Genomic DNA, 104,676 nt, shown 5'->3' with positions numbered 1-104,676 from the left:
GGACCACTGAAGTGTTCCCCAACTGGGAGGGCACCCTCCTGTCTGTTGATTGTTGTGCGGTGCCCATTCATCCGTTGCCGTAACCTTTGCTCGGTTTCCCCAATGTACCATGCCTTCGGGCATCCTTGCCTGCAATGTATGAGATAGACAACATTGGCTGAGTCACCTGAGTACCTGCCATGTACAAGGTGGGAGGTGTCCCCACGCGTAATGGTGGTATCTATGTCCACAATCTGACACGTCTTGCAACGCCTACCGTGACAGGGTTGTATGGAATTGTCCTGAGAGCCGGGCAGCTTGCTACCAACAACGATCTGTTTGAGGTTTGGCGGTTGTTTAAAGGTAAGTAGTGGCGGTGTGGGCAGAATCTTGGTGAGGTGCTCATCCTCATTGATAATGTGTTAACAGACAACCAACTTTTCAATGTATAATTTGTTACATCACACTGTAAATTTTGCTATAAATTAGGATTGAGCCCTCCACTACCAACTGATGAAGGAGCGTCGCTCCGAAAGCTAGTGTGCTTCCAATTAAACCTGTTGGACTATAACCTGGTGTTGTGTGATTTCTAACTTTGTACATCCCAGTCCAACACCGGCATCTCCAAATCAGAACCCAGTTCCGGTTTACTTAGGCACCTCCACACTGATTGGGTCAATGCTATTTTGGGTCCAATCAGAATAAAACAGAGAGTTATCAAACTCCGGCAGAACAGACTCAAAACAGGTTGAAAAGACCTCTCCCAATGGTAAAAGCGAAACCACACAACACTCGCAGACTCTCCCAGAGATAAACATCGCGAAAGAGTCACACTGGGTTCAGGACGTTAGTAATCAAACAACACCAGGTTATAGTTCAACAGGGTTATTTGGAAGGATTAGCTTGTTGGACTAAACCTGATGCTGTGTGATTTTTTTTAACTTTGTCCGCCCCAGCACAAAAACCGGCAGCCCCACATCATGGCAGCAGAACGGCCACTCTTATACCTGACCGTAGATACTGTCCCACCCTCGGTGGGGGGGGCGGTTTCCAATGTGTGTCAGATTTCCAGTAGATATACTGGACCGCTGCATATCATCAGCTGCCACTGATTGGAAAGATGTTGTGAAACTTAAAAGGGTTCAGAAAAGATTTACAAGGATGATGCCAGGGTTGGAGGATCTGAGCTACAGGGAGAGGCTGAACAGGCTTGGACTATTTTCCCTGGAGTGTCAGAGGTTGAGGGGTGACCTTATAGAGGTTTACAGAATTATGAGGGGCATGGAAAGGATAAATAGACAAGTCTTTTCCTAGGGGTTGGGGATTCCAGAACGAGAGGGCATAGGTTTAGGGTGAGAGGAGAAAGACATAAAAGAGACCTAAGGGGCAACTTTTTCACGCAGAGGGTGGTATGTGTATGGAATGAGCTCCCAGAGGATGTGGTAGAGGCTGGTACAATTGCAACATTTAAGAGGCATTTGGATGGGTTTATGAATAGGAAGCGTTTGGAGGGATATGGGCCGGGTGCTGGCAGGTGGGACTAGATTGGGTTGGGATATCTGGTTGGCATGGACAGGTTCGACCGAAGGGTCTGTTTCCGTGCTGTACATCTCTATGACTCTATGAGTCTATATAGAATGTGAGGAAATTGATGGTGACATCTTGAAATAAGTCCATAGGAGGTGGTGCTGGATGTCATAAAATGCATAAAGGTGGATACATTTCTAGGATCAGATCAGGTGTACCCTCGAACTCTGTTGGAAACTAGAGAAGTGATTGCTGGGCCTCTTGCTGAGATATTTGTATCATTGATAGTCACAGGTGAAGTGCAGGAAGACTGGAGGTTGGCTAATGTGGTGCCACTGTTTAAGAAGGGCGGTAAAGACAAGCCAGGGAACTAGTGAGCCTGACCTCGGTAATGGGCAAGTTGTTGGAGGGAATCCTGAGGGACAGGATTTACAAGTGTTTGGAAAGGCAAGGACTGCTCATGGCTTTGTGAGTAGGAAATCATGTCTCACAAAATTGATTGAGTTTCTTGAAGAAGTGACAAAGAGGATTGATGAGGGCAGAGCAGTAGATATGATCTATATGGACTTCAGTAAAGCATTCACAAGGTTCCCCATAGGAGACTGGTTAGCAGTCAACTTCTATAAGGTCACCCCTCAGCCTCCGATGCTCCAGGGAAAACAGCACCAGCCTATTCAACCTCTCCTGATAGCTCACATCCTCTAACCTTGGCAACATCCTTGAAAATCTTTGCTGAAACCTTTCAAGTTTAATATATCCTTCCAATAGGAAGGAGACGAGAATTGCACAAAATATTCCAGAAGTGGAATATCCAATGTCATGTACAGCCGCAACATGACCTCCTAATTTCTGTACACAATGCTCTGGCCAATAAAGAAAAGCATACCAAACGCCCTCTTCACTATCCTATCTACCTGTGACTCTACTTTCAACGAACTATGAACCTGCACTCCAAGGTCTCTTTGTTCAGCAACACTACCTAGGACCTTATCATTAAGTGTATAAATCCTGCTAAGATTTGCTTTCCCAAAATGCAGCACCTCACATTTTTCTGAATTAAACTCCTTCTGCCATTCCTCAGCCCATTGGCCCATCTGATCAAGATCTCCATTGTAATCTGAGATAATCTTCTTTGCTGTCCACTACGTATCAAATTTTAGTGTCATCTGCAAACTTACTAACTATACCTCCTGTGTTCACATCCAAATCATTTATATAAATGACAAAAAGCAGTGGAGCCAGCACCGATCCTTTTGGCATTCCACTGGTCACAGGCCTCCAGTCTGAAAAGCAAACCTCCATCACCACCCTCTGTCTTCTATCTTCAATCCAGTTTTGTATTCAAATGGCTAGTTCTCCCTGTATTCCATGTGATCTAACCTTGCTAATCAGTCTCCCATGGGGAACCTTGTCGATGCCTTACTGAAGTCCATATAGATCACATCTACTGCTCTGCCCTCCTCAATCCTCTTTGTTACTTCTTCAAAACACTCAATCAAGTTTGTGAGACATGATTTCCCATGCACAAAGCCATGTTGACTATCCCGAATCAGTCCTTGCCTTTCCAAATACATGTACATCCTGTCCCTCAGGATTCCCTCCAACAACTTGCCCACCACCGACGTCAGGCTCACTGGTCTATAGTTCCCTGGCTTGTCTTTACCGCCCTTCTGAAACAGTGGCACCACGTTAGCCAACTCCAGTCTTTTGGCATTTCACCTGTGACTATCCATGATACAGATATCTCAGCAAGAGGCTCAGCAATCACTTCTCTAGCTTCCCACAGAGTTCAACGGTACACCTGATCAGGTTTTGATGATTTGTCCACTTTTATGCATTTCCAGACATCCAGGACTTCCTCCTCTGGAATATGCACATGTTTCAAGATGTCACCATCTATTTCCCTACATTCTAATCTGTGTTGGAGCCTGTTGCAATTACAACATTTAAAAGGCATCTGGATGTATGTGAATAGGAATGTGGGTCAAATTCTGGCAGATGGGAGTGGATTAATTTAGGATATCTGGTCAGCACAGACTGAAAGATCCGTTTTTGTGGTTTACAGCTCTATTACTCTCTAACTGGCTTGGCTTTCAATTGTGAATAGAGGGCATTTTTCACTCATTGATTCTGTGTCAACGTCAGCGCTTTAAAGCATTCACCAACTTCACCAATAGCTACTGAAGTCAGTTGGCCTCTGCTGAATAGACAGAAGGTTAGCGTACAATGACACATAATCAGCTCCTGTGGGACAGAGAGAAAATCTCAGTTGTATGTCCCATCCACAGCTGGTAGGGAAAAAGCAGTAGCCAGGTAAAAACAATGACTGCAGATGCTGGAAACCAGATTCTGGAGTAAAGTGGTGCTGGAAAAGCACAGCAGTTCAGGCAGCATTCGAGGAGCAGGAAAATCAACGTTTCGGGCAAAAGCCCTTCATCAGGAATACAGGCAGAGTGCCTGAAGGATGGAGAGATAAATGAGAGGAGGGTGGGAGTGGGGAGAAAGTAGCATAGAGTACAATAGGTGAGTGGGGATGGTGATATAGGTGATAGGTCAGGGAGGAGGGTTGGGAAAGGTAGCAAAGAGTACACTGGGTGGATGGGGGTGGGATGAAGTTGATAGGTCAGAGAGGAGGGTGGAGTGGATAGGTGGAAAAGAGGATAGGCAGGTAGGACAGGTCATGGGGACGGTGCTGAGCTGGAAGGTTGGAACTGGGGTGAGGTGGGGGAAGGGGAAATCAGGAAACTGGTGAAGTCCACATTGATGCCCTGGGGTTGAAGTGTTCCAAGGCGGAAGATGAAGCGTTCTTCCTCCAGGTATCGGATGGTGGGGGAGCGGCGGTGAAGGAGGCCCAGGACCTCCATGTTCTCGGCTGAGTGGGAGTGGGAGTTGAAATGTTGGGCCACAGGGCGGTGTGGTTGATTGGTGCGGGTGTCTCAGAGGTGTTCCCTAAAGCGCTCTGCTAGGATGCGTCAATTCTCCCCAATGTAGAGGAGACCACATCGGGAGCAACGGATATAATAAATGATATTGGTGGATGTGCAGGTAAAACTTAGATCGATGTGGAAGGCTCCTTTAGGGCCTTGGATGGAGGTGAGGGAGGAGGTGTAGGTGCAGGTTTTACAGTTCCTGCGGTGGCAGGGCAGGGTGCCAGGATGGGAGGGTGGTTGTTGGGGGGTGGTGGAAATGTCGGCGGATGATTTGGTTTATGCGAAGGTTGGTAGGGTGGAAGGTGAGCACCAGGGGGGTTCTGTCCTTGTTACGGTTGGAGGGGTGGGGTCTGAGGGCAGAGGTGCGGGATGTGGATGAGGTGTGTTGGAGGACATCTTTAACCATGTGGGAAGGGAAATTGCGGTCTCTAAAGAAGGAGGCCATCTGGTGTGTTCTGTGGTGGAGAACACACCAGATGGCCTCCTTCTTTAGAGACTGCAATTTCCCTTCCCACATGGTTAAAGATGTCCTCCAACACACCTCATCCACATCCCGCACCTCTGCCCTCAGACCCCACCCCTCCAACTATAACAAGGACAGAACCCCCCTGGTGCTCACCTTCCACCCTACCAACCTTCGGATAAACCAAATCATCCATCGACATTTCCGCCACCTCCAAATGGGCCCCACCACCTGGGATATATTTCCCGCCCCAGCCCTTTCCACCTTCCGCAAAGACCGTTCCCTCCATGACGACCTGGTCACGTCCACGCCCCCCTACAACCCACCCTCCCATCCTGGCACCTTCCCCTGCCACCGCAGGAATCGCAAAACCTGCACCCACACCTCCTCCCTCACCTCCATCCAAGGCCCTAAAGGAGCCTTCCACATCCATCAAAGTTTTACCTGCACATCCACCAATATCATTTATTGTATCTGTTGCTCCCGATGCGGTCTCCTCTTCATTGGGGAGTCTAGATGCCTCCTAGCAGAGTATTTTAGGGAACATCTCCGGGACACCCGCACCAATCAACCACATCGCCCTGTGGCCCAACATTTTAACTCCCCCTCCCACTCTGCCAAGGACATGGAGATCTTGGGCCTCTTTCACCACCGCTCCCTAACCACCCAATGCCTGGAGGAAGAACACCTCATCTTCTGCCTCGGAACACTTGAACCCCAGAGCATCAATGTGGACTTCACCAGTTTCCTCATTTCCCTTCCCCCCCACCTCACCCCAGTTCCAAACTTCCAGCTCAGCACCATCCCCATGAACTATCCTACCTGCCTATCTTCCTTCCCACCTACCCACTCCACCCTCTTCCCTGACCTATCACCTTCATCCCTACCCCAACTCACCTATTGTACTCTATGCTACTTTCTCCCCATCCCCACCCTCTTCTCATTTATCTCTCCACCCTTCAGGCATTCTGCCTGTATTCCTGATGAAGTGCTTTTGCCTGAAACGTTGATTTTCTTGCTCCTCAGATGCTGCCTGAACTGCTGTGCTTTTCCAGCACCACTCTACTCCAAAAGCAGTAGCCCGGGTGGCATAGTGGCTCAGTGGTTGCCCCTGCTGCCTCACAGTGCCAGGGATCTGGGTTCGATACCAGACTCGGGTGACTGTGTGTGGAGTTTGCACATTCTCCCTGTGCCTGTGTGGGCTTCCTCTGCATGCTTAGTTTCCTCCCATAGTCCAAAGATGTGCTGGTTAGGTAAACTGGTCATGCTAAATTGCCCCATAGTGTTCAGGGATGTGTAGGTTGAGTGCATTATTCAGGGATTATAGGTAGGGGAATGGCTCGTGATGGGTTACTCTTCGGAGAGTTGGTGTGGACTTGCAATGTACGGATCTCTGCCTCCTGGAGCCGTGTTTTCATTGTGATCCGTGTTTTTTTCAGTGACAATTCACAGTCTGGACATTGGCCTCAGTACCTCCATGTTTAGAGTATAAAACACTCAAAGAACGCTTAAGATGTACTTAGTATTCCCTCATTTTATTTTAGTTTGAGATGAAGATTTGAAATGCCAAGGCCGAGTGCTGGAAATAGGACGGGAATGTGAATAAGTCCTTGATGACTGTCACAGGTATGATGGGGCAAGGGGCTATGTGCTGTAACACTCTTTAACTCCCTCGGCCTTTGACTAAGCAGCTGATGGTGTAGGTCACATAACAGTGGCAAACTGAGAACATGACTTGGAATTGAAATTGTTTGAAAGGGTCTTTGAAATTGGAGAACTCAATGTTGAGTCCTCTCCATCCCCCGACTCCTTTCCAGTACTCCCACTTCCCCTGCTCCCAGCCACCAACCGGATTCACTCCTTCCATTGACCAACAAGGTCATACCCTCATCCTGTCTCCACCTATCCCCTTCTTCATGGCCCGGCCCCCGCCACCCACTTTATCTACCGCTAACGCCACCCCCACTCCAAAGGTTACACCTGAAATGTCGCCTCCTCCACCTCCTGACACTGCCTGGCTTGCTGTTTTCTTCCAACCTCCTGCCTGGCTACATTCAATGAGATCATGACTGATCTGTAGCCTCACTCCATATGCCTGCCTTTGGCCCATATCCCTGAATATTTGTGCTTAACAAGATTAGATTAGATTTCCTACAGTATGGAAACAGGCCCATTGACCCAACAAGTCCACACCGGCCCTCTGGAGAGTAACCCACTCAGACCTTTTTTTTTAATTGCTCAGAATTAACAACTGATCCAGTGCCGTTTGTGGGAGACAGTTCAAACCTCGACCACTCTTTGGGTGCAGAAAAGCTTCGAAACATCTCTCTGAACAGTCTGGCCCCATAGTGTTCTCGAATCTCCAACCGGTTTATCTTAATTGACCCAGAACTGGCGTTTACATATCAATCCAAACACAGGTCCCTTCAGATTATTTCTCATGAGCCTCTCAAAATTGTTTTGCAGAAAAACGAGGAGACCTCGATGAGTGTCATTGGAAAAGTTCAAATTCAATCTCCATCGCTGCTGTAAAGTGAAGCGGGTATTAGCGGAAAGTGAATCAGGAGTTGTGGAGATAGAAGATCCAGAGTTTGGGGAAGGAGAGAGTCCACAGAGTGAATTGTGATTGCAAAAGGAGGAAGACTGACCGGGTGGGGGAAAGGGAGTGAAAGGATGAAAGTATTATTTCTAGTTCCCTTTTACACTTTCTGCTTGGCTCTATCTGTCTCCCACTGCCCTTTCTTTCTTGCCTGTGATTTTAACCTACTGCGAATCCTCTTGCAAGGATGCCTTCCTTGAAGAAGCTCTCTTCCTCCCTCTACAAGGATTTCAGTGAGTCTCTCTCTCACTGTATCTTAGCCTGCTTGCCACCCTCTCCTCATTCCTGATGAAGGGCTTATGCCCGAAACGTCGAATTTCCTATTCCTTGGATGCTGCCTGACCTGCTGTGTTTTAACCAGTAACACATTTTCAACTGTGTACTATCCGTCTCCCACTCACACACACCCCTTTGTGTCACTACTAGCGCTTCTTGTCTTTCTGCTGGCTTCCTTCAATTCTTTGTCCTTTCTTCAAATCTCTTTCCATAATGTGTCTTTCGCTGTGTCTGTGCTGCCATCTTTCTCAGACTCCCTCTCTGTATTTAAACAGCTCTCTTGCACAGAGATGTGGGAAATGCTGATAGTGACTGTGACGAAGTGTTTTGTTCAGATCCGAGTTTAAACCATATCTGCCTCATAAATATCAGGAAACTTTCTCTGTTCGTTATGTTCATGATGACTCCGCCCACAATTTGATTTCCCGGTTGCCGAGTGCTTGTTTTGTTTACATTGCCCTTTCAGTAACTGAGCCGGAGGAGACTGCAGCTGGAGAGAACGAACAGGAGTGGGGGAGCACCGCACTGTCAGAGGGTCAGTACTGAGGGAGTGTCTCACTGTCGGAGGGTCAGTACTGAGGGAGTGTCTCACTGTCGGAGGGTCAGTACTGAGGGACTGCCGCACTGTCAGAGGGTCAGTACTGAGGGAGTGTCTCACTGTCGGAGGGTCAGTACTGAGGGAGTGTCTCACTGTCGGAGGGTCAGTACTGAGGGGGTGTTGCACTGTCAGAGGGTCAGCACTGAGGGAGTGTCGCACTGTCAGAGGGTCAGTACTGAGGGAGTGTCTCACTGTCGGAGGGTCAGTACTGAGGGGGTGCTGCACTGTCAGAGGGTCAGCACTGAGGGAGTGTCGCACTGTCAGAGGGTCAGTACTGAGGGGGTGCTGCACTGTCAGAGGGTCAGTACTGAGGGGGTGCCGCACTGTCAGAGGGTCAGTACTGAGGGGGTGCTGCACTGTCAGAGGGTCAGTACTGAGGGGGTGCCGCACTGTCAGAGGGTCAGTACTGAGGGGGTGCTGCACTGTCAGAGGGTTAGCACTGAGGGAGCGCCACACTGTCAGAGGGTCAGTACTGAGGGAGCACCGCACTGTCGGAGGGTTTAATGGTTATTTAAGTTTTGTGCAGTGAAACTGAAGTGTAGATTCGTCCAGAAAGTAGCTATCAGTGTTCCATTTTGACAACAGAAACCCAAGTGCGTTAAACCTATCGAGGTGTTAGATACAGGGAGACAGCTGCATTATGTGGATAGTTTTTTGAAAATTTGCACTGGGGGTGTTTTTCATTCTTCGAAAATCTGCTTTGTTTCATTTCGACCTAGAAAGCAGTATTTTGAGATTAATGGAATTATATTTTTACACTTTATAAAATCATTGAATAAACAAGTCATAGAATTCGAATTCTAAATAGATTGGATTATTCTATTATCTCTATTTTACCTTGTTTTGTTGTTAAATAAAACTGGAATACATGTTTCTGTTTCAGTGAGAGACCACTTCATTGAAAGCAAATAAAAATATAATTATCAAAGCAGACTCCCCCGGAAACTGAACTGTCCATAGCAGCATCTGCTGCCATTGTAACACTAGCCAATTGTCCAATGGGAGAAGTGATCAAACAGGCTCGATTATCATCCAGTTACCGGTGGCCTCCAGAGACGATGAGCTGTGTTAAGATCCCTCGGTCAATGCTGCATTGTCCACTCCTGAAGGTGAGGCTCTTTCCTTCACTTTTGAAAGAAGATAGCAGGTCAGAGCAAGACGAGGCCGTTCGGTCCCTTGCTCCTCACTACTGGTCAATGAAACCACACCTGCTCCTCCCGTTCAACTCCCCTATTCTGCCTGATCCCAATACCCCTTTAAAGTCACAGTGTTCAAACACTGATAGGGAGCAATGCAGAATCTTCCTGATGACTGAGAATCCACAGCTCCCGGCGATGCGGAATGCTCTTCCTGACTAATGTCTCCTCATCTCAGTCCGAGATGGTCACCCACCCCTGAGAAGGGGTTGGTGAGGAAGTGCTCATTATGTGCATGTCAGAGACTGGGTGAGAGCATCAGCAGCAGATTGGCTGATGGTGTGATGGGTTTGGACAACTCTGGAGAGGCGTCAGGAGCAGCCAGAGTGACAGAAGTGGGAGTCTGGCAAGCCTGGGGTGGCACGGTGGCTCAGTGGTTAGCACTGCTGCCTCACTGTGCCAGGGACCTGGGTTCAATTTCAGCCTCAGGTGACTGTGGAGTTTGCACACACTCCCCGTGTCTGCGTGGGTTTCCTCCGGGTGCTTCAGTTTCCTCCCACAATCCAGTGATTTGCAAGTGACAGTGGATTGGCCATGGGAAATTACCCTATAGTGTAGGGGTGTGTTGGTTAGGTGCCTTAGTTTGGGTTTGGGGAATAGGTTTGGGTGGGATACTCTTTGGAGGGTCTTGAAGGACCGAATGGCCTGTTTCCACACTGTAGGGAATCTATTCTATTCTAAGTCCTCAAGTCCTTGTGTCACCGAACGAGCTTTAACTTAACCCAAGTGAGAGATTCCAACCCCAGTCGGACAATTAAAAAAAACAATTCTTCCAGAAGTCATGAGTGTCATTGCCAAGGCTAGCATTTGTTAACCAGTGTCCACAAGAAACATTGAGCCAACTTCACTGATTCAGTTGGTGTTTCTCACCGTAGGACCTGAGCATTGGACAGCAGAGATATCTGTCCACCATCATCACCATCTACAGGGCAGCACCTCTCCGTAGGAGCCTACACCAGCAATACATCAACAGCCTGAAGAGGCAGATGACATTGGGTACGTAACAGTTTCATACCGACATACAGAAGAGGTGTCCATTACACTTACCCTCTTGGGTGATGTCAGTTATCTAAAACAGAACCTCAGCATCCATTCTTTTCCTGAACCCACAAACTCTACTGCGCCATTAACATCCTCATGAGGGAGTGCCACACTGTGGGAGGGTCAGTACTGAGGGAGTGCCGCACTGTCAGAGGGTCAGTACTGAGGGAGTGTCGCACTGTCAGAGGGTCAGTACTGGGGGAGTGCTGCATTGTCAGAGGGTCAGTGCTGAGGGAGTGCTGCACTGTCAGAGGGTCAGTAGAAGGAGTGCAGCAGTGTCAGAGGGTCACTACTGAAGGAGTGCTGCATTGTCAGAGAGTCAGTATTGAGGGAGTGCTGCACTGTTGCCAGTGTGAAGAGTGCATTATAACCTTGGTGTCGCTTTCACTTTGATAAGACATTAAACTGTGGTCCTGCAAGTGGACATAAGAGATTGCTGGGTGTTCTATTGTAACAACAGCAAGAAGGTTCTCTCTAACATTTATCTCTAAATGAACATTACTAAATTCAGCTGATGTAGTCCTTTCTCATGTTGTAAGGCTCTGTAGTAAACAAATTGTGTTTTAAAGGTTACATTTCTGCTGCGGAAATGGACAAATTTCTGGATTTTCTGAAAAAGCCCAAGCAGCAGCAGTATCGCAAACAGTCTCCTTCTCTGGTCAGAACCGTCAAGAAGGCATCCAGAGAACAAAGTCACTGCTCACGATTGAAATCGAAGACAAGAGAGGGAGGGAAAAGGTTCGAACTGCTCATAGCCCTTCGTTCTTCCACTCCAGCCCAACACCTGAACCACCTTGCTGTTAATCCCAGCGCCCCCTCTAAGTACCATGCTCTGGTTAATCCCAGACTGTTAGTTACAGTGCTGCGGTTAATCCGGGATCCCTCGTTACCATGCTGTAGTTATTCACAGGCTCCTAGCTATCCAATTCCTCCCCTGTAGTCCAAACCGGAGTTAATTCCAGCTCCCTGTGTCCATCTCCGTATTCTCGTCTCTGTCTGAACTGTATTGCAAGATGTGGAATAATTAATTTGCTTGGTTTCCAACAGATAAATAGCTTTTTCTGGAACCAGACTGAAGATCCAGCACAATCAAGGACCGCTGTGACTGGGAATGTGCCTTACCCGGCTGAGTATGAAAGAAAGATTGCATTTCTCAATAAATTGATTGGTGGTTCACTGTCATTTTCATTAAGGAATTCCTATTAGAGGGCACATTTCTCAACTTCAGGACATTACTGTACCAAACGGCTTCAAGGCTACAGAGGTATTTTCTTTGAAGGGTGACCACTAATGTGATGAGAACGAGGGGTCACGCAATAAAAGAAGTAGTGATTTATTATTTTCTCTGCAGGCTGAGAGCATTTTGGTGACACACTTCCTGAAAAGGTGTTGGGAGGATGATTCCTTGAATACGTTTCAGGCAAAAGTAGATAGATCGTTGTCAAGTTTGGGGTTGAAATGTCCAGCCATAGATGGGAATGTGGCTTTATAAGTTACAATCAGATCAGCCACGATTGTTCTGAATGGGGGAAGCAGGGCCGAGGGGTTAGAGGATCTACTCCCACTCCTTGGTGGAACAGTGACAGCAAATCCAATAAAGCAAAAGCCACAAAATGTATAATTCCTCATCAGAAAGGTGGAAAATCGAACAGCGCGGCGCTCCCTCAGTACTGACCCTGGAACAGTACGGCACTCCCTCAGTACTCACCCTCTGACACTGCAGTGCTCCCTCAGTACTGACCCTCTGACACTGCGGCGCTCCCTCTGTACTGACGGTCTGACGGTGGGGCGTTCCCTTAGGACTGACAGTACGGAACTCCCTCAGTACAGACCCTCTGACAGTGCAGCACTCCCTCAGTACTGACCATCTGACAGTACAGCACTCCCTCTGTACCGACCGTCTGACGGTCGGGCGTTCCCTCAGGACTGACAGTACGGAACTCCCTCTGACAGTGCAGCACTTCTTCAGTACTGACCCTCTGACAGTTCTGTGCTCCCTCAGTGCTGACCCTCCGACAGTGCAGTGCTCCCTCAGTGCTGACTCTCTGACAGTGCAGAGCTCCCTCAGTGCTGACCCTCTGACAGTGCAGAACTCCGTCAGTACTGACCATCTGATAGTTCAGTGCTGACCCTGATAGTGTAGCGCTCCCTCAGTACTAACCCTCTGACAATGTGGTGCTCCCTCAGTACTGACCCTCTGACAGTGCGGCGCTCCGTCAGTGCTGACCCTCTGACAGTGTGGCGTTCCATCAGTGCTGACCCTCTGACAATGTGGTGCTCCCTCAGTACTGACCCTCTGACAGTGCGGCGCTCTCTCAGTGCTGACCCTCTGACAGTGTAGCGCTCCCTCAGTACTAACCCTCTGACAATGTGGTGCTCCCTCGGTACTGACCTCTGACAGTGCGGCGCTCCCTCAGTGCTGACCCGCTGACAGTGCAGCACTCCCTCAGTGCTGACAGTGTTGTGCTCCTTCAGTGCTGATCCTCTGATCGCACTGTGCTCCCTCAGTACTGACCCTCTGACAGTACAGTGCTCCCCCACCACTGCACGCTAAGGGGGTGAGAAGTGGGGACAGCTGATGCAGATACATTCCAGCGTTTTTCTCAGACTAGCAAGGACACCGCTATGTCGTGTGCGTCGGTGGAAATTGGAGGCACAGGCAAGTCATCAGAATCAGAGGAACTCTCAAGCCATGTCATCGGAATCTGTGACACTCATCTCAACCCTCACAGAAAGCACACGGGGAAGGCCATTCAGCCCAACCCCTCATTTCTCTTCTGTCGTTTTGTTAAACAAAATTAAAAAATCCATGGCTCTCTGTTGTGAATGGATTCATTGAGGGATCATTCTCGGGCTGGATTCACCAAAAAATATCCACCAGCATGTGAATGTAGAACCGTTCCCCTCCCCCAGCTCTTGGCGTGAAACACCCAACTCCTTATCCCGACATTATGCCCCTCAGGTCTGGAATCTCAGCAATCAACCCTGGCAAACCCTCAGGAGTTTCGGATCTTTCAACGAGACCATCAGCTTGATCTTCTCAATTCCAAGAGGTGAGAGACCACTCCCCAACAGTCCACTCACTCTCTCCTCTTACCCTGGCGATCCATCAGCTTTGAGCGTGTGGGCAGCACTTCGGCCGTGGAATACTTTAGACTTTAAAAGGTGGGCAAAAAGATTTACAAGGATGTTGCCAGGTTTGGAGGGTTTGAGCTACAGGGAGAGGCTGAACAGGCTGGGGCTGTTTTCCCTGGAGCGTCGGAGGCTGAGGGGTGACCGCATAGAAATTTATAAAATCATGATACGGTAAATAGACAAGGTCTTTTCCCTGGGATCGGGGAGTCCAGAACTCGAGGGGCATAGATTTAGGGTGAGAGGGGAAAGGTATAAAATAGACCTAAGAGGCAACTTTTTCACACACAACATTTAAAAGGCATTTGGATGGGTATATGAATAGGAAGGGTTTGGAGGGATATGGGCAAGGTGCTGGCAAATGGGACTAGATTAGGTTGGGATATCTGGTCGAAATGGGTTAGACCAAATGGTCTGCTTCCATACTGTACATCTCTATGACGGTCAGCAAGAGGACAGTGTGGATTGGTGGTGGGGTTTGGGGTGCTCAAGAGCTGACCGCTGAGAGAACGCTGACGTGACTGACACAAAGAGACCTCGGGCCCTCACGCCACATGTTTATTCCCAACGTTAACACTTGTAACAGAGAGAAAAAAAAATAACTACAACCGTTACCCCTCGCACTCAGCCCCAGACTCCGCAAACTTCACTGGCAGACTGTGGTGGGAGGAAGGAGGGGCTGCTGGGAAGGGAAAGAGGACCTTCAGGGAGAGCGTCCCCGTTATAAACCCATCCACCCACTCCTCAGCTCAGGGGATGCTGGGGGAGAGATGGGGTGGCGGGGCGGGGGTCCCTCAGCCAATGTAGATCCGGTGAAAATCGTTGGCACCGAAGGCAGCGTTACACTTGGGGCACTTGCGTTGGCGCGTGTCATAACGGGTCTTGACGCACTCGAAGCAGAAAACGTGGAAACACTTGGTCAGCACGGCATCCTTCTTCCTCATGTTACAGCACGGGCAGGTCAGCTTCGCCTGGTCACCGAGACACGGGCAGGGGGAGGGGGAGGGGGATGAGGACGGGGACGGGGAGGGAAGGAAAGGAGAGAGAGAGAGAGAGAGAGAGAGAGAGAGAGAGAGAAAGAGGGGAGTGGTGGGGGGGGAAAGAGAGAAGGGGAGAGAGACAGAGAGGGAAAGAAAGGGAGAGAGGGACGGAGAGAGTTATAGAGAGAGAGCAAGCAAGGGAACGGGAGGGAGGGAGCGAGCGAGACAGAGGAAGAGAGAGAGGAACAAAGTCAGGTTCTGGTCACAGACCATTGAAGTAGCACCAGCCACCCCCATCCCCGAGGAAATATTGATTCTGCCTGCCTGCCTCAGGAAATGGACCAGATCAGCATGGTGCTGGAAACGCACAGCAGGTCAGGCAGCATCTGAGGAGCAGGAAAATTGTGTTTCGGGCAAAAGCTCTTCATCAGGAAACAACCTACCACATCCATACGCCAGAAAACGGACCGATCCGCTCCCTATTCCCCAGGGACTCACTGATCCATTCCCATTCCAAAAAAAATTGACCGATCCAGCCTTTGATTCCCCGATGTCACAACATCACAGCGTTCTAATACCACACTTGCTCTCCCCCGCACCCAATCACAGAGCACATTGGAAATGGGTGATCCTGTGCCAATTTGTGCCAGGTCCTCTCCATGTGAGGAAAGTGGGATGTTCCTGACCAAAACAGGACAGGCCCAGCTCACCACCACCACCATCATTAAACCAGAGATTCCTTCACCAAGTGCAAATGGATTCGTTCGTGTTTCTTCCTCAGGAATGACGAATCAATTGCCTCTTCCGCCCAGAATATGGAGAGTTTCTGGTGTTATCCTCACCCCAGGACTGATGACCCACTCGCCCTCTGAACACTACACTCATCTGGCACCGTGAATTTGGAGGAATCGGACTCTTCCCCATCCCCGCCCCCTCTCCACCAAATGATGAGGTCTGCATGGGCATCCCCAAATCCCCTCGCCCCAGAAACGGGACAAGGCTGACACTCCCCTCCCCCTGTTCGAAGGGAAGCTTAGCGACATCAACCCTCCTGGGATGTGCTGCCCCACAGCACCCACACTCTCACCCTGAGCCCCAGTCCCAGTAAACCCCCGCCCTATCTCCAGTCCCAGCGAATCTCCCCCATCCCCATTTGCAGTGAATCTCCCTCCCCAGCCCCAGCGAATCCCCCCACAGCCCCAGTCCCAGTGAATCCCCCTCCAGCCCCAGTGAATCCCACCCCCCCAGCCCCAGTGAATCCCAGCGCCCCCCAGCCCCAGTGAATCCCAGCACCCCCCCAGCCCCAGTGAATCCCAGCACCCCCCCAGCCCCAGTGAATCCCACCCCCCCCCAGCCCCAGCGAATCCCACCACCCCCCCCCAGCCCCAGCGAATCCCAGCCCCCCCAGCGAATCCCCCCGCCCGGTCCCAGTGAATCCCCCCAAGCCCCAGCCCCAGTGAATCCCACCCCCCCTCAGCCCCAGCGAATCCCAGCCCCCCCAGCGAATCCCCCCGCCCGGCCCCAGTGAATCCCCCCAAGCCCCAGTCCCCGTGAATCCCTCCCGGCCCCAGCCCAGCCCACCCTGTCGTCCCCCCACCCCCACACACTCCACTCCAGGCCCCAGTCGGTTCACACACCTTGTAGTCTTTGATCTCCTCCATGAGGATCTCATCGCAGTTGGTGAACATTTCCGGCTTCTTCTGTCGTTCCAGCTTCCGACGCAGCTTCGAGATGTCCTCCTAAAACCAGGCATGGGCAGGAGGAGTTAGGAAACTTCCCTCTGTATCCAGCCCCGTGCTGTCCCTGTCCCTGTCCTGGGAAGGAGTGATGGGAGACAGTGCAGAGGGAGCTTTACCCTGTATCTAACCCCGTGCTGTCCCTGTGCTGGGAGTGTTTGATGGGGACAGTGTAGAGGGAGCTTTACTCTGTATCTAACCACGTGCTGTGCCTATGCTGGGAGAGTTCGATGGGGACAGTGTAGAGGGAGCTTTACTCTGTATCTAACCCCGTGCTGTCCCTGTCCTGGGAGTGTTTGATGGGGGACAGTATAGGCAGAGCTTTACTCTGTTTCTAACCTGCCCCATCGCTGCCCCAGGTACACTCAATGCTCACAATGGATTATAATCATCTCTCTCCCATTATCCCTTTCCACTGACCTGTGCTCGCTTGTAGTTGAACGTTTCCTTCTCTCGGGCCACACTGCCCTCGATGATATCGTTCTGAACCTCAGAGAGTTTCTTCTGATCAGTTTCCAGCTGCAACTTCAGGTCTTCAGCTAACTGGGCAGCCTCCACCGCCTGACAGAGAGTGGTGGAGAGGAGGAGCGAAGGGGAGAAGGGGAGGGGGAGGGGGGGGGGGGGGGGGGGGGGGAAGAGAGGGAGAGGAAATCAGAGGGAGAAGGGGGGAGAGAGAGAGAGGGAGAAGGGGGGAGAAAGAGAAGGAGAAGGGGGGAGAAAGAGAAGGAGAAGGTGGAGAGAGGGAGAAGGGGGGAGAGAGAGAGAGGGAGAGGGGGGAGAGAGGGAGGGAGAGAGAGGGGAGAGAGAGGGGGAGAAAGGGGGAGAGGGAGGGGGAGAGTGAGAGAGAGGAAGGCGGGGGGGGGAGACGGGCAAGAAGAAGTGGGAGGAAGGCGGGGGGGAGAGAGACGGGCAAGTGAGGGGGTGGGGGGGGGGGAGAACGAGTGTGAGAATGTGCAGGAACAAGATGGTAAAAAGTCAGTGCGTGAAAACAAGGCAGCAGCAGCAGAGTCACAGAGATGGGTTGGGAGCATGGTGTGTCAGTGAGGGCAATAGGAAAGGGGAGGAATGGGGAGGCAGGGAAAGACCCACAAAGGGTGGGGGGGTGGAGCAAAGGAGGGAGGCAAGGGAAGGATGGAGACCAGGAGGGAGGGTGCGGGGGTGAGAGAGTGTGAATATTATTTCACTGCGCCATAAGAATGTGCTCGAAAATGAAACTCCTTCTGTGACATGAGTTGCTGCAGCGGACGAGCCCACCTGCTCGGACTGGAGAGGAGGGAAGGCCCCCCAGCTCCCTGTCCCCTCACCTTGCGCTTGTGCATGTCCAGGGTCTGGGTCCGCAGGGAGAGCTCCTTCTCCATGGCCGTCAGGTTCGTCTGCAGCAACTGCTCCTTCTCTTCCAACTTCTTCACTACCTGGAGCTGGGCGTCAACCTGAGACAGGGGGACAGAGCGACAGAGAGGGGGAAAGTGAGAATAAAGAGAGAGCATGTGTGCGTGCGAGAGAGAGAGAGAGAGAAAACAAGTGCGACATGACAGCAAAGGCATGAGCAGGTCAAAGAGAGAGCGCGAGTGATTGAAAGAGAAAGTCAGAATGTGACAGAGAGAGAACAAGATAAAGTGAAAGGGACAGAACAGAGAATGAGAACAGGTGTGTGTGTGTGTGAGAGAGAGAGAGAAAGAGAGAACACAAACATCAGTGAAAGAAAATACTGCAAGTGAGAACAAACACCAGGGAGATGGACATACAAATGGAGAAATTATTGCCACACAAAGATATAGTTAACAATGACGATGGACGTCAATGGAGGAGGGATGGAGGGAGGGATGGTGGGACAGAACTGGGGGTGAAGGAAGGGACGGAGGGAGGAAAGGATGTGCATGAGAGGGCACAGTGAGGGCAGGATGGGGATAGGGAGTGTGAGGGCCTCTGCTCACAGCCCTCCAGTGCTCACTGACCTGTGTTTTTAAGGTCAGCAGCTGGTCTCCCAGCTCCTCCTTCTCCTCCTTCAGCAGTTTGTGGATCTGGTTGGATTTGATTCGCTCAGACATCAGCTTGAAGTTCGCGTCGTCCTTTTCTCGAAGCTGCTGCATCAGCCGGATGTTCTGTTCCTGCATGTCCTCAAACGCCTGGCCAGTCACATCCATCTCCGACAGGAGAGCTTCCTCCTCCTGTAACACAGGGGACGGTGCAGAGTGACAGAGGGAGAAACAGACTCAGTCCTGTACAGCATGTGTCCCCCTCACAGACTCTGCATGTGCCCCTCAGTGTCAATCACTACACGGATGTGTGTGTGTGTCTCTCACTATACACTTTGTGTGTGCAAATCTAAACTCCACAGGCGATGTTTTAACCATTTCAGGATCATCTGCGGTTTATACATTTTGAATTTTCACTCAGGACATTAAGGGTGTGAGAAACTGATGTGTCTCGCACCGAGAAATCCCCATCCTGCCTCAGTCATTTCCACACCCAACTACTTCAATTCTCCCCCTTCAACTTCAACACATCCACAACACTGCTGTTCTCCAACCTGATAACCCACTCGATCACTGTAACATCCACCCCACTCCCTCTCCCGTCACCCTCACCCACTCCATCCCCTCCCCCGGCCCCTTCTTATCCCCTCCCCTGGCCCTGTCTCCCCATTTCCTCCTTGCCCGGCCCCCCCCCCCCGTCACCTTTCCCTCCCCGTTCCCGGGCCCCTCGTCTCCATCCCCCTACCCCTCTGTCTCCCTACTCCTCCACTTAGCCGCCCCCCCCGTCCTTTCCTCCCCCTTTTGCCCCCTTTCTCCCTTGTCTCAGTCTCCCTCCCTCTCCGCCCGTCTCGACATTTCACTCCAATTCAGGCGCTACTGCAATGCAATCACGGCTGGTCTCACTGTGAGAGAGTTGAGACAGCTTCAGTCCCATTGGGTAAATATCTCCCACCCCACCCCACACCAACTCACACATCCTTTTCTCTACCCTGACCCTTCATCGTCACCCCTCACCTGCTTCGCCATGGCGACCTTTTTCAGCATGTGCTCCATTTGTTCATCCACCAGCTTCATCCGACGCAGAGCCTCCACATCCGCCATCTTCTTGCCCTCGTGTCTCTCCTTCTCCTCCAGCTCCTTTAACCTCTGCCTCAGGCTCTCTAGCTGCAACAGGAATGCAGCCCGTCAGAGGGAGGGAAAGGGACACCGGGAGGGGAGGGGGACACGAAGGGGGGGGAGGGGCAGGGGACACGGGGTGGGGGAAACAGTGGGAGGGAGGGGGGAGAGGGGGCAGCGGGAGGCGAGGGTGGGGGAACACTGGGGAGACTCCATACCCTCATGGTCAGAGGGAGGGAACGGGACACCGGGAGGGAACAAATGGGAACCTGGATACTCTGTATCTCCTGGTCAGAGGGCGGGAATGGCACATTGGTAGGGGAGGGAACGGGAGACTGGGATACTCTGTATCCTCATGGTCAGAGGGAGGGAACGGAACATGGGCAGGGAGAGAGAGACTGGGACAGAGGGAGAGATGGGGACGGAGAGACAAAACAGGAGCCAGAGAGAACTCAGATTCTCAGCACCGATCCTGAGAGGAAGTCTCAATGTTTGAACACAAAGGCCTCTTATTTTCCCAAAATCCAGGGGCAAGGGCTCAAATGTTGGCCAGCCCGATCACTGCAGGAAGCCAGGCTGCTGACCCATCTGGGCCTGCTTCCACAGAGACGGAGACTGGTCAGACTGTCCCAGGGTGTTTCTCACCAAAGACAGCCTGCAGCAGGAATCTCTCACTCCAAGTTCAGCCATCCCAAATGCTAACAGATCACAGACCATCCCCTCTCCTCAGATCACTGACTCCGGGCAATGGGGGACCTGGAATCCCTTTGCCAATCCCTCACGCTGACCCTCCTGCAGAACATGCCCACAGTCTGGCACTCACCTCTGCCTTCGCCCTCTTCTCCGATGCCATCAGCTGAACTTTGTCCCGCTGCTCCTTTGGCGATGAGCGGTACATGTCCAACAGGAGTTTCATCTCCTTCTGACTCTCCTGCGCTCTCCTGTACACAGGGAACAATAACACAGATTCGGTGATAGAACTGGCAGTCCACAGTTCCTGTCTCTATATACCTGATTTATTCCATATTGAGAGCAATATGCACAATTCCTGTCTCTGTATACCTAAATTACTCCACACTGGGAGCACTGTGCACTGTTCCTACCTCTGGATTCATTCCACAATGGGAGCACTGTGCTGAGTTCCTGCCTCTGTATACCAGAAGTATTACACATTGGGAACACTGTGCACTGTTCCTGCCTCTGTCATCCATTTCATTCCACAATGGGAGCACTTTGCACAGTTCCTGTCTCTGTGTAGCTGAATTATTCCACATTGGGAGCTCTATGCACAGTTCCTGTCTCTGGATTCATTCCACAATGGGAGCACTGTGCACAGTTCCTATCTCTGTATACCTGAATCATTCCACATTGGGAGAACTGTGCACAGTTCCTGTCTCTGACTCCCTGAATTATTCCACGTATGGAGCACTGTGCACAGTCCCGGTCTCTGTATACCTGAATTATTCCACATTGAGAGCACTGGGCACTGCTCCTGGCTCTGTCGTCCTGCATTATTCCACAGTGGAAGCACTGCACTCAGTTCCTGTCTCCGTATACCTGAATTCTTACACGTTGGGAGCACTGTGCACAGTTCCTGTCTCTGTGTCCCTGAATTATTCCCGTTGGGAGCACTGTGCACAGTCCTGGCCATCGCATACATGAATTATTACACATTGGGAGCACTGTGCACAATGCCTGTCACTGTATACCTGAATTGTACCACATTGGAAGCACTGTGCTCAGTTCCCCTGTCTGTATACCTGAATTTGTACACATTGGGAGCACTGTGCACAGTTCCTGTCTCTGTATACCAGTACTGTTCCACAGTGGGAGCACTGTGCTCAGCTCCTGTCTCTGTACACCTGAATTATTCCACATTGGGAGCACTGCGCACTGTTCCTATCTCTGTCGTCCTGAATTATTCCACATTGAGAGCAAGATGCACAGTTCCTGTCACTGTATACCAGAATTGTTACACAGTGGGAGCACTGTGCTCGGTTCATGTCACTGTGCACCTGAATTATTGTACATTGGGTATACTATGCACAGGTCCTGTCTCTGTACACCTGAATTATTCCACATTGGGAGCACTGCGCACTGTTCCTATCTCTGTCGTCCTGAATTATTCCACATTGAGAGCAAGATGCACAGTTCCTGTCACTGTATACCAGAATTGTTACACAGTGGGAGCACTGTGCTCGGTTCATGTCACTGTGCACCTGAATTATTGTACATTGGGTATACTATGCACAGGTCCTGTCTCTGTATACCTGAATTATTCCACATTGGGAGCTCTGTGCACAGTTCCTGTCACTGTCTCCCTGATTTATTCCACATTGGGAGCATTGTGCACTGCCCCTGGCTCTGTCGTCCTGAATTATTCCACATTGAGAGGAGTATGCACAGTTCCTGTCACTGTATGCCTGAATTATTCCACATTGGGAGCACTGTGCACAGTTGCTGTCACTGTATACCAGAATTGTTACACAGTGGGAGCACTACGCTCGGTTCCTGTCTCTGTACACCTGGAGTATTCCACATTGGGAGCACTGTGCGTGATTCCTGTCACTGTCTTCCTGAATTCTTCCACATTGCGAGCACTATGCACAGGTCCTGTCTCTGTACACCTGAATTATTCCACATTGGGAGCACTGTTCCCAGTCCCGGTCTGTGTATACCTGAATTATTCCACATTGGGAGCAATGTCCACAGTTCCTGCCTCTGTATGCCTGAATTATTCCACATTGGGAGCTCTGTGCACAGTTCCTGTCACTGTCTCCCTGAACTATTCCACACTGTGAGCACTGTGCACACTTCCTGTCACTGTCTCCCGGAATTATTCCATACTGGGAGCACTGTGCACAGTTCCTGTCTCTGTATACCTGAATTATTCCACACTGGGAGCACTGTGCACTGTTCCTGCCTCTGGATTCATTCCACAATGGGAGCACTGTGTTCAGTTCCTGTCTCTGGATACCTGAATTATTCCACTTTGGAAGCTCTGTGCACAGTTCCTGTCACTGTCTCCCTGAATTATTCCATATTGGAAGCATTGTGCACTGCCACTGGCTCTGTCGTCCTGAATTATTCTACATTGAGAGGAGCATGCACAGTTCCTGTCTCATTATACCTGTATTATTCCACATTGGGTGTACTGCGCGCTGTTCCTGTCACTGTCTTCCTGAATTCTTCCACATTGGGATCACTATGCACAGTTCCTGTCTATGACTCCCTGGATTATTCCACATTGGGAGCACTGTGCACAGTTCCTGTCTCTGTATACCTGAATTAATTCCACATTGGGAGCACCGTGCACTATTCCTGTCTCAGTCTCCCGATTCATTCCACAAAGGGAGCACTGTGGACAGTTCCTGTCTCTGTATACATGAATTATTCCACATTGGGAGCACTGTGCACAGTTCCTCTCATTGTATACCTAAATTATACCTGTTGGGAGCACTGTGCACAGTCCCTGGCATCGCATACATGAATTAGTACATATTGGGAGCACTGTGCACAGATGCTGCCTCTGTATACAGGAATTGTAACACATTGGGAGCAGTGTGCACAATTCCGGTCATTGTATACCTGAATTATATCACTTTAGAGCACTGTGCTCAGTTCCTATCTCTGTATACCTGAATTCTTACGAGTTGGGGGCACTGTGCACAGTTCCCGTCTCATTATACCTGTATCATTCCATATTGGAAGCACTATGCACAGTTCCTGTCACGGTATACCTGAATTATTGTACATTGGATGCACTATGCACAGGTCCTGTCTCTGTGTCCCTGAATTATTCCCGTTGGGAGCACTATCCACAGTCCGTGCCATCGCATACATGAATTTGTACACATTGGGAGCACTGTGCACAGTTCCTGCCTCTGTATACAGGAATTATTCCACATTGGGAGCACTGTGCACAGTTCCTGCCTCTGTATACAGGAATTATTCCACATTGGGAGCACTGTGCATAGTTCCTGTCTCTGTATACCTCAATTACTCCACAATGGGAGCTCTGTGCACAGCTCCTGCCTCTGACACTATGAACTATTCCACAATGGGAGCATTGTGCACAGTTCCTGTTACTGTCGCCCGGAATTATTCCACATTGGAAGCACTGTGCACAGTTCCTGTCACTGTATACCTGAATTATTGTAAATTGGGAGCTCTGTGCACAGATCCTGTCACTGTCTCCCTGAATTATTCCATTCGCGAGCACTGTGCACAGTTCCTGTCACTGTATACCTGAATTATTCCACATTGGAAGCACTGTGCTCAGTTCCTGTCACTGTCTTCCTGAATTATTCCACATGGAGAGCACTATGCACAGTTCCTGTCTCACGATACGTGAATTATTCCACATTGGGAGCACAGTGCGCAGTTCCTGTCTCTGTATACCAGAATTATTCCACACTGGGAGCACTGTGCACTGTTCCTGCCTCTGGATTCATTCCACAATGGGAGCAGTGTGAACAGTTCCTGTCTCTGTATACCTGAATTCCTACACGTTGGGAGCACTGTGCACAGTTTCTGTCACTGTATACCGGAATTATTCCACATTGGGAGCACTGCACGCTGTTCCTGTCACTGTCTTCCTTAATTATTCCACATTGCAAGCACTGAGCACAGTTCCTGTCTCTGTACACCTCAATTATTCCACATAGGGAGCACTGTGCACACTTCCTGTCACTGTCTCCGTGAACTATTCCACACTGCGAGCACTGTGCACATTTCCTGTCACTGTCTCCCGGAATTATTCCATACTGGGAGCACTGTGCACAGTTCCTGTCATTGTATACCTGAATTATTCCACATTGGGAGCACTGTGCACAGTTCTTGTCACTGTATCCCTGAATTATTACACATGGGGAACACTGTGCTCAGTTCCTGTCTCTGTACACCTGAATTATTCCACATTGGGAGCAGTGTGCATTGTTCCTGTTTCTGTATACCTGATGAGTTCCTCATTGGAGGCACTGTGCACAGTTCTTGTCACTGTATCCCTGAATTATTCCATATTGGGAGCATTATGCACTGTTCCTATCTCTGTCTCCCTGAATTATTCCACATTGGGAGCACTGTGCACAGTTCCCGTCTCTGGATGCATTCCACAATGGGAGTACTGTGCACAGTTACAGTCTCTGTCTCCCTGAATTATTCCACATTGGGAGCACTGTGCACAGTTCCTGTGTCTGTCTCCCGGAATTATTCCATACTGGGAGCACTGTGCACAGTTCCTGTCATTGTATACCTGAATTATTCCACATTGGGAGCACTGTGCACAGTTCCTGTGTCTGTCTCCCGGAATTATTCCATACTGGGAGCACTGTGCACAGTTCCTGTCATTGTATACCTGAATTATTCCACATTGGGAGCACTGTGCTCAGTTCCGTTCTCTGTGTACCTGAATTCTTACATGTTGGGAGCGCTGTGCACAGTTCCCGTCATTGTAGGCCTCAATTATTCTACAATGCGAGCACTGTGCACAGATCCTGTCTCTGTATACAGGAATTATGACACATTGGGAGCACTGGGCACAATGCCTGTCACTGTATACCTGAATTATACCATATTGGGAGCGCCGTGCTCAGTTCCTCTGTCTGTGTACCTGAATTCTTACACGTTGGGAGCACTGGGCACAGGTCCTGTCTCTGTATACCTGCTTTATTCCACATTGGGAGCACTGGGCACAGTTCCTGTCTCATTATACCTGAATTATTGTACATAGGACCTGTGCATAGTGCATCCAGTCTCTGTGTCCCTAAATTATTCCGGTTGGAAGCACTGTCCACAGTCCGTGCCATCGCATACATGAGTTCGTACACATTGGGAGCACTGTGCACAGTTCCTGTCTCTGTATACCTCAATTACTCCACAATGGGAGCTCTGTGCACAGTTCCTGTCACTGTCTCCCTGAATTATTCCACAATGGGAGCACTGTGCTCAGTTCCTGCCTCTGTATACCTGAATTATTCCACACTGGGAGCACTGTGCACAGTTCCTGTCACTGTATACCTGAATTATACCACATTGGAAGCACTGTGCACAGTTCCTGTCACTGTATACCTGAATTATTGTACATTGGCAGCACGATGCACAGACCCGGTCTCTGACTCCCTGGATTATTCCACATTGGGAGCACTATGCACAGTTCCTGTCTCTGTCTCCCGATTTATTCCACACTGGGAGTACTGTGGACAGTTCCTGTCTCTGTATATCTGAATTATTCCACATTGGAAGCACTGTGCTCAGTTCCTATCGCTGTATACCTGAATTCTTACAAGTTGGGGGCACTGTGCACAGTTCCTGTCTCTGTATCCTGAATTCTTTTATGTTGGGAGCACTGTGAACAGCTCCTGTATTATTCCACATTGGGAGCACTGCGCGCTGTTCCTGTCAGTGCCTTCCTGAATTCTTCCACGTTGCGAGCACTGTGCACAGTTCCTGCCTCTGTATACAGGAATTATTCCACATTGGGAGCACTGTGCACACTGCCTGTCACTGTATACCTGAATTATACCATATTGGGAGCATTGTGCTCAGTTCCTCTGTCTGTATACCTGAATTCTTACACGTTGGGAGCATTGTGCACAGGTCCTGTCTCTGTGTCCCTGAATTATTCCCTTTGGGAGCACTGGGCACAGTGCCTGCCATCGCATACATGAATTCTTACACGTTGGGAGCACTGTGCACAGTTCCTGTCGCTGTCTCCCTGAATTACTCCACATTGGGAACACAGTGTCAGGTACTGTGCACAGTCTCCCTGAATTATTCCATACTGGGAGCACTGTGCATAGTTCCTGTCACTATATACCTCAATTATTCCACATTGGGAGCGCTGTGCACTGTTCGTGTCTCTGTATACCTGCTTTATTCCACACTGGGAACACTGTGCGCAGTTTCTGTCCATGTGTCCCTGAATAATTCCCATTGGGAGCACTGTGCACAGTTCCTGTCTCTGTATACAGGAATTATTACACCTGGGGAGCACTGTGCTCAGTTCCTGTCTCTGTACACCTGAATTATTCCACATTGGGAGCAGTGTGCATTGTTCCTGTCTCTGTATACCTGATGTATTCCACATTGGGATCATTGTGCACAGTTCCTGTCATTGTACACCTGAATTATTCTACATTGAGCGCGCTGTGCACAGTTCCTGTCATTGTACACCTGAATTATTCTACATTGAGCGCGCTGTGCACAGTTCCTGTCTCTGCGTACCTGAATTATTCCACATTGGGATCACTGTACACTGTCCCTGTGTCTGTATATCCGACGTGTTCCTCATTGGGATCATTGTGCACAGTTCCTGTCACTGTACACCTGAATTCTTTTACGTTGGGAGCACTGTGAACAGCTCCTGAATTATTCCACATTGGGAGCACTATGCACTGTTCCTGTCTTGTTATACCTGTATTATTCCACATTGGGAGCACTGCGCGCTGTTCCTGCCAGTATCTTCCTGAATTCTTCCACGTTGCGAGCACTATGCACTGGTCCTGCCTCTGTATACAGAAATTATGACACATTGGGAGGACTGTGCACAGTTCCTGTCTCTGTATACCTGAATTCTTACACGTTGGGAGCATTGTGCACAGGTCCTGTCTCTGTGTCCCTGAATTATTCCCGTTGGGAGCACTGGGCACAGTACCTGCCATCGCATACATGAATTCTTACACGTTGGGAGCACTGTGCACAGTTCCTGTCGCTGTATACCTGAATTATTCCACATTGGGAGCCCTGTGCACAGTTCCTGTCACTGTCTCCCTGAATTATTCCACATTGGGAGCACTGTGCACAGTTCCTGACACTGTCTCCCTGAATTATTCCATACTGGGAGCACTGTGCACAGTTCCTGTCACTACATACCTCAATTATTCCACATTGGGAGCTGTGTGCTGAGTTCCTGTCTCTGTATACCTGCTTTATTCCACACTGGGAACACTGTGCGCAGTTTCTGTCTCTGTGTCCCTGAATTATTCCCATTGGGAGCGCTGTGCACAGTCCTTGCCATCGCATACACAAATTATTACACATTGGGAGCACTATGCACAGTTCCTGTCGCTGTCTCCCTGAATTATTCCACATTGAGGGCACCATGCACAGTTCCTGTCTCATCATACCTGTATTATTCCATACAGGGAGCATTGTTCACAGTTCCTGTCACAGTATACCTGAATTATTCCACATTGGGAGCACTGTGAACAGTTCCTGTCTCTGTATAAATGAATTCCACATTTGGAGCACAGTGCACAGTTCCGGTCTCTGTATACAGGAATTATTACACAAGGGGAGCACTGTCCTCAGTTTCTGTCACTGTACACCTGAATTATTCCACATTGGGAGCAGTGTGCATTGTTCCTGTCTCTGTATACCTGATGTGTTCCTTATTGGGATCATTGTGCACAGTTCCCGTCACTGTACACCTGAATTATTCTACATTGAGCGCACTGTGCACAGTTCCTGTCTCTGCGTACCTGAATTATTCCACATTGGGAGCACTGTTCCTGTCTCTGTATACCTGATGTGTTCCTCATTGGGAGCACTGTGCACAGTCCCAGTCTCTGGATGCATTCCACACTGGGAGCACTGTGCTGAGTTCCTGTCTCAGTATACCTGAATTATTCCACATTGGGAGCACTGTGCACAGCTCCTGTCTCAGTCTCCCGATTCATTCCATACTGGGAGCACTGTGCACAGTTCCTGTCTCTGTACACCTGCATTATTCCACATTGGGAGCACTGTGCACTGTTCCTGCCTGTGTCCCTGAATTATTCCCGTCGGGAGCACTGTGCACAGTCCCTGCCATCGCATACATGAATTCTTACACATTGGGAGCACTGTGCACAGTTCCTGTCGCTGTCTCCCTGAATTACTCCACATTGGGAACACAGTGTCAGGTACTGTGCACAGTCTCCCTGAATTATTCCATACTGGGAGCACTGGGCACAGTTCCTGTCACTATATACCTCAATTATTCCACATTGGGAGCACTGTGCACTGTTCGTGTCTCTGTATACTTGCTTTATTCCACACTGGGAACACTGTGCAGTTTCTGTCCATGTGTCCCTGAATAATTCCCATTGGGAGCACTGTGCACAGTTCCTGTCTCTGTATACAGGAATTATTACACATGGGGAGCACTGTGCTCAGTTCCTGTCACTGTACACCTGAATTATTCCACATTGGGAGCAGTGTGCATTGTTCCTGTCTCTGTATACCTGATGTATTCCACATTGGGATCATTGTGCACAGTTCCTGTCATTGTACACCTGAATTATTCTACATTGAGCGCGCTGTGCACAGTTCCTGTCTCTGCGTACCTGAATTATTCCACATTGGGATCACTGTGCACTGCCCCTGTGTCTGTATATCTGACGTGTTCCTCATTGGGATCATTGTGCACAGTTCCTGTCACTGTACACCTGAATTCTTTTACGTTGGGAGCACTGTGAACAGCTCCTGAATTATTCCACATTGGGAGCACTATGCACTGTTCCTGTCTCGTTATACCTGTATTATTCCACTTTGGGAGCACTGCGCGCTGTTCCTGCCAGTATCTTCCTGAATTCTTCCACGTTGCGAGCACTATGCACTGGTCCTGCCTCTGTATACAGGAATTATGACACATTGGGAGGACTGTGCACAGTTCCTGTCTCTGTATACCTGAATTCTTACACGTTGGGAGCACTGTGCACAGTTCCTGTCGCTGTCTCCCTGAATTACTCCACATTGGGAACACAGTGTCAGGTACTGTGCACAGTCTCCCTGAATTATTCCATACTGGGAGCACTGGGCACAGTTCCTGTCACTATATACCTCAATTATTCCACATTGGGAGCACTGTGCACTGTTCGTGTCTCTGTATACTTGCTTTATTCCACACTGGGAACACTGTGCAGTTTCTGTCCATGTGTCCCTGAATAATTCCCATTGGGAGCACTGTGCACAGTTCCTGTCTCTGTATACAGGAATTATTACACATGGGGAGCACTGTGCTCAGTTCCTGTCACTGTACACCTGAATTATTCCACATTGGGAGCAGTGTGCATTGTTCCTGTCTCTGTATACCTGATGTATTCCACATTGGGATCATTGTGCACAGTTCCTGTCATTGTACACCTGAATTATTCTACATTGAGCGCGCTGTGCACAGTTCCTGTCTCTGCGTACCTGAATTATTCCACATTGGGATCACTGTGCACTGCCCCTGTGTCTGTATATCTGACGTGTTCCTCATTGGGATCATTGTGCACAGTTCCTGTCTCTGTGTCCCTGAATTATTCCCGTTGGGAGCACTGGGCACAGTACCTGCCATCGCATACATGAATTCTTACACGTTGGGAGCACTGTGCACAGTTCCTGTCTCTGTATAAATGAATTCCACATTTGGAGCACTGTGCACAGTTCCTGTCTCTGCGTACCTGAATTATTCCACATTGGGAGCACTGTGCACTGTTCCTGTCTCTGTATACCTGATGTGTTCCTCATTGGGAGCACTGTGCACAGTCCCAGTCTCTGGATGCATTCCACATTGGGAGCACTGTGCACAGCTCCTGTCTCAGTCTCCCGATTCATTCCATACTGGGAGCACTGTGCACAGTTCCTGTCTCTGTACACCTGCATTATTCCACATTGGGAGCACTGTGCACTGTTCCTGCCTGTGTCCCTGAATTATTCCCGTTGGGAGCACTGTGCACAGTCCCTGCCATCGCATACCTGAATTAGTACACATTGGGAGCACTGTGCACAGTTCCTGTCTCTGTCTACAGGAATTATGACACATTGGGAGCACAGTTCCTGTGGCTGTCTCCCGATTTATTCCACACTGGGAGCACTGTGCTGAGTTCCTGTCTCTGTATACCTGCTTTATTCCACATTGGGAGTACTGTGCACAGTTCCTGTCACTGTCTCCCTGAACTATTCCACACCGTGAGCACTGTGCACACTTCCTGTCACTGTCTCCCGGAATTAATCCATACTGGGAGCACTGTGCACAGTTCCTGTCATTATATACCTGAATTATTCCACATTGGAAGCACTGTGCTCAGTTCCGTTCTCTGTGTACCTGAATTCTTACAAGTTGGGGGCACTGTGCACAGTTCCTGTCTCTGTACACCTGAATTCTTTTACGTTGGGACCACTATGAACAGCTCCTGAATTATTCCATATTGAGAGCACTATGCACTGTTCCTGTCTCGTTATACCTGTATTATTCCACATTGGGAGCACTGCGTGCTGTTCCTGTCAGTGTCTTCCTGACTTCTTCCACGTTGCGAGCACTATGCACTGGTCCTGCCTCTGTATACAGAAATTATGACACATTGGGAGCACTGTACACAATGCCTGTCACTGCATACCTGAATTATACCATAGTGGGAGCACTGGGCACAGTACCTGCCATCGCATACATGAATTCTTACACGTTGGGAGCACTGTGCACAGTTCCTGTCGCTGTCTCCCTGAATTACTCCACATTGGGAGCACTGTGCACGGTTTCTGTCACTATATACCTCAATTATTCCACATTGGGAGCACTGTGCACTGTTCGTGTCTCTGTATAGCTGATTTATTCCACATTGGGAGCACTGTGCAGAGTTCCTGTCTCTGTATAAATAAATTCCACGTTGTGAGCACTATGCACTGGTCCTGCCTCTGTTTACAGGAATTATTACACATGGGGAGCACTGTGCTCAGTTTCTGTCTCTGTACACCTGAATTATTCCACATTGGGAGCAGTGTGCACAGTTCCTGTCTCAGTCTCCCGATTCATCCATACTGGGAGCACTGTGCACAATTCCAGTCTCTGTATACCTGAATTATTCCACATTGGGAGCACTGTGTGCAGTTCCTGTCTCTGTATACCTGAATTATTCCACACATGGAGCACTGTTCACAGTCCCGGCGTCTGTATACCTGAATTATTCCACATTGGGAGCATTCTGCACAGTTCCTGTCAACGTCCCTGAATTATTCCCGTTGGGAGCACTGTGCACAGTTCCTGCCTCTGTATAAAGGAATTATGACACATTGGCAGCACTGTGCACAATTCCTGTCACTGTATACCTGAATTATACCACATTGGGAGCACTGTGCTCAGTTCCTGTCTCTGTATAACTGAATTCTTACAAGTTGGGAGCAATATGCACAGTTCCTGTCTCTGTATACCTGATTTATTCCATATTGGGAGCACTGTGCGCAGTTTCTTTCTCTGTACACCTGAATTATTCCTCATTGGAAGTACTGTGCACAGTTCCTGTCTCAGTCTCCCGATTCATTCCATACTGGGAGCACTGTGCACAGTTCCTGTCACTATATACCTGAATTATTCCACATTGGGAGTACTGTGCACAGTTCCTGTCTCTGTACACCCGGATTATTCCACATTGGGAGCACTGTGCACTGTTCCTGTCTGTGTCCCTGAATTATTCCTGTTGGGAGCACTGTGCACAGTCCCTGCCATCGCATACATGAATTAGTAAACATTGGGAGCACTGTGCACAGTTCCTGCCTGTCTACAGGAATTATGACACATTGGGAGCACTGTGCACAATGCCTGCCACTGTATACCTGAATTATTACACAATGGGAGCACTGTGCGCAATTCCTGTCTCTGTATACCAGAATTGTTCCACATTGGGAGCACTGCGCGCAGTTCCTGTCTCTGTATACCTGCTTTATTCCACATTGGGAGCAATATGCCCAGTTCCTGTCTCTATATACCTGAATTATACCACATTGGGAGCACTGTGCGCAGTTCCTGTCACTGTACACCTGAATTCTTACACATTAGGACACTGTGCACAGCTCCTGAATTATTCCACATTGAGAGCACTATGCACTGTTCCTGTCTCGTTATACCTGTATTATTCCACATTGGAAGCACTGCGCGCTGTTCCTGTCACTGTCTTCCGGAATGCTTCCACATTGCGAGCACTGTGCACAGTTCCTGCCTCTGTATACAGGAATTATTCCACATTGGGAGCTCTGTGCACAGTTCCTGTCTTTGTCACCCGATTCATTCCACAATGCGAGCACTGTGCGCAATTCCTGTCTCTGTATACCTGCTTTATTCCACATTGGGAGCACTGGGCACAGTTCCGGTATCTGTATACATGCTTTATTCCACATTGGGAGCACTGTGCTCAGTTCCTGTCTCTGCACACCTGAATTATTCCACATTGGAAGGAGTATGCACAGTTCCTGTCGCATTATACCTGTATTATTCCACATTGGGAGCACTGCGCGCTGTTCCTGTCACTGAATACTTGAATTATTGTACATTGGGAGCACTATGCACAGGTCCTTTCTCTGTATACCTGAATTATTCCACATTGGGAGCACTGGGCACAGTTCCTGTCTCTGTCTCCCTGAATTATTCCACAATGGGAGCACTGTGCGCTGTTCCTGTCTCTGTATTCCTGAATTATTCCACATATGCAGCACTGTTCACAGTCCTGATCTCAGTATACATGAATTATTCCACATTGGGAGCACTCTGCACAGTTCCTGTCTCCGTGTTCCTGAATTATTCCCGTTGGGAGCACAGTGCACAGTCCCTGCCATCTGTATACCTGAATTATTACACAGTGGGAGCACTGTGCGCTGTACCTGTCACTGTCTTCCAGAATTATTCTACATTTGGAGCTCTGTGCACAGTTCCTGTCACTGTATACCTGAATTATTCCACACTGGGAGCACTGTGCACTGTTCCTGCCTCTGGATTCATTCCACAATGGGAGCACTGTGCTCAGTTCCTGTCTCTGGATACCTGAATTATTCCACATTGGGAGCACTGTGCACTGTTCTGGTCTGTTCACCCGATTCATTCCACATTGGGAGCACTGTGCACTGTTCCGGTCTGTTCACCTGATTCATTCCACAATGGGAGCACTGTGCACAGTTCCTGTCCCCGTATACCTGAATTATTCCACATTGGGAACACTGTACACAGTTCCCACCTCTGTATACCTGAATTATTCCACACTGGAATCACTGTGCTCAGTTCCGGTCTCTGTATACCTTACACATTGGGAGCACTGTGCACAGTCCCTGTCTCTGTGTCCCTGAATTATTCCCGGTGGGAGCACTGTGCACAGTCCCTGCCATCACATAAATGAAACATTACACATTGGGAGCACTGTGTACTGTTCCTGTCTCTGTATACCTGAGTTATTCCAAATTGGGAGCACAGTGCACAGTTACCGCCTCTGTATATCTGAAGTATTCCACAATGGGAGCACTGTGCACAGTTCCAGTCTCTGCCTCCCTAAATTATTCCACATTGGGATCACTGTGCATAGTTCCTGTTTCTGTATACCTGAATTATTCCACATTGGGAGCACTGTGCACAGTTTCTGTCACTGTATACCTGATGTATTCCATATTGGCAGCATTGTGCACAGTTCCTATCTCTCTATACCTGAATTATTCCACATTGGGAGCATTGCCCACAGTTCCTGTCACTGTATACCTAATTTATTGTACATTGAGTGCGCTGTGCACAGTTGTCTCGGTGTACCTGAATTATTACACATTGGGAGCACTGTGCACAGTTCCTGTCTCTGTATACAGGAATTATTACACATGGGGAGCACTGTGCTCAGTTCCTGTCACTGTACACCTGAATTATTCCACATTGGGAGCAGTGTGCATTGTTCCTGTCTCTGTATACCTGATGTATTCCACATTGGGATCATTGTGCACAGTTCCTGTCATTGTACACCTGAATTATTCTACATTGAGCGCGCTGTGCACAGTTCCTGTCTCTGCGTACCTGAATTATTCCACATTGGGATCACTGTGCACTGCCCCTGTGTCTGTATATCTGACGTGTTCCTCATTGGGATCATTGTGCACAGTTCCTGTCTCTGTGTCCCTGAATTATTCCCGTTGGGAGCACTGGGCACAGTACCTGCCATCGCATACATGAATTCTTACACGTTGGGAGCACTGTGCACAGTTCCTGTCTCTGTATAAATGAATTCCACATTTGGAGCACTGTGCACAGTTCCTGTCTCTGCGTACCTGAATTATTCCACATTGGGAGCACTGTGCACTGTTCCTGTCTCTGTATACCTGATGTGTTCCTCATTGGGAGCACTGTGCACAGTCCCAGTCTCTGGATGCATTCCACATTGGGAGCACTGTGCACAGCTCCTGTCTCAGTCTCCCGATTCATTCCATACTGGGAGCACTGTGCACAGTTCCTGTCTCTGTACACCTGCATTATTCCACATTGGGAGCACTGTGCACTGTTCCTGCCTGTGTCCCTGAATTATTCCCGTTGGGAGCACTGTGCACAGTCCCTGCCATCGCATACCTGAATTAGTACACATTGGGAGCACTGTGCACAGTTCCTGTCTCTGTCTACAGGAATTATGACACATTGGGAGCACAGTTCCTGTGGCTGTCTCCCGATTTATTCCACACTGGGAGCACTGTGCTGAGTTCCTGTCTCTGTATACCTGCTTTATTCCACATTGGGAGTACTGTGCACAGTTCCTGTCACTGTCTCCCTGAACTATTCCACACCGTGAGCACTGTGCACACTTCCTGTCACTGTCTCCCGGAATTAATCCATACTGGGAGCACTGTGCACAGTTCCTGTCATTATATACCTGAATTATTCCACATTGGAAGCACTGTGCTCAGTTCCGTTCTCTGTGTACCTGAATTCTTACAAGTTGGGGGCACTGTGCACAGTTCCTGTCTCTGTACACCTGAATTCTTTTACGTTGGGACCACTATGAACAGCTCCTGAATTATTCCATATTGAGAGCACTATGCACTGTTCCTGTCTCGTTATACCTGTATTATTCCACATTGGGAGCACTGCGTGCTGTTCCTGTCAGTGTCTTCCTGACTTCTTCCACGTTGCGAGCACTATGCACTGGTCCTGCCTCTGTATACAGAAATTATGACACATTGGGAGCACTGTACACAATGCCTGTCACTGCATACCTGAATTATACCATAGTGGGAGCACTGGGCACAGTACCTGCCATCGCATACATGAATTCTTACACGTTGGGAGCACTGTGCACAGTTCCTGTCGCTGTCTCCCTGAATTACTCCACATTGGGAGCACTGTGCACGGTTTCTGTCACTATATACCTCAATTATTCCACATTGGGAGCACTGTGCACTGTTCGTGTCTCTGTATAGCTGATTTATTCCACATTGGGAGCACTGTGCAGAGTTCCTGTCTCTGTATAAATAAATTCCACGTTGTGAGCACTATGCACTGGTCCTGCCTCTGTTTACAGGAATTATTACACATGGGGAGCACTGTGCTCAGTTTCTGTCTCTGTACACCTGAATTATTCCACATTGGGAGCAGTGTGCACAGTTCCTGTCTCAGTCTCCCGATTCATCCATACTGGGAGCACTGTGCACAATTCCAGTCTCTGTATACCTGAATTATTCCACATTGGGAGCACTGTGTGCAGTTCCTGTCTCTGTATACCTGAATTATTCCACACATGGAGCACTGTTCACAGTCCCGGCGTCTGTATACCTGAATTATTCCACATTGGGAGCATTCTGCACAGTTCCTGTCAACGTCCCTGAATTATTCCCGTTGGGAGCACTGTGCACAGTTCCTGCCTCTGTATAAAGGAATTATGACACATTGGCAGCACTGTGCACAATTCCTGTCACTGTATACCTGAATTATACCACATTGGGAGCACTGTGCTCAGTTCCTGTCTCTGTATAACTGAATTCTTACAAGTTGGGAGCAATATGCACAGTTCCTGTCTCTGTATACCTGATTTATTCCATATTGGGAGCACTGTGCGCAGTTTCTTTCTCTGTACACCTGAATTATTCCTCATTGGAAGTACTGTGCACAGTTCCTGTCTCAGTCTCCCGATTCATTCCATACTGGGAGCACTGTGCACAGTTCCTGTCACTATATACCTGAATTATTCCACATTGGGAGTACTGTGCACAGTTCCTGTCTCTGTACACCCGGATTATTCCACATTGGGAGCACTGTGCACTGTTCCTGTCTGTGTCCCTGAATTATTCCTGTTGGGAGCACTGTGCACAGTCCCTGCCATCGCATACATGAATTAGTAAACATTGGGAGCACTGTGCACAGTTCCTGCCTGTCTACAGGAATTATGACACATTGGGAGCACTGTGCACAATGCCTGCCACTGTATACCTGAATTATTACACAATGGGAGCACTGTGCGCAATTCCTGTCTCTGTATACCAGAATTGTTCCACATTGGGAGCACTGCGCGCAGTTCCTGTCTCTGTATACCTGCTTTATTCCACATTGGGAGCAATATGCCCAGTTCCTGTCTCTATATACCTGAATTATACCACATTGGGAGCACTGTGCGCAGTTCCTGTCACTGTACACCTGAATTCTTACACATTAGGACACTGTGCACAGCTCCTGAATTATTCCACATTGAGAGCACTATGCACTGTTCCTGTCTCGTTATACCTGTATTATTCCACATTGGAAGCACTGCGCGCTGTTCCTGTCACTGTCTTCCGGAATGCTTCCACATTGCGAGCACTGTGCACAGTTCCTGCCTCTGTATACAGGAATTATTCCACATTGGGAGCTCTGTGCACAGTTCCTGTCTTTGTCACCCGATTCATTCCACAATGCGAGCACTGTGCGCAATTCCTGTCTCTGTATACCTGCTTTATTCCACATTGGGAGCACTGGGCACAGTTCCGGTATCTGTATACATGCTTTATTCCACATTGGGAGCACTGTGCTCAGTTCCTGTCTCTGCACACCTGAATTATTCCACATTGGAAGGAGTATGCACAGTTCCTGTCGCATTATACCTGTATTATTCCACATTGGGAGCACTGCGCGCTGTTCCTGTCACTGAATACTTGAATTATTGTACATTGGGAGCACTATGCACAGGTCCTTTCTCTGTATACCTGAATTATTCCACATTGGGAGCACTGGGCACAGTTCCTGTCTCTGTCTCCCTGAATTATTCCACAATGGGAGCACTGTGCGCTGTTCCTGTCTCTGTATTCCTGAATTATTCCACATATGCAGCACTGTTCACAGTCCTGATCTCAGTATACATGAATTATTCCACATTGGGAGCACTCTGCACAGTTCCTGTCTCCGTGTTCCTGAATTATTCCCGTTGGGAGCACAGTGCACAGTCCCTGCCATCTGTATACCTGAATTATTACACAGTGGGAGCACTGTGCGCTGTACCTGTCACTGTCTTCCAGAATTATTCTACATTTGGAGCTCTGTGCACAGTTCCTGTCACTGTATACCTGAATTATTCCACACTGGGAGCACTGTGCACTGTTCCTGCCTCTGGATTCATTCCACAATGGGAGCACTGTGCTCAGTTCCTGTCTCTGGATACCTGAATTATTCCACATTGGGAGCACTGTGCACTGTTCTGGTCTGTTCACCCGATTCATTCCACATTGGGAGCACTGTGCACTGTTCCGGTCTGTTCACCTGATTCATTCCACAATGGGAGCACTGTGCACAGTTCCTGTCCCCGTATACCTGAATTATTCCACATTGGGAACACTGTACACAGTTCCCACCTCTGTATACCTGAATTATTCCACACTGGAATCACTGTGCTCAGTTCCGGTCTCTGTATACCTTACACATTGGGAGCACTGTGCACAGTCCCTGTCTCTGTGTCCCTGAATTATTCCCGGTGGGAGCACTGTGCACAGTCCCTGCCATCACATAAATGAAACATTACACATTGGGAGCACTGTGTACTGTTCCTGTCTCTGTATACCTGAGTTATTCCAAATTGGGAGCACAGTGCACAGTTACCGCCTCTGTATATCTGAAGTATTCCACAATGGGAGCACTGTGCACAGTTCCAGTCTCTGCCTCCCTAAATTATTCCACATTGGGATCACTGTGCATAGTTCCTGTTTCTGTATACCTGAATTATTCCACATTGGGAGCACTGTGCACAGTTTCTGTCACTGTATACCTGATGTATTCCATATTGGCAGCATTGTGCACAGTTCCTATCTCTCTATACCTGAATTATTCCACATTGGGAGCATTGCCCACAGTTCCTGTCACTGTATACCTAATTTATTGTACATTGAGTGCGCTGTGCACAGTTGTCTCGGTGTACCTGAATTATTACACATTGGGAGCACTGTGCACAGTTCCTGCCTCTGTATACAGGAATTGTAACACATTGTAACACATTGGGAGCAGTGTGCACTATTTCTGTCACTGTATACCTGAATTATTCCACATTGGAAGCACTGTGCTCAGCTCCTGTCTCTGTATACCTGAATTATTCCACATTGGGAGCACTGTGCACTGTACCTGTCTCTGTATACCTGATGTATTCTACATTGGGAGCATTGTTCACAGTTCCTGTCTCTGCATACATGAATTCTTCCACATTGGGAGCATTGAGCATAGTTGCTATCACTGTATACACTGGCACCACCCCCCACCTTTTCCACCGCTACATCGATGACTGTATCGACGCTGCATCGTGCTCCCACGAGGAGGTTGAACAGTTCACCCACTTTACCAACACCTTCCACCCCGACCTCAAATTCACCTGGACCGTCTCAGACTCCTCCCTCCCTTTCCTAGACCTTTCCATTTCTATCTCGGGTGACCGAATCAACATGGACATTTACTATAAACTGACTGACTCCCACAGCTACCTAGATTACACCTCCTCCCACCCTGCCCCTGTAAAAACGCCATCCCATATTCCCAATTCCTTCGTCTCCGCCGCATCTGCTCCCAGGAGGACCAGTTCCAATACCTTACAACCCAGATCGCCTCCTTCTTCAAAGACCGCAATTTCCTCCCAGATGTGATCGACGATGCCCTCCACCGCATTTCCGCCCTTGAGCCCCGCCCCTCCAATCGCCACCAGGACAGAACCCCACTGGTTCTCACCTACCACCCCACCAACCTCCATATACATCGTATCATCCGCCGTCATGTCCGCCACCTCCAAACGTACCCCACCACCAGGGATATATTTCCCTCCCCTCCCCTATCAGCGTTCTGAAAAGACCACTCCCTCCGTGGCTCCCTCGTCAGGTCCACACCCCCCACCAACCCAACCGCCATTCCCGGCACCTTTCTATGCAACTGCAAGAAATGCAAAACTTGCGCCCACACCTCCCCCCCTCAATTCCCTCCAAGGCCCCAAGGGATCCTTCCATATCCGCCACAAATTCACCTGCAACTCCACACACATTATCTATTGCATCCGCTGCACCCAATGTGGCCTCCGCTATATTGGGAGACAGGCCGCCTACTTGCGGAACGTTTCAGAGAACACCTCTGGGACACCCGGACCAACCAACCCAACCACCCCGTGGCTCAACACTTCAACTCCCCCTCTCACTCCAGCAAGGACATGCAGGTCCTTGGACTCCTCCATCGCCAGACCATAGCAACATGACGGTTGGAGGAAGAGCGCCTCATCTTCCGCCTAGGAACCCTCCAACCACAAGGGATGAACTCAGATTCCTCCAGTTTCCTCATTTCCCCTCCCCCCACCTTGTCTCAGTCAAATCCCTCAAACTCAGCACCGCCTTCCTAACCTGCAATCTTCTTCCTGACCTCTCCGCCCCCACCCCACTCTGGCCTATCCTCACCTTGACCTCTATCCACCAATCACATCTCCAACTCCCCTCCCCCAAGTCCCTCCTCCCTACCTTTTATCTTAGCCTGCTGGACACACTTTCCTCATTCCTGAAGAAGGGCTTATGCCCGAAATGTCGATTCTCCTGTTCCTTGGATGCTGCCTGACCTGCTGTGCTTTCCCAGCAACACATCTTAAGCTCTGAAAATATGAATCATTCCACATTGGGATCACTGTGCATAGTTCCTGTCTCTGTATACCTGATTTATTCCACATTGGGAGCACTGTGCACAATTCCTGTCACTGTGTTCCTGAATTATTCCACACTGGGAGCACTGTGCACAGTTCCTGTCTCATTACACCTGTACTATTCCACATTGGGAGCACTGTGCACAGTTCCTGACACAGTCTCCCTGAATTATTCCATACTGGGAACACTGTGCACAGTTCTAGCCTCTGTATACCTGAATTATTCCACATTGGGAGCTCTGTGCACAGTTCCTGTCTCTGTATACTTGGAATTATTCTACAGTGGGAGCACTGTGCACAGTTCCTGTCTGTGTGTACCTGAATTATTCCACATTGGGAGCACTGTGCTCTGTTCCTCTCTCTGTCACCTGGAATTATTACACCTTGAGAGCACTGTGCACAGTTCCTGTCTCTGTATATGTGAAATATTCTACAGTAGGAGCACTGTGCACAGTTCCTGTCTGTGTATACCTGAATTATTCCACATTGGGAGCACTGTCCACAGTTCTTGTCTCTGTATACCTGAAGTATTTCACATTGCGAGCACTGTGCTCTGCTTTCACGCATCAACTTACTTGAGTTCGCCTCGAAGCTGTTTGACCATCTCCGCCTCCTTTTTCTTGGTGTCCTCTGGTTTGCTCCTGTCTCTCTCCTTGTCTGCCTTGTCCTTGTCCCGATCTTTCTCGGTGTCCTTCTCCCTCCCCTTCTCCCTGGCCCGTTCTCTCTCCTTCTCGCGCTTCTCCCGCTCTCTCTCTTTTTCTTTCTCCTTCTCCTTCTCCTCTTCCTGCTGCTGCTGCTGTCTGCGTTGCTTGGCAGCCTCGGCCTCCTCTTTCTCCCTCTTGCTGCTGCTGTCCTCGGGCTCCTGCTTGATGTCTGGCGCCTCCTCTTTGACCTGCTCAGTGCCTCCGGCCTGCGGTTGCGACCCGCTGGATCCCCGCGACCGGACCTTGGAAGGCAGGAACGGAAAGGGGCCGTGACTGTCAACCCGCACCGTCCAATGCCTCTGACTCCCTCCCCACTCACTCCCACTAGAGGGTCAGGAAAGGCCCAGCCTTCAGCTGGGGCCTGTGCTGACAGATTGCCAGAACAGCCTGGCCACAGTCAGCTCAGTGTTTTCCCTGGAGCGTTGGAGGCTGAGGGGTGACCTTACAGAGGTTTATAAAATTATGAGGGGCATGGATAGGGTAAGTAGACAAAGTCTATTCCCTGGGGTCGGGGAGTCCAGAACTAGAGGGCATAGGTTTAGGGTGAGAGGGGAAAGATATAAAACAGGCCTAATGGGCAACTTTTTCACACAGAGAGTGGTACATGTATGGAATGAGCTGCCAGAGGAAGTGGTGGAGGCTGGTACAATTACAGCATTTAAAAGGCATCTGGATGGGTATATGAATCGGAAGGGTTTGGAGGGACAAGTGCTGGCAAATGGGACGAGATTGGGTTGGGATATCTGTTCGGCATGGACAAGTCGGACCAAAGGGTCTGTTTCAGTGCTGTACATTTCTACGACTCTGCGACCACAGTTGATAATGAGAAATACTGAGAGGTGATGGCCGAGTTAATTTAGAGATCCCGGGTCTGGAGACCCATGTTCAAATCCTGGCACTGCAAATTTTGAGATTTGAATTCAATAAAAATCTGGAATTCAAGAATCTAGTGACGACCATAAATCCATTACCGACAGTCAGTAAAAACCCATCGGGTTCACTGACGTCCTCAAGGGAAGGAACCTGCCCCTCTGACCCAGTCCGGCCTACACGTGACTCCAGACCCATAGTGATGTTATTCACTCTGTTCAGGGGCAGGCAATGAAGGCCGGCCCAGTAGTCAGCGACACCCTCACGTTCCGTAAAACTACATTAACCCGGGGAGCCGGGAGATTTGAAGAGAAGTGGTTTTCAGTGACCGTAGTGTTGGAAATTTGGGCACTCCAGTCAAAGAAGGAGGAAATGAAGAAAATTTTCTTTTTCTTTAAGTAACACGCAGCGGGTGGTTTGTGATGTTGAAAGGACCACCGGTGACGGGTAAAGTCGAGAAAAAAGAAGGCTCCCAGGGGAGGAGGCCATGGATTCGAACAGGATGTGTTTCCAGGGAGGGATGCTGGGTTGAAGGGATGTCAAACGCATGCCTTTCCTCAACAGGGGGGGTGCGGGGGAAGAGGCTTGATAGGTCAAATGGCCTCAGCGTGCCCCACGGTATTCATCGCCAGTGGATGTACAGCTCTCCCCCCTGTCCCTCGCCCACCCCCTAACCCCCCTCAGTCCTGCCTGGCAGAAACCCCCCCCACCGTCCACCCTGACTCACCAGGCCCAGCTCGCTGTGGGTCTCCCAGACTTTCCGCCGCACCTTGGCCAGCTCCGTGTGGCTGTCTCGCAGCCTCCGTTTGTAACGCTGCACGTCGCCCTTCAGCTGGTGGTTGTGGTTCTGCAGGCTGCTGATCAGGTGACGCATCTCCCGGTTGATGGGCCCTGGACAAGGATGGAGGAGTGGGAAGGGAGGAGGAGTCAGAGATCCCGGATGGAGGAGAGAGCCATCACCCCACCTCGTGGGGCGGTGGGGTGGGGTGGGGAGGAGGTGGTGGCGTTGGATGAACGGGAATGAGCGAGAGCGCTTCCTTTCCCCACACCCCCTCTTCTCTCTCCCCCATCAATCATTTCCACCGGGCACCTTTTCTCCCCTTCCCTCACTCTGACTCCTCCCCTCACCATCTTCCCCTTCTTAATCCCCCTCCATCTCTTTAACCCTCCCACCCTCAAACCTCCTCTGTCTCCTCCTCCACACCCTCAAACCCTCCCCCACCTCATTCCCACCTGAGCCTCCAAACACCCAAAACAGGCCTCACCCTCCCTCCTCCAATCCACCACATCGTCCCCGCCACCCCACCCCACCCCACCTCCCCCCCACCCATCAACACCCAGGAACAGCCCCCACTCCATCCCCCCACCCTCAAACCCCCTGCCATCTCCTCCCTCCCACCCTCAAACCCCCTGCCATCTCCTCCCTCCCACCCTCAAACCCCCTGCCATCTCCTCCCTCCCCATCCATTAGCCCCTGTCCCATCACATCAACCGCGCACTGCTCTCCGTCTCCCCCGTCCCAATGTGGTCCCAGTGCCCTCTCGCTGCCCCTCCCATCGCCCACACACCCCTCTCTCCCCTCCCAGTGTGGTCCCAGTGCCCTCTCGCTGCCCCTCCCATCGCCCACACACCCCTCTCTCCCCTCCCAGTGTGGTCCCAGTGCCCTCTCGCTGCCCCTCCCATCGCCCACACACCTCTCTCTCCCCTCCCAGTGTGGTCCCAGTGCTCTCTCACTGCCCACCCCCCCACCCCCAGCTGTCCCCGTCCCGCCCGTTCTCACCCGCCTGCTCGTTGGCAGCGAGGGTTTGCTCGAACTCTATCCGCAGCATCTCGTATTCCTTGCGGACCTGGGCCAGGGTATCCTCCAGCTGCATCACCTCAGTGCGCAGCTTCTTCTGTAGGCCCACCTCATCGCCCTGCGGAGCGACACACACACACACACACACACACACACACACAGAGGGTTAGCACAGTCCTCATCAATAACCCCCTCCCCCCCCCCACGCAGACTGCACTCACCACCCACTCCCCTCCCTCCCCACACCCGCCCTAGCCCCTACATCCCCAAAACAGGCCTCACTCCCAACCCCGCCACACACTGACCTCCCCCCTCTACAGGTCTCAACCTCTCTCCTCCAATCCACCACAACCTCCCCACCAACACCCAGGCACAGGTCCCACTCCACCTCCCCACCCCCAACCCCTCACAGGCCTTAACCCAGCACCTCGCCTCCCCAACCCCACAGGTCTATTCCACTCTACCCCCCACCCAGGCCTGATGCCCTCCCTCCCCCTACACCCATTCCCCAGTGCTGACCTCATTCCCCTCGCTACCATCCCCCACCCTCCATCCCCGCCTCCTCACAAAGGATACAAGCTCACAAGGGTCATACACTGACCCCGACCTTCCCCGTCCCCAGAGTCACACAGTGACACCATCCCCCCCCCCCACAACCTGACCTTCCCCAGGGTCACATAGTGACTCCCCCTCCCCCAGGGTCGCACAGTGAACTCTCCCCCCCCGCCGACCTGACCTTCCCCAGGGTTGCACAGTGACCACACCTGACCTTCCCCAGGGTTGCACAGTGACCCCCCCCCCCATGAACTGACCTTCCCAGGGGCGCACAGTAACCTCCCCCACTTGACCTTCCCAGGGTCACACAGTGACACCCACCCCTCTCCCGACTGACCTCCCCCCAGGTCACACAGTGAGTCCCCCCCGACATGACCTTCCCCAGGGTCGCACAGTGACCCCCCCCGACCAGACCTTCCCCAGGGTTGCACGGTGACACCCACCCCCCTTATAACCTGACCTTCCCCAGAATTGCACAGTGACCCTGACCTGACCTTCCTCAGGGTCGCACAGTGACCTTCGACCTGACTTTCCCCAGGTTGCACAGTGACCCTGACCTGACCTTCCCCAGTGATCCCCTCACCAACCTGACCTTCCCTAGGGTCGTACAGTGAACCCTGACCTTCACGCCCAAGTGAAGTCTCATTGACATTTGCAGTTTGCGAAGGGGTAGGCGTAGCACGAGGTGAGGGGCGAGGGGTGCGGTTCTGGGGACAGGGCAGGTACCACAGCTCACCTCCATCTGCTCCACTTGGCGTTGGTGGGTGGTGCGGGTGGTGAAGAGCAGGCTGCGGGCATCGTCCATCTGGGCCTTGAGCTGCAGGCTCTCATTATACAGTACGGAGAACTGAGACTGCAGGCACCGGAACTCCGGGGAATCCTTCACCATCTCATTGGCAAGCGACTTCAACTGGTCCTGGGCAGGGGGCAAACGGTTAATCCCTGGGTGGGTGAGGGAGGGAGGGCACATGCAAGAGAGAGAGAGAGAGAGAGAGAGCGAGAGAGAGAGAGAGAGAGAAAGAAAGAGAGAGCGAGAGAGAGCGAGCTGTGGGTAGGGGGTGGAAAGAGAGAGAGAGAGAGACATGGACAGAGCGAGGAGGAGAGAGCAAGTGGGTGGTTGACAGAGGGTGAGAGGGGGAGAAAGAGAGAGAGAGAGAGAGAGAGAGACACACACAAACAAATAGACAGCGGAGAGGGAGAGAGAGCAAGAGGGGGAGAGAGAGAGAGAGTCAGAGCAAAGAGGGAAGAAAGAGAGCGATAGAGTAGGGGAGGGAGAGAGAGAGAGAGAGAGAGAGAGACAGTTAGCGTGAGGAACAGAGAGAAAGAGAGAGAGAGAGAGAGAGAGAGACATACAGACAGACAGACAGCAAGTTGACTGAGCGAGTGCACGGGGGGAGATACAGCGGGGGATATTCATTGTCCAAAATCACAGTACCAAAGCAGAGCGCACACAGGAATAGGAGAAGGCCATTCTGCTCCTCGGGTCTGTAACAGCAGGACATAGAAAGGCCGTCCTACTCAGTGAGACTGTGCCATGGTCGAAAGTGAGGGGGAGAGAGCCGGAGGTGGTGAGAAAGGGTTAATAGAGAAAGAGGGTGAGTAGTGAAGACAGGGGCAGGCTGATGAGCATGCAGAGAGCATTGCGGCAGGGGGGCAGGTGAAGGATCAGAACCCACCCTCAGCTTCTCGTTGTCCACGGTAACCATCTGGAGATCCTGCCGCATCTTCTCCAGCTCCGAGAGACGGTTCAAGGCCAACTCCTTATTCTCTTCCAGGTCACAGTTCATCTCTTCAAACTACAGGAAACAGGCAGTACTGACATTACCCACACAGACTGACCCTCCGACAGTGTGGCACTCCCTCGGTACTGACCCTCCGACGGTGCGGCACTCCCTCAGGACTGACCCTCCGACTGTGCGGCACTCCCTCGGTACTGACCCTCCGACGGTGCGGCACTCCCTCGGTACTGACCCTCCGACGGTGCGGCACTCCCTCGGTACTGACCTTTGGACAGTGCAGCACAACCTCACTATTGACCCTCTGTCAGTGCGGCACTCCCTTGGTACTGACCCTCCAACAGTATGGCACTCCCTCAGTACTGACCCTCTGACACCAGGATACAGGACCTGAGCCCCGTCCGTCCTTCCCCCGCCCCTGTCTCACTGCGACCCTGGGGAACATTACCTTCCTGGCGTTGATGGTGACAGTCCCCCCGTACAGATTACTCGATCCTCCGTAAACTTTGTAACCTTTCGATTTGACCTGGAGCAACAGATAGAAAGAGGGAGGAGTCAAACTCATCAAACAGTTGCAGCCAATGTTATTTAACCCTGGGAGTACTCAATGGGGACAGTGTCAGAGAGATTTACTCTGTATCTAACCTTGTGTTCTCCCTGTCCTCGGAGTGTTTGATAGGGGACAGTGCAGAGAGCGCTTCACTCTGTATCTAACCCTGTGCTGTCCCTATCCAGGGAGTGAGTGAAGGGGACAGTGTAGAGGGAGCTTTACTCTGCATCTAACCTCGTGCTGTCCCAGTCCTGGGAGTGTTTGACAGTGAACAGTGTAGAGAGAGCTTTACTCTGTATCTAAGCCCATGCTGCCTCTATCCTGGCAGAGGTTAATGGGGACAATGCAGAGGGAACTTTATCCTGTATCTAACTGCGTGCTGTCCCTGTCCTGGGAATGTTTGATGGGGGACAGTGTAGAATAAACTTTACCGGCTGTCGATTCCGAGCTATCCCTGTCCTGGCAGAGCACATTGCTGACAGTGGGTATAAAGTGCTCCACAATATTGACGTGATTGTAACAAGGTCAGGTCGGTAGACCTCATCAAATATGAGCTCCCTGATTGGAGATGATCCAATCAGGGAGCCCCAGCTGATACAAAAAGGATGGGTGTCAGTAACACTGACCCTCTTGTACCTTCCACTGTCTGAGGCTGTATTCGAGTGCAGGATCGCTCCTGTGTGAATACAGAGTGACATGGTGACGGATATTGGCCTGTGTGCAGCTATAACTCCTCACTCCATATTCTCACCCTCTCCAGCACCTCTGCCAGGTGCCTGTTGAGTCTTTGCTCCCGTTTGCGAATCTTGTCAGTGTCCCACTGCAGGTCCTCGATGGTGGTCTGCATGTCCGACAGGCGACTCTCTGCCTCCTCCAACTTCCCCTGGAGCTCCGAGAACTGACAGCAGGGAGACGGAAAGGAGGGGGGGGGGGGAAAGACCAAGGGGGAGACGGAGAGAGAGAGAGAGAGAGAGAGAGAGAGAGAGAGAGAGAGAGAGAGAGGGAGAGAGAGAGAGAGAGAGAGAGAGAGAGTGAGACAGACAGACAGGGAGTGGGATGGGAGACCAAGAGAAGAGCAGTAAAGAGTGGATAGAAGGACAGGGTCACAGACAGAGTTAAGAGAGTGAGGAAGCGACGCACAAGAAAATGGGGAGATACAGGGCAACACAGAGACACAGAGAGAGAGAGAGAGACACAGAGAGAGAGAGAGAGAGAGAGAGAGACACAGAGAGAGAGAGAGAGAGAGAGAGACACAGAGAGAGAGAGAGAGAGAGGGGGAGAGCAGAGGTGTGAAGGAGAGAGGCATGAGGATAGAGAAAAGGGGGAGAGAGTGGTCATATATTTACTCATTGGTGCAAAAACAAGATGGTGAGGATACGCTTTTCTGAGAAAGGGGTCCATCAGCACAGAGGGGGCAGGATGGACCAATGGTGACCCCACATTAAATCTAACTAGTCCCACAACAGTTTCGCCCCCCACCTCCCCAAATCCAGGTCCCCACACCTCCCGACGCAGCACTCCCCATTTCCGCCTCACCCCCCCCCCAGATCTTGCCTCTTGTGACATCTTGTGATGCTTCTCTCGCAGGCAGTCTGTCAGCTCCAGCAACCTCTGATTCTCCTTCGACAGGAGCGAGTTCAACTCCCTCAGGGCATCCTCCAGCAGGGGTGAACCTGGGCCGGGGAGCAGTCACACAGTTAGACACAGCCTGGGAGCGCACATTCCTCAAAACAGGAGGCAAACAGCAAAAGGGGGAGGAAGAAAGGACAAAGCAGGAACACACAGGCCAGTCGGCCTAACACTGGTCTGTCACGGGGAAAGCATTGGGCTGGATGATGATGGAGGCTACAGTAGGGCACTGACAAAATCCAAATGCAAACAGGTTGAACCAAAAAACAATTTTTGTTTTAAACTCACTCACGGGATGAGGGTGCCATTGTCTGGGCCAACATTTATTGCCCATCCCTAATTGCCCAGTGGGCAGTTAAGAGTCAACCACGTTTCTGACAGTCTAAAGTCGCATGTAGGCCAGACCAGGTAAGGATAGCAGTTTCCTTCCCTAATGGACACTGGTGAACCAGATGGGGTTTTTCTGACAATGGTCATCATGAGACTCTTCAATCCCAGATTTCCGAAAGGTAAATCACGGTAGACCGATTCAGAGTCATAAAGTCACAGAGATATACAGCACGGAAACAGACCCTTCAGTCCAACCTGTCCATGACGACCAGATATCCCAACCCATTCTAGTCCCACCTGCCAGCACCCGGCCCATATCTCTCCAAACCCTTCCTATTCATATACTCATTCAAATGTCTCTTAAATGCTGCAATTGTAGTAGCCTCCACCACATCCTCTGGCAGATATATATGGAAGATATATCCTACCCATGCCCCTCATAATTTTGTAAATCTCTAGAAGATCACCCCTCAGCCTCCGACGCTCAAGGGAAAACAGCCCCAGCTGTTCAGCCTCTCCCTGTAGTTCCAATCCTCCAACCATGGCAAAATCCTTGTAAATCTTTTCTGAACCCATTCAAGTTTCACATCTTTCTGATAGGAAGGAGACCAGAATTGCACGCAATATTCCAACATGGCCTAACCAATGTCCTGTACAGCCGCAACATGACCTCCCAACTCCTGTATTCAATACTCTGACCAATAAAGGAAAGCATACCACATGCCCTCTTCACTATCCTATCTACCTGCGACTCCACTTTCAAGGAGCTATGAACCTGCACTCCAAGGTCTCATTGTTCAGCAACATTCCCTAGGACCTTACCATTAAGTGCTAAGATTTGCTTTCCCAAAATGCAGCAATTCTCATTTATCTGAATTAAACTCCATCTGTCACTTCTCAGCCCACTGGCCCATCTGGTCCAGATCCTGTTGTAATCTGAGGTAACCCTCTTCGCTGTCCACTTCACCTCCAATTTTGGTGTCATCTGCAAACTTACTAACTGTACCTCTTATACTCGCATCCAAATCATTTATGTAAATAACAAAAAGTAGAGGACTCAGCATCGATCCTTGTGGCACTCCACTGGTCACAGGCCTTCAGTCTGAAAAACAACCCTCCACCAGCACCCTCTGCCTTCTATCTTTGAGCCAGTTCTGTATCCAAATGGCTAGTTCCCCCTGTATTCCATGAGATCTAACCTTGCTAATCAGTCTCCCATGGGGGACCTTGTCGAACGCCTTACTGAAGTCCACATAGATCACATCTACTGCTCTACCCTCATCAATCTTCTTTGTTACTTCTTCAAAAAACTCAATCAAGTTTGTGAGACATGATTTCCCATGCACAAAGCCATGTTGACTATCCCTAATCAGTCCTTGTCTTTCCAAATACATGTACATCCTGTCCCTCAGGATTCCCTCCAACAACTTGCCCACCACTGAGGTCAGGCTCACCGGTCTATAGTTCCCTGGCTTGTCTTTACCGCCCTTCTTAAACAGTGGTACCATGTTAGCCAACCTCCAGTCTTCCGGCACCTCACCTGTGACTATCGATACAAATATCTCAGTAAAAGGCTCAGCAATCACTTCTCTAGCTTCCCAGAGTTCTCGGGTACACCTGATCACGCCTTGGGGATTTATCCACCTTTAACCATCCAGCACTTCCACCTCTGTAATATGGACATTTTGCAAGGTGTCAATACCTATTTCCTACAGTCTATATCTTCCATATCTTTTTGCATCAGTATTTACTGATGCAAAATATTCATTTAGCATCTCCCCCATTTTCTGTGTCTCCACACTAAGGCTGCCTTGCTGATCTTTGAGGGGCCCTATTCTCTCCCTAGTTACCTTTCAGTCCTTAATATATTTGTAAAAACACTTTGGATTCTCCTTAATTCTATTTGCTAAAGCTATCTCATGTCCCCTTTTTTCCCTCCTGATTTCCCTCTTAAGTATACTCCTATTTCCTTTATATTCTTCTAAGGATTCACTTGATTTATCCTTTCTATACCTTACACATGCTTCCATCTTTTTCTTAACCAAACCCTCAATTTCTCCAGTCATCCAGCATTCCCTATACTTACCAGCCTTCCCCTTCACCCTGACAGGAATATACTTTCTCTGAATTCTTGTTATCTCATCTCTGAAAGCTTCACATTTTACAGCTGTTCCTTTACCTGCGAACATCTGCCTCCAATCAGCTTTCGAAAGTTCTTGCCTAATACTGTCAAAATTGGCCTTTTTTCCAATTTAGAACTTCAACTTTTAGATCTAGTCTATCCTTTTCCATCACTATTTTAAAACAAATTGAATTATGGTCGCTGGCCCCAAAGTGCTCCCCACTGATATCTCAGTCACCTGCCCTGCCTTATTTCCCAACAGTAGGTCAAAGTTTTGCACCTTCTCTAGTAGGTACATCCACATACTGAATCAGAAAATTGTCTTGTACACACTTAAGAGATTCCTCTCCATCTGAACCCTTAACACTATGGCAGTCCCAGTTAATGTTTGTCAAGTTAAAATCCCCTATTATGACTACCCTATTATTCTTGCAGATAGCTAGACCTCCTTACAAGTTTGTTTCTCAATTTCCCTCTGAGTATTAGGGATTTATTGGTGTATTTGCGAAGGTGATAATTAATATGGCTAAACGGCCAACTCCATGGATGCACTGGACTTAAGGGTCCCAGAATGCATTTGATGAGGTGGCACAGCAAAGGTTATTGCAGTAAACAGAAGTACATGGTTTGGGGGTGGGGGGGGGGGGTGGAACTAAAGCACATACTGTCAGGGATGGAACACTGGCTGGCTAATAGAAAGCAGAGCACAAGACACTCAAGTTTTCGATGTGGTAAGTGGAGTGTCTTTTATTCACTCACAGGATGTAAGCATCGTTGGCCAGGCCAGCATCCCTTGTTGCCCAGAGGGCAGTTAAGAGTCAACCACATTGCTGTGGGTCTGGAATCACATGTAGGTCAGACCAGGTGAGGATGGCAGCTTCCTTCCCTTGAGGACGTTAGTGAGCCAGACGGTTTTCCCCGACAATCAACAATCATTAAATTCTGAATTCCAGATTCTAGTTTAAAGGAAATCAGTGTCGAAGCCTCAATGATTTAACGTTAATCTCTAGTTGGCGAGTTCTGACAGGATTTGTAGTTCAGGTTGAGGTTCTAGATGTATGTTTGCTCGGTGAGCTGGAAAGTTCATTTTCAGATGTTTCGTCACCATACTGGGTAATATTTTCAGTGAGCCTCTGGATGAAGCACTGGTGGTGTCATTTACGTGTTTGGGTTTCCTTGGGCTGGCGATGCCATTTCCAGTGGTGATGTCATTTCCTGTTCTTTTTCTTAGCGCGTGGTAAATGGGGTCTAACTCAATGTATTCGTTGATAGAGTTCCGGTTGGAATGCCATGCTTCTAGGAATTCTCGTGCGTGTCTCTGTTTGGTTTATGCTAGGATGGATGTGTTATCCCAGTCAAAGTTGTGTCCTTCCTCATCCTTATTTAAGGATACTAGTGAGAGAGGGTCATGTTGTTTTGTGGCTAGTTGATGTTCATGTATCCTGGTGGCCAATTATCCGCCTGATGGTAATTCTGAAAACCCGGAGCAGAGCACAACAACCAGTGGACTGGATGACCTGGAGCAAAGTGGAACAACCAGCAGACTGGAAGACCTGGAGTGGAGGTGAACAACTGGCAGACTGGAAAGCTGGAGCGGGAAGTGATGGCCAGTACTCTGACACGTTAACACTGATCTGTTACCTGTGAAGAGCTAGGGTTGACTTTTACACGAGGTTATGCGGAAAATTCAAGGTTACTTGGCCAAAAATAGAGGATTTACTTTTAAAAGAGATCGACTATTACTCAAGTATATACTATACGCATATGGAGTGAGCTGGCAGAGGATGTGGTGGAGGCTGGTACAATTGCAACATTTAAAAGGCATTTGGATGAGTACATGAATAGGAAGGGTTTGGAGGGATATGGGCCAGGTGTTGGCAGGTGGGGCTAGATTGGGTATGGATATCTGTTTGGCTTGGACGGGTTGGACTGAAGGGTCTGTTTCCGTGCTGTACATCTCTATGACTCTATGTAATACACCAAAAGCTTGATTGGCAGTATCATCCGAAAGCATCCACTCCCTCCACCACTGACGCTCAGTAGGTGCACTGCAGGAATTTACCAAGGCTCCTCAGACAGCACCTTCCAAACCCAAAAGCAATCCCATCTAGAAGGACAAGGGCAGCAGATACACAGGAACACCATCACCTGAAAGTTCCCCTCCGAGCCACTCACCACCCTGACTTGGAAATGTATGGCCATTCCTTCACCGTTGCTGGGGTAGAATCCTGGAATCCCCTCCCCAAGGGCATCATGGGTCAACCCAGATGGAGTTCACCCCCACCTTCTCAAGGGGATACCGAGAGATGGGCAATAAATGCTGGGCTCAGCCAGCGACACCACGTCCCACAGCAAAGAATAAAAACAGAACCTGGCTCAGAGAAGGTTTACTAAACTTTATCGTAGGTTTGGGGAGACTGGCAGGAATGTGCAGTTATTTCACAGATTGAGCCTGTGTCCATCGGAGTTTAGAAAAATGAGGTGATCTCACTGCAATGTAAAACCCTGAGAGGTCTTGACAGCGGGGGATGCTGAATAAAATGTTTCTCCTTACAGGAGAGATTACAATGAAGGGTTCACTGCTTAAATGTGGAGAGGCTCTTACCTTGACGACACACATGAGGACAAATTTATTCTCTCCCAGGATTGCGAGTTCTTGGATCTCACATCCCCAAAGTGATAAATATGAAATAATTGAACATTTCTGAGGCAGGAGTAAATAACTCTTTCCAGGACACAAGAAGTGGAAGATTTTTCTTTTTGCTCTCATCAAAACTAGGGTGCAAGAAACAGTTGGACAAAGGGGATACCAACTTACACAGAATGAGAAGACGGCCTTTTTAAATCCATCCATGGGATGAATATGGGTGCCTGGCAGCACCAGAATTTATTGCCCAGTCCCTAATTACCCAGAGGGCAGTTGGCAGTCAATCACATTGCTGTGGGCCTGGAGTCATATGTCAGACGAGGTAAGGATGGTAGTTTCCCTTCCTCAAGGATGGTAGTGAACCAGATGGGGTTGTCCAACAACGTACAATGGATTAATTGTAACAGCCTGAATTCCAGACTTTCATCCAATTCAAATTCCATCATCTGCCGTGGCAGGATTCAAACCCGGGTCCGGAGAACATGACCTGGGTCTCCGGATTAATCGTCCGGCGATAATACTGCCAGGCCACTGCCTACCTTAACGATCGCTCGGGCACTGTTGCCACGGAGAGAGCAGTTAACCGTTGTTTGTCACTTTACGCAACTCGACTCCGATTGGCCGCATTCCCTTGGCAACACGCTGACTGATGGGAGTCCGCTCACCTTGCTGGAGAGTGAAGGTGGACATTTAACTGCGCCCTCCGTGTCACCGTGGTGATGGTGGCTCAGCCAATCTCTCACGCTGGATAAAATGACGTCTATGTGCGTTTTTCCACCCCACCCCCGCTGAGCTGCTCACCGTTGCTGGTGACCCACTCGGCCAGCTGGTCAATCCGGAGGCGGAGCTTCTCGAAGACATCAGCGGTGCTGGATACGGCCTGGCGGGAATAGGCGACCCGATCCTGGAGCTGGAGTTCCATCTCCTCGCTGGTGCTGCTGGCCAACATGGCCAGGAATGGCAACGCGCTCTCACTCTGGCCCTCCCTGCACGCTGGAGACAGAACAGGAAAAGGCAGCAGTGCCACAGAACTGGTCCCACTCCATCCCCCCAAGACCCCCTCCGACCGTCCATCACCCAACCCTGCAACACAATAACAATCACTGCAATTACAGGGACATGGAGTACAGCAACTCTGCAGTTACAGGGACACGGAGTACAGGGCTGTCATATCAGTAACTGTACAGTTACAGGGACACAGGATATAGAGTAAAGGTCTTCCACATCAGCACAAACTGCACAGGACAGGAGTCTAGCAAGGAGACGTGGGCGGATGTGATCAGAAGCAAAGAGGTAGACTTTAAGGAGCATCTTAAAAGGGACAGAGAGAACAAGGAGTTGCAAGAGATGGAGGAAGGCACTTAGGGAAAGTGAGTGAGACAGAGAGAGAGACAGTGGCATGAATAAACAGAAATGGGAGAAGTGGAATATTCATAGTGTAAGAGAGACAGTGGGAGAGAGAGTGAGAGAGAGACACACAGAGAACATAGGAGCAAGAGAGAGAGAGAGAGACACAGCACAAGCAAGCAAAAGAGTTACAGCATGAGCAACCGAGCGTGAGTCAGAGGGTGAGAGTGTGTGTGTGTGTGTGTGTGTGTCAGAAAGAGAAAAAGAAAATGGAGTTTGATGGTTGGAGAGAGATTCCAGATCTTGGTTCCAGGAAATGGAGGATCCAGATGGAAGATGACGAGTGGATTGTTCTGGATTGACAGCTCCGCGTGTAGATTACCTTTCTCTCTCTCCTCACGACGGTCCCGTTCCTGGTTGCTATCAGAATCAGGCTCAGGGTCAGATACCACCAACATCTTCTTCTCAGACAGTACATCCCGGCTTTCCTGCTCTTGCTCCAGATCCCAACGCTGCAGGATAATCCGCACGTTCTCATCAAACTGAGGGAGCAAGACCCAGGCTCAGTATCAATGGCTGACCTTTCACCCCTCCAGGGTCATGTCCAGATCATTCCTGCGATGGGGCTCTGTCATTAGTCCCGCGCTGTCCCTGTCCCTGACCTGATGGTGGCCATGTCCCTGTTCCTGAGCCGGCACTGTCCCTGTCCACGGGCTGTCCCTGTCCCTGACCCTGCCCTGTCCCCCGTCCCTGACCCCGTCTGTCCCCCTCCATGACCACGCACTGTCCCCCTCCCTGACCCTGCCCTGTTCTCCATCTCTGACCCCCGTCCCTGACCCCCCCACCTGTCCCAGACCCCACCTTGTCCCCGTCCTTGACCCCACAGTTGGACCTGTCCCTGACCCTGCCCTGTTCCCCGTCCCCGACCCCGCCCTGTCCCACGTTCCCGACCTGTTCCCCATCCCTGACCCCACGCTGTGACCTGTCCCTCACCCCGCCCTGTCTCCATCCTTGACCCCGAGCTCTCCCCTGTCCCTGTTCCCGTGCTGTCCCTGTCACCGCGCTGTGCCCCGTCCCTGACCCCGCGCTACCCCCCATCCCTGACCCCGGCATGTCCCAGTCCCCGCCCTGTCCCCCATCCCTGACCCCGCTCTGACCCGTCCCTGACACCGCCCTGTGCCCTGTCTCTGACCCCGTGCCCTGTCCCCAGTCCTTGACACTACGTTGTGACCTGTCCCTGACCCCGCCCTGACCCCGCACTTTTCCCCGTCCCTGACCCAGCCCCTGCCGGTCCCCGTCCCCACCTTGTCCCCCATCCCTGACCCTGCTGTGTCCCTGTCCCTGACCCCGTGCTGTCCTTATCACCGCGCTGTCCCGTCCGACCCCATGCTCTTCACCCATCCCTGACCATGCGCTGTGCCCCGTCCCTGACACCGCCCTATCCCCAGTCCTTGACCCCACCCTGTCTCCAGGCCTTGAGACCGTGCTGTGACCTGTCCCTGACCCCGCCCTGTCCCCGCCCATGACCACACCCTGTTCCCGTCCCTGACCCCGCCGTGTGACCCCACCCTGACCCTGATCCCGCCCTGTCCTCCGCCCCGGACACCTCCCTTACCCAGCCCTGCCTCCGTCCCAGATCCCGCGTTTTCCCCCCATCCCTGACCCTGCGCTGTGCCCCGTCCCTGACCCTGCGCTGTGCCCCGTCCCTGACCCCGCCCTATCCCCCTGTCCCTGACCCTAGCCCTGTGCCCGTCTTTGACTCCACCCTGTCCCCAGTCCTTGAGACCGTGCTGTGACCTGTCCCTGACCCTGCCCTGTCCCCATCCATGACCACACCCTGTCCCCGCCCTGTCCTCCGCCTTGGACCCCTCCCTTACCCCACCCTGCCCCTGTCCCAGATCCCACCCTGTCTCTGTCCCTGATTCCACGTTTTTCCCCAATCCCTGTCCCCGCCCTGTCCCCGTCATTGACCCCACCCTGTCCCCCTTCCTCCTCCCCACCCTGTCGCCCGCCCCGATCCCAAGCTGTCCCTGTCCCTGCGCAATCCCTTGTCCCTGACCCCACGATGTCCCCCCGTCCCTGACCCCGGCTGTCCCAGTCCCCGCCTTGTCCCCCGTCCCTGACCCCAGCCTATCCCATTCCCCACCCTGTCCTCGTCCCTGACCCCGCCCTGTCCCCAGTCCATGACCTTACCCTGTCCCCGGCCTTGACACCGCGCTGTGACCTGTCCATTTCCCCGTCCTGTGACCCGTCGCTGTCCCCGTCCCTGACCCCGCCCTCCACCCCAGACCCCTCCCATACCCCGCCCTGTCCCCGTCCCAGATCCCATGCTTTTTCCCCGTCCCTGACCCTACCCTGTTCCCATCACTGATTCCGCGCGACTCCCCGTTCCCGTCCCACGCCCTGACCCTCCTCCCTGGCTCCGCCCTGACCCCCGTCACTGACCCCGCCCTGTCCCCCGTCACTGACCACGCCCTGTCCCCCGTCCCCGTCCCCTGTCACTGACCCCGCCCTGTCCCCTGTCCCCATTCCACGCCCTGGCGCCAGTCCCTGGCCCCGCGCATTCCCCTGCCCCTGGCCCCGCGCACTCCCCTGACCCTGGCCCCGCGCTGCCCCCTGTACCTGACCCCGTTCTACCCACTGTCCCTGGATGTATTTGATTGGGACAATGTAGAGGGAGTTTTAAGCTGTGCCGCCCCCCCCCCGCCCTGGCAGTGTTTGATGGGGACAAAGCAGAAACACCTTTGTACCTAGCCCTGGGAGTACCTGCCTTGGGCGAGTGGAGGGTGAGGGTTGGGGGGGGATAGTGCCCACACTGTACCTGGCACCAGTAGCGGTTCAGAATGAGGAGGGTGGCATCATCTGTGGCTTGCCGTTTCACCAGCTTCTCGATCTGTTCCCTCAGCTCATCCTCGATGGTCTGTCGCTGATCGATCACCTCAGCGAGCTTCCGGTTTTTGCTCTGCAGTGTCCGGATGTCAAGCTCCTCCTGGGGGGGTGGGGGGGCAGAGCAAGGTTAGGTGGGGCAGGTGAGGTCAGAGGTGAGAGGTCAGAGTCAGGCGCAGTCTGTAAGCTCCAGTGCCTGGGCAGCAGAGCACCGAGGTATTGGTACTCCCCCTTTGGACACAGGCAGACACACTCCATTGGTGAATTCCTTTGAGCTTAGACTTTGGCAACAGGCTCAGGGCTCATTGACATCATTTTTCAGGGACTGACTGAACGCTCCAGGAATAAATGAGAAAGAAAGCCTTTTGTGGCAGTGAGAGAGTCAACAAATGGAGGTAACGGATCAAACATTAGCAGCTCAAGGATCATAAGAAGGGAGTTGGGGGGACGGGGGGGTGGGTGGCATTTATCTGAGAGAAGTTGTACTGCCTTCAGAGGCAGACCCCAGACGCTTCACTGTGCTAATGCCGAATTTCTCATGAGCGGAGGTTGGGCTTCTACTCGCTGGGGTTGAGAAGAACTTATGAAAACAAAAACATTTCTGAGGGACTTGGCAGGGTAGGTGCGGGGAGGCTGTTCCCGGAGCACACGAACATAATCTCAAGAGAAAGTGGCCATCGGATTAAGGCAGAGATGTCGCCCTCTCAGGGAATGATCAGGTCAGTCGTGATCTCATTGAACGGTGGAGCAGACTCAGTGGCCTGAATGGCCTCTTTCTTCCTCCAGTCGTGTGAGGAGCACTGATTTGGTGTTAGTGCCCGGGTTGTGCTGACCTGGATGGCATTGCCCCAATAGGCAGTGGTAGCAGATTTAACACAACAAAATGTCAGGGACACGGACAGGGACAACACAGGGTTAGGGCCAGAGAAACTGGGCAAAGGCTCCGAGTGGGGGGAAAGAATTGTCAGGTGACAGGGATAAATGGGTAACTGGAGTGTTCGGTGATTCACAAGATGTGGGAGTCAGCACAAAAGTCAGTGCGTAGAATCCCTACAGTGTGGAAGCAGGCCATTTGGCCCATCAAGTCCACACCGACCCTCTGAAGAGCGTCACCCCCAGCCCCCTACTTATCCCTGTAACCGTGCATTTCCCATGGCTAACCTGCCTCATCTGCACTTCCCTAGACACTATGGGGTAATAGCGTGGCCAAGTCCACCTCTGGACCGTGGGAGGAAACCCACACAGACACGAGAAGAATGTGCAAACTCCACACACAGATTTTCGCCCCAGGCTAGACTCAAACCTGGCCTGGTGCTGTGAGGCAGCAGTGCTAACCACTGCGCCACCAATTATCTTTCTGAAGGTGGTGGTAAGCCACCGTCTTGCACCAGCAAGGGGCTTTCAAGGCACTACAGAGGGTAGGAACGATTCAATCAGGTAACTGAGAAACTGGGCTCATGTCTGGATAGGACCCACTTTCCCCGTTAAGGGGCAATTGATGAGACAGAAGAGGTTGCCACCACAATCCAGTCACACGAACACAAAACCTGTATTCCCAATTTACCAAGCTGAATTTCAAATCCCCCAGCGGCCAGGTTGGAGACAGATTCTGCTGCAGGGATCATTAATCTGAACCTCTGGGTTACTGCTCCAGTAGCATTTGGACTGGATCACCATATCTCACGATATAATCGAGCACAGCTTCTCTTTCAAATAGCCAATCCAGTGACAATGGGTAACTGAGCTTTGATGACAGAAACTGCAAAGCTCAGAGATGCAGAAGAATCTCGGGTGTGTAACTGCATATTCACTAAAAAAGTAGATACGTTGCTAAGTCAACTAAAGAGAAAAGTTAAGATAATACTGTCATTCATCAAGACAAGAAGTAAATACTTCAAGGTTATGCTTCAACTTACACAGGGCACTGGTCAGATCAGATCCAGACTTAGGTCACCAGAATCCTGCCAGACAATAGGGTTGGTCAGAGTATTGAGTACAGGAGTTGGGAGGTCATGTTGCGGCTGTACAGGACATTGGTTAGGCCACTGTTGGAATATTGCGTGCAATTCTGGTCTCCTTCCTGTCGGAAAGATGTTGTGAAACTTGAAAGGGTTCAGAAAAGATTTACAAGGATGTTGCCAGGGTTGGAGAATTTGAGCTACAGGGAGAGGCTGAACAGGCTGGGGCTGTTTTCCCTGGAGCGTTGGAGGCTGAGAGATGACTTTATAGAGATTTATAAAATCATGAGGGGCCTGGAAAGAATACATAGACAAAGTCTTTTCCCTGGGGTCAGGGAGTCCAGAACTAGAGGGCATAGGATCAGGGTGATAAAGGAAAGATATAAAAGGGACTTAAGAGGCAATTTTTTCACGCAGAGGGTGGTATGTGTATGGAATGAGCTGCCAGAGGAAGTGGTGGAGGCTGGTACAATTGCAACATTGAAGAGGCATTTGGATGGGTATATGAATAGGAAGGGTTTGGAGGGATATCGGCCGGGTGCTGGCAGATGGGACTAGATTGGGTTGGGATATCTGGTCGGTATGGACGGGTTGGACCGAAGGGTCTGTTTTCGTGCTGTACATCTCTGTGACTATGACTGCCTCTTCTCATTCAGAAGAGACGGCTGGTGGTGGTTTAATCCGAGGGTCACCTCTCCTCGGGCAAGGGATTGGCCTTCTTTCAGAGTACGGTGCACAGTATCAGCCCCTCTATTTCAGAAAGGATTTAATGCATTGGAGGCAGTTCAGAGAACACTTCAGACATTAAAGGGTGGATTGCTTTATGACAGTATGTTCAAACTGACTTGGCTTGTATCTGGAGTTTGGAAGGGTTAGGTGGCAACTGGATTGAAACGTACAAGATCCGGAGGAATCTCAGAGCTAGGTGTAGAGATAATAGTCAAATCTAGAACTATGGGTCATAATTCAAAATAAAAAAATAATCAGGGGTAACCCAAAGATCAGGGCAGCTTTCTTTTCTCTCAGAGGGTGGTGAATCTGCCTGGAAAAGGTGGTGGAAGGACAGACTCTTGTTACACAATGGGGAGCGTGAAGGGTAATCCGGGGTCAGCAGGAAGGTAGAATCGATGTCACAGTCTGGGAGAAAGTGAGGACTGCAGATGCTAGAGATCAGAGTCACAAAAGGGTGACGTTGGAAAAGCACAGCCGGTCAGGCAGCATCCGATGAGCAGGAGAGTCGACGTTTCAAGCATAATCTCAGGGATGTGGATGAAGACCTTATGCCTGAAACATGGACTCTCCTGTTCCTCGGATGCTGCCTGACCGTGCTGTGCTTTTCTGGTGCCACACTGTTTGATTGAGGTCAGGCCAGTGTGGGTCTCGTTAACGGGTGAGGAGGGGCTTGGTTGATTTGGTGATGGGGGTGGGGGGGGGGGGTTTTGGAATGAGAATGTCACTCACCGTGGAACTGTCGCTCCCCAGTTTGATGGTCTCCACCTTGGCCCCCGAGCTCCCCGCCGACTCCTCCAGGTTGGCTGATTTCTCGGGAGGCCCAGGTGGTGGGTCTGCTGCCGCCCGCTTGGAGCCCGCGCCCGGCGTCTCCCTCTCCTTCATGGCGGTGGCGGAGGAGGGGGAGGGTGTCTGCGAAGGGACGGCTCCAGGCTAAGGCTCAGCTCCCCAGGAGCTGCCAGGTCCGTCACTGGAAGGCAGAGCAGAAAAGGTGAATCGTCACGGCTCGTTTCCGGGACACAAGCCTCAAACCCGGCAGCGCGGTTCCTCACGGGATAATCTAGGACCAAAAGGGATGCAGCTTCAAACCAAGGGGGTGTCAACTCGAGATGGAAATGGGGAAGAACATCTTTGGAGCTCTACTCTGCAGGCTACATTGCTGAACTTACTCGAGGCTTGGTTATTTGAGAGATTAAGGCTGGGACCGATTATGAAGATGGGAGGGAGCAGAAACAAGATCAGAAATGGATCTCGTTCAACGTCTCAAACAGTTCTTACAGTCCCATCGCCGTCTGGGTGAGGAAATTTCTCCCGAATTCCTGACTTGCAGGGGCAGGCAACTGGCGAGGGTCAGAAGTCAATACCTTCCTTTGGTCTGGCCGTCAGAAGAAATGTTATGTCTCCCTCCCACGTCCCCCACCTGCAATGAGTCAGAGCTCAGTATCCTCTTTCCCCCCCTCCCCTCCTCTCAAAAATGTTTTGGGTGCGGGTGGGAGGGGAGGTTCACAGCTGTAGGAATACCACCGCCCGCCCACCCCTGAATCGGCATCGCAGGCGCTCCTTTCCACCCCCCCCTGCCAGAGTAAACCAAAATCCAATAGATGCTCCAGAGATACTCAGCCGGGGGTGGCCATCGCTGCGCCTCCACAGCCAAGCCCACTCGACGGAGGGGCTCGTCTCAGGGTCTCCCCAAGCAGGTTGGGGGGCTGGGGAAGGGGGGGGGGGGGTGGTTGGGGTGCAAGAGCTTCCCTTCCCTTCTCCATTGGGAAGGGGGACAGAGGCCACTCGCCCCCTCCAGCCCCTGCTGGCTCCTGGAGGGAGTCCCCACCAGGAATCTGCACTACTCCCCAACCCCAGGGCAGTGTTGTATTCCCCCCCCAATATATCATGAGGATGGGGAAGGGGTACAGTGATGACCCAGCTGCAGGCTCCCCTTCCCCCCCCCTCTCCCCTCCCCTCCTCCACAACAGTAACAGCAGCAACACCATCCACCTCCACCTCCTCCACTTGCTGCTCTGGCCTGACACCCGGAAGTGAAGATGCTCCTCACCCTCCGCCAGCAGAAAACCCGGAAGTGGGCGGGGCCAGACTGACGAGAATCGAGGGGAGGGGCGGGGCGTTCAAGAAGGGACGCTGGGAGGACCGACCGCCGGCGGCCGGGGACCGGGACGGAGTGTGTCGGAGCCGCGAGGACCGGAACCAACGCGATGACGTCAGGGCGGCGGAAAAGGAGACGCTGCTAAAGGGAGACGAGAGGAGACGCTCGGGAGAGCGGGCGGTGCGGAGCGACGGCGCACCCTGCAGGACGGGAGGTGACAGAGCACACGCTGCAGGACGGGAGGGAGACCGAGCGCACCCTGCTGGACGGGAGGAGACAGAACACACACTGCACGATGGGAGGGAGACAGAGCGCACCCTGCTGGACGGGAGGACACAGAGCACACGCTGCAGGACGGGAGGGGAGACAGCGCGCACCCTGCAGGACGGGAGGACACAGAGCACACGCTGCACAATGGGAGGGAGACAGCGCGCACCCTGCAGGACGGGAGGACACAGAGCACACGCTGCACGATGGGAGGGAGACAGAGCGCACCCTGCAGGACGGGAGGACGAAGGCCGGGTCCGCGGAACACGATCCCTGCTGCACAGATTCAGCAGATTGGTTCATCCTGACCACATCTTTCTGCGTGACCTGACTGACGTTAATTATTATTATTTTTAACCCATGGACAAACTTTATTTGGAAAATCGGCCTTCTTTATACATAGTCGGCACTGAGGGAGTGCCGCAGTGTCAGAGGGTCAGTCCTGAGGGAGTGCCGCACTGTCAGAGGGTCAGTACTGAAGGAGTGCTGCACTGTCAGAAGGTCATACTGAGGGAGTGTCACACTGTCAGAGGGTCAGTACTGAAGGAGTGCCGCACTGTCAGTGCTTGTGCCTCCTTTTAGAAGTTGTTGGGTTTGTAGTTATTATCTCAAATCACTATCCCCAATATATTGTGTCATTTTCTCTCTTTTGTACATTAAATTTGATCTGCCCTCTGTCTGACTCTTGTCTTCACATAAGTGAGCTCATTACTGCACCGCTGAGTTTTGGATTATTTCTTGATATTTCTAAACCAAGCTGCAGACATGTGACACCACTCATCTGAAGCAGATGCAACCTACACCCAGCTGTTCTGGAATACTGCTGTTATAAATCATGCCTGCAATCTCTAATTCTTAATCATAAATATATGGACATCTCTAATTGACCTGTTCAGACATGTGGCATACATTTGCAGCAGGTACGACTTGCACCTGGGTTTCTTGGCCCAGAGGTTGGGACATTACCTCTGCGTTATAAAATACTTTGCAGTCAGCCAAATTCATGTCGCACAGCAGCGATTATAATCCCCTTGTTGCACTTTGCTGAAGTCTGATAGCGATGTTCATCAGTCTGCTGACTGATGTTCGAACACAGAGGTGGGACTGAAGCCTGGGTCTCATTGCTTGGTGGTAGAGACACGACCGCAATGCCGTATGGGCCCATTTACCGCAGTCTGGATCCTTCCTAACCAACCTGTTCAGCAAGCTTATTCACACTGCTTTGGACTGGGTAGGACCCGAACCAGGGATTCCTGGTCCAGAAATAGAAACTATACCACTGTGCTATCTTAGCCCCAAACAATCGCAGCACTTCAATCCAATCTGTGAAGTGACAATTCACCTTCACTGGCCAGCATTGTATCCAAACAGTCACTGTTCCAGGAGTCCCGTCATAGTTCCACCATCTCGCATTGAGCAAATGCCTGTTTGAAAATCAACACACCATCAACCTTACAATGTTGCTCTTGACCTGTTGCGCGGTTTGGGACTCTTGTGTTGCAGTAGTAGTGTCCCTCCCTACCTGTTGGACGGGAGGTCCGCGTTCAAGTCCCACTTGCTCCTATGGGGACTTCCATCATACCATCATTCCTTTTCTGGACAACCTATTCAGAGGAATTATCACACACCTCTGAAGCATGCGGGAGTTGAACTGGGTCCTCCCGGTCCAGGGGTGCAGGCACTACCACTGCGCCACAAGAGGGCCTTGCATGAGTCAGATCACATCTCGTCTATTGCTTGAATTTATCAAGTCCAAATGGACAGCGGGGAGGGTGAGGGCACAGCTTTTCTACTTGAGGGATGGGGAGAATCGCTCCTCTAAGAGGCTTCCAGTCAACAGGTGCTGAAGGGGTTAACAGTGAAGTTTCTGGAGCTGTCAGTCACTGTTGGAGCTGAGTTCCTGACCCTCCCCATTCCTCCCATCCCCCCTCCCCATCCCTCCCATCCCCAGATCAGTCTCAGCTGCTGCATTGGGACGGTGAATTAACCTGAACGAGATGGAAATGGCATCCAGTAAAGCACATTCAGGTGTGATGAATGATACTGAGTCAGTTGAGTCCCACAACTTTTAAAAAGGAGAGGGGGGGGGGCGGGAAGAAGGGTAGTGTTAGTACTTGGTTGGGGAGTGTTGCTTCATGTCTTGTGGTGAAGAGAATGGGAATTACGGGGAAGCCCTTGTCTGTCCCCTCTGCCTCGGGTTGTTTGTGGAGCCTGTTCTGGTGGACTGCGAGCGGAACTTCTGCCGCTCCTGCATCGTGTCCTACAGGGAGGCGCAGGGCGGCTCGGTGTGTTGCCCGCAGTGCGGTGTGAGCACCCCGCGGCTGCTGCTGCAGCCGAACCGCGTGCTGCGGAACGTGGTGGATAAGATTCGGCGGCTGACCAGCCCGCAGCAGGAGCTGAGCGAGGAGGAGAGGCGCCTGTGTCCGGAACACCAGGAGAAGCTGACCCTGATCTGTGAGACGGACGGCATGATTATCTGCCTGGTGTGCAGGGACTCCAAGCTTCACAAGCAGCACCAGTTCAGGGAGCGAGCTGAATTCCTGGCCACCTGCAAGGTATGGCGCCCCAGAAAGGACTGGGGGAAAGAATGGTGCAAGTGTGCATTTTGCAAAAGCAGGTGTCCTGTGATGATTTTAGAATTAACTTTTTTTTTCTTTTTGTTAATGTACCTGAATGAGTACAGTGAAAAGCTTACAAATCACCACTTTACAGTACCATTGTAGGGACCAAAGTTCAGATTCTTAAGATTAGATTAGATTACTTAGTGTGGAAACAGGCCCTTCGGCCCAACAAGTCCACACCGACCCGCCGAAGCGTAACCCACCCATACCCCTACATTTACCCCTTCACCTAACACTACGGGCAATTTAGCATAGCCAATTCACCTGACCTGCACATCTTTGGACTGTGGGAGGAAACCGGAGCACCCGGAGGAAACCCACGCAGACACGGGGAGAATGTGCAAACTCCACCCAGTCAGTCGCCTGAGTCGGGAATTGAACCCAGGTCTCTGGCGCTGTGAGGCAGCAGTGCTAACCACTGTGCCACCATGCTGCCCATGGGTATGTCAAGGGTATGATGCTAGAAAAGCGCAGCAGGTCAGGCAGCATCCAAGGAGCAGCAGAATCGTTGTTTCGAGCATAAACCTTTTTTATTAGAAATGAAGCCTGATCAAGGGCTTGTGCCTGAAACATCAATTCTGCTGCTCCTTGGATGTTGCCTGACCTGTGTCTTTCCAGCACCACACCCTCGTCTCTGATCTCCAGCAACTACCGTCCTTGCTTTCTCCTAGTCAGATTAAGTGCAAATTCATAGAACATAGAAAAGTACAGGCCCTTTGGTCCATGATATTGTGCTGAGGATTAATCCGAGCTGAAAATGTGTTGCTGGAAAAGCGCAGCAGGTCAGGCAGCATCCAAGGAACAGGCGATTCGACGTTTCGGGCATAAGCCCTTCCTACTGCGCTTTTCCAGCAACACATTTTCAGCTCTGATCTCCAGTATCTGCAGACCTCACTTTCTCCCTGAGGATTAATCCTAATATTAAATAAAATAGCTTAACCTATGCACCCCTCAATTCACTGCTATCTGTGTGCATGGGAGCAAAAAATGAAACAAAAAAAATTTTAAAAGTCCAGCAATAAATTTGACTTTGGAATAAGTCTTTCCAACCCAGGCAGTGCTGGATTTGCCTTGAGGCTGAGAATTCAAGTCCATGCTGAAGCTGGAGGTTCAAGTGTCACAGCAGCTCTATGGGTTAGCACTGCTGCCTCACTGCACCAAGGATCTTGGATTCAACTGCACTCTTGGGCCACTGGGTGGAGTTGGCATGTTACCTCTGTATCTGCTTTGGTTTCATCTACTTCCCTTCCCACAGTCCAAAGATGCACAGGTTAAGTGGATTGTGTTAAATGTGGATAGGGGGCGATCCTGTTGGGAGGGTCCATGCAGACACGATGGGCCAAATGGTCACTGTCTCCACTGTAGGGATTGTATGACAGAAGAAATCTACGATGAGTGAAGGGATTTTTCTGTGGCAAGTCTGGCGTCTAGTAATTGCTCTGTTTCCTTTCTGCCTTCCCCTGCAGAATAAAGGAAACATGCTGTTAAACTCTCTCAACCAGAAGGTGGTCTCTTTGAAAGATGTGGTGCAGAAACAAGTCCTGGAGATTGCACAGACGAAAGTAAGTCCGTCTGATCTGCCCATGCTTGAAGATCTGCGACAACCTCTTTTTATGGAGTTAGTGTTTTTAAAACTTGTTTTTTTTTTTGGATCCCTGGTTGTTACTCATCCTGGAGTACCGTTACTAGGCCCTCTTAGTGGATAAGTGAAAAGTTGATTAGGTTGCTTTGGGTATGGAGTCATGTGTAGGCCAGAGCAGGTAAATTGGGTAGGTTTCCATCCTGAAAAGATATTTGGGAATTGAATAGATTTTACAACATTCAATGATCCGGAAACAATTGCATCAAATTCTGGACTTGCTCATTTAATTGAAATTTCACTAGCTGGGGTTGTGTTGGGGTTTGAACCCATGCCCAGGGAATTGGCCTGGGTCTGCAGTTTACTGGTCTTGTTACTTGGGCAATGCCTCTGGTGGTGGTGAGCTATCAAAAAGGTTGGGGAAGGTGAGAGGGAAAGGGTTGCCTGCAATTGAGATATGGCACTAAACCGATCGCAAGAAGTGACACAGGATTGGAAGGCAGTGTGGGTAGAGCCTTCCAATCTACCTGGTTGTTTTGGAACAGCTTGTGGTATAGCCCATTATGGAACAGGAAGTTCTGGATTTGCTCATGTATGATGAGTAAAAAATGAGGTCTGCAGATGCTGGAGATCACAGCTGCAAATGTGTTGCTGGTCAAAGCACAGCAGGTTAGGCAGCATCTCAGGAATAGAGAATTCGACGTTTCGAGCATAAGCCCTTCATCAGGAATAAGAGAGAGAGCCAAGCAGGCTGAGATAAAAGGTAGGGAGGAGGGACTAGGGGGAGGGGCGATGGAGGTGGGATAGGTGGAAGGAGGTCAAGGTGAGGGTGATAGGCCGGAGTGGGGTGGGGGCGGAGAGGTCAGGAAGAGGATTGCAGGTTAGGAGGGCGGTGCTGAGTTGAGGGAACCGACTGAGACAAGGTGGGGGGAGGGGAAATGAGGAAGCTGGAGAAATCTGAATTCATACCTTGTGGTTGGAGGGTTCCCAGGCGGAAGATGAGGTGCTCCTCCTCCAGCCGTCGTGTAGTTGTGTTCTGCCGGTGGAGGAGTCCAAGGACCTGCATGTCCTCGGTGGAGTGGGAGGGGGAGTTAAAGTGTTGAGCCACGGGGTGATTGGGTTGGTTGGTTCGGGCGGCCCAGAGGTGTTCTCTGAAGCGTTCCGCAAGTAAGCGGCCTGTCTCACCAATATAGAGGAGGCCACATCGGGTGCAGCGGATGCAATAGATGATGTGTGTGGAGGTACAGGTGAACTTGTGGCGGATATGGAAGGATCCCTTGGGGCCTTGGAGGGAAGTGAGTGTGGAGGTGTGGGCGCAAGTTTTACATTTCCTGCGGTTGCAGGGGAAGGTGCCGGGGGTGGAGGTTGGGTTGGTGGGGGGTGTGGATCTGACAAGGGAGTCACGAAGGGAGTGGTCCTTGCGGAACGCTGATAGGGGAGGGGAGGGAAATATATCCTTGGTGGTGGGGTCCGTTTGGAGGTGGCGGAAATGGCGGCGGATAATACGTTGTATGCGCAGGTTGGTGGGGTGGTAGGTGAGAACCAGTGGGGTTTTGTCTTGGTGGCGGTTGGAGGAGCGGGGCTCAAGGGCGGAGGAGCGGGAAGTGGAGGAGATGCGGTGGAGGGCATCGTCGATCACGTCTGGGGGGAATCTGCGGTCCTTGAAGAAGGAGGCCATCTGGGCTGTGCGGTGTTGGAATTGGTCCTCCTGGGAGCAGATGCGGCGGAGACGAAGGAATTGGGAATATGGGATGGCGTTTTTACAGGGGGCAGGGTGGGAGGAGGTGTAGTCCAGGTAGCTGTGGGAGTCAGTCGGTTTATAATAGATGTCTGTGTTGAGTCGGTCGCCCGAGATAGAAATGGAAAGGTCTAGGAAGGGGAGGGAGGAGTCTGAGACAGTCCAGGTGAATTTCAGATCGGGATGGAAGGTGTTAGTAAAGTTGATGAACTGTTCAACCTCCTCGTGGGAGCACGAGGCAGCGCCGATACAGTCATCGATGTAGCGGAGGAAAAGGTGGGGGGTGGTGCCAGTGTAGTTGCGGAAGATGGACTGTTCCACATATCCTACGAAGAGGCAGGCATAGCTGGGGCCCATGCGGGTGCCCATGGCAACTCCTTTAGTTTGGAGGAAGTGGGAGGATTGAAAAGAGAAGTTATTCAGGGTGAGGACCAGTTCAGTCAGTCGAAGGAGGGTGTCAGTGGAAGGGTACTGGTTAGTGCGGCGGGAAAGGAAGAAGCGGAGGGCTTTGAGTCCTTCGTGATGGGGGATGGAGGTGTACAGGGACTGGATGTCCATAGTGAAAATAAGGCGTTGGGGACCGGGGAAGCGAAAATCCTGGAGGAGGTGGAGGGCGTGGGTGGTGTCCCGAACGTAGGTGGGGAGTTCTTGGACTAAAGGGGACAGGACCGTGTCGAGGTATTGGGAGATGAGTTCGGTGGGGCAGGAGCAGGCTGAGACAATGGGTCGGCCGGGGCAGGCAGGTTTGTGGATTTTGGGCAGGAGGTAGAAACGGGCGGTGCGGGGTTGTGGGACTATGAGGTTGGAGGCGGTGGATGGGAGATCCCCTGAGGTGATGAGGTCCTGGATGGTCTGGGAGATGATGGTTTGGTGGTGGGAGGTGGGGTCGTGGTCAAGGGGTCGATAAGAGGAGGCGTCCGCGAGCTGGCGTTTGGCTTCAGCGGTGTACAGGTCAGTGCGCCAAACTACCACCGCGCCTCCCTTGTCTGCGGGTTTGATGGTGAGGTTGGGATTGGAGCGGAGGGAGTGGAGGGCTGCACGTTCTGAGGGTGAGAGGTTGGAGTGGGTGAGAGGGGTGGACAGGTTGAGTCGGTTGATGTCACGGCGGCAGTTGGCTATAAAGAGGTCGAGGGCGGGTAGGAGGCCTGCACGGGGTGTCCAGGTGGATGGGGTGTGTTGGAGGCGGGAGAAGGGGTCGTCAGAGGGTGGGCGGGAGTCTTGGTTGTGAAAGTAGGCACGGAGGCGAAGGCGGCGGAAGAATTGTTCAATATCTCGCCGCGTGTTGAACTCATTAATCCGAGGGCGTAGGGGAACGAAGGTGAGGCCCCTGCTGAGGACTGATCTTTCATCCTCAGAGAGGGGGAGATCTGGAGGGATGGTGAAAATCCGGCAAGGCTGGGAGCTAGGACCTGGTGTGGGACTGGAGCTGGAGCTGGGGGCGGGGTTAGGGGCGGGGACAGAGATCGAAGTAGGGGCGGAGTTAGACGTGGTGACGTTGCTCGACGTGGGGGCGGGGTCATGCGTCGTGACGGAAATAAGCGTGGGGGCGGGGTTACGTGAAGCGACGGGAGATGGCGTGGGGGCGGGGTTATGCGTAGTGACGAAAGACGGCGTGGGGGCGGGGAAACCTGAGGATTTGTGCTCCTGCAGGTTAGTGATGTCAGTGGGGGCGGAAGTGGCTGCGTCGACGGAGGAGTGGTGGTCATTCCCGGTGGCCGCGTGGGTCGCGGGTCCGTCGGCGATCGTGGAAGCGGTTGTGTGTGTGGTGGTCACCGGGGCAGTTGTAGGGGCGGCGATCGCGGGGGCTCCGAGGTCCGTGGGGGCGGAAGTGACGTCACGGTCGGCGGCGGCCTTTGGTGCCGCGGGCGCTGTGGAGGCCACATGTGTAATGGCGTCCGACAGGCCTGTGGAAGATTCTGGAATAGTTGAGGGGCCACGAGTGTGGGGGTAAGTACATGAAAGTTTTTGGTACTTACTGCCTTTAATCTCTGATAGGGCTAGGAAGAACTGTTTGTTGAGTTTGTGGATTCTTCTGTAGATGAAGAACAGCAGGGGTCCTTTGCAGGTCTGTGAGAGTGCTGTCCTGAGCTGGGGTAGTGCTGATTGCAGGGAATGTAGGTAGCGACGCATGGCTGCAAGGGTGGAGCGGAGGATCCGGAGGGAGGTCTGTTGCTGGAGGCTTCGGATTTGTTGTAGGTACAGGTTGTCCTGGTTGGGTCCAAATTTTGTTGGTTGGAATGTAGTTCGGAGTCCGTGTGGGATCAGTCGGTTCCTTAGGCAGGTTCCGTGTGGGATCAGTCAGGAGTGGGATCAGTCGCCCCTCCCCCTAGTCCCTCCTCCCTACCTTTTATCTCAGCCTGCTTGGCTCTCTCTCTTATTCCTGATGAAGGGCTTACGCTCGAAACGTCGAATTCTCTATTCCTGAGATGCTGCCTAACCTGCTGTGCTTTGACCAGCAACACATTTGCAGCTCATGTATGATGAGGCAGAGTTGATTGGGAAACTTGAGAAAAAATGAATGAAGTGACCACCCTAAGATAACTTCTCCCCCTCAAACTGTAGGGTGAATTCTGGAATCGATGTAACCATGCAATAGTTGAGTATGGATATGTATAAGGATATGAGGGAGGAGCTGGTCAGTTGATAGGAAGGGGAACCTCGGAAGATAATGGTGCAGTGATGGCAGGGGTTTCTGTGGGGATTGGGGGGGGGTGTGGTAACTTGGGAGGAGCAGCATTAAATTCATTCAAAGGAGGAAGAAATGTATGATAGAGAATATTAGGCAAGCCTGACTGATGAGGGGAGTCAAGGGACAGCATGAATGAAAAAGTTTTTTAGTTCCCCTGTTTACTTGAATGCAAACAATTGATCTCTCCTGACAACCCTGTCTGAACAAGAAATGCGGTGAAGATTACTGGAATTTTTAAAAAATCCAGCAGAGTACACCTGAAGAAGCAATGGGAGGTATAGGTGAAATGAGATTAAGCTAACTAGTAACACAAAAGATTGCAAGAATATTTTTAGGTATCTGAAAGGCAAGAGTGGACTTTGGATGGCCGAAAAGTGAGGTTGTAAATGTCGGAATGGCAGAGGAGCTGAATAGGTATTATGCATCACTGTGGAAGACACTAATAGCATACCAGGATTTCAAGAGGCTCAGGGCAGAGGTGAGTGTAGTGACCATCACGAAGATGTTGAGGAAAGAATCTGAAGGTGGATAAATCACCTTTCTTGGATAAAAGCAAATTAGTGCGGATGCTAGAATCTGAAACCAAAAGAGAAAATGCTGGACAATCTCAGCAGCTTAAAAATGTGTTGCTGGAAAAGCGCGGCAGGTCAAGCAGCATCAAAGGAGCAGGAGAATCGACATTTGGGGCATAAGCCCTTCAGGACAGAAAAGAGCTGACATTTCGAGTCTAACTGACCCTTTGTCAAAGCTCTCTTGGATAGACTACCACCCAGGTTTCTGAAGGAGATGGCTGAGGAAATTGCAGAGGCATTGGTGATCTTTCAGGAATTACCGGAGTCAAGATAGTCCCAGAGATCTGGAAATTGGTTACTGTAATGCCCCTGTTCAAGATGGAGGGAGGCAGACAATCAGAAATCATAGGCCGGTTAGCCTGACCTCGGTCGTTGGTAAGATTTTGGAGTTCATTGTTAAGGATGAGGTTGTCGGGGTATTTGGAAGCACAAGGTAAAATATGGCTGAGTCAGCATGGCTTTGTCAAGGGGAGGTTACATAGAACATAGAAGGATACAGCGCAGTACAGGCCCTTCGGCCCTCTGTTGCGCCGACCGAATCCTACCTAACCTATACTAGCCCAATAACTTCCAAATGCCTATCCAATGCCCGCTTAAATGACCATAAAGAAGGAGAGTTCACCACTGATACGGGCAGGGCATTCCATGAACTCACAACCCGCTGTGTGAAGAATCTACCCCTAACATCTGTCCTATACCTACCACCCCTTAATTTAAAGCTATGTCCCCTAGTAACACCTGACTCCATTAGCGGTAAAAGGTTCTTAGTATCTACCCTATCTAAACCCCTAATCATCTTATACACTTCTATCAGATCTCCCCTAAACCTTCTCTTCTCCAATGAGAACAGCCCCAAGTGCCTCCGCCTTTCCTCATAAGATTTTCCTACCATTCCAGGCAACATCCTGGTAAACCTCCTCTGCACTCGTTCTAAAGCTTCCACATCCTTCCTATAGTATGGCGACCAAAACTGCACACAATACTCCAGATGAGGCCTCACCAGAGTCCTATACAACTGCAACATGACCTCAGGACTCCAGAACTCAATTCCTCTGCCAATAAAGCCCAGTACACCATATGCCTTCCTCACAGCACTATTTACCTGGGTGGCAACTTTCAGAGATCTGTGTACATAGACACCAAGATCCCTCTGCTCATCCACACTACCAAGTAGCCTACCATTAGCCCAGTAATCCATCATCTTGTTATTCCTACCAAAGTGAACGACTTCGCACTTAGCTACATTGAATTCCATTTGCCACATTTCCGCCCAGCTCTGCAACTTATCTATATCCCGCTGTAACCTACCACTTCCTTCCTCACTATCCACAACTCCACCGACTTTTGTGTCATCCGCAAACTTGCTTACCCAGCTTTCAAGTCCTTCCTCTAGATCATTTATAAAGATAACAAAAAGCAATGGTCCCAAAACAGATCCTTGTGGTACACCGCTAGTAACTGCGCTCCAAGATGAACATAATCCATCAACTACTACCCTCTGTCTCCTTCCAGCCAGCCAATTCCTAATCCAAACCTCTAATGTATCCTCAATGCCATACCTCCGAAGTTTTAGCATTAGCCTACCATGGGGAACCTTATAAAACGCCTTACTAAAATCCATATACACAACATCTACTGCTTTACCCTCATCCACTTCCTTAGTCACCTTCTCAAAGAACTCAATAAGGTTTGTGAGGCACGACCTGCCCTTCACAAAACCATGCTGGCTATCCCTGATCACGTTATTCCTACCCAGATGTTCATAAATCTTATCCCTTACCATTCTCTCTAAGACTTTGCCCACCACTGAAGTCAGACTCACTGGCCTATAGTTACTAGGGCTATCCCTACTCCCTTTCTTGAACAATGGGACCACATTCGCTATCCTCCAGTCCTCTGGTACTATTCCCGTAGACAATGACGACATAAAAATCCAGGTCAATGGCTCTGCTATCTCCTCCCTAGCTTCCCATAGGATCCTGGGGTAAATGCCATCAGGCCCAGGAGACTTATCTATATTCATCCTTTCCAATATTCCCAAAACCACCTCCCTGCATATTTCCAGGGCATCCATTCTAATTATTTGTGATTCCATATTCACATCAGCAACAGTGTCCTGTTCCTGAGTGAATACTGATGAAAAGTACTGATTTAATGTCTCTCCAATCTCCTCCGCCTCCACACACAACTTCCCACTACTATCCTTGACTGGACCGATACCTACCCTAGTCATCCTTTTATTCTTGACATACCTATAGAAAGCCTTTGGGTTTTCCCTAATCCTACCAGCTAAAGACTTTTCATGTCCCCTTCTTGCTTCTCTTAGCTCCCTCTTTAGCTCCTTCCTGGCTACCTTATAACTCTCAATCGCCCCAACTGAACCTTCACGCCTCATCTTTACATATGCCGCCTTCTTCCCTTTCACAAGGGACTCCAATTCCTTACTAAACCACGGCTGCCTCACAAGGCCCTTTACACCATGCCTGACTGGTACATACCTATCGAGGACACGCAGTAGCTGCTCCATTTGTTGTGCCCAACAAATCTGTTAGAATTATTTTGAGGAGGTAATGAGCGAGGAGGACCATTCATTGGGATCTATTAGGATTTCCATTACACCTTTTGATAAGGTACTGCTCAGGTTGCTAAATATGACCCTATGGTGTCCAGGGAAAGGCGTCGGCATGGATAGAAGATTAACTGACTAACAGAAAACAGCGCAGGGGGATGATGGTGTCTTTTTCAGGATGGCAGCTGGTGACTATTGAGTTCTGCAGGGAGTGGTGTGACTATCTGGATTGTAACAATCTGGATGAAGTGTTTACAGATGACAAAGACAGGTGGAGGGACTAGTGTTGTTAAGATGGTGAGGCTCCAGAAGGCAAGTAGGTGAGCAAAAAGGCAGATGAATTACAAAATGAGGAAGGGGTGTTTATGCACTTCGGTAAGTAGAATAGTGGCTTAGACTAGTTTCTAATGGGGGAAAGGGTTTTGAGGACTTGAGTCATAGTTCCTGATTCTCTTCAGGATAACATGCACACTGGCAGTTTGGAAGACAAATGCAGTGTCAGCATTCATTTCAGGAGGCCGAGAATACAGGAGCAGAGATGAACTGTTGAAGCTGCATCAACTCCAGTCCGACTGCAATTGGAATGCTGTGTAGTCTTGGACCCCATATCTAAGGGAGGATGTGCTGGTCTTGGAGGGGTCTGGAGGAGGTTTGAGAATGATTCTGTGGCTGAAGGACTGGTCATTTTGAGTGGTTGGCAACTGAGTCTGTACTCATTGGAGTTTTGGAAGGGGGACCTCTTGTGGCCTGACAGTGGATATGGAGAAGATGTTTCCACAAGTAAGAGGGACGAGGAGACGAGGGCACGGGGTCAGACCTATCAGAACAAAGGAGAGGAGAAATTTCTTCCATCACTGGTGAATCTATGAAACTCATACAGCAGGAAACTGTCAGGGAGTGTGTTTTAAGAACAAGATCGGTTCCTGACTAGTAAGGGGATCAAAGGTTACAGGGAGAAGGCAGGAGAATGGGGTTCAGAAACTCATTCACCATGATCAAATGGCGGAGCAGTTTTAATAGGTCAAATGGCTTAAGCTTACTCAGATGGTCGTCTGTGTTTGGTGAGATGTCCCAGAACTTTTAAAAAGTGGATAAATGCAGGCTCTCCTGCAAAGGGATTGAATGTGTCAGTGGACTGAATGGACAACCAATTATTGTTTCTTGGGATGTTGGGATGAAAGATTAATGACGAGGATAATGGGGCAATCACTTGCTCTTCAGTACTGCTGATGCATTTTAACATCCAGCAAGGGCCTTAATTCAATAAGTTACCATAAGGTGATCCCTCTGACATTCTCATCACCTTAATGCTGTGTGGCCATTTTGGCCTAGAGTCTTATGTTTCTGGAATGACCTGAGGAGTGACCAGTTACCCAATGCAACAAACTGCGCTTTTATCAAATTGTTCACCTTGGGCAATATTGAGCATTTCACGCCCCACTTTTTTCTGAGGCCCCTGTTTGCTTGAATGCAAACAATTGATCTCTCCTGACAATCCTGTCTGAATGGGGGTGGAAAAAGAGTTCCACGTGTGTTTAATCATCCTCTTCCTCCTCCAGGATGTCGGCTGCAGTCTGATCTGCCACATTGCTCAGCAGTTTGCTGACATGCACAAGTTCCTCAATGAGCATGAGCAGCAGCTCCTGGAGAAGCTGGAGGCTCATGTGGAAGGGAACCTGGCGGAAATGGAAAGGAACCTGGCAAAGCTGCGGGCACTGCTCTTCTCCACTGAGCAGGACATCGTGTGTATTCAGGCTAAACTGGATCAAGGTGAATTGGCATCTCTTAAGGTATATATTCTCCTCTTCTCTTCCTGCAACCCATCCCCCTCCCCCAACACCACCACTAATGATTGTTTCAGGAGATCTATTCTTCCCTTTCATAGCATGAGGTTTGTGAGCATCTCTAACTTAGCTTCTCAGTAGCACAACAAAAGTTAAATGTGAGCACTCTGTGGGTTTATATTGTCTTACCTCTATTTGCCCTTTTCCATTTATTGACTGAATTTCATCCTGACTGAAGCATAGAATCAATGTGGGAGCAGTTGGGGCGGCACAGTGTTTCAGTGGTTAGCACTACTGCCTCACAGCGTCAGGGACTCTGGTTTGATTCCAGCCTCGGGCAACTGTCTGTGTGGAGTTTGCACGTTCTCCCTGTGTCTGCTTGGGTTTTCTTCCACAGTCCAAGGAAGTGCAGGTTAGGGTGAATTGGCTGTGCTAAATTTCCCCTTAGTGTTCAGAGATGTGTAGGTGCATTAGCCAGGGTACGTGTACAGTAATAGGGTAGGAGGAACGGGTGTGGGTGGGTTGTTTTTCAGAGTCGGTGTGGACTTGTTGGGCCTAAGGGCCTGTTTTCACACTGTAGGTATTCTATTCAGTGTATGCAATCCATCAAGGCCACACTGCCCCTCCAAAGAGCATCCCACACTGACGCGCGCCCCCCCCCCCCCCCGGGTTGGTTGATCTGGGCGTCCCAGAGGTGTTCTCTGAAACGTTCTGCAAGTAGGTGGCCTGTCTCCCCAATATAGAGGAGGCCACATCAGGTGCAGCGGATGCAATAGCTGATGTGTGTGGAGGTGCAGGTGAATTTGTGGCTGATATGGAAGGATCATCTCCCCCTCCCACTCCACCAAGGACATGCAGGTCCTTGGACTCCTCCATCGCCAGACCATAACACGATGGTTGGAGGAAGAGCGCCTCATCTTCTGCCTGGGAACCCTCCGACCACAAGGGATGAACTCAGATTTCTTCAGTTTCCTCATTTCCCCTCCCCCCACCTTGTCTCAGTCGAATCCCTCGAACTCGGCACCGCCTTCCTAACCTGCAATCTTCTTCCTGACCTCTCCGTCCCCACCCCACTCCGGCCTATCACCCTCACCTTGACCTCCTTCCACCTATCACATCTCCATTGCCCCTCCCTACCTTTTTATCTTAGCCTGCTGAACACACTTTCCTCATTCCTGATGAAGGGCTTATGCCCGAAACGTCGAATTTCCTGTCCCTTGGATGCTGCCTGACCTGCGCTTTTCCAGCAACACATTTTCAGCCCTCTCTGAATTGATCTTGTTGTGAATGGACCTGATGATTATGGGTGTGATACATCTTTCTTTTTGTGATACTTAAACTTTATTGCCAAACCATTTTTTGAATATTTTAAATAGAATGGATGACACGATTCTGGTCATTCTTAACACTTCTATACTTCAAATTCTGTTTGAATATAAATAAAGTATCATCGGATAATAATCTGTCAAGCTTTGAGTGAAATGCTGAAATCTGGTGTGTAAGGTACAGTGAATGTGGAATTGTTGAAAATGCACTGTTCCTTTTATTTTTTATGAATGACTTGAATGAGGAAGTGGAAGGGTGGGTTAGTAAGTTTGCTGATAACACACAGGTTGATGGAGTTGTGGATTGTGTGGAGGGCTGTTGGTTGCAATGAAAAATTGATAGGATGCAGAGTTGGTCTGAGAAGCGGTAGATGAAATTCAATCTGGAAAAGTGTGAAGTTGTTCACTTCACTGTGAATCCTGCCTTTAACCCTGTATTCTGCATTCACATTTGACATTCCAGTATGGAGGAACACCGGGATCTTGGGGTACATGCCCATAGATCCCTCAAAGTTGCCACCAAGGTGGTTAGGGTTGTTAAAGCATATGGCGTGTTGGCTTTCGTTAGCAGGAAGATTGAGTTTAAGAGCCATGTGGTTATGCTGCAGCTCTGTAAAGCCCTGGTTAGACCACACTTGGAATATCGTGTTCACTCGTTGCATCATGATAGGAAAGATGTGGAAGCTTTAGAGAGGGTACAGAGGAAATTTACCAGGACTGGACTGGGGCATGTTGAGGGAGCTTGAGTTTTTCTCAGTGGAGTGAAGAAGGATGAGAGATGACTTGATAGAGCTGCACAAGATAGGAGGCAGAGAGTGGATAGCCAAAAACCTTTTCTTTTCCTCCCCAGGTGGAAATGTCTATCACGATGGGTCACTATTTTAAGGTGATTGGAAGAAGGTTTAGGGGAGATATCAGAGGTAGGTTCTTTAGATAATGGTGGATCGTGGAATGCACTGTCTGCTGTAGAGTCAGACATATTCGGGATATTTAAGTGACTGTTGGATAGGCACATGGAATTCAGCACAATGGAGTATATAGTGTCACGAAGCTTGTTCCATTTTTCTCTCCAGGCTACTGTGTCCTTTTTTTTTAAGAGGGGTAATAAAACACTCCTGGCTCCAATTAGACTGGTTTGGTACAGAGATTATAGGGTATTGAGGCCTCTTTGTTTACATATAAACAGAATGAGACTTCATGCCAAAGTAGTCATGTTTTAGAAGTGACCTGTATAATAAGAGGGGAGTGGTCTGCCTCCATTTTTTTTTTAAAAATGGGAATTTTCTTATTGGGATTATGTATATTTGGACAGATGGAGTTCTGTAGGAATTCATTATTTTGTTCTTTGTTTCATTGTGTAATTTTGATTGTTTGCCTGTTTTTAAAACCTGGCAGTCAACCTAGCTAACTTACTCTGGGTAATTTTCGCTGTACATGTACCAAAACAAATTGTCATGTTATGGTCTGGGGTCCCTACTGAAGAATATTTTAAATGGTCTGTTCTAGTCCATAACAGTAGGTTAGTCTAGGTTAGAGTAGGATAAAAGTTCAGCACAACATCAAGCACTGAAGGACCTGGAATGTGCTGTACTGCTCTATGTTCTTTGTTGTTTTTTCTGCTTGAATGCATTTTTTATTCCACTATGTACTACAGTGACAAACTAACATTTGTCTCATTTCTCTCTTCAAGGAGGTTGGCTCTTGGAGGGACAGGTACGCATTGTTTACTGGAACAATTGTAAATTAACATTCACATTCCACTGTGTCCTCTGGTCCAAATCCTGATGTACTAACCCGCTTACTGCAGTTGGTTTTTATTGGAGGGAACTGCAAACATTCTCTTCCTGATTTGAGTTTTTGAATGCAGTGTCAAAAACAAGGCTTCATGGTTCCAGCTAACTGGATGAATGGTTTTGAGAAACATGTGGACTCGAGCGTTTTCCTGCTTTTGACAAGTCTAAGCAGTTATTTTGATAATCCTCTTCAAAACCTGGGGATTGAATACAAAACCTAAAGTGAGGTAGAGGATTGGTTGCAACTTTATTGACTGTTTAATTTACTGAATGGGCTGGCTAGTTTAAATTTGAGGGAGGTGATATGTCCAATTTAAACTTGAAATGGTTCAGTCTCAAATGAATCAAATAACTTGAATAATTTATTGCAATAAAACATAGTCCAGCAAAGCTATAAAGTTCATTGGTATTTTAACTGCTTCCAAATGGAAGTGCCTCTTTTGGGGGGAAGTAACGCAAGAATGAGATTTTATTTTATTTTTACTGGGCAAACATTTCCCATCCTTCTTTGCTATTGGAGGTGGTGAGCTGCCTTCTGGGATTGCTGAGGTGTATGTATATCCACCATACTTCTTTGGAACGTGTTTTCATTTAAAGGTATTTCAGTAAGTTGACCAGGACAGGGGGAAGACTGAACTCGCAGGTTGAAATGTCAGTCTTTACCTGGACTGAGTTTACTGAGAAGCCATTGGCCGTGGGGTTTCTGTTGGGATCAAATGTAACTGGTAGAATTCCTTTGGCTGGTGACAACAGTGGTAGATTACAGGTCCCCTCGGAGGACACTCTCTCTGGCTGCAACAATATTTCTTCCCGTAAGAAATGCTTCACTTGTTTTTAGGTTCTGAAACCCTCCATTGTGTCCGAGAGGCACCTGCTCCAGGCATATTTTTGTTTTAGTCATTATTCTCAACTGATAACAACGTAACATGTAGTTGCAACACAGGGCAGACTGAAAGGGGTGTATTGCCTCCCACTCCTAGTCTTGTGTTCTTCTGCCCTTGTGCATTTTCTAACCTGGCTTTGTGTTAGCAGGGATTCTGAAGAGATGCTTACTGCTCTGCCTGGGAATGTGTGCCTGGGAACATACAAAGGTCCATTACAGTACAAGCTATGGAGAGAAATGAAGAGTGCCATCCACCCAGGTAAATGCACTGGCTCCACCAGTAATCTTGTATGTTAATGGGGGCAATTACACTGCCTGAATCTTTATAAGTGATTCTTTCACTACTGTAAGGTGGCACAGTGGTTAGCACTGCTGCCTCACAGCGCCTGAGACCCGGGTTCAATTCCCGACTCAGGCGACTGACTGTGGAGTTTGCACGTTCTCCCCGTGTCTGCGTGGGTTTCCTCTGGGTGCTCCGGTTTCCTCCCACAGTCCAAAGATGTGCAGGTCAGGTGAATTGGCCATGCTAAATTGCCCGTAGTGTTAGGTAAGGGGTATATGTAGGGGTATGGGTGGGTTGCGCTTCGGCGGGTCGGTGTGGACTTGTTGGGCTGAAGGGCCTGTTTCCACACTAAGTAATCTAAAATGTAGCTTGTCTCTTGTGGTGCAGTGGTTTGGCTCAAACAGTTGATGTTTGTAGCTGAGGGCATATGATTAGGAATATTCCCTCGTGAAGATGAGATGTGTGCAATAGCAGTATGAGCTTGCTAAGCTGGCAGTGCCCTAAGTCAGAGGGGCAGCATCTTTATTTAAATCCCTTTTTTTGTCACTTTATAATGTTTTTGAAATATTGTCTTTACTGTTCAATTTGTGTTGATGTAGTTTGTCCACTGGATGAGTGTACAGTTAGTCACTAACTTGCAACCATAACAAATTATACAATGGGCATATGTTTTGTATTGAGAGAACTCCCCCAGTGTGTGTGGAATAACTAATATGTCAAACAGGAAAGGAATGCTCTGACGTCCAAAATCTCTTCTATCACAAGCTTGTCCTACTCGAATACAAAAGAGGACCTTGAGCATTACAGAAGCTTGGCAAGACTAAACAACATTGAGACAAAGTCGCAAATATTTTAAAAAAAATTTAACTGGTTTCAATAACTGGCATTGATCAAATCCACATTCATCTCAGCTGGCATGGTGTCTGTTTTGGATGTGTACACTGGAATGCTGAGATGCTATTGGTACCTTCACTGGTGCCAATCTGTCCTGGTGATATTAATTTACTTGTTGCAACCTAGCAGTGAAGGATACCTACATGGGCTCTTCTGTAGAAGAGACTGGGCCTTGAGTTTGGCTTTAGTATGTAAACTACGATTCAAGAGTCTAATAACAAAGGTAAAATCTCACGTTACAACAGAGTCCCTGTTATGAAGTTACGAGCACATGGTCACCTTGAGAGAGTGTTCATTTCTGAGCTGAGAAATTTTGACAGTAAATGTCTGTAACTATGTCTGATAGGTGCTGAGAATTGGTAATACGTAACTTAGTTTGGGGGTTGTTCTGATGTTAAGGCATCTGGATTTGAATTTAACTGATTAACTTTAAATTATGCCCAAAATAGCAAAAACCAATTCAATTTGAATTAACTATATTGACAACATCAGACCAATGAGTCTTGGCTGTGAAGAGTAAGGGCATGGTTTGGGTGGTTGTTTTGCTTGCTGAGCGGGTCGGTTTGTTTGGCTGCTTGTTCTGTCATGATATCCAAGAAGGGAAGTCATTTATTGTTTCTCTTAGAATTTTTTGCCAGCAAAGATGCTTGTGTTTGCAGATTTCTTCTAGTTTATCTCATCTTGTGATGACAAAGGGGTCATCCACGTAATGGATCCAAAGCTTAGGCTGGCTTGTGGGAATGGCTGTTTGTCTAACCTCTGCTTGACTGCTTCTGCTAAGTCCTGATTATTGGTGATGCCATAGGTGTCCCGTTGATTTGTTTGTATGTCCTGTCATTGAAGGTGAAGTGGGTTGCGAAATGCAGGTCTAGTCACTTGAGGATGCTGTCCTTGCTGGCGGAGTTGGTGCTATTGGGTGTTTGTATCCCTGATTCCTCTAGAAGTGAGGCAAGTGTTTCTTTGGCTAGGGTGTTGTTCATTGATGTGAATAGGGCTTTCACATTGAAAGAGACCATGGCCTCATTGGTGTCTTTAAGTGGGAGTGGCACTTTGAAAATTAGTCAGAGCTAACTGCCCATCAAACATAAGGACGTAACACCAGAAAGAGCTCTCAAAGAAAATCTTGGAAAGCACCATCTATTTAATGTACCAAGGAATTTTAAATGAAGACTCAATTTTTAAAAAAAAATTATCACAGTCTGCTGAGGGAGGAGACAGCAGATTCAACACGAGAAGAAGGACAGCACAAGAGAATATTTGGACTTTGCAAGATTTAAGGTAATGTTTAGTAAATGTTATTGGAGCAGCATTTTAATAGTGGGAGTCACTGATTTTTTTTTAAAGGATAAAGGGGGCTCTGATTTGTTAATGGTTTTTATTTGGTGTTCACTGTTAGAGTTAGGAAATTTTTTTTGTTTAAACAGTGGATATCGTGGGTTTTCACTCACTCACTCACTCACTCATTCACACTTTTAACAGATGTGAGCTTTTCTGGGTGTTCTAATTTTAATTAGCAGAGGGGTTCGACCTCTGCATTATAAGACCATTAATGCTACTGAAAGTCTGTATACTGTATGTTGGCTGTTCCCATGCACAGTCCTTCATTGTCTAAGGGGCAGAAATAATCTAATGCTGTAGCCAATACTCTTGTCTTTGAAAGGTGTTCATTTTTTTTTTGCTTTATTCATTCTAAATTTGTTCCAGACAACAAAACATGTAATTGTAGCACAAAACAGTCACCCATCATCAGGTATTGAACTGACTTCATGGCAAGTGGCTGAGCTGATTTTTGGTTTGAGTGATAACTGTGTGATTGAATCGAAGCTGGAGTAGGCTTCACCTGATTACATAGTCCAGTTTTTGTCCTGATATATTGTACTGACATCATGTGGAACCCATTTAATGACAGCAGCAGTAAGTGATCAGAAGTCTTTACACAACCTCAGTGGGTATGGACTGTTAGAAGCTGGGGAGATTGTCCTTTTGAGCAGCTTTTGGGAGCTAAGGTTGAGTACTTGGAGTCATGCAGCACGGAAACGGACTCTTGGTCTATGCCGACCATAATCACAGACTGAAGTAGTCCCAATGCCTGCACTTGGTCTATATCCCTCCAATCATGTACCTATCTAAATGTCTTTTAAACATTTGTAACTATTACAGACCTAGACCAAACCTCCTCAAAAACATTAAGATGGCCCTTACTCTAACCTTAAGTCTGAGAAGATTTGTAGCTCAGGTGCTCATTGTTGTGGTTCTGTTCGCTGTTGCAGACATTTTGTCCCGTGACTAGGTGACATCTTCAGTGCTTGGGAGCCTCCTGAGAAGCGCTTCTGTGATCTTTCCTCCAGCATTCGTAGTGGTTTGAATCTGTCGCTTCCAGCTGTCCGCTGCAGTGGTCGGTATATTGGGTCCAGGTCAATGTGCTTATTGATTGAATCTGTGGATGAGTGAAACAGCAGAAACTGAAACACCTGATCAGCGGATCCAGACACTCTATATAATCAACACAGGAATTCTTGGACATCATCGGAAATATACACATAGACAAGGAAGAAACCATGGTCTCATTCAATGTAACGACACTGTTCACCTCTATCAACAAAACCCTAGCCAGAGAAACAATAGCCAACCTGCTGGACATACAGAACAGACAACAGGACGGTGAACCTATCAACAAAGATGGCATATTCAAACTACTGGACCTATGCCTCACAACACACCTCACATCCAACAACCAGATATACGAACAAATCAACGGTACACCCATGGACTCGCCCATTTCTGGACTCCTAGCAGAAGCAGTAATGCAAAGATTAGAACAAACAGTCTTCCCGCAAATTCAACCCAAACTCTGGGTCAGATATGTGGATGACACCTTTGTAATCATTAAAAACAGAGAACACACACCGGATCATCAATGCCACACTCACAGGAATCCGATTCACTAGAGAGGAAGAAAAGGACAACCAACTCCCATTCCTAGACGTGATGGTACAGAGAACACTGAATGGAGAATTCACCACAAAGGTATACAGGAAAGCCACACACACAGACAAAGTCCTAAACTACGAAAGCAATCACCCTAATACACACAAGAAGTTGCATCAAGACACTATTCAAAAGGGCCACAACACACTGCAGTACACCAGAACTGCAAAAAGAAGAACAACACCTATACGATGTATTCGCCAAAACGGATACCCGCGCAATTTCATCAACAGATGCCTCAGGGAAAGACAACGGAGTGAGGACATGCCGCAACCCAAAGGACTAGCCACGCTACCATACATCAGGAGCATTTCCGAACTGACAGCCAGACTACTGCGACCACTAGGACTCGTAACAGCACACAAATCAACAGCCACTCTCAGACAACAACTCACTAGAACGGAGGGCGCGATACCCAGCATGAGCAAAACCAATGTAGTGTGCAAAATCCCATGCAAGGACTGCACAAAACACTACATAGGACAACCAGGAAGACAGCTAACGATCCGCATCCATGAACACCAACTAGTCACGAAACGACATGACCAGCTATCCTTAGGAACCCCACATGCAGATGACAAGCAACATGCATTCGACTGGGACAACACTATTATAGGACAAGCCAAACAGAGAGCAGCCAGGGAATTCCTAGAGGCATGGTACTCATCCACAGATTCAATCAATAAGTACATCGACCTGGACCCAATATACCGACCACTGCAACCCGACAGCTAGAAATGACAACTGGAAGCGGCAGATTCAAACCACTACAAATGCTGGAGGAAAGATCACAGAAGCCCTTCACAGGAGGCTCCCAAGCACTGAGGATGTCACCTAGACAGGGGACGAAACATCTGCAACACAAATTCCCAGCTTTGCGAACAGAACCACAACATACTCGAACCTTTTTTATAGTTTAAAGGCAAGTGCCAGGTGTTGTGTTCCAGATACAATTTGGTCAATCTACCAGTCTGAAGTGCAACATAGACTTTATTCTGACACTAGTTAAAATACAACAAAAATAAGAAACTGGAATAACTCTTCTGTATTGGGAAATTTTAAGTGACTTTTTTTTAAACTACTAAACACTAACACTTCTGATATAGTAACATTCTTAAAGCGCACCTTTGGCAAAGGAAAGTTAAGAAAAATAGATTCTCTTGTGAAATTCTCCGATTGGGGGTTGGGAATAGTAGAGGGGGGAGAGATAACCCAGCTTTCAAACTGAAATGGAGAGTAACTTGTTTCTGTGGAAGCTTGACCCCACCCATTCAGGCTGCTTCTATTCAACACTTTTTTTAAATTTAAAAACAAGGCCTCAATCTGATTACTTTATTGCCTCTGAGTAGACTAATCAGCATCTTTGACTCCACCTTTCTTTTTTTTCCCTGGAAAAATACTCTGGTATTAAGGAGGTATCATCTCACTGTACCCACACCCACCACTTCCTCTGGAAGTTCATTCCACCACATGAGTTACTCTGGTTGTGAATGTTTGTTTGTTTTCTTTCTGAGCACCCCACAATCTCTTTATTGACCAGCAAAGTTTTAAATAAATCCTCTAACATATGTCCCAAAATTGACTAGCATTCTCCCCAAAGCAAGGAAGCTAGTGTAAATGTTTGACTTGTTGTTCATTCCAGTTGAACTGGACAATGCTTCACCCCAGTATAGGAACCATTGCATACCAAAAAGTAGCAGGGCTAGGCCATTCAGTTCTTGGCCATCCAACACACAATGGCTGATTTGACTGCAGCTTCAAATCCACATTTGTACCAACTGTGTAGATGGGTTTTCACCTGTGTTTAACAAACAATTTGTTTACCCCTCTGGTAAATAAAGGTCAAGCACTCTACGCCTTTTTTATTTTGGAAGAGAATTCTAAAGAACCATGGCAGTCCTGAAAAGAAATTGTAATTTTTTAATGACATTTCCATGAACCCCCATTTCTTTTCTCCTCTTTGGTAATGCCCCGATTTGATGAAAAGTGGTGGGGACAATACATCTGCCCTGTTGATTCTCCTCCAGATCCTGTATGTTTTAATCAAGTTATCTCTCACTAACTTGAACAGATACAAGCTCAGCCTGTCCAACATAACACAACCTCTTCGGTATTTTCAGGTATTAATCAAGTAAATCTTCTCTAACGTCCTCCAATGTAATTGCATCCTTCCTGTCAAGATGACCAATATATGTGTAGTTGTGTGTGGTATCACCAATGCCCTATATAACTGATGTATAGCATCATACTCTTTATGTATTCCATTTCCCCCTCAAATTATAGCGTTAAATAGTTTCCAAATTAGCTGCATATAACTTGGCAATGCATAGACTAGGACACTTGTCTCTCTACATCGTAGAGCTCTGGCCATTGCTTTGTCACCTTTTTCTCTAATGGAGTTTTCACATTTGCCACCTTTTTATGCCTTACTTGCTAAACCTACTTGTATATCTTTCACAGCTTCCAGTGTCCCCTTTGCAGCTTTTCTCATATCTTCCTATCATAAGCAAATTTGGCAACCAAACCTTCTGCCAAGTAACTTTTTTGATTATAAACCATTGTGGTCCTCAACACTGGTTTGACTTGTTAGTGGCACACCATTTGGTGTGTTCTGTCAATCTCCTTTTTTTTTTGTAGAAACAAATGTATTATTCACACTCCGTGCTTCCTGTTAGCTAGCCAATCTTCCATGCTAAAATGCTACCTCCAGCGCCCTTTTCACCCCACATGCCATAAGCTTTATCTTTTGCAATAACCTAAGTATGTTAACCAGTTCCCCTTTGTCAACAGCATCCTGTATATTCCAATATGTTTTGTGGAATGTAAATAACTGGCAATGACTGGGTCTGATTACCTTGACCTTGCATAAGTGCCTTGATATAATTTCTTTATGCTGTCTAACATTTTAAATATTTAGTTTACCATCTAGTGATTCATTGGCTTCTCATTTCCTGCTTTGTCACCCCCTCCTTTCTTTAAAAATCAGACACATTTTCTAAATTTCTTTCTAAACAACTATTTGTGAATAGAGGGCGGTTTGGCAAATTTAAACCAATGCATCAACTACCTAGCCTTTTCACCCCCATTCACATCTCATTATCCACTACCCAGTGACCTCCACTGATCCAGACTTTCTGATTGCAACTGTTACTAGAGAAACTGCACAATTGCCCAAATGGACATTTTAATCATTGCCATTCTTCCTTCTCTCATAATATGATATTGGTCCTTTGTAAACGGTAATCTAGTTCCCTCTTTGAATGTATTTGTTTAACTGGGGTGGCATGATAGCTCAGTGGTTAGCATTACTCCCTCATAGCACAAGGGTCCTGTGTTTGATTCCACCTTTGGATGGGTGACTCTGTGGAGTTTTCACATTCTCCCTGGGTCTCTGTGGATTTCATCTGTGCTCCTTTGTGTGGGTTTCCTCCCACGGTCCAAAGATGTGCAGGCTAGGCAGGTTAGCCGTGGGCTATTTGGGAGGGGAGAACTGTCAATGGGGTGCTCTTTGAAGGGTTGGTACAAATCCAATAGGGTAAATGGCCTCTTCGCAACTGTAGATATTCAAGGATTCTATGAACCTGCCTCTAAAATACTTTAAGGGCACTGTATTCCAGATTCCCAACATCTTGCAGAGAGAATTTTCTTCTCATTATAATTTTTGCCCCACCTTTTAAATTGCTTTATGTCTGTGTCCCCTTGTTCTCTACCATGACTTGGAATACTTTCTCTCTTTGCTCTAGCCTGACCACTTGTGACTTTGAATACTTGAAATATATTGCCTTTATGCCTTCTAAAGCAGTTCCAACCTCTCTCCATCTGTCTCTGTAAATGAAATTCCTCCTCATGGCCAACTTCTTGGAGACCTCATGTTCTTCCATCCTTGCTAAAGCACAGCTCCCAGAATTCTTCACAATACCCCAGCTGAGGTCAAGCTCCTGTCTTAATGTTCAAATAAACTTCGCTCTTCTGCACTGTTTATTAATGACAGCCCAAGATATAGTATACTTCAACAGTTCTCAACCTGCTTGGAGTATGATGATTAAAAATGACTTTCACCCTGCTGCCTCAGCACTTGCAACCTCTTGTGATTTACTCTTTATTTTATTCCGTCTCCATGTTCTTGCTTTTAAAACTTATATGCCTTTTCATGCCTCCACTTTGAATTTTAATTTGCCAATTTCATCAACTTGTCTATGCACTTTTGAGGGTAGTATAGAACTTTACAATTTACAATGCTCCTGAGTTTTCTTTAATCCCCAAACTTTCAAATTTGTGCTCTGTACCTCAAGATCTGGTTCATTAATGTATGTCAGGAACTGAGGAACTCCACACCTGAGCCCTTCGTATCTTTGCAGTAAGTATTCCTGCAGCTTATAAAAAGTTCATTAGCCATCCATTCTGTTTCTGATCTTGGACAATTTTTCTATCCATGTTATCATTGCTTCTTTCTTTCCACCATCCTTTAAATTTGTTCACAAGTCTCTGTAGCCCTTCATTAAATGTCTACTGGAAGTCCATATGCACCACGGCAGCGCATTGATTTATCAACATTGTTTTCTCTGACAAAAACTTTCATAAATTATTTAAACTTTTTTAATCTTTCAAATCCACTGTTGCACACATTCATTAACTCATGCCTTTTAATTTTGATCTGTATTATTTTCATAGTTTCTCAACAATAGAAATTTGACTTGTCTGTGGTTTCTTGGTTCATTCTTGTACCTGTTCTTGAGCAAAGGCATAATATTTGCAATCCTCCAACCCTACAGTACTGTCCAAAGCTTAACAAAACTAAATTTACTAGTGTCTCTGCAATCTCCATTCTCTCTTCCCTATGTCCTTGGATGCATTCCATCTGGTCTTGGTGTTGCTTGCAAACTGTCCAGACACCTTTTTTCCATTTTAAATAGCCATAATGATGAACTTTGTCCTTTTGACAATGGCCAACGTCTTTAGTCACAGCAGATGAAAAGTTTCATTTTTAATACTTCAACTGTGCTCTCCCTCCACGTGTCCATCTTTTTGGTCCCTAATAGCCCAAATTGACCTTTTTGCCAGTTTTCACTTTATATTTGTGTATGAAAGATTTGGTGTTTTTTTTTAATTTTCCAGTATCCCCTCTCTCTCCTGTTGCTCCACCACATCTATATGCAGCTGGTTCTCCCTATTTTCTACCTGGCCTCATTCAAAAACCACTTTTTTTTTTCAAAGAAATTCTTCATTTCTACTCCTTTTATCAATAGAATTCTAAACTTCTTTTCCCTTATCTGAAAGAATGAATGCTTGCCACGTTTCGTCATGTTGTCTGAGTTGTGATACTTAACTTGCACACTATGCATGCAGAAGTGGTTTGCATATTTACTGCAACGTTGCAAATTGGAACCTTTTTAAAGTAACTCGCCCTGACCACCCCCTGGAGTAAAAGATGTTTTACTTTCAATGCAATTTTGCTCTTTGAAGAAACCCAGAGCCAAAGTACAGGCCATCTTCCCTCTGAACAGTATCCAAAGCAAGAGTTTATTTTCTCCTTTGCAAGCAGGAGGCCAGGTCTGTGTGGTTCTCCTTTTAAATAAGAGCATTTTCTTGATGCAAGCTGATTTCACTTTTGTAGACTGTGGGTGAGAGAAACAATTGCAGTCTGGCTTGCCTGCTACTGTACACCAGTTCACTAAAATAGTTTTTTTAGCTTAGTTGGGTGAGAAATATAGGCTGTAGCTTCAGAATGGAGAGTCTGGTAATGATAGTATTTCAACTTGTACATTGACTTTTCTGAGCAAGAAATGTCTTCAGGAACCTTACACTGGCTTTTCCATAGATTCCTATGGGAGCATGTGCTTCACTTCAAATGGAGACTTTTTCCCAGCAACACTACCACTAATTTAAGTGAGGATTTCCTGTCCTTACTTTCCCTGGATCCATTGATAGCCCTGTTGCAGTTGGCTCTCTTTAATTCTTTTGTTATTACTGTGTAGATTTTTGACTGGATGATACATCAGTGACGACAAGAATGCACAGTGTTGTCTTGTGGTAGTGTCCCTATTGGAGTCGGGAGGCCTGGGTTCAAGTCCCACTCCAGCCATTGCTGAACTGATTTGATTAGGAATATTTATAATACAGTGATCACCGTGCCACCACCGCATTTCTCCCACTGATGCATAATCCACTTGGCTCATCTCATTCACACTTTTCTTGTTGTGCAGTTCCCCACAGCCTGACCCTGGATCCTCAAACTGCAAACCCTTGGCTCCTGCTGGCGGATGACCTGACCAGTGTGACTGTCATTGAAACCAAGCAGATTCTCCCTGATGGCCCGGCCAGGTTTGACGTGTGCGTGTCCGTCCTGGCCACACAGGGTTTCACAACGGGTATGCACTACTGGGAGGTGGAGGTGAGCGGCAAGTCCAAGTGGGACCTGGGTGTGGCCAGAGAATCCATTAACAGGAAGGGGGACATCGCTTTGAAGCCAGAGAATGGCTACTTGGCAATTTCCCTGAGCAACGGAGGGCAGTACTGTGCTCTGACCTCCCCCACTATCACTCCCCTACCCCTGAGTGGCACACCCAGTCAGATTGGCATTTACCTGGACTACGAGGGAGGCCAAGTGTCCTTTTACAATGCCACTGACTTTGCTCATCTCTACACCTTCACTGAGACCTTTACTGAGAAAATGTTCCCTTACTTTTGCCCCTGTCTGAATGATGGGGATAATGGTGCCCCCCTCTCTGTGGTTTCCTCTCGGTAGATTATTTTTCAAGTTCTGTTTAATGCTAGCACCTCCCTAGGTTGGTGTCAAATTGGGGAAAACACTTGAGTGCACCTGGGGTGACAAAGTGGGAGCAATAAACCAAACTATTCTAATTAATTTTCTAACCTTTATTGGCAATGCATCCAGAGTGCATTGAGTGAACTCTGCTGTATATACAATCTGTAATGCCTGACCGAGTGTTTCTAGCCTACCTGTATCCACCAAATTCAATATCTTGCTGAATGTAAGATTAATAAACTTTTCTCAAAAAGCAAAATTGGATATTTTTTTGCCTCCGACTTAGTCCTTCTGATCAACTACAACATCCCAGTTAATCTACATTCTGAAGACACTGCCATAACTGGGAATAGTGTGCAAATAGAAGGAACATGTCTCACCTTCTCAGGAAATGGTATTTGCCACATTTCAATTAGTTATAACTGTACTGGCATACAATTTTATACAAAAATTAAATGAACTAGGGTTGCAATTTGGAGAAAAAAAAAATCAGTTGTTTTATCAATGTCAAATTGCTAATTTGGAGCCTACAGTGTGGGAACAGAAACTTAAGAATTGAAGTCCGATCTGAACAGTGAAAGCAGGGGAATTTTCATCACCAATGTCAATTAATTCTAGATGGATTAGTGACTTTAAGAGCACGTATGCTAACTTTCTGTTAATCAATCCTTTCCAGGAAAATGCAAAAGTTGTGAATGTGAGTTAGGCCCTAAACAAACATGATAAAAATTGATTGGGCATCTTGACTCTAAAGTTGTGTCTCCCTCTCTATTCCTAAAGTGCACTTTCTCCAGTAATGGGAAGCAAAAACTTAAATTAATGGAGAAAGTTAGCAGATCTGGCATCATTTGTGCAGAGGAAGCAGAATTCATTTAGAGTCCAGTGAACCTTCCTCCTTCAGCAATATGCCTGTCACGGGATCCATTACTTCATGAAAAGACTCGATTCCTCTGTGGAATTTTACCTGATTATATTATATTGTATAAGATTAAGCTTAACAACAATGATGCTATTAACTCGTTAGTGTCATGGGATCCGTCTACTTCTTCATGAAAAGACTCTTCTTCTGTGGAATTTTACCTGATTATATTGTAGCAACAATGATGCTATTAACTCTTTATTGTATTTTAGCCTAGCAACGATTAAGTATAACTATGACTACGTGGCAGCTGCTCTTTACCAGCTACTTATCAGCTACTTATTGTTTTCTCAGCTAATTGTGTTTAACGCGACCTTTAAACAATGCTGACCGAGGCACAGTTTGAGATTCCAGTTCTTTAAACAAATGATGTAATTGCTTAACTTAGACTGTAAAGGATAAAAAGCAGAGCTAAAACAGACAGAACTCACTCTTGTCTTGAAACACAGACGATGAGTCACCCAACCATCTCGGCTTAACTGCAGATCCACTGAACCACCAGGCTTGCAGAAAAGACACATTTGTGCAAAATACAGACCGATCGGATGAAACATACTGACGGCTAAGAGCTTGCTGAAATACGCCTGCCTAAAAGATTCTCGGTTGAGGCACTGCATTCTAGCCTGAAAAAGATCAATCTGAACCAACTAGCTGAAACACGCTAGTCTAAGATCATCCCATTTGGGACACTCAGGTATTAAGCTCTGCTTTTATCCTAGGTATCTTTTAAGAACATTCAAAAAGGCTGTAACGATTGTGATTAACTGAAAACATCCGATTGTGAGTATTCAACTTATAATAGAAGTTTATCACTATAATATTTTACACCACACACTTCGTATTCGCCGAACCTTTATTTGATAAGATATGTTTACCTTTGTGTTGGTATGTTAAGTCTAGAACTTAGCTGAGAAGGCATTAGGATTGACTTAAAGTGAATCCCTCTCACTCCTAGGTGAAAGGATAAACTGAAGGGACCTAGAGACCTGCGATAAACCCAGCCGAGTTTGTAGCTATCAGGACCATACAGTCAATAGGGACCACTGGTAAACTTGACAGGTAACGGCCTCAGGTATATGCCCGAGGTACTGTAGTTTAATCTGGTAGTAACCCATACCTATTGAGGATATCCACCTGAATAACATAATATGCCCAAGGAGTGCCATGTTACTCTGGTCACTCCTTCCTATGACCACCACCTCCATAATGAACTCTCTCCACTCCCTTCAAAAGAAAGAAATTGTCCCTTTAGTTATGTGCTTAATTCCTCCTTTCAAGTCGAATTATCTTAGTAACCTTAGTAGTCATAATTTAGACCAGATCTGTGATTTTTTTTTTTTAAAGCAATTGTTGAAAAGGTCAAATATTCCTTTTGTGTTTAACATTAACTGTTCCCATCTTGTTAACAAAATTTATGTTAACTCTGAACAAGAATTTGAAGAATGACTGAAGGGGGCTTGGCAATGATTCAACGTGGGAATTTGTCCCATGGTAGAGGGAGGCAGAGCTTACGTTTTCCAATGGGATTAAATTTGCAGTAGCTAACTCTCAGCCCTTCAATTGGAGTCACCATTTTCACTCTGCTGCAGAAAAATGATCTGAAAGTAAAAATCTAACGGAGAAGGTGAGTCACAATTTATTACTGCTTGTATCAATGAAAATATAGATGTGTGTAAGTTGGTGCAATTTGGTGTCATGCTAATTTCTGAAATTATAAAGGAGGGACAGAGCAGCCCCACCAATATGCCCTCATCACCTCCGTGACCACTTGGTGTAGTGTTGCTGCCAGAGTTATGAGGAACAACCTAGACCATGCCGCAGCACTATCGCCATTGCCAAAACCCCCACCAGGAGGAATGAATAAGACCTGTTGCTCATGAAGTCCTCAATAGAATAACAGTTGCTGGGCGTGAGCAATGGGCATTGAATCCCACCACACTGCTAGTGTCACGGTCGGCCCTGGCAACTGTCTTCCTTCACAGCAGCTAGCGCAAAGGTGAACTTTGACACAAAACAGAGGAAGAAACACCACAAAGAGGGGAAAAAAATACGGCTGGCCATTGGAGCAGGAGCATACTAGTACAGCCTCTGCTGCCATTTTGAAAATATTGAAATGTGTTTCAGTTGCAGGATTTGATTAATTTTGGCATGTGTTTTCAAGGGAAGCATTGTTCTCTCAAAGTGATTCAAACTTGAAGACAGTCAATTTGAAATGGAGTTGAGTTGGGATGTCGAGGAAAGGTCCTCAACGCAGCACTTTTCTTCATTGAGCTCGCTTATAAATGAAAGTAAAGGGATATTTGAGCGCACACAGCAGCTCCTGTCTGAACTTACTCTGGGTCATTGTATAAATGGCCGTGTTAGTGCAGCAGCTCGGAGGCTGAAGCATAATTCCTGTCTTTTCATAAATTTCATTAGGGCTAAACAGAGATGAGAAGCAAAGTATCTGTAATTCGATAACAGAGGAAATATGTGACTGTTGTTATCCAGAGAAAGATAAAGCTGCCGGATATTGCAAAGAGTAAAATAATGGACCTTCTGTGATTCTTCATCTCTGGTTTTTATCATTTTTCACTATTGCTGCTCTGAACCCGGAGGTTCCTCTAAAATATGGCCACTAAAATATGCCTGACCGTGAGGATGTCCTCAAACAAAATTAACACGAATGGAAGAGTCGGTGTTAACACCTGTTCAATCCAAGAAAATGCTATGGCTGCAGATTGAAATTAAATCGCTGGTGATACGAAGCAACCCCATGCTCTGTTATTCACGAGACCATAAAGAATGTACAAGAAGGCCCAATGAATGTTCTTTAACAGAAGAACAAAGTCGATGTGCAGCTGTTTTCACAGTACAATAGTTGCTTCTGACAGCAAATGGCGACAAAACGATCCAAGGTAAAAACAACCATGAACCAGAGAGAAGTATCGATGGCGGTCTGAGACAGGAACGGAAAAAACCTACACACCGGCCTGTGCAGTAACACAGTCCCACCAATAAATTGTAGCAATCTGATGCAATGTCACTTTGAAGGCAATCACCACGAAGTCTGCTTTTGCCATGGCCACCAGGTAATGAGTGATGCATTTAGAGAGACCACATTTCCCACAACTCAAAATTATAATTGCCACCAGGTTCACTGTGAGAAATCAAAAAGAAAATACTAGAAGAACTTGCTATAGTGACCAATAACTTGTCAACTGGCATGGCATTGGCATCATATTTTCTCTTTGTGTTCAGCTGTTCTCTGCTGGAGGTGCTAGCTATTTGGGTGGAATGAATATGTCTTGATTGTGGGGGAGTGCTCATATCAAGCCGCTATTCCTGAAGTCTTAGTTAATGTTACAACTTTGATAAGTTCACAACATTCCTCGGTCTTTAGATGCAGAAAGCGCAGGCTATTTTTTAATGATAATTATTTATGAGAAAGAAATAGAACATTGCTACAACTAAATAGTTCTAAACATTGGCATTTAATACCACTAACTAAATCACTAAACGCACCATAATTTTCCTCTTACACACACACCCAGAGTTCAAGGGGGAAAAAGTGGTTTCTAGCTGTATAAATTACTGGGAAAGTGCTTTAGTTGTTTCTGTAGAAGGGATTCTGGGTCCATCCTGATGATTCTTCTTGATGCCCACAGTTGAAGAATGGTATTTGGGCATCTGAACCTCTTTTTGTTTTGAGCCATTAGGTTAAACTTCTCTCACCAACACCAATCTGGTAGGAAAGGAAAAAAAATGGCAAAGCACTAAACCTAAATCGCGACAGGAGAGAGCCTAAAACAACAACAGAAGGTGTAAGGCAAGTTAGTAGAGGGAAGGTGAGATGCTTCATATGAAACTGTGTATTAGGAGAAGGAATCAAGATAAGAGATGTCAGAAGAATAGATGAAACCAATAGTAAAATAGTGTAAGTGTGGAAAATAATATAAGAGTCAATGGGAGTAAGAGAGTAGACTATAACATGTATAGAATGGGATCAAAAGCAATGACATTACTGAGATTAAATCAGAATAGATGAGGGGCAATGATTAATAATAAGGTAATTTGATTTTGTTGATAACATAAAGGATGTGTTTTTTTGGAGAGGAGGCAACACCAATCAAAACAAGTTGTCAGAGAGAAGTCAAATGTTCTGAAAGTGGAAACAAATTCAGTAGTGGAGATGCCTAAATGAGAGCAGTGCTTATTGGCTTCGAGATCAATACAATACCTCAACTGGGATTAGATTTTGCAAGAAGATAGTACTTACCAGGCACTCCAACTGCAGCAAGGACAGGATAGTATATGAACAATATCGAAGACATTTCTATCCAAAACATTTTCCATGTACTGTGAAATTCTGTTCTGGTAGAGACAACTGATGTAACTATGATAATAAAGAGAACTTATTGAGGTATTTTTATCGTGAAGTGAGTCTCTAATGTTACATCCTGAAGTGAACTTGATCCTGCTCGGACAAAGCTTTCATTACAGCTAAGATTTCCCTGTGGAAGTCATTAAGCAAGGACACAATTTCTTCAACTTTGGGAACAAGAGCAAGCTGTCTAAAACATGTGATATATTCTGATTTAAGTCAAGGAAATGATGAAGATTATTGCTAAAGTTAACAAGCAATTGTGACTATTTGTTTTAATATTGGGAAACATTTCTTCCATGTTCTTTATCTCTATTGCATTTTACTTGATAGCTTTTAGTGGCTCCTGTCTCTGTCATGTCTCTTCCACTCTGTTATATCCCTTACATGGCATGAAAGAGCTAATGCTGGACATTCACATGTCATGGACCAGGCCAGACCCCCTCAAAACATTTCAAGAAAGTAGCCCAGACCCTAACTTTGCTGGTTGTTTTAAGTAGGTGTAAGACTGGTAGCTGGTCAAACCACTTAGTTTTGATCGAAACAGAATTTATTGACAAGATTACTGAATGTAACAAAAACAAAAGAGTACAGAGCACCAAATGACTTAACCTATCTGAAAACCCAACAGATCATCCCAACTGAATGTTCCAAATACTTGCAACAATCCCCATAAACACCTCTTGGCATAAAAGGTAAAATGCAACACAGAGTCTTACAGGAGAGAGGTCAGAGAGAGAGAGAGACGGCGTTCATGGACCTGTGTCTCTTGGGTCCAGGAGCTTCACAACTGCTTGCTAACCAAGCCAAACCAGAGAAAAACTGAGCTGGGAGAACTGGCCCACTCTCCTTTCATTGCACAATTGTTTTTGTTTCAAATATTTGAAAGCCTTTTTTTTTCTGAGGCAGTGTATGCTAGCCATAATCAAATTGGTCCAAAAACCTGTTAAACTTAAACTTTTCAGAGTCTGTTTCTTTTATGACCTCATGATAAAACAGCCAATGTCAACATAACTTTGTTAAAGGATAGCATCACCACACCTCCGCCCCTTAAAAAAATGAACCATCAATATTCAAAGATTTAAAATCCATACTTTTGAACTGTTAGTACTCTATAAGAAGCATATACATTACGTTGATGAGAATCATGCAAGCATGCACTACTATATTCTGTTTCAGCCTTTTTTACTCCTGCCACCGAACACCTCAGTTTTTCACTTGGGTCTTGACAATGCATCAGTGAACATGTTTTCTCATTCTGCCATTTGCACAATTGTCAAACTGAATGGCTGTAACAACATGGTCTATCTAAACAGTGTGTTATGGACTAGGCCAGGCCACTCAAACCATTCGTAAGCAGGCTTCCCTGGACTTAACTTTGCAATTTGTTTCAGTAAGTGTACAGTGAAAATTACCCAGAGTAAGATAACCAGGTTGACTACTAGATTTTAAAATGGACAAATACGTTTATTCACAAGACTACACAATGAAACACAATGAACAGAATAAAAATCCCATATAGAACTCAATCTATCCAACTACACTTTATTGTGCTGTTCTGAATACACACAATGTTCCAATAAGCAAACTCCCTTTACAAACCAGTACAAATAGAACAAATGCTTACAGGTTGAAGTTGAAGGACAGATAGTTCACCTCTCTCAATTTCCTTTGGACTTGATAAGGTCCATTAAACCTTGCTTTTAAATGTTCACCTATCGCTGGAAGTAATACTAACTCCTTATCTCTAATGGCAAAATTGTGAGTTTTTGATTTTGTGTCTGCTTCCTGTTTCATTGTATGCTGTGACATTTTTTAATGCTGTCTAGTCAACTCCCCCACTCTATTTAATCGTTCCAAACATTTGACGCATCGTCCAAATATGTGATCTCTGGATTCTGACTTACCAATTTCTGCTTAATCAATTTTAGCAGTCCTCTCATTTCATGCCCAAAAACTAATTTAATTTGACTGAATTGGGTTGATTCATTTGCTGCATCTCTGATTGCAAAAAAAAACATGGAATTTCCTTAACCCAATCATCTGGATAGTTATGACTGTAAGTCCTCAACATGGTTTTTAGTGTCTGATACCATCTTTGTAGCACCTCCTGTGACTCTGAATGGTAAGCAGTAGATTTTAATTGGTTTATTCCTAAGCCATCCATAACTACCTTGACCAACTTTGGAGTAAAATTTGACTCTTGATCTTATTGTATCTCTGGAGGTAGTCTGTATCTAGTGAAAACTTTGCGTAACTCCTCTAAAATCCTTCTAGCTGTGATATTGCATGATGGAATGGCTTCTGGAAATCTAATCGACATGTCCATTATTGTTAACAAATACTGATTCCTACATTTTGTTTGCGTAGGGGTCCTACACAGCCAGTTAAGACTCTTGTAAATGTTGTGAAGTTGAAGATGTGTACTGTACCTTTGAGAAAGCAGAGGCTGTTTTGGCAGTGAGAGATTGCAGGCGACTGTCATGTGACTGAGTAGCAGTCTCAGAATGTACTGGAAAATGGAAAATATGCAACATTTCGCTGTAAAGTAGATACCTCAGTTGTTTTGACTAACATTTGAATTTAACCAATCAGTTTAAGTTATGCCCAGGATACAAAAACTCAATCAAATTTCAATTTCATTGTTTTGACACCATTGAACCAATGAGACCATCTGATGTTTAGAGTATAAATAAGCTGGAATTTTGAGAGTTAGCCAGAGAGAGAGTACCAACTACCATTGAGAATCTTCCCAAAAAACACTCTCTGTCAAAGGTATCTTTTTCACATGGAACATCCTTGCAGCAGAAGAACGAAGATGACACAGGAAGATTACAAACAGAGGAAGGCAGTCACTGGAGACAACAGCCACTGTCTGGTTTTGAAAATTAAGTTGCTGTAATTTTAGTAGGGGCTATTATTGGATTGTTATATTATTATAGAGTGGGAGATAGATGACAAATCTTTAAGAGAAAGGAAACCTAGAGTTGTAAACAGTTGTTGTTTAACGTTCACTTTTAGAATTTAAGAATAAAATTAATATTTTTTCTTTAAATAGTGGTAATTGCTGGTCACCCCTACTTTAACGAATTACAAGGTGAAGTGAGTTTTTATGTGTGTTTGGTTTAATTAGCAGAAGGGTTAACCACCGTGTCGTACTAGTTTGGCAGCTCAGGTCAGTGATCTGGACAGGTTTCGACAGACCCAGTCTGTGATTTGGACAGGTTTGAACAGATTTGGGGTAAATGATCCCAGCAGATTTAAATACTTGCCGATTAGTGTCCTAGATCTTTAAATAAGATGTAAGTGAGACAGTTTGTTTAATTTCGGTTACTTGTGGTTGGGTAAATTAAAAGTGAGAGAAATGGCTCTTAAAATTACAAAAGAGGTTCTGGGTTTTGATGATTCCAAATGTTGCCAAGAATGTTTAGACTGAAAGAAAAAGACCCTACCTTTAGATTTGGCAAATAGGTTAGAATTTATTTTATCCAACGACAAAAGTGAAGCTGAAATTGTCAGGGAGTTATTCAAGCACTTACGTGTGTCAGAGAAACAGACAAGTGCAGTCGAGTTAGAAAAAACTTCAATTACAATTGAGGAAAATGGAGTTAGAAAATAAACAAAGGGAGAAAGAAAGGGAAAGAGAGAGAGAGAGAGACAAGAGAGAGAGAAAGAAAGAGAGGAGAAACAGAGAGAGAGGATAAATAGAGAGACTGTTCTTAGTGAAGTAGAGAGAGAGCAGAAAGGGAGAGAGCAAAGGGAAGAAAAGAAAGAGAAGAGGAGAGAGAATTTGAACTTCAGAAGTTGTGACTTTGTCAGGAAAGTCAAATTGACAGGTTGGAGATGAGCAGTGATGGTAGTGATGTATATAGAACATAGAACATTACAGCGTAGTACAGGCCCTTCGGCCCTCGATGTTGCGCCGACCTGTCATACCAATCTGAAGCCCCTCTAACCTACACTATTCCATGTACGTCCATATGCTTGTTCAATGACCACTTAAATGTACTTAAAATTGGCGAATCTACTACCGTTGCAGGCAAAGCATTCCATACTCTTACTACTATCTGAGTAAAGAAACTACCTCTGACATCTGTCCTATATCTATCACCCCTCAATTTAAAGCTATGCCCCCTCGTGCCTGCCGTCACCATACTTGGAAAGAGGCTCTCCCTGTCCACCTTATCTAACCCTCTGATTATCTTATATGTCTCTATTAGGTCACCTCTCAACCTTCTTCTCTCTAATGAAAACAGCCTCAAGTCCCTCAGCCTTCCCTCGTAGGACCTTCCCTCCATTCCAGGCAACATCCTAGTAAATCCCCTCTGCACCTTTTCCAAAGCTTCCACATTCTTCTTTTAATGCGGTGATCAGAATTGTACACAATACTCCAAGTGCGGCCGCACTAGAGTTTTGTACAGCTGCAGCATAACCTCATGGTTCCGGAACCCGGTCCCTCTATTAATAAAATGCCTTATATAAAAATGTTGAAGTCTTCTTTATTTCATTTGAACAATTGTCTAGGCAGACGAGTGCTCAATGAACAATGGGTAATGCTAGTTCAGAGAAAACTGGTCAGCAGAACTAGTGAGATATTTGCAGTGCTGCCAGATGAGGGGTAAAGTGATTATGAAGAGGTCAAGCAGGTTATTTTGAGTGCTTATGAATTGATACCGGGGTGTATGGACATAAGTTCAGAAATATTTAGAAAGAACCAGATCAGACTTATGATGAGTCCAAAAGAATTAAACATAGTAATTTTGATAGATGGGTGCGGGATACATGAATATACATTGTCGAGAGTGCGGTGCTGAAAAATCAGAGCAGGTCAGGCAGCATCCGAGAAGCAGGTGAATCGACGTTCCGGGCATAAGCCCTTCATCATGAATATACATTGGTGCATAAGGCAAAGTCTAACTTCCAGCAAAAATTTTATCCTGTGAGAGATAGAAATAAGGAGAAAGGGAGATCCTATATTACAAAATCAAGAGTAGACAACACTGGTAATTGCTTAACACAGGGTAGAAAAGATGCCCAAGAGGATGGAAGGGAGGAAAATGGCCTGTTCTGACCTGTCATAAAGAAAGTACGACTTCACAGGAAGCAAGGAGACAATTGGTGTGTCCCCATTCCATGCTGTTATGATAGACTTTGTAGTTTATATCAGGTGGTGTGAAATTCAGTTGGGAAATTTAGATTAACATATTCACCATCTCAATTACTCCGTGATATGGAATAGATTTTGCTGGGCAGGAGATGTGTTGCAGTTGTAGTATTTTGCAGCTGAGCAATGCAAATGTGTTCCAAGGTGAAAATCTCCAGAAAAATCCGAGGAAAGGTCATTGGTCCCGAATCATTAACTCTGATTTCTCTCCACAGATGCTACTGGCCCTGCTGATCATTCCCAGCAATTTCTGTTTTTGGTTTTGATGCTCAGGACCTGCAGTTCTTTCAGTTCTTATCCACAAGAGGGTTGGCTGCTTAACTATTTTCCGCTCAGATTTCATGGGCTGGAGTCTCAGCTACAGGCACTGTGACACATCAAGGAACAGGGAGAGTTATCTGAACGCTGTTTCATGATTCGGCTCCACCACATAGATGAACTATAACAAAAGTGGGCAGTGGTCATGAAAAAGAGGATATGATTGTGACTGAGACAAGTATTGGAATGTAATGTTTAGCATTGGAGGAGATTCAGTCAGTACCCTTGTGAAATCTGAGTGAAGTTATTAAACCCTATGTGGAAGCAGTTACACATTGCAGACGAAGATGAAAAACTGATGCACCATGTTACTGGCAAGTGGCTGGATAAAAGAGAAGAAAGGAACTAGATTAGATTCCCTACAGTGTGGAAACAGATCCTTTGGCCCAACAGGTCCACACCGACCCTCCGAAGAGTAACTCACCCAGACTGGTGGCAAGAACAAGAAGGCAGATTACTACCTAAATGGAATCAATTTAGGTAAAGGGGCAGTACAGAGAGATCTGGGTGTGCCTGTACAGCAGTCAGTGAAGGTAAGCATGCAGGTACAGCAGGTAGTGAAGAAGGCTAATAGCATGCAGGCTTTCATAACAAGAGGGATTGAATATAGAAGCAAAGAGGTTCTTCTGCAGCTGTACGGGGCACTGGTCAGACCACACCTGGAGTATTGTGTACAGTTCTGGTCTCCAAATTTGAGGAAAGACATTCTGGATATTGAGGGAGTGCAGCGTAGGTTCACGAGGTCAATTCCTGGAATGGTGGGACTCCCTTACACTGAAAGATTGGAGTGACTGGGCTTGTATACCTTGAGTTTAGAAGACTGAGAGGGGATCTGATTGAGACATATAAGATTATTAAAGGATTGGACACTCTGGAGGCAGGAAACATGTTTCTGCTGATGGGTGAGTGCCTAACCCGAGGACACAGATAAAATATACAGGGTAGACCATTTAGGATAGAGAAAAGGAGAAAATTCTTCACCCAGAGAGTGGTGGCTGTGTGGAATGCAGACACAGGGAGAATGCACAGTGGAGGCCCAGTCTCTGGATTAATTTAAGAAAGAGTTGGACAGAGCTCTCAAGGATAGTGGAATCAAGGGTTATGGAGATAAGGCAGGAACAGGATACTGATTAAGGATGATCAGCCATGATCATATTGAATAGTGGTGCAGGCTCGAAGGGCAGAACTTTTTTTTTAGATTAGATTACTTACAGTGTGGAAACAGGCCCTTCGGCCCAACAAGTCCACACCAACCCGCCGAAGCGCAACCCACCCATACCCCTACATTTACCACTTACCTAACACTACGGGCAATTCAGCATGGCCAATTCACCTGACCCGCACATCTTTGGACTGTGGGAGGAAACCGGAGCACCCGGAGGAAACCCACGCAGACACGGGGAGAACGTGCAAACTCCACACAGTCAGTCGCCTGAGTCGGGAATTGAACCTGGGTCTCAGGCGCTGTGAGACAGCAGTGCTAACCACTGTGCCACCGTGCTGCCCAGAATGGCCTACTCCTACTCCTATTGTCTATTGTCTATTGCCCATTGTCATTTCCCCCTGACTAATGCACCTAACACTATGGTCACTTTAGCATGGCCAATTGATCTGACCTGCACAACTTTTGAAATGTGGGATGAAAGCCACACAGACACAGGGAGAATGCACAAACTCCACATAGACAGACACACAAGGCAGGAACAGTTTCCGGAATCCTGGTGCTGTGAGGTAGCATTGCTAACCACTGAGCCACTGTGCTGCCCCAATCAGGCGTTGCAACATTAGGACAATCAGTACTGTGCTATGTAGCAAAGACAGAAGGCTGTAAAGGCTGCATTGACCCAGATTATACAAATTGCTTCTGAGCAAGAGAAGGACTTAAAATGGAAGAAGAAAAATCCAGTTATTCTTGTTTATATGTGTAAGAATGACAAATGCAGGACTTGGATAGAGGTTTTATGAAGGATTATGAGTAGTTTAGCACAGGTTAAATAAAGTTAAAGAGGTAAATACGTGGCTCAAAGATTGTTATCAGAAGTGTGGGTTACACACAGGCATTAATCACAGTACCAGGAATGAGGGGACTGTTCCATTGGAATGGGTTTTATTTGAGGCAATGTGGGGACCAGTGTCCTGGCCAATTACATAACAAGCTTAATAGATTTTTACACTAATTCGCAAGGGGAGGGTTCAATTGAAGGGAAGCTGAAAAAATGAAATAACAGTTGAAATGTTAGAGGTGCAGGGTGGTGAAGAGGTGAACAATAATCAGGAAGGCATAGAAAATATAAAATGAAGAGAGCTGTAGAAACAAAAGCAGAGTAATTAAAAATGGTGAAAAGCCAAAGCATAAGGCTCTTTATCTGAATTCAAAGTGAAATATTCCTTCAACATATAATATTGGCCATTCCCAACATATTGAGAAGAAACTATTTCACATTAACACACTGCAGAAATTTGAAGAATGAAGGAAGTGACAGAAGATTGATAAGGGAAAAGGGATGTATGTGATCTATGTGGACTTCAGTCAGCTGTTCGACAAGTTTCCTCATGATAGACTGGTTCGCAAGGTTAGGTCACAGGGAATACAGGGAGAATTAGCCATTTGGATACAGAACTGGCTCGAAGGCAGAAGACAGAGGATGGTGGTAGAGCGTTGCTTTTCAGCCTGGAGGACTGTGACCAGTACTCTGCCACATGGATCAGAGCTGGGTCCAGTGCTTTTCATCATTCATATAAATGATTTGGATGTGGACGTTGCAGATATAGTTAGTAAGTTTGCA

The 104,676-nt window shown here is 48.1% G+C and overlaps 3 protein-coding genes across 5 annotated transcripts; 2 read left to right on the top strand and 1 right to left on the bottom strand.

Moving 5' to 3' along the window:
- The first annotated feature begins 8,246 nt into the window (after nt 1-8,246).
- On the top strand, nt 8,247-11,859 carry LOC132832812 (protein FAM216B-like). Of its 2 annotated transcripts, none has more exons than XM_060850963.1 (5): nt 8,247-8,309; nt 9,256-9,481; nt 10,444-10,564; nt 11,179-11,347; nt 11,657-11,859. In XM_060850963.1, the coding sequence occupies exons 2-5, from the start codon at nt 9,371-9,373 to the stop codon at nt 11,658-11,660; spliced, it is 405 nt and encodes a 134-aa protein (XP_060706946.1). In that variant the 5' UTR covers nt 8,247-8,309; nt 9,256-9,370; the 3' UTR covers nt 11,661-11,859. The 2 variants fall into 2 exon arrangements, with proteins under 2 accessions (XP_060706946.1, XP_060706947.1); XM_060850964.1 differs by lacking the exon at nt 8,247-8,309 and adding an exon at nt 8,359-8,408.
- Nucleotides 11,860-14,283: 2,424 nt separating this feature from the next.
- Nucleotides 14,284-62,502, bottom strand: rnf20 (ring finger protein 20, E3 ubiquitin protein ligase). Of its 2 annotated transcripts, none has more exons than XM_060850324.1 (20): nt 62,328-62,502; nt 61,010-61,247; nt 57,526-57,693; nt 55,087-55,246; nt 54,159-54,350; nt 48,184-48,302; nt 47,381-47,527; nt 46,528-46,605; nt 46,020-46,139; nt 45,080-45,259; nt 43,771-43,906; nt 42,718-42,881; nt 40,992-41,362; nt 20,373-20,490; nt 19,448-19,597; nt 18,413-18,625; nt 17,762-17,887; nt 16,878-17,018; nt 16,359-16,460; nt 14,284-14,712 (listed from the first exon to the last, which is right to left on the bottom strand). In XM_060850324.1, the coding sequence occupies exons 2-20, from the start codon at nt 61,160-61,162 to the stop codon at nt 14,536-14,538; spliced, it is 3,015 nt and encodes a 1,004-aa protein (XP_060706307.1). In that variant the 5' UTR covers nt 61,163-61,247; nt 62,328-62,502; the 3' UTR covers nt 14,284-14,535. The 2 variants fall into 2 exon arrangements, with proteins under 2 accessions (XP_060706307.1, XP_060706308.1); XM_060850325.1 differs by having other exon boundaries at nt 62,270-62,328.
- Nucleotides 62,503-64,701: 2,199 nt separating this feature from the next.
- On the top strand, nt 64,702-91,324 carry LOC132832378 (zinc-binding protein A33-like). Its single transcript, XM_060850326.1, has 6 exons — nt 64,702-65,197; nt 66,730-66,825; nt 75,970-76,200; nt 79,210-79,232; nt 80,345-80,454; nt 90,564-91,324. The coding sequence occupies exons 1-6, from the start codon at nt 64,778-64,780 to the stop codon at nt 91,103-91,105; spliced, it is 1,422 nt and encodes a 473-aa protein (XP_060706309.1). The 5' UTR covers nt 64,702-64,777; the 3' UTR covers nt 91,106-91,324.
- Nucleotides 91,325-104,676: the final 13,352 nt, after the last annotated feature.

This window comes from Hemiscyllium ocellatum, chromosome 35, assembly GCF_020745735.1.
Source record: "Hemiscyllium ocellatum isolate sHemOce1 chromosome 35, sHemOce1.pat.X.cur, whole genome shotgun sequence".
NCBI classification, from domain to species: domain Eukaryota; kingdom Metazoa; phylum Chordata; class Chondrichthyes; order Orectolobiformes; family Hemiscylliidae; genus Hemiscyllium; species Hemiscyllium ocellatum.
The sequence above is the reverse complement of the archived record's forward strand: the minus strand, read 5'-3'. Positions and strand labels throughout refer to the sequence as shown.

What these genes read in the sequence shown, in the direction of transcription:
- LOC132832812 (XM_060850963.1), top strand. Translation starts at nt 9,371, where the DNA reads ATGGGAGAAGTGATCAAACAGGCTCGATTATCATCCAGTTACCGGTGG. An exon ending in TGCATTGTCCACTCCTGAAG is followed by an intron (nt 9,482 to 10,443) that starts GTGAGGCTCTTT and finishes TTCTCACCGTAG; the next exon opens with GACCTGAGCATTGGACAGCA. An exon ending in GAAGAGGCAGATGACATTGG is followed by an intron (nt 10,565 to 11,178) that starts GTACGTAACAGT and finishes TGTGTTTTAAAG; the next exon opens with GTTACATTTCTGCTGCGGAA.
- rnf20 (XM_060850324.1), bottom strand. Translation starts at nt 61,162, where the DNA reads ATGAAGGAGAGGGAGACGCCGGGCGCGGGCTCCAAGCGGGCGGCAGCA. An exon ending in CCCACAGCGAGCTGGGCCTG is followed by an intron (nt 41,363 to 42,717) that starts GTGAGTCAGGGT and finishes CTGCCTTCCAAG; the next exon opens with GTCCGGTCGCGGGGATCCAG. An exon ending in TCAACTACAAGCGAGCACAG is followed by an intron (nt 16,461 to 16,877) that starts GTCAGTGGAAAG and finishes GCCTGGTTTTAG; the next exon opens with GAGGACATCTCGAAGCTGCG.
- LOC132832378 (XM_060850326.1), top strand. Translation starts at nt 64,778, where the DNA reads ATGTCTTGTGGTGAAGAGAATGGGAATTACGGGGAAGCCCTTGTCTGT. An exon ending in AATTCCTGGCCACCTGCAAG is followed by an intron (nt 65,198 to 66,729) that starts GTATGGCGCCCC and finishes CTTCCCCTGCAG; the next exon opens with AATAAAGGAAACATGCTGTT. An exon ending in TGGAGATTGCACAGACGAAA is followed by an intron (nt 66,826 to 75,969) that starts GTAAGTCCGTCT and finishes TTCCTCCTCCAG; the next exon opens with GATGTCGGCTGCAGTCTGAT.